The 114,774-nt window shown below is 61.3% G+C and overlaps 5 protein-coding genes and 1 long non-coding RNA gene across 11 annotated transcripts in view; 5 read left to right on the forward strand and 1 right to left on the reverse strand.

The window, feature by feature from the left end:
• The window catches only part of LOC109571322 (glutathione S-transferase theta-1), a 7,709-nt gene extending 4,212 nt beyond the window's left edge, over nt 1-3,497 (forward strand). For 2 of the 3 annotated variants that reach the window (XM_019977713.2, XM_070769930.1), the window contains one exon: nt 3,041-3,497. In XM_019977713.2, the coding sequence (XP_019833272.2) occupies nt 3,041-3,147 (107 nt within the window). In that variant the 3' untranslated portion in view covers nt 3,148-3,497. Of the gene's footprint in view, nt 1-2,680; nt 2,858-3,040 lie in introns of all 3 variants that reach the window. The other variant, XM_019977712.2, reaches the window with a different exon arrangement.
• A 2,036-nt stretch (nt 3,498-5,533) lies between these two features.
• On the forward strand, nt 5,534-11,054 carry LOC109571321 (glutathione S-transferase theta-3-like). Its single transcript, XM_019977711.2, has 5 exons — nt 5,534-5,786; nt 7,126-7,213; nt 7,691-7,841; nt 10,163-10,339; nt 10,640-11,054. Exons 1-5 carry the CDS (start codon nt 5,549-5,551, stop codon nt 10,829-10,831), a joined length of 846 nt encoding a protein of 281 aa, XP_019833270.2. The 5' UTR covers nt 5,534-5,548; the 3' UTR covers nt 10,832-11,054.
• A 923-nt stretch (nt 11,055-11,977) lies between these two features.
• LOC109571323 (D-dopachrome decarboxylase) lies at nt 11,978-14,731 on the forward strand. The gene is made up of 3 exons (XM_019977715.2): nt 11,978-12,183; nt 12,566-12,741; nt 14,506-14,731. Exons 1-3 carry the CDS (start codon nt 12,076-12,078, stop codon nt 14,576-14,578), a joined length of 357 nt encoding a protein of 118 aa, XP_019833274.2. The 5' UTR covers nt 11,978-12,075; the 3' UTR covers nt 14,579-14,731.
• A 2,510-nt stretch (nt 14,732-17,241) lies between these two features.
• Nucleotides 17,242-88,775, forward strand: CABIN1 (calcineurin binding protein 1). Of its 4 annotated transcripts, none has more exons than XM_070769926.1 (37): nt 17,242-17,461; nt 22,402-22,462; nt 22,921-23,013; nt 23,368-23,481; nt 24,052-24,186; nt 24,337-24,517; nt 26,336-26,465; nt 27,466-27,615; nt 28,686-28,972; nt 29,804-29,972; nt 31,581-31,717; nt 32,643-32,860; nt 33,512-33,590; nt 34,011-34,198; nt 34,829-34,981; nt 35,808-36,002; nt 38,192-38,428; nt 38,514-38,670; nt 41,485-41,600; nt 44,707-44,868; nt 45,634-45,840; nt 45,928-46,073; nt 47,603-47,864; nt 48,782-49,042; nt 50,005-50,156; nt 51,360-51,535; nt 57,529-57,711; nt 59,096-59,427; nt 64,760-64,873; nt 81,728-81,891; nt 82,115-82,211; nt 82,653-83,315; nt 84,467-84,541; nt 85,779-86,025; nt 87,231-87,374; nt 88,104-88,330; nt 88,421-88,775. In XM_070769926.1, the coding sequence occupies exons 1-37, from the start codon at nt 17,379-17,381 to the stop codon at nt 88,562-88,564; spliced, it is 6,639 nt and encodes a 2,212-aa protein (XP_070626027.1). In that variant the 5' UTR covers nt 17,242-17,378; the 3' UTR covers nt 88,565-88,775. The 4 variants fall into 4 exon arrangements, with proteins under 4 accessions (XP_070626027.1, XP_070626025.1, XP_070626024.1 ...); XM_070769924.1 differs by having other exon boundaries at nt 17,364-17,461; nt 51,360-51,448; XM_070769923.1 differs by having other exon boundaries at nt 17,364-17,461; nt 34,035-34,198.
• On the reverse strand, nt 59,571-75,074 carry LOC139176796 (uncharacterized). The gene is made up of 3 exons (XR_011561254.1): nt 67,163-75,074; nt 64,745-66,209; nt 59,571-62,712 (listed from the first exon to the last, which is right to left on the reverse strand). It is a non-coding gene; the product is annotated as an uncharacterized lncRNA (long non-coding RNA).
• Nucleotides 88,776-98,084: 9,309 nt separating the features above from the next.
• SUSD2 (sushi domain containing 2) lies at nt 98,085-105,560 on the forward strand. Its single transcript, XM_070769932.1, has 15 exons — nt 98,085-98,223; nt 99,919-100,126; nt 100,298-100,449; nt 100,846-101,013; nt 101,450-101,624; nt 101,752-101,953; nt 102,164-102,249; nt 102,328-102,596; nt 102,670-102,813; nt 102,911-103,069; nt 103,375-103,623; nt 103,735-104,007; nt 104,138-104,314; nt 104,733-104,835; nt 104,965-105,560. Exons 1-15 carry the CDS (start codon nt 98,148-98,150, stop codon nt 104,987-104,989), a joined length of 2,466 nt encoding a protein of 821 aa, XP_070626033.1. The 5' UTR covers nt 98,085-98,147; the 3' UTR covers nt 104,990-105,560.
• Nucleotides 105,561-114,774: the final 9,214 nt, after the last annotated feature.

Consider the following 114,774-nt stretch of genomic DNA (forward strand, 5'->3'; position numbering starts at 1 on the left):
GGGTCACGTTTTCCTCTCTTTTTTTCTTTTATATTTTGGCCACACCATGCAGCTTGTGGGATCTCAGTTCCCTGGCCAGGGATTGAACCTGGGCCACATCAGTGACGTCGAATCCTAACCGCTAGGTCACCAGGGAACACCCACATTTTCCTCTTTCTTTACATGTCTTATAATGTAAAGACATTACATTATAATTTCTCACTTTCTTCTTTCTTCTTAATCCTGATAATTTCTTACTGTGTGCTACGTATTCTATAAAGGAGAGTGGACACTGGATGCACAGTAAATCCTGACCCAGGGCTTGCTCTTTCTTCTGCCAAGCATCCTCAGTGGGAGGTTCGTCTCTTCCAGCTAGTCAGGATTGGGGCTGGAACGCGGCTTCAGTTACAGTTCCGTTCTGTTCAAGAAGTTTCAGAAACGTCTTGAGGGTGGAATCAGGTTGCTCATTTTCCTCCAGCAAGGATTTGGAATCTAAGCACCAACTGCAACCAAGAGATGGCCCTGCTTCTCAGCCCTGCTGAGAACCCCACATGGCTGCTCCATCAGAAAACTCCCAGACAGATGGCAGGCTTGCACCCTGACCTGCTTGGACCCCAGGGATGAACGTGGCTTACCTTGGGAGGGTTCATGCCCTCTGGAATTTAGCTCATTTTGTCCAGTGCTGCCCAAAAGTAAAGAGTGAGACACATATGTACTTGAAAATTTTCCAGTAGCCATAATTGAATATATTTAAAATATATTCAGTTGAATATATTTTACTAAACCCAATATACTCAGAGTATCAGTGGTATGATTTTGGCTAATAAACACATGAAAATATGTTCAGTATCACTAATCCTTAGGAAAATGCAAATTAAAACTATGATGAGGGGACCTCCCTGAGGTCCAGTGGTTAAGACTTTGCCATCCAGTGCAGGGGGTGAGTGCAGGTTCGATCTCTGGTTTGGGCACTAAGATCCCGTATGGCTTGCAGCCAAAAAACCAAAACGCAAAACAGAAGCATTATTGTAATAAATTCAATAAAGATTCTTTTTTAAATGACTATAATGAAATACCACTTCATCCTTACTGGGATGGCTGTTACAGAGAGAGAGATAGGTCAAGGATTGCTTGCTCGGTTGTGTCTGACTCTTTGTGACCCCATGGGCTGTAGCCCACCAGGCTCCTCCGTCCATGGGGTTCTCCAGGCTGGAGTGGGTTGCCATTCCCTCCTCCTTCCTGACTCAGGGTTGAACCTGTATATCTTGCATCTCTTGGATTAGCAGGTGGATTCTTTTACCACTGCATCACGTGGGAAGCCCAGATAGGTAGGTAGATAAGCAAAATAATAAGTGTTAGTGAGGATAACAAGACATCGAAACTCCCGTGTGCTGTTGATGGGAATGGTAAGGGGAATAGCTCCTGTGGACAACGCATGGTGGTTCCTCAAAAAAATTAAAAATACAATTGCCGTATGACCCAGCAAGTCCACTCCTGCGCGTATACCCCAAATAACTGAAAGCGGGATCTCAGAGGGATGCTTGTACCCACATTCACAGCAGCCTTACTCACAGTAGCCAGAATGCGGCGGCAGCAGCAGTGTGCATCCCAGGGACGCCTGAGTGCCCCTCAGGGCTTCTGCCCAAGTTTTCTGCTAGGAGTTTTACTCTTTCCGGTCTCAAGTTTAAGTCTTCAGTTCGTTTTGAGTTTATCTTTATGGTGTTAGGGAATGCTCTAATTTCATTTGTCCTCATGTAGCTGCCCAGTCCTCTCTGCACCACTGATGGAAGAGACTGTCTTTTCTCCCTTGTATATTCTTGTGTCCTTTGTCGTGGATTACTTGGCTGGAAGCGTGTGGGTTTATTTCTGGGCTCGCTGTCCTTTCCATTGGCCCGTGTCTGTTTCCTGGTGTGTATTTTACACTCACGGCATATGTCGTCTAAGACCAGTCATATTTTAAGAGCTCGGGAACCTCTCGTGGCTGGTGGTTTCCATATCAGACAGGCAGGTTTAGGCTTTTTTCTTTCCTACTTTTTGTTCTTTCTTTTACTTTTCCTTTTTCTTTTAAAGTTCTGTATTCTTTGATGACTTAAAAAAAAAAAAAAAAAACAAGGTTATTTTCTCTCTAGCGTCATCATGGCGGGTTTTTCGTGACGTTCCGTATTCTTCTCAGAGGTGCACGCCTCCTTTCTGAAATTGTATCTTTAATTTTGGGTCACCAGTTTCATTGTTGTGTCTTCTATCATTTTTGATATATATAAGAAAAGAAACATTAGGGAACAAAAATCAACAGGCCTCTTTGCTGCCCGTGTCCCTTCCTGAAGTCCACCCCCCACTTCCTGTCCCCTGAGATCTGGTTCAAGTCCTTTCAGTTCATGATCTTCTACATTATTACATTTATGTGTAGCCCCAAAACAATGCTTTGCTTTGAGCGCTTACAATTTTATATAAACGCCCGCAGATCATCACGCAATGTGCGTTTTTCCACAGCGCTGCGGGTGGATCTAATGCATTTTTTTCTAACTACTCTATAGCATTTCCAGACATGAATAAATCAGAATTACTTTCTGATGGTCTTTTATAGTTAAAGACCTTACATTTATATTTAAGGACCTTTTACATTTAAAGTCTCAGGTGCTGCCCTGGAGGTCAGGTAGGAATGCCGGCCCCTAAGGCCCCACTCTGCCTGCCCGCCCATTAGGTGATGCTCCCTGTTTTCCTGGGTGAGCCGGTCTCTCCTGAGATGCTGGCGACCACGCTGGCAGAGTTGGACATGGCCCTGCAGGTGCTTGAGGGCAAGTTCCTCCAGGACAAAGCCTTTCTCACCGGGTCCCACATCTCTCTGGCTGACCTGGTAGCCATCACGGAGCTGATGCACGTGAGTGCTGTGGGTGGTGGTGGGGGTATGAGGCAGGGGGGTCCTGGGTGGCGCTGAAGTCCTGCTCACACCATGCCCCTGGCTGTGGGACCCTGTGGAGAAACCTTCTGGAGTTCAGTGGCCTCCAAACCAGGTTGGTGTTGCGATACGTGGTCACCCATCCCGTCCCCTCTCTCCCTACAGCCCGTGGGTGCCGGCTGCCAAGTCTTCAAAGGCCGACCCAAGCTGGCCGCGTGGCGCCAGCGCGTGGAGGCGGCGGTGGGGGAGGTCCTCTTCCAAGAGGCCCATGAGGTCATCCTGAAGGCCAAGGACTCTCAGCCTGCAGACCCCACCTTAAAGCAGAAGATGCTGCCCAAAGTGCTGGCCATGATCCAGTGAGCCAGGAAGCTTCGCCTCTGCTCTGCCCTTGGCAGTTCGCAGAGCAACTTCATTTCCATTGTCCCGTGGGAGGCAGACCCGGAGAGCAGGCATGGCTTGCCTGCCTGAGTCCTCCGCTCCTGGGGCCAGGTTCCCACCCATCTGTCGCTGGGGCTGCAAAGCCACAAAGAGAATGGCACACACAGACCTTGTCTCCTTTCATCTGCGTTTTCTTTCCAGTCTGGGAAATAAACCTGGGCTCAGCCTGAGCCTTTGCTTCTAACTCTGAGGTGTGATTTATTTGACGTTCCATCTGTCCTGGCTGTTGGTTTTGGCCTCTCTTTGAAAGACAGCCAGCTTCGTAGGCCCGGTGGATTAGCTTTCCCCAGACTGGTTGTCCATGGTTAAATTAATGAACGCCCTGTCCTCCACTGGTTCTTCGACAAGGACGGTAGAGGCAGCAGGTCTCCACGTGTGTTGGCTGCAGAGCGTGGGCCGGTCATCCTTTCAGCACCAAGCACTGGGAATCACGAGTCCTGCACCCACCCTGAGGGGGCGGTGGGGAGGAGACATCAAACAGCAGCTCCCCCGGTCAGGGCTCGGTCAAGTGGGGCCTGAATTGCCACACCTCAGAGTTGCAGAACCTGAACAAGAATGGAATGCTCAGATTGCATTTTAGAATAACATTCTGACTGGTGGTGGGGGTTGGACTGGAGGGTGGCCAGGGAGGAAGCAGGGAGATTGGATATCGCGGTAGTCTGGCCAAAGGTGAGTTATGGAGGAGGGCAGTCCCCTGGAGGGGGTGGAGAACATGGCCCCATCCAACCTGGAGAAAGTTCTCTCCTGACGGGATAGGTCCTTCTTAAACTGGGAGCCAGGGGCCCAGGAAGGCTAAGCTATTCTCAAGGTTTGGTTTTGTTTTCTTTTCCCCCAGTTGGGCTTTCTCTGAATCTTGGGTTTGGGAATAGGTTTTTTTTTTTCTTTTTTTAAAAAAATTATTTAGTTATTTATTTGGCTGCCCTAGGTCTTAGTAGGTCTGCAATACAGGAGAGGTGGGCTCAGTCCCCGGGTAAGGAAGATCCACTGGAGGAGGAAATGGCAACCCACTCCAGTATTCTTGTCAGGAAAATCCCATGGACAGAGGAGCCTCTCGGGCTGCAGTCCATGGGGTCTCAAAAAGTCAGACATGAGCAGCACAGGCACTCACGAGTCTTAATTGCAGCTTGTAAGATCTTTAGTTGTGGTATGTGGGATCTAGTTCTGTGATCAGGAATCCAACCTGGGTGCCCTGCCTAGAGAGCAAAGAGTCTTAGCCACTGGACCACCAGGGAAATCCCTGGAAGTGAAGTGAAGTGAAAGTCACTCAGTCGCGTCCAACTCTTTGCAACCCCATGGACTAGCCCATGGAATTTTCCTGGCGAGAATACTGGAGTGGGTAGCCTTTGCCTTCTCCAGGGGATCTTCCCAATCCAGGGATTGAAACCAGGTCTCCTGCACTGCAGGCAGATTCTTTACCAGCTGAGCCACAAGGGAAGCCTAAGAATACTGGAGTGGGTAGCCTATCCCTTTTCCAGGGGACCTTCCCAACCCAGGACTCAACTGGGTTAGGGTTAGGGCAGACTCTTTACCAACTGAGCTGTCAGGGAAGCCTGAAGTCCCTGGGGACATGGCTTTTTTCATCTGGGAGACTTGCTTAGAGGATGAAGGCATCACAGCCAAAGACCTCAGGAGCACCAGGCTTGAAGTTGGAAGGGTTTGGCCCTACAAAGGAAGTGGGAAGATTCTGGGCCCACCCGAAAACCTCATAGATCGTTTCACGAGGCTTCTGTTTTGCAGGAGGGAGGCGAAGATTAGCCGGGAGCGTAAAGAAGCTTGGTGAGGGGCGGCTTCCTGAGGTGGTGACCTGGTCTTTGCTGGACGCAGAGGACCACACGCCCTCCCCCGCCTCCACCCTGGGCCGTGGGCCCCCGGGAGGCTGTGGCATCTTTTACTTCTCCTCTCTTTGTGTTCCTGGGGACTCTGAAGTCCCTCCTCTTTCAGCCCCCTCTCTGAGGTGGGAGGTGGCCTGGGCTAACCCTTTGACCCTAAATTCACTGAGTGTCTGCGCTGGAAGCGCCCTTGATCTCATTCCCCTAGTACCCCTCCCATCCCGTTCCATTTGACGCAGGTTAGACACTGATGTCCAGGTGAGGGGACTGACCCGGCGGAGAGACACAGAGTCCGTCTCCCTGAACCCTGCCGGGCAGGAAAGGGAGCCCAGCTCAGAACCCCGCAGAGGGAAGGCGGGAGAGCGAGGCTGCCGCTGATTGGCCCAAAGTTCAACGGCGCCGTCCAATGGGCGGGGAGGGTGTGGCCGGGCTCGGGTACCAGGAGCTGCGCACATCCCTCTGCTGGGTGACCGGTGGAACTCGCCCGCTGCCGTTCCTGTCGTGGGTCCTGCCCGCTGTTCCCGCCCCCGCCATGGGCCTGGAGCTCTACCTGGACCTGCTGTCCCAGCCCTGCCGCGCCGTCTACATCTTCGCCAAGAAGAACAGCATCCCTTTTGAGCTGCGCACCGTGGACCTGCTCAAAGGTGGGCCGGACAAGCAAGGAGGCCCGGGGTCTGGGTGTCCCTGCGGCCCCCCGAGTCGGGCGGCCGGTGCAGACAGACTCCCGTCGGAAACCGTAGCTTCGGCCATCGGTTGTGTATTGTACGTCTTACCTTTGCCTAGTGAATACCAACCGTTCTTCACACCCAGGTTAAGGGGGAACAGAGCAGGTAGACAGCAGTGCGGGGTGCGGCTGGGGTTGGGGCGGGGCGAAGAAGTGGAGGAAAGTGGAGAGACGGCTCTCCAAACCAAGGCTCAGCTCGGAGAAAACAATGACGCGGCCTCCTGGTTCCCAGCAGAGGCAGCCCCCATGTGACTGCCCAGAAGACTGTTCACCTATATCTGGCCTCCGCTTTACTCCCACCTGTGCCCGCCTAGGTCCCCTCCACTTGGGCAGAATCCCACGGAGGGGGCAGGGCTGTCACCGGGCCTTAGGAGGAGCTCTGGATTCAGAACCCCTCAGGCAGGCTGGGAGGGACACCTGTGCTTGGCTGAGTCTGCCCACCTTCTGCCTCTGGCGCCCCAGCCTGAGCCACCTACTGCTTTGGTGCCACCTTGCTCTGCCTTCTCAGTGATCCTTGGGGTGAGGGCCGGGCACAGAGGCTGTTTTTGGAGGGAGAATGGATCGTGGTGATCCTGCCCACGAAGGAGAAGGAGCAGAGAGTCCCGCAGGTGGTCCTATGACCAGGCTGGAGCCCCACTCTGCTGAAGCCTCGGGCTTCACACGCACTGCGTGGTGTCCCCTCCGCACGGGCCTGAGCTGGTGGTGGTGGTGGAAGGGCTGCAGTATGCAGAAGGGAGCCGGACAGGGGGGCCCTGGTGGGAAAGGAGTCTGGAAGGTTTGGCACAGGAAGGAAAGAGGAGCAACCTGCGGGAGGCTGAGTGGCTGAGTAGGTCAGGCGTGCTGGTGAGAGTGAGGTTTGCTGAGGCCTGGGAACAGGTGTGTGGACAGGTCACCCAGTTAGCACAGAGAGGGGAGGCTCTGCAGGGGGCAAGCCTAGAGCCCAGGGAGGGGGCTAGAGGGTCTGATGCAGGGATGGAGTTGACCGGGGCGGCGGGTTACAGCTGCAGAAACTCACCCTCCGCCCAAGCCCAAGTTGAGATGCTCTTTGGCCCATGTCCAGAGCAGGTAGACACGGGAACAGGAACCTCTGGTGGGCTCAGGGGATGTCACCCCCTGACCGGCAGAGTGGCCTCCTCTTCCCTGACGCCCCATGAGGACAGGGACCCCAGAAAGTTGGTGGCTGGCTGTTGGGGTGGGAGTGGACAGAGACCTTAGAGGCCTCGCAGTTCTCCCCACCTGCCTCACTGGTCACTCCACAGGCCAGAACCACAGCGATGACTTTGTCCAGGTGAACCCCCTGAGGAAGGTGCCAGCCCTGAAAGATGGGGACTTCACCTTGGCTGAGAGGTAATGGGTCCCTGGGCCGCACCTGTCGGCCATCTGTGTGTCCACCGTTGATGGCCTGGCTCATGGCTTGCATGTCCCAAGTCCCTGGTCTGGGTGGAGAGTGGCTTGAAGTGGGCAGAGGTGCCCAGGGCTGGAAGGGGCACCTGGTCACGTTCCTGGCACTGCGTGTGCTCCGGAGATGGCGGGGAATGGTACTGGAGTCCTCTGAAGCCCCACGACACTTCGTTTTTCCCTCGGTGCCCTTAGTTGAGATGCTAGATGGCCCAGTGTAGAGCCGTGTGGCCCTGGCTGCCACCTGACCTCTCTGGGCCTCGCGTTCCTGCTTGTGCACCAGAACCAGGCAGACGCTGAGATGCTCCACCCACAGGATCCGGGGAAAGACGTGTGCGGTCAGGGCCTGGCCTCACCCAGGACCTGGTCCCTGTGGAATGGCCGAAGAGTGACTGGGGCATGTCCCCCGCACCCCATGTCCCCCAGTGTGGCCATCCTGCTGTATCTGGCCCGCAAGTACGAGGCCCCTGACCACTGGTACCCCCAGGACCTGCAGGCCCGAGCCCGCGTGGACGAGTACCTGTCGTGGCAGCACACGGCCCTCCGGACGAGCTGCACCCGGACCATGTGGCAGAAGGTGAGCCCCGGCAGGGAGCCCCCCCGGGACGGCCAGGGGGCCAGGCTCTCTGTCGAAAGTGAGCCCTGGGGCAGGGAGCCCTCCCGGGACGGCCAAGGGGCCAGGCTCTCTGTCGAAAGTGAGCCCCGGCAGGGAGCCCCCCCGGGACGGCCAGGGGACCAGGCTCTCTGTCAAAAGTGAGCCCTGGGGCAGGGAGCCCTCCCGGGACGGCCAAGGGGCCAGGCTCTCTGTCGAAAGTGAGCCCCAGCAGGGAGCCCCCCCGGGAAGGCCAGGGGGCCAGGCTCTCTGTCAAAAGTGAGCCCTGGGGCAGGGAGCCCCCCCGGGACGGCCAGGGGGCCAGGCTCTCTGTCGAAAGTGAGCCCCGGGGCAGGGAGCCCTCCCGGGACGGCCAAGGGGCCAGGCTCTCTGTCGAAACTGAGAACACTAAATCCCAGAAGGCCAGAGGTGCTCCAGGGCAACGGACTTGTTTCCCAGAGGGGAAACTGGGCACACAGCCTGGGAACGACCCCCACAAGGTGTCTTATCAAAAACACATTTATTTGCTTAGTTGTTTTCGGCTCCGCTAGATCTTCCTTGCTGGGAGCAGACTCTGGAGCACACGGGCTCCAGGACTCGTGGCTTGTGGGCCCCGGCTTGCAGGCTGAAGGGCCCCAAGGCACATGGAGCCTTCGGGGACAGGGGATGGAAGCCGTGTCCTCCCCTGCACTGGCAGGTGGACACTAAACCACTGAGCCACCAGGAAAGCCTGCCCCCATCAGGTCTTGATTCCCGAGTTGCTGGAAACGAATCCTCTGCTTTCCTGCACAGGTCACACTGCCCAGGAATGTTGCCTCTTGTGGGGGAAAAGCATCAAGCCCTCACTTTGCCACACACATACTTTTCAGATGGAGAGATGTTAAGTGAAAAACCTCAAAGTAGGAAGAAATGAGATATTTCACTAAATGTTGATCTAATTTCTGGGTATACAAAGATTGATAAGCCTAATAACAGTGAGAGACATAAAGACAAGGTTCATCAATTTTATGTGGTGAAATCTGTAGAAGAAGGAAAAAAAAAAAGAGAATTAAAGCCAGCAAAAATACACTGGGAAAAATCTTGGCAAAGATATGTTAGAAAGAAGTAACATTCTTGATATTTAAGATGTTCTCAGAAGCCCATCAGACAAAGACACAGGAGAAAAACGGGCAAAGGAAACCAGCAGAGATGTAGCTGAAGGACAGAGAGAAAGGGTCAGTAAATGGATGAAAGCATTTAACTTCAGTAAAAACCAAGCAAATGCACATTAAAGGAGCATGCAGATACCATTTTTGCTTATCAAATGTGCAGAGGCCTTTGACATGAACCCTGAGCCGTGATCAGTGCCCAGTACCCAGCAGTCATCCTGTGTGTGTGAGGGACTGAGCACTGTGCCTGGGTCCTCAGCAGTGCACTGAGAGCATGGAGTCCTAGCACCGCACCGCCAGGGAGTTCCATCTTGGGGCCCATTCGGCCCAAAGAAAGTTTTAAAAGAAAAACTTTTAAAAGAAAAGAAAACTTTTAAAAGAAAAAGTTTTAAAAGAAAGCTTTAAAAGCCATGGGCTTCCCTGTTGGCTCAGTGGTAAAGAATCTGCCAGCCAGTGCAGGAGACTCTGGTTCAATCCCTGGGTCGGGAAGATCCCCTGGAGGAGGAAAGGGGAACCACTCTTATAATCTTGCCTGGGAAATCCCATGGACAGAGGAACCTGGCCTACAGAGGGCCTACAGCGTGTGGGGTCCTAAAAGACTTAGGGACTCAACAATGACAATAAAAGCTGTAGAGGGGGAGGGAGCCTGGTGCCGAATGGAGAGAAGCTGAGGAGAGCGAGTGTAGACCTTTGCTACTGAGTGTGGTCCATGGGCCGGGAGCAAGATGGTCATCTGGGAGTCTGGCAATGCAGAGGCTGATCCCACCCAGGTGCACTGGTTAGGACCATACACCTGAAGCACATCCTAGAGGGAGCTGCAGGCCCATTCCCACAGATTCCCATCTGAGAGGCCTGGAGGGGGTGGGGGGTGGTGGAGAGTGGGAGAGGATGGCTGCTGCTCTGCGTTGAGACCTTTGTGGGGAGGGGGCAGTAGGGAGCCATGGAAGGCTTTATGCAGGGAGAAGCTACAGGCAGACTGGGATTGCAGAGGGATCCCCTGGCTGCCTGATGTGAGGACCCAGGGAGAGGTGGAGGTTGGCCATGCGTGAGTCAGCGATGAGGCCTGGGCTGAAATGCGCAGGATGGCCGGTCGAAAGGATGAGAGCCGGAATGAGGCGGGGCCCTAGGCATATGCTGAGCCCTCTCTCTGCCTGCCAGATGATGCTCCCCATATTCCTGGGCCAACGCGTGCCCCCTGAGACACTGGCGAACACTCTGGCCGAACTGGACAGGTGCCTGCAACTGCTTGAGGACAAGTTCCTGAAGGACCAGGACTTCCTGGCCGGGCCCCACATCTCAGTGGCGGACTTGGTGGCCATCACAGAGCTGATGCATGTGAGTGCTGTGGGGCAGGGGGGCTGCTTAGCAGTGGGGTACCCCAGGAGGGAGCCCGTGCACCAGCTCACATCGCCCTTTCTGGCTGGGGGTAGAGGGGGGCCCTGGGTGGGTCACGTCCTCTCTGAGCCTCAGGAAAAACGGGCCTAAAAACCCTCAGCCTGCAGGGATATTGAGCAGTTTCACCGTGTTTCCTCTAGTGGCAGAGGAGGGAAAATCCACCCAGGGGATCCCCAGGCCAGGGGTGGTCTCCTGCTTCCCTGGGCACCTCCCCGCTCCAGTTGGCTCCCTCTCCCGCAGCCCGTCAGCGCCGGTTGTGACATCTTCAAAAGCCGGCCTAAGCTGGCCGCATGGCGCCAGCGCGTGGAAGCTGCAGTGGGGGAGGACCTCTTCCGAGAGGCCCATGCGGTCCTCATGAAGGCCAAGGACCTGCCTCCAGCAGACACTGCCATGAAGGAGAGGCTGAAGCCCTTAGCGCAGCTGTTCTTGTAGTGAGTCCCGGCCAGCCTGCCACGGCACTCTTAAGAAGTGGTGCTCCCTCCCCTCGGCTGTGGGCCAAAACACGGCTCCCCGCTCAGAGTCCGGGCCACAGTGCTCTCCACACGCCAGTCCTGCATGCCTTCCCCGTCTGCCCACTAGCTTCACCCTTACCCCTTGCACGCTGACTTCCATGTGAACTCTGGAAAGAGCTCTAGTAAACACAAAAGTGACCCTGGCCCTCTCTTGTTTGAAAATTTCCCCTGGTTTCTGCCCTGAGGCTAAAGGACAAAGGATGAGTCCTTTAATACGCCCACTTACATAAAATTTTAGATATGTAGTTGGAATCGTTCATAGGCACCCACATAATTTCAACGACCTTCGTTATTTACAATTCTAACAACTTTCCAACGCTGATGAAAGTACCACGTTTGGCCACATCAACAGACATCCACGTATTCAATAACAGCTTTTGTTTCATCTATAAGAAATACAGGGCCCCGTAAACATTGCTGGTAATTCGACCAGCTTTGGCTTTGGGGCTTTGGCTGGCTATCACCACCCCCTGGTGGGCGATCCTTCACCGTGAGGCCAGGTTGCCACAGGCACAAGAAGCCACAAGGGTGTTTTTGTCCGTGGGTACCAAGCAGGGATGCAGTGAACCTGAGGGTCTCTGCCCAGCCCCACTCAAGCCCCCAGGCGTCACCTGGTCTGATCAAAAGAAGAGCATTTTAGCACGTCGAATATGAGTTGCCCGACGCAGAGACAACTCATTCAAAAATTTTTTAATACTCAGAGACGATGTAGCATTGTTAGCGTGGAGCCTGGGGATGGCCCCTCCGGGTGTGTGTGTTTGGGCGTTTTCAGACCTCTAACTAAATATTAGCCAAGAAGCGCTGGAAAGCCACAGGGGACAGGAAACCGCGGCCAGCAGGGCTGGGGCGGGGCGCGGGCGGGGCCTGGTTTGTGGGCGGGGCCTGGCGCGCCAATACCTCGCTGGGGGCGGGGTCACACGGAGGGGGCCGGGCTACCACACTTCCGGAAATCAGCGCCAGCCCTCCCGGCGGCTCTCTGCTGAGACCCGGGGGATGTAGCCCAGGCAGCCAATCAGGGGGCGCTGCGTTTCTGTCCAGCCAATGAGGAGAGCAGGTTTCCGTGGCGCCCCGCCCCCGCTCTCCGTCGCCCGACCCTCAAGAACATAGACCCGGACCCCGCACCTCCTTTCTTCCCGGCAACCGTACGCACCCTTCCCGCTAAACATGCCGTTCGTTGAGCTGGACACGAGCTTGCCCGCCGGCCGCGTGCCCGCGGGGCTGGAGAAACGGCTCTGCGCGGCCACTGCCGCCATCCTGAGCAAGCCTGAGGACGTGAGCCTGGGCCGGGGAGCACGGGGCGGGGAGGAGGCTGGCGGACCGGGGTCGGGCTCTGTCGGCGGACCGGGGTCGGGCTCTGTCTGCGACCCCGCTTCCCTAGCGTGACCCCGACTCTTCCGCGCCCGCCCGCCCGCCGCCAAGTCGGACCTCCCGCACTCCAGGGCCCTGCGGCCCCGTCCGCAACACGTGCTCCTTGTCGGCTTGGCCAGCCGTGACCCCGAAGTGACCTCCAAGGACCCCGACCCGTGCCCCCAGCCCTGACCCCCGTGGAACCCGCGCGTCTGCACCCCCGCGCTCCCTCACCCCGCGCTGCCCAGGTCCTCAGCACGATCCCCGCCTAACGCCGGCTTCAGGCTAAACTCCCGTGTCCCCGCAGCGCGTGAACGTGACGGTGCGGTCCGGCCTGGCCATGGTGGTGAACGGCTCGGCGGAGCCCAGCGCCCAGCTGCTCGTCTCCTCCATCGGTGTGGTGGGGACGGCCGAGGAGAACCGCGGCCACAGCGCGCGCTTCTTCGAGTTCCTCACCAAGGAGCTGGACCTCGCCGAGGACCGGTGCGTAGAGGGGCAGGGAGAGGACCTTCTTGGGACTGCTGTCCACTGGGGGCCGGGATCCCACCTCAGGCCCCTCCTAAGCTTGGGGGAAAAATTAATTCCTCACCCTGGACAAGAAGGATCTGGTGCCGCTAGGCCCCTTGACCCCATGGGCCGGTGGACGGCCCACCTTGAGAGTGGTGGTGGAATTGAATGAATTCCTGGCTCTGCAGTGGTTCCTGTGACACCCGGGCAAGATATGGCCTCTTGGACCTCAGTGTTTCCATCTGTGAAATGGGAAGGCTCCCCTTTAACGACTCCTGGGGGCACTGCATGGGATGGCACTGTACTGTACCTGCCTTGGCACCTGGCAGGGCAGGATGTTGCTACCCCGACAGAACCAAAGCCACTTATCATCTGCCCTCAGGTTTCTCCATATGTTAGGGAAAGAGGAATAATCTTGTAGAACTTGTCTAAGCTGGGCAGGAGGAATTCGGGGTATGTCCTGAGGCTGTGAGCTTTGGGTCCCATGCAGCTGGGGGAGTCCATACAAACCTGGAAGTAAACCGTGTCTGGTTTGTAACCTTCGCTTCCGTGAATAGAGAGGGTGGATTAAATGGTTCCCAGGAAGCCCTCTGCGATTGTTGCTCAGTCACTCAGTTGCATCCAGCTCTTTGCGACTCCATGGACTGCAGCACACCAGGTTTCCTGGTCCTTCACCGTCTCCTGGAGCTGGCTCAAACTCATGTCCATTGAGTTGGTGATGCCATCCAGTCATCTAGTCCTCTGTCATCCCCTTCTGCCTTCAATCTTTCCCAGCATTAGGGTCTTTTCTATTGAGTCAGCTTCTAATAAGAAGGCCCCACGGCTCCCAAACCTGGGATTCTGTGGCAAGGTCATGGTTTCTTCTTGGGTGAAAAATATTCCCGAGCTGAGTCTATGCCTATGAGGAACTGACTGCATAAGAATCTTGAAAGAACCTTTCAGAATGGAGCCTTTGTTGGCCCAGAAAGAGTGGGTGAAGAATGGTCACTTCTGGGGCTGCTTAGACCTGGTCCTTAATCTGGGAAGCCATAAGAATTCTAACAATGATATGTAACCTGTGATCTACCGCATACCAGAGATGTGATAGGTAATCCACACGCAGGACCCCATTTGATCCTCAGAAGCTTTGTGCCGCTGTCTATACCTTCCCTGTGAGCATGCCATCCCATGATGGGGACATCTCGTCCCACACTGGAGATAGCTCCATTATGCCCATTTACAGACGGGACGACTGAGGTTGTCACATATACCTCCTTGGCCCTAGGCTATCCCAAGTATCCTGTTTCTGCGAAAGAAACTTCCTGTCGCTTCTGGGAGAGGAGCTCATTCACTCACTCCGCAGATATGTGGGGATGAGGGGAGGGAGGCGGTTATGCCTGGACTCCTTGAGCCAGGCTTTGCAAAAACGGGCTGGGATACTGCACATGTATGTTCCTGGGAGCCTGCAGTTTGGAAGAGAGAAGGCTCCCCTGTGAACCCACATACAGTGACCGCAGAGGCTGCCTGTCTGTCCTGGGTGGGTGATGATGGTGTACACTCACCATTCCACCCCTGACATGCCCACTGCCCTGTCCGGGCTTCGGGGAGAGTGTTCATGGGGTGAGACAGGCTTGCAAAATGCCTGGTGGGGCTAAGGCAGGCTCCTTGGAGCCCACAGTGGGTATGTCTGGCTGGGGGGGGTATTGGAATGTAAGGCGTTAGCCAAGGAGCTGATGACATCTTTTTCTCCATCTCCTGAAGGATAATGATCCGCTTTTTCCCCTTGGAGCGCTGGCAGATTGGCAAGAAGGGGACAGTCATGAACTTTTTATGACTGGCACGTAGGGCATCCAGGGCCTCTGAGCTGACAGCCCTTCCAGAGAGGCCTCCTGGCAGTGAGGGCCTGGTGGACACCAACTTCTGGCACCTCCGTGTGGTTCTCCTCCCCATCCTCACAACAAATAAATGAAGAGAGCTTTGTCTCAAACCTGACTTCTCTACTTCCCTTTACCACCACTCCCCCCACACCCCCTGGCATTCTGGGTCGCTCTGGACAGCAGGTTGGTTTATGAGGTGGCGGCCTTAAGGGAACCTGGGAGGCGGGATGTTCCTGTCCTCAGGGGCTGTGTCTCATGTCTTACATTTGGCTGCTGGAATCTGAGGGTGGAGGGCTTCTTGGAGGCGCTCCTCTTCATGCCCCTGTTCAGGTTGGTGGGGAGCAGCAGGCAACTGGTCTAGCCTGGGCCTTTCTGCAGACTCTGCTGACCCGACATTCCTGTCCTCGGCCTGGGCTTCAGGGCCCTTCCCTGGGCATTGCCAGACTCCCATCATCTCCTGTGAGTCTTGCTGAGAATTCTCTGTAGCTGTGTGCCTTGTAAGATCCACATGCCAAATGGCAAACCCAGAAATGCAGCCTCTGCTTCTGGAAACGGAATGAATAGAATCTTGTTACTGCCCCCGCCCCTGCCCCCAATCTAAAGCCTATATCATGCTTTTTTGCATTTCAGAGGATGCAGGGATGGGGCAGGGGTCGGGGGGAAGGTGTGGCATGGAAGTCTCCTTTTCAGCTTTCTTCCAGATGCAGAGTTTACATCTCTGGGCATTACCTTCCCTGCCCCGTTAAAGCTTAGATCATTCTTGTGCACCAATGAAATACCAAACTGGTTTGCAGCCTGCCTGGTTAATAAGTTTCCTAAGGAATGTGCCTGAGCCTACCGTGTTTACCTGACCACCGCTGTCATTCAGTGGCTCAGTTGTGTCCCAACTCTTTGCGACTGCAGCATGCCAGGCTTTTCTGTCCTTCACCATCTCCTGGAGCTTGCTCACACTCACGTCCACTGAGTCAGTGATGCCATCCAACCATCTGGTCCCCTGTCGTCATCTTCTCTTCCTGCCTTCAATCTTTCCCAGTATCAGGGTCTTTTCTAATGAGTCAGCTCTTCTCATCAGGTGGCCAAAGTACTGGAGCTTCAGTTTCAGCAGCAGTCCTTCCCAGTGAATATTCAGGGTTGACTTCCTTTGGGATTGACTGGTTTGATCTCCTTGTGGTCCAAGGGACTCTCAAGAGTCTTCTCCAGCCCTCAGCCTTCTTTATGGTCTAACTCTCACATCCATACATGACTACTAGAAAAACCATAGCTTTGACCACCACTGAGAACTTGTTAAAAGCTACAGCTTGGAGGTCCTACCCCTGGCTCCATGTCCCAGCTGTCTCTGCACTCATTCCTTCCGCCGGCATGGATGTCCTGCTTCCCAAAGGGGCTCAGGGAATGTTTGTGGGTTGGATGTAAATGAGTGGTTGAAGCGCTCAAGGAGGGATTCATGCCTAACCTATCCAGGACCACAAGGTAACAGCATCCAATCTGGTCTCCCCGTCATCAGTCTCATCCCCATCAGTGAGTGAGGGTATCTGTTTGCAGTGAGGACTGGCCCCTCCCCGCATGCAGGCATCATGGCCCCCATTCTGCCCCTTGATAACACCGCAGTGCATGAGACTCCTGCATGGCCTGCACTGTTTCTCAGCTCAAACCTTTGCCACACAGCTCCCTGCTGCTTGGACCACCCTCCCCATCTTTTTTCAACTTCAGAACATCTTTCGTGATAAAACTCAGGGGTGAGAGCTGCATCCAAGGTTGCAAATTACCTCTGAAACTTTGAAACCAACTGTTTATGGTCTGTTTAAACCCTCCCACCACCACCACCACCTCCCATCCGATTATACCCAAAATTAAGGTTGGTGACTCAGTTATTTTTGTACTTCCTGGCATATCAATAAAGCTTTATTGTACTTAACTGTCTACGAGTTCTTCACCATGATTTTACTAAAGTCAAAGAGAAAGCCATAACATTCGTCCTTTAAATCATTCTTGCTGGACTCAAGCCTCTATGAATGTCAACCAGTGTGAAGCCCCTTCCTAAAACACGTAGCTCCCAAGACCGTTGCCCTCTGGTCCCAGGCTGCCTGTCGGAAACCCTTCAGATCTGCTTGTATGTTGTGGAAATGGATCCTTTGTCACTTTCATTTGTTGTTATTCTCTCCCATTCTGAGGGCTGTCTTTTTACCTTGCTTATCCTTTCCTTTGCTGTGCAAAAGCGTTTAAGTTTAATCAGGTCCCACTTGTTTACTTTTTACTTCCCATGAATCTAGGAGGTGGGTCAGGGAGGATCTTGCTTTGATTTATGTCATCAAGGGTTCTGCCTGTGTTTTCCTCTAAGAGTTTTACACTTTCTGGTTTTACATTTAGGTCTGCCCTTTTTTCTTCTGCGTCAAGACTTGCTGGTATCTGTGCCTTTTAGGCTTCAAATCCTTTTCGGAACAGGTTGAGGCACGGGCAACGTCAACGAGGATGCTCTTTCCCTTGTTCCCTTTAAGTGTCCCCACGTTGCCACGGTCTCCACAGCACCTGTCCGAAGGCTGAAACAGGAGTGCGTTACTGTTACTACTGTGCAGGGCCGCGGGCCTGGCCCCTCCAACTGAGCGCCTCCTAGATAACAGGACCGGTGGGAGCTGGCGCCGAGTCCGCAGCCGCGCTCGAAGCTCTGAGCGTGGCCGCGTCCGCAAGCAGCCAGGGCCGCGCGCGCCGGATGGCGCGTGCGCGCTCTCTGATTGGCCGGCGGAGCCGGCGCCTGAGCCAATGGGAGCGCACCTTGTTGTCAGGCGCGCAGCCGGCCGGCGCAGGGGGTCCGGCCGCCCTGGCGGTTGCTGTGGAGACGCCTGGTGAGCCCGCGGGCGACGGGGTTGCGGTGATCCGAGGTTGGGGCGCGACTCTGAGGGCTGGGGTGGGGGCGGAAGCCTGAGGTGCGGCGGGCGCGGGGCCCGGCCGCGAGGAGACCGAGGCCGGGAGCCGGAGCGGCCTGGCGGGGGCCTTTAGTCAGGTCCCTGCTCAGCCCAGCGGCCTCAGAGTGGGGGGCTTCGCCTGGGGACGGCGGTCGCGGCGCAGGGCCCCGCGCTGACCCCCCGCCTCGCGTCCTTCCATTTCACCTTCGCGGCGGTGCTGCGCGGTGAGCGCCCCTTGCGGGTGGTATCCCGCGTCCCCGGCTCCCCCCGCGGCCCGGCGGCTTCAGGCTGCAAGCCGTGGCCGCCCCGCCGCCTCCGGGCCGGATCGAGTCTCCGGACCGCGGCGGGGGGCGCTGCGCAGGCGGCTCTGGGGCCTCTCACTTCTCGGGGGCCTGGGTCACTGCAGGGCATGCTGTGTATGCGGCTTCCACGCGGCTGGGCTTCCCTCCGTGTGGCCCTTTTGGTTGTTGCTCAGTCGTGTCCGACGCTTTGCGACCCCAGGACTGCAGCACGCCAGGCCTCTCTATCCATCGCCAACTCCCGGAGTTCACCCAAACCCATGTCCATTTGAATCGGTGATGGCATCCAAGCATCTCATCCTCTGTCGTCCCCTTCTCCCAACTTCAATCTTTCCCAGCATCACTGTCTTTTCCAGTGAGCAGGCTCCTCTTTGTTTTTTTATAATATTATTATGTCTTGTGACTATAATGTGTATACTTTTAGTGATATAAGTACTTGGGGGCTCTACATTGTCTTGTACTTCAGACACAGCCAAAGACAGTATGTAAGAGTGGGGCAGTGTTTTCATAACATCTTGTTTAAGGACACCGAAGTTTGAGTCTTATGTAAGTTTTATGTAATTTTCATGTGTCCCGAAGTTTTTCAGCCATTTGAAAATGTAGAAATCATTCTTTGCTCACTAGCCCACTGTTTTGCTACAGCCCAAGAGCAGAGGATGGTTTTTACATTTTTTAATAGTTGAAAAGCAAACTCAGATTAGGTCCATCGTCCCCCGCCACCCCCCATCCCCAAGATTGGGAATGCAAGGTCATGTGGTAGCTCTGTTCTTAGTGTTTTAAGGAACCTCCAGACTGTGCTCAGTAGCGGCTGCACCAGCTTACATTCCCGCCAACAGGGTGAGAGGGTTTTCTTTTCTCCATGCCCCCCAGTGCTTGTTGTTTGTAGACCTTTTAATGATGCCTGGGAAACAATGGCAACAGTGAGAGGCTTTGCCCTGGGGGGCTCCAAAATCTCTGCAGATGCTGACTGCAGCCACGAAATTAAAAGATACTTGTTCCTTGGAAGAAAAGCTATGACCAACCTAGTCAGCATATTAAAAAGCAGAGACATTACTTTGCCAACAAAGGTCCATCTAGTCAAAGCTGTGGTTTTTCCGGTGGTCATGTGTGGATGTGAGAGTTGGACTATAAAGAAAGTTGTGCGCCGAAGAATTGATGCTTTTGAACTGTGGTGTTGGAGAAGACTCTTGAGAGTCCCTTGGACTGCAGGGAGATCAAACCAGTCCATCCTGAAGGCAGTCAGTCCTGAATATTCATTGGAAGCACTGATGCTGAAGCTCTAATACTTTGGCCACCTGATGCGAAGAACTGACTCATTGGGAAAGACCCTGATGCTGGGAAGGATTGAAGACAGGAAGAGAAGGGGACGACAGAGGATGAGATGGTTGGATGGCATCACCGACTCTATGGACATGAGTTTGAGTAAGCTCCAGGAGTTGGTGATGGACAGGGAAGTCTGGTGTGCCACAGTCCATGGCGTTGCAAAGAGTCGGGCACGACTGAGCGACTGAACTGACTGAATAATTAGTGACGTTAAATGTATTTTCGTGCGTGTTTTGCATGCTTAGTCACATCCGACTCTTCGGCCCCATGGACTGCAGCACACTAGGCTCCTCTTTCCGTGGGGACTCTACAGGCAGGGATACTAGAGTGGCTCACCATGCCCTCCTCCAGGGGACCTTCCTAACCCAGGGATGTGACCCAGGTCCCCGCATTGCAGGCGGATTCTTCGCGGTCTGAGCCACCCGGGAAGCCCCGTGTGTCTTTTGCGTCTGTGTTTTTATTCTTGGTGGTGCTGGGTCCCCGTTGCTGTGTGGATTGGTCTCTAGTTGGGGTGAGCTGGGGCCGCTTTCCGTTTGCTGTGCACGGGCTTCTCACGGTGGGGGCTTCTCCTGTTTAGGAGCGCGGTCTCCAGGGTGCCTGGCCTGCAGTGCTTGCGGGTTGAGGACTCCATGGCACAGGCTCAGTAGTCCTGGCACGCGGGCTTAGTTGCCCCTTGGCATGTGGCATCTCCCCTACCGAGGACTGAACCTGTGTCCTTGTTTTGGAAGCATGGAGTCTTAACCACTGGGCTGTGTGTCCAGGAAGTCCTATATGTCTTCTTCAGAGGAGTGTCTATTTAGAACTTACGCCTATTTTTTGATTGTGTATTTTTCAATATTGAACTGTGTAAGCTGTATTTGTATATTTTGGAAATTAATTCGTTGTCAGTTGCACCATTTGCAAATATTTTCTCCATTCTGGAGGTTGTCTTTTAAACTATGCTTGGAAAAAAAAAAAAAAACTATGCTTGGATTTAGTGGAAAGTTGCAACAATGATGCAGTGAGTTTCCAAATGTTTCTCCCCCTGCTTCCCTAACTTTAACATCTTATATAATCCTAGTGCAATTGTCAGTAAAAGGAAAGTCATACTGATACAATATTATTAACTCAACTGTCATTTTTCTGCATAGTCACAACCCTAGTCCTTAAAGTTATTCAGTGTTTTATTAACTTCTTGGCCTTGCTACTTTTTGTCTAATATTGCTCAATTTAGGCTGTCTGCTGTTTTCTCATGATTAGAGAGAAATTATGCATTTTAGGCCAAAAAACACAAACATGCTCTACCTGTGGGGTAAGATTTTAGAAATGTTCGTATTCTGAATACTTTATCTTCCACTACGAACGTATTCTGTTACCTGTATACATTTTGTGGAGACGGGCATAGGCGTTCCACTGATGAAGTTTTCTCCTATTTGGCCACATGAAATGTCCGTTTCTCCTTTATGTGTGCACTGAATTGGTAGGTATGTTATATTCCCAAATAAGATGTGTATAAAGTTCCTAGAATTCGAAGAAATGTCAGTGTTCTCCCAAATACACCAGGATGCCAGGCTGTACGAGGTTAACTCGGATGATTTTCCTATTGATGCAAAAATAAATAGTTGGATTTTAAAAGATCTGTGTTCTGGACGATACATAATCCCTTTGCACGTGCTTTTCTCTTGCTCCCTACCATGCCCCTCCCGCCGCCCCCTGACTGGTGATCACAGTGTCCATCCCAGCGTAGTTGATGGTGAAGCCAGTTTCCAGAGTTAATCAGCAGCATGTTTTGCTTGTTTAAATGTAGAAGCCAGCAGATGAGATGGCTCTCGACCTAGTGGGGTTGTGTCTCCCTTGTCTGTGAAGGAGACGGTACTTCTTCCTTCCTTGTAAGAGCCCTTGCAGAACACAGAGCCCGTGTGGAGGGCGTAGCTGAGAGCTCTGTTGGCGGGAGTCGTGTCATTTTGTTTTCTACGAGTAGAGCTCGTATTCAGTGCCTGCTGGGCCCGCACGGGGCTCTGTGCTGACCCCCGGGTGCGCCGTTTCCTGGCGCCTCGCTCTGCCCTCCCTGGAGTGTTTGGTGGTGCTGCGTCTTCATCCCACCCCTCAGGCTGGAGCCCGGTGTTCCCCGGCACCCTGCTGCTCCCTGGAGGCCCCCGAGGGCTCAGTTCTGTGGGTTTCCTCCTGGGGCGTACCCTCTGCTCCCCACGCTGCAGTCAGGCTCCTGCCCTGTCTTCCTTTACCAGACCCCACAGATCCGTGAGTGTGGGCCTGTCCACACAGCTGTGTAGCCTCCACCACTGTTCCCACCCCAGAAAGGAGCCCTGTTCCCCACAGGAGTCACCCCCGTCTGTCCCTCTCCCCGGCCCCCACCTCCTTCCTGCTTCTGTGGCCTCGTGGAGTCTGGACGCTGCACATAAATGGAAGCAGCGGTCTGTGGCATTGGTGATGGCTTCTTTTAATGGCTGTGTCCTCATGGTTCATCCAGGTGGTAGCAAGTGCAGCACTGTGGTCTGTTTTGTGACCGGATAATAATCCATTGGTTGTCTGGACATCCCACATTTTCTGTGTCCATCTGTCAGCTGATGGGCATTTGAGTGGCTCCCACCTGGAGTCTGTCATGAGTAATGCTGCTGTGAACGTTTGTGGGCGAGTTTTGCTATGGCCCTGTCTCCGTTTCCCTCGGGAGTGGACTAGCGTTCTGAGCAACTGCCACTGCCAGCAGGCTTCACTGCTTCATTCCCACCTGCAGGGTGTGAGGGTCGGATTTCTGCACGTCCTCACCAGTCCTGTCGTTCTCTACAGATTTCACACTGGTCTGCCTGCCTCTAAGTTTTTCCCTTGTATTCCACGTAGTTTTTTCTTTTGCATTGCCCTCTCGCCCTCCAGGCCCCTGCACCCCTCCCACCTGCCGCCTGCACCCCAGTCTTAGCGCAGGCCTTCCTCCTTCACTTTCCCCATCCCGGCGGGCGACCTGGTCTCTACCTGCTGCCTGTGTTTCCATTTTATTCAACTTTTGAAGAAATAACTGTTTGTCGATCTACTACTTGTGCTGAGCAGTGAGCCCTGGGGGCATGTCAGACTCACTCCTCCGTGTCCCCAGTTGTCTGGCCAGGGCAGGCGCTCCGTCCCTAGGCCAGGGGCTCCCCAGGTGGCAGACCACAGGGCGGTCCCGAGGTGCGCTCGCCTGTGTGCCCGGAGCCAGAGGCCGTGGTTTTGGACCCGGTTCCTGGTGGCCTGGCTCTTCTGGACCCCCCTCAGCCTGTCCTCCCTCCCTAGGAGCCCGTGGGCCGCCCTGCCCCGCCGCCACCGCCGGGTGGCGCCAGAGGCTCTGACGATGGTATGTGCTGGTGCTTGGCCTTGCCTCCCCCCCCCCCAACCCGGGCGAGGGGCGGTGCTAGGGTGGGCCCTGAAGGCCATCCGAGTGGGGCTGTGGGCACCTTCGGGGGTGTGGGTGTCCAGCTGGCAGAGCCGCGTCTCTGTGGCAGAGAGACACAGCCCGTGTCACTGGAGTCAGTTTCCCGATGCCTGGGTCTTCTGCTGCGTCAGGCTGCTGCTGGGTGTCCTCAGCCTGTCCCTTCTGTAGTGGACGTGTTCCCTAAGCAGGTTGGCGTGGTCCTTCAGAACGTTCCAGGTCCCCTTTCCCTGGGTGGTCCACTCAGCCCCACATCTGGGGAGGCCATAGCTGTTTGAGGCGGAGTGTGTTACAGAGAGCTGTGCGCCTTGTAGGTTAGTGACGAGACGAGCCACGTTTTATCTAAAAGCAGCTCTTCTACTCCCTCACACCTCTGCCTCTAGATCCGAATCGCAGCCTTAAACGCCAGCTCCACGGTCGAAGACGATCATGAAGGAAGCTTTAAAAGTCACAAGACCCAGACAAAGGAGGCACAGGTGTGTGGTCACGGGCTCCTCCTCAGCTGGCCCTCCTGGGGTCTGCGTGGTTCTGGCTGATGTGGCCACCCTCCCAGGAGGTGTCAGCAGGGCTCCTGGAACCTTGGCCTTGCTCTGGCTGTGCCCTTGGCGCGCTGCCTGCTGCTGTTCAGGCTCAGCTGAGCCCACCTCGCTCGTGTCCACCTGGGGGGCCGCTGAGCAGTGAGCCCCTGGCAGGGTGGGGCCTCAGGGCCGTCTCCACCGCAGCAAGGCTGGCTCACACGGCCTGGAGTGCAGCCCCCGCACGCATGGTCGGTTGGCTCGAAGAGACACACCTTTGTGCTCTTGGAAAACGCCTCCCATCTTGGTTTTCAGGAAGCAGAGGCTTTTGCCTTGTACCACAAGGCCCTGGACCTGCAGAAGCACGACCGATTTGAGGAGTCCGCCAAGGCCTACCACGAGCTGCTGGAGGCGCGCCTGCTGCGGGAGGTGAGTGCCCCGGGCTTTCCCACCTGCGGAACGCCCTCCTCGCGGGGGTGCTCCGAGGTTGGGCGAGTCCGGAGAAGCACGCGGAACAGTCGCAGGCACAGAGACCCCCAAATGCCTTTCCTACTGGGGCGTCACAGTCTACCGGGTGGGGCGCTCTGTCCCCTCTCAGTGCGGAGGCGGCCGTGTGAATGGCTCGGGGCCTTATGTTTCGTGAAGTGTCAGAGCCGGGCATGGTGGGGCCACCAGGCGCCTGGGCGCCAGTGCTCTGGACGCTGCCATCCACGCTCGGGCCTCAGGCGTGACAGGCGTGCTGGACGCGTCCCTTCCCTGTCTTGCTGCCCAGATGGCCTGCAAACTGCTTCCCGGGGGTCTGGCCTTTCTCGTCTGTGTGCTTGGAGCTGGGGCGGGGGCGGAGGGGTCCTTGAAAGACCCCCGGGGCCACGCTGTTCTCCAGTGGAGGGTGGTTCCGGACTTGCCCCCAGGCCTGCACGGAGGCCAGGGGCCCTGCTGACGGCCTGCAGAGGCTTCAGGGCCTGGCTCTCACTTTGCGCCTCTCTGCCATGTTCCCAGGCGGTTCCGTCTGGTGATGAGAAGGAGGGGCTGAAGCACCCTGGGCTGATGCTGAAGTACTCCACATACAAGAACCTGGCGCAGCTGGCCGCCCAGCGGGAGGACCTGGAGACGGCCATGGAGTTCTACCTGGAGGTGCTCCCCGCAGGCCTCGGGCAGCCCCTGGGGGCCGGTGGCTCCCCTGTCGTCCCTGGGCACTCTGGGGGGCTGGGCCGGGGCTGTCCCCTCGGACGCCTGCTGGAGGGGCGGGGCTGACTGAGCACGCGTCTGTGGCGTTGCTTGCAGGCGGTCATGCTGGACTCCACGGACGTCAACCTCTGGTATAAGATTGGACACGTGGCCCTGAGGCTCATCCGGGTGCCCCTGGCTCGCCACGCATTTGAGGAAGGGCTGCGGTGCAACCCTGACCACTGGCCCTGCCTGGACAACCTCATCACTGTCCTGTACACCCTCAGCGACTACACCAGTGAGTGGGGCGCGGCTGAGTTTTGTGCGCGCTGCGTTGGCATGCAGGCGGGCGGGCAGCTTGGCTGAGCTCGGGGCCTGCGCTGATGTGCAAGGGCTGTCTGCCCAGCATTCAGGGGAAATGGAGACGCGTTTGCTTCCCCACCATGCTCTGCCGGCTCTGCTGGCTCTCTTCCTCGGTCGCGGTTTGCCGCTGGTGCTGTAGTGGGAAGACAGGCTCCCTTCAGCCTTCACCCCTACCCACCCCCGCTGCCTCCTGCCCCACGCCTGCTCCTGTGATTTGCTGATGGATGGCCTGGCGGCTGCAGCCTCACTCCCAGTGCCAGAAGCGCCCTTTCTCCTAGCGGCTTCTGCTTCCCCCTCTGTAGAGCCGCGTGGCTGCTGGAAACACCTGTGCCAGATGCAGCCCCCTCTGCCTTGTGGTGGCGTCACTCGCTGCCCTGCCTGGCCCTCTGCTCTGCAGGGGGACACATGGCCCCTTGCGGGCCATCCCGAGGTGGGCACTGACGGGGTGCTGGGCCTCCTGGGCCGGCTCCTCCCGGCAGCTATGCAGGAGCTGGACAGGGTGCAGGGGAGCTGGCCTCGGGCACAGACGTGCTCCAGCACCCAGCCTGGGTGAAGGTTTCAGCCAGGAGGCTGGCTCTGGCGGCTCTTCCTTCCCTTTCCAGGGGCGGGTGGGGCAGGACGGGGTGGCGGAGGCTGGGAGGCTGGGCCCACACCCCTCCCTGGCTCCGTGTGTTCGAGCCTGGCCAGCTGCTGGGTCCCTTCCCTGTGGTAACTGCCCGAGGCGACCCCAGCCTCTCCCCAGGTCCCCAGAGCCAGCTCAGCCGCCCCTGCCCCCTCCAGGTGGGGCGGGCACGTCTCGCCGCCTCCGCTGTGGGGCCTCTGCTGTCTGTCCTCTTCTCTGCACGTTTAACATCTCAGGCTCGCACGTGGGGTCAGCTCCGGCCGCGGGCCCTCGTGTCCCGGCGCAGATGTGCGTGTGCGTCTGTGGCCGTCCGCGTGTCACCCTGTTTCCCTGTTTTGACTCTGGTGCTTGCATCTTCCCGTCTCCCTGGGGCTCGTCCTGGAGCTCGGGCGCCCCCTGGAGGCCCGGCCTTTGGTATTCTGCCATCTCTGCACCCCGGCTCAGGCTCTGCGCTTGGTAAACCAGTCTTGAGCAAAAGATGGCCTCGGGGACTGAGTGGTGTGTGTGCCTGTGAGGGCGGAGGGCCGTCCCTGAGCCGAGGAGGCAGGCCTCCCTCTGCTGCAGGCACGGCAGCTCTGCTGCAGCCCCCGTCTTTCTCTCTGCTCCCACCCCTCCCCTGGGAGCCGTGCTCTCCTTCAGTGGGTGGCTGGCGGGGCGGCCTGGCTCCACCCTCCCTCCGGTGCTCCGTCCTGGCTTTCCTCCCCTCTCCCCACTCTGTCCTTCTCTGCTCATTCCTGATGGGAGCGCCTCGCATCCCCACTGACTGTGGAGCTGGGCCGGGCCCTGGGCCATCCCATCCAGAGCAGAGCGAGCTGGCAGTAGTGCTCCGGTTTGCAGGCAGCTGGGCCCTGTAGGGTGGGTTTGCTGGGTCAAGGGTCTGTGTGTGACACCGCCCCCCACCCCCCCCACCACCGCTGTTTCCCAGAGAGGTTGTCCAGCCTGTCCTCCCCTCCCCGGCAGCCTCGGGGTTACTATTTTCAGAAGCGGTTCCTGATTGGATGGGTCCAGGTGGTGTCGCATCCTTGTTTCCCCCGCGTCTCTTGGGCCCCAGAGCAGGGCCCCTTCCCTGGCGTCGCTGGCAAGGCCAGGGTGTCAGAGTGCAGCCCGAGGTCACGCCTTTCTCTTCTCCAGCGTGCCTGTACTTCATCTGCAAGGCCTTGGAGAAGGACTGCCGCTACAGCAAGGGGCTGGTGCTCAAGGAGAAGATCTTCCAGGAGCAGCCATGCCTCCGCCAGGACTCCCTCCGCATGTTCCTCCAGTGGTGGGTCCCTTATGGTCTGTCCTGCCCGCGCCTCTGCTTCAGGCTCTCAGGGCTGCCTCTGTCCGCCTTGCTGCCCGCCTTCCCCTCTCCGAGGCTGGGCTTTCCGCACTGCCCGGCCCGCCTCTGACCCGCCCTGCCTGCCTCCGGGATGGGGCCCTTTGCAGCCTGACCGCCCAGTCCTCCTGTCTCCCTCCCCGGGAGGAGAGTGGGCCTGGGCCCGGCAGGCGCTGGGCTGGCCCTGCTGGCCCTGCCCTGTCCGCTTCCCTGGCTCCCCAGCGCCCTCACTGGAGTCCCCACCTCTCCCTGGCCCGCTCTCCTGCCTCTTTCGTGTTCTGGCTCCCAAGTCCCCCCTTGGCAGCTTGCCAAGCTTGGGCTGCCTCCCTCGCCACTCCCCCCGTCCGTGGTGTCAGCTTGGCCCCGGGAGTTTTCCACTGGGAGTTAGTGGTCATTTGTCCCGGTGTTTATGTGTCAGGAGACCGTGTCTCTTGTTCCCACCCGTCCGACGGGACTGCCCTTCTTTGGGGAGGCGGGTGATGAGCCCACGAGTGCCGGGGAGCCCTGCAGGGAGGGGCCTCTGCTGGCAGAGGTGTGTCTGTGGGAGGCACGCCGGCCTCGAGCTCCCGCCCTTGCTGCTGACTTCCATGGGCTTTGGGGAGCTTGGCTGCTCTCAGGGCTGTTTCTGGATGGGCAGTGTGGGATAGTTGAATCCTTATAAGCTCTTCAGCAAAGGATGGGAGTAGCGTGTGGTTTTTCTGCTGTCAGTGCGGTCCTGCTGAGGTGGATGAAGGCCCGTTGCCCGGTTGTGAGCAGATTAAAGGCCGTTAGTCACGCTGTGTACATAGGTGTTAAGGACGCTAATTACTGCCCTTTCCAGCCCAAGTGGTAATTTTATTTGTGGGAAGAATTAACACAGACCACAGGGTGTTAACTGCACGCCGGCATGTAGGATCTGCACCGTGGCGCTGTGCCCCGGTCACGCCTCTGTCCCTTGCACTCTCAGTGACATGTCCATCCACGAGGTGTCGGTGAGCGCGGCCGAGGCGCAGGCCATCGTGGACGAGGCCCTGGGGCTGCGCAGGAGGCGGCAGGCGCTGACGGTGCGCGAGAAGGAGCCGGACCTGAAGCTGCTGCAGCCCATCCCCTTCCTCACGTAGGTTGTCCGGGGTGCCAGGCGGCCGCTGGGCGCTGCATGGGCGGGGACACGGGGCACACACGGGCAGGTGGCCGCAGGACATGATCTGGGCCTCCCCTGCCTGGATTCCTGGGTCCATGCCGTCTTCTACCTGCCGCTTGCCACGCTCCTGTCAGCCCCGCTCACCGCCCGCCCCAGGAGAGAGGGGGCGGCGGACGGGGGCCCTCAGGGCTCTGAGGGACTAAGGGTGGGTGGGGAGCCCACCCCAGGGCCTGGTGTCCTGCTCGAGAGTCCACGCTCACAATGGGGCCACGCTGCTGTGTGGGTTGGAGAGGGTTTAGGGCCAGAGCTGGAGTGGGCATGGGTCAGGCAGGGGGAAGCCGGTGCAAAGGCCCGGCAGCGTGTGGGCTGTGATTTTGTTTGCAGAACTGAACGAAGCTACGCAGCTGAGGGTGTGTTGGGCGGGGTGGGGCAGTGAGGTCCGGCAGGCAGCACCATGGCGACAGGTGGAGGCCTTGGTTTTTAGTCTAAGGGCCTGGGAAGCTGTTCAGGGATGGGTGGATGGGTACCTTATGCCACACTTTGTCATACCGCAACACCACATGGCATGCAACACGACACGGGATGACACGTAGAACACAGGACAGACAGCGGGCCACGTGGCCATGGCGCACCTCAGCACAACACAGCACGCGGCACGCTGGCTCACGGTGGCACACACGCTCTCGGCCTGTGCCCAGCAGGCTCCAGCCCAGGAGCTGTTGAGCCCCTTTGGAGCACATCCCTGTCAGTAGCCCTCCCCCAGGAAATCAGACGAGTGGCCGCCGCAGGGCGAGGCTACCGGGCGGTAAAGACGGGACCTTGCTTAGAAGGGCTTATCGCGTGAGCCCGCAGCTGCCCCTGCCTGGTGGGGCTGAGATGCCTTGGGGCTCCTGCGTGGAGTGCGGGGCGTGTGGGCTCCACTCCAGCCCAGCGGCTCCACCTCAGCGGTCAGTCGCCCTGGCCCCCCGCCCTCACAGGGACGGTGGCCTGGGCTCTGGGCCCCCTGTGGTGTGTGCTGAGCCTGCGTGGTGACCCTTTCCCTGCAGCTGGAAGTGCCTCGGTGAGAGCCTGCTGGCCACATACCACCACCTCACCACGTGCGAGCCCCCGCGGCCCAGCCTGGGCAAGAGGATCGACCTGTCTGACTATCAGGACCCTGGACAGCGCCCTGTGTCCCCCGAGGAGGTGGCGCCTGTCAGCGTGCTCCAGCCAAGCCCTGCCAGCGCCAGCCCTGCAGCCTCCGTGGCAGAGCCTGTGCTGACGTTCACCCCCGTGCCCACGGCCAGCTTCCCACTGCACAGCCCCAGCCTGCTGGAGACGGGCGTCCCCACCGGTGAGCGGGCCCCGGGGAAGGCTTCAGGGGACCCCATCTGCTGAGCAGCAGTGAGAGTTGGAGAGCCCTGCCCTCTCCAAAGGCCGGGTCCTGCCACCACCTGGCCCTGCAGGAGAGCTCCGGGCTGCTGGCCGGCCTCCCTCCACAGTGGGGCCCTGGGGGTGGGGTTGGCCTCGGGGACAGTTCCTCAGGCCCCTGCCTGCTGTGCTGCTGGGCACTGACACTCCCAGCTTAAGCAGCAGCCAGCAGTCACTGCCGTCTGTGGTCATGTCCATTGGAATGGCATTACTGATTTTTATCATCATTGGAGCCTTCCAAAAACACTTCGGACCAAAGCTTCTGAGCCTTTTCTTGATTTCTGTGTCACTGATAAAGCCTATGTGGCAGCTGAAGAAGGTTCTGAATGAACATGTATGTAATGGTTTCTAACTTTTTAACTTCATCACGAGTGACACCTGTCTGCTATGAATCACATGACCCTCTTGCCCGCATCCTGTCACTGGGCCTTGGGCCTGGGCAGTCAGGGTGCCTGCTGCTTGCTTAGCCCCGTCCCAGGACAGCCAGTGGGGGGGCTTTGACCCTGAGACCCTGGCATTCTGTAGCTATGGAAAGTAGTCTTGAGGCCTGGCCTGTGGGTGAGAAAGGGGTGAGGTTAAGGGATGTGAACTGGCCTTTCCTCAGGCTCTGTTTTGATAGAGGGGATGGAAATTTCCTGAACGTCCGAGGAGCCACACATTAAACGCGCAGGCAGGTTATAAAAGGACTGAGCACTTTGAGGTGCGTTTCCCTGGCCCAGCTATCCTGAGCTTCCGACTCGCTCTCTTTGTAAAGGTGATGTCTCCGGGGGAGATAAATCCAAGAAAGGGGTGAAACGGAAGAAGATTTCCGAGGAGAGCGGGGAGACGGCGAAGCGGCGGTCTGCCCGCGTCCGAAACACCAAGTGCAAGAAGGAAGAGAAGGTGGACTTCCAGGAGCTGCTGCTGAAGTTCCTGCCGTCCAGGTGCGGCCTGTCGGTCTCGGCAGAGGAAGCACACAGCCTCCCGCCTCCCTCCCACCTCTGGTTCTGGGGCCACCCTCCCCTGTGGGTGCCTCCTCCGCCCCTGGATGGGGGCCTCCGAACGTCCTGAAGGCAGGAAGCGGGACTCGCGTGTCTTCAGAGCGGGGGCTGCCTGCTCATGCCTCACGCCTGGGCCTCCCGTTGTTCAGGCACAGATGCCAGGACAGCCCGTGGGAGGGGCCCGTGCTCAGGGAGGTGCCCGCTTGGCTTCTCCAGGCTCCGCAGGGTCCCTGGAGCTTGAGAAAGTGGATGGCGGGTTTGGGAGGCGTCCCATTTCTCGGGCTCCTGAGAGAAGCCTCCCAGGAGGAGGTGGGCCCGGCTGCCCGGGGAAAGGGGTCTGCGCCCCGCGCTTGTCCCCTGGGTCTTCTCTGGCCCCGCGTCTTGCCCTGTCCCCTCCCTCAGACGCTCTGGGCCTCAGTGCCTGTGCTCTCCCGGGTACAGCACTAGACTTCCTACCCCCGCCCGAGCGCAGAGAGCAGGCGGGTTCTCTCTGCCCACCGACGTTTGAGGGGCACGTCTCGTAAGCCAGGGTGTCCTCTCCCGTGCCCTGTGTCTGTGTCTGTGAGACTCTACCCCGTTTTCTCCCTCCTGTGGTCCTGGGGTCTGGTAGGTGGCCGTGTGTCTGTGAGCATCCTTCTTGGGTCCTCAGCTGGCTCTGGCTCCTGACCGTCGGCTCCAGGGTGGTGCATTCAGGCTGACGAGGGCGGGGCCGGCCAGGAGCTTCCTGTGGCTTGTGAATCTCTCTGGCCACAGGGTTTGGTTTTCCTAGTTCTCTGCTTTTCTGTTTCTTTGGGGAGAGGGACGTGCCCGAGTGGAGCCGTTCTCAGCGGGAGCAGGACGTGGGCTCTCAGGTGGCTTCCTCCCGAGCAGAGCAGGCCTCCCGGCGGGAGCCCCGGGGTGCTTCACCCTACCCCCTCCCGCTGCCCTGCCTGGGTCCTTGTTCCCCAGCCCTGCTGGTGGGGAATAGTGTCTTCCTTCTCTTTTACCTTAGTTTCAACTGCTGGTTTCCTGTGTGGTTTTCACGTCAGCTTCCTCGAATGGCTGGCAGGGGCTCACAGTGGCTTGCTGGGTGTGGTCCCCAGAGAGGGCAGCGGTGCATTTGTGCATCCTTGGGGGGCGGCGGGGACAACTGAAAGCAGAGTCCCTGGGGGGTCTGCCGGGAGAGGTCCCCCTCCCCTGAGCCCAGAGCACTGTGAGGCATCGTGGAGGTGCTGCCTGCCCCCCCTGCTCCCCCAGCCTGCTTTGGCCTCAGCATGTGGAGGCTTGGCTGACTGCTGTCCAGGCGAAGTCCTGCGGCCGCTGTCTCCAGTTCCCTGTGGGTATGAATCCTATGTGGGTCCTTTCTGTGTTTCCCACTTGAAGGTCAGCTTCCTGTGGACAGGGGTCGCCGCAACCCCGGCTGTATTCCAACCTTGGCCTGATGCCTGATGACCACCTAATGGTTTGGGTGAAGGCAAGCATGGGCCAGACCTGGCCATGAAGGCTCGCAGAAGCGGAGCCCCCTTCCCTGGGGCCAGCCGGGCCGGTGTGAGTCTGGTGTGTTCCCTGCAGGTTGAGAAAGCTGGACCCTGAGGAGGAAGACGACCCCTTTAACAGCTATGAAGTCCCGCCAGAGGCCAAGCTGGAGAGCTTCCCCAGCACGGGGCCCCACAGGCTGTCCTCCGACTTGGCCACGTTCGTGGAGTCTGGTAGGAGGGGCCACGGGCGCTGCTGGGGGCATGTCTGGGCGGGGGCCCGGGGGTGGCCCAGGGCTGCCCGGCTCTGTCCCACCTGAGCTCTGAGCCCGGCCGGCTGAGGCGCTGGACCGCCTGGCGCGGGCCTTGCTGGTCCGATGGTGCGTCTCACTGTTGGGGGTGGCTGAGCGCTGGGCGCTGTTCTGCCGCCTGAGACCGTGCCCCCTCGGGCCTAGAGGTTCAGACAGGTGCACCCACAGCTGTGGGGGGCGTGGGCTCGCCACACTGCTGTCCTCCTCTCCCGAAGAAGGCAGGCCTGGCGTGGAGGACCCCCTCACGTCGGCCCCCCCAACTCATGTCGGGCCCCCCCCTCACGTCAGGTGCCCTCTCACGTCGGGTCCCCCCTCGTGTCGGGCCCCTCCCACGTCGGGTCCCCCCCTCCCTTCGGGGCCCCCTCACGTCGGCACCTCCCTCCTGTCAGACCCCCCCTCATGTCGGGCCCCCCATCATGAGGGCCCCCCCTCACGTTGGGTCCCCCCCCGATGTCAGGCCTCCCCCCTTCACGTCGGGTCCCTCTTGCATCTGGTCCCCCCTCCCGTCGGGCCCCCCTCACGTTGGGGCCCCCTCTCCTTTCGGGCCCCCCACCTCACGTCAGGCCTCCCCACTTCACGTCGGCCCCCCCCTCCCGTCGGCCCCCCTCACGTTGGGTACCCCTCCCTCACGTCGGGCCCCCCTTGCATCTGGTCCCCCCTCCCGTCGGACCCCACCCCTTGCAGTTGGGTCCCGTGTTGGCCCCCCTCACGTCGGGCCCCACCCGTGTGGGCCCCCGACTCCCTTCAGGCCCCACCCCTCCCATCGGGCCCCCCCTCCCGTCGGGCCCCCCCATGTCGGCCCTCCCCTCCCTTCAGGCCCCCGCCCTCACGCTGGGCCCCTCCTGCAGAGGAGCAGGACGTGCAGGCCTTCCTGCTGGGGAACCTGAGCAATGGGGGCATCCTGGAGCTGATGATGCGTTTCCTGAAGAGCATGGGCCACAGGTTCCTGCTGCGCTGGCCGCCGGGCCTGGCGGAGGTCGTGCTCAGCACCTACCACAGCTGGCGGAGGCACAGTGCCAGCCTGCCCAACCCGCTGCTCAGGGACTGCAGCAACCGGCACATCCAGGTGGGTCTGCGGGGCGCTCTGGCCCCTCTTCCTTGGAGGAGGACAGCTGCTTCTAGGGGCAATGCTGGGGCGTTCAGGGCTCCCAGAGGTGGAGGAGCCCCGGCTCACAGGTGCTCAGGGACGTGTGGGTCAGGGGCCCCTGGGCAGGCAGCCTCTCCTGGGACACTCCTGGGACTGCCTCTTGGCAGCATCTGCCCGGGTCTGCTCCCCCGGGGCAGGGTGGAGCGGTGGCGGTGCCGAGCTTTGGTCCCTGGACGGACTGCTTGGTCACTTCTTAGCTGTGCCCCCTTGGCTGGGCTGGCACCTCCTTACTGCTGAGCCTCAGCTTCCTGGTGTGCGGGGGAGCCATGCACCCACCCCGGGCGCTGTCAGGGCTGAAGGCCTGTGCTTGGCTGGTGGCAGGGCCACCTCTTGCATGGGATGGTCCCCAGGACCAGAGGCGGGTGGGTCTCACCGGTGTTCCTGAGTCCGTCCCAGGGAGGTCCGTCTGTCTGTCCTTAGATCCAGCAGCAGCCACTGGTTAGGACTCACGGAATGGATAGCCGGTAGAGAGCAGAGTGGCGTCCCCATCAGGGTCGAGTCTAGCTGAGGCTTCTTCTGTCCCCACCCTTGGCCCTGGGCCCCGTTGCTGACCCCGCGCCCGTACTGCAGGAGATGATGCTGATGTCCCTCTCCTGCATGGAGCTGCAGCTGGACCAGTGGCTGCTGACCAAGGGCCGGAGCTCTGCAGGTAGGCCCCTTCCGTGTTCCCTGGAGGTCCACTTTCTGGAGTGGGCAGGAGCCGGGGACCGAGTCACTCCTCCAGGAGCACATTTCCTAGGTCACTTCATCAGGCCAGGAAAGACCTGGGTCTCTGAGAAGTGGCTGGGCCCCACAGGAGCCACCCACCTGCTGGTGACTCGGGACGAGGGCTGTGCCATCTCCGTTTCCTCAGTTCGTCACAGGACGCCTTGCGTGTCCCCAGATACGCCAGCTCAGTCCGCTTGGTGAGGGCCACGAGCCCAGGGTTTCTGCATCCCTGTTGGGCCTGTTGGGCTCTCACGCCGGCCACTTGGGGCCATGTGGCTCCGCGGGCTCAGGGCCTCAGCGAGCAGGAGGGCATCTGGGCCCCGCTCACGAGGTTGACTCCTTCCGGCCTGACGGTTTTCAGTGTCTCCTCGGAACTGCCCCGCAGGCGTGCTGAATGGCAGGTTCGGCCCCGACTTCCCAGGGGCCCACTTCCTGGGGGACCTCCTGCAGCTGTCGTTTGCCTCGTCCCAGCGGGACCTGTTCGAGGACGGCTGGCTGGAGTTTGTGGTCCGCGTGTACTGGCTGAAGGCTCGGTTCCTGGCGCTACAGGTTGGTCCAGGGGCAGCTGCTTGGGGAGGAAGCCTGGGCACCCAGCAAGGAGGGGAGGGGCTGGCCATGTGACGCAGAATGTGTGCACACGCCCGGTGGCACCTGGGCACTGGGCTCGGCTTCAGGAAGCGGGGTGTTGGGGGGACGTCAGGCCCCTGGAGCCAGCACGCCCACCGCCCATCTAGCCACAGCAGCGGGAGGGTCTCGTGGGCCCCACAGACCTAGAGAGGTTGCCTTGCAGCCTTGGCCCTTTGCTTGTGCTTCCCGAGAGCTGTGTGGAGCACCGGGGCAGGCTAACTGGCCCCCAGCCCCCTGAACACCGTGGCACCCTTCAGTTGGTTCTGGAGTGGGGCAGGGCCAGTCGAGTCACAACTCTGCCACCTTCGCTTGAGCTCTGGACAGGTTCTGGGCCGCATGCCCCGGCCACAGGGGTCACCGTGCCCCCTGGGGCCCTGGTGTGAATCATTCGTTCATTCACCCATTCAGCAGATACGTGCTGAGCCCCACTCTGGCCAGCTGCTGTGTAGGGGGAAGGTGGGCATTGGCCAGCCCACCCCCATGGTGCCCCCCATGTGAGGGGCTTAGGAGGCAGGCCCTGGCGAGCACGGTGAGTGCGCCTCCTCTGCCCAGGGAGACATGGAGCAGGCCCTGGAGAACTACGACATCTGCACGGAGATGCTGCAGAGCTCGGCCGCTGCTCGGGCCGCAGCGGGGGCTGAGCAGAGAGACGTGGTCATCCGCCTGCCCAACCTCCACAACGACTCCGTGGTCTCCCTGGAGGAGGTGAGCAGAGCTTCCTTGACGGTGTTTTCCTGTCAAAGGCCGGACCTGTCCGTGCGGACTAGGAGACAGGGCGGGAGGGGGCCTGGGAGAGGCAGCCCTGGTGTTCAGGGTGCCGTGGACTTGAAGGCTCCACCCTGATGGAGCACCTGCTGGGGGCCGGGGGCCGGGGGCCGGAACAGGGTGGGGGGTGTCTGCTGGGGGTGGGGAGGGTTTTTGCTTGGTCCCCAGGCCTGTGTGTGGGGGCAGCTCCAGCAGGTTGAGGGGAAGCCCCCAGAAGCAGACCACCACTGCTCTGGCCCAGGGCTGGCCAGCGGCCTGTGGTTCTCCTCCTGTCCTCACTGTGCAGCCCCCGACCCCCACCCACAGCTCCGTGTCTGTGACACGTCCTTGGGCTGAGGGTGGCCATCAGGCCCTGCAGAGGGGCTTCAGGGCCAGGCCCAGTGCAGCAGCCTGCTACCCCTGTCCCGCAGGCCTCCTGGCAGAGAGGGCTCCAGGGGTCGGTGGTGGGTGCTGGCCTCTGGCGGGGGCCTGCTTGGTCTCTGAAGCCTCGTACCCCTGCCCAGGGATCTGGGTTGCTGAAGTGTGACTGGGAGGCTGGCTAACTGTTTTGGCGCTCTCTGTCTGGAGTCTGTGCTTTTGGGGTAGTTGCGTTTTTCGGTGTATTTGTTCTTTGGAGACTGGAACGCCTTGACCCTCACAGAGGTACTGTCTGTAAAGCAGCCGCTTGCTGTGAATGCCTCTTGTCTGCGTCTGATAAGGGCAGAACCCTGGCCGCCTCAGGGGGCCCGCAACGGCTTGGTCAGCCAGTGATCCGGGCCTTTTCCAGATTGACAAGAACCTGCGGTCACTGGAGCGGTGCCAGTCTCTGGAGGAGGCCCAGCGGCTGTACGAGGCCGGCGACCACCGCGCCGTCGTACGCCTGCTGCGCCCCACCTTGCGTCCCAGCGGCTGCGACCGCGCCAAGCACCTGGAGTTCATGACGTCCGTGCCCGAGAGGCCGGCCCAGCTGCTGCTGCTGCAGGTGAGTGCTCCCGCCTCGCCCGCGCCCTCTGCCGTCTCCTCTGAGGGAAGCGGAGCGAATTCCTCCCCGCAGCGGCAGTGGGCGAAGGTGGTCAGAAGGTGCGCTCAAGGGAACCCCGCCTTTGGCTCTCAGCCTCGCGTGGCTAGTCGGGCTCAGCCATCCATTCACCTGATGGTCCATCTGCCTTTTTTTGCTTTTTATTTTCTTTTTTTCTAAATGCATTTTTCTACTTTATTGCTTGGTCTTCTTTTACTGGTTTTAAAATTAACTGTTGAGTACGGATAAAACTAGATGAAACCCGTGTACATCGACAAAACAAAAGCACGGTGAGCTAACCAGCCCCGGAGGGTCGAGCCGCTGAGGGGAAGGAGTGAGCGTGGGTGAGTGGGTGAGGCCTGTGTGCGCTTTCAGCCCCTGCATGCCCCGCCCCCAGCGCCCAGGGCCTAGCCGGGCGTGGCGTCTGTGGGGCAGGGCATTCCCGAATCTCATCCCGGCCGGATGCTCGCCCTTGCCCCAGAGGCCTGCTGTGGGGCCTCACAAGCTCGGGCGTGTGGGCGTCCTGCCCGGCATGTGGGCATGGAGGAGAATGCCCGGGGCGTGCTGGGCGGTGCGGGCTGGGCTGGCAGCTCCTCCCTCAGACTCGTTACCTCCCTGGGGCCTTCCGCTTGGGTTTGGGAAGGGAGCCCTGGCTTCTCTCAGGCTTCGTGAACTGGAAAACAGATAAGAGGTGTGGCTGGGAGCAAGTGGAACCAGAAGGGGAGGCAGGGAGTGAGGAGGAGGGGAGAGGAGGTCAGGCAGCCCTGCGTGAGGACGGGGAGGAGCTGCGATGCCCTTGGTGCCCTCACTGGGGGTAGGGGGCAGCCAAGTGTGTCCAGGGAGGGGCCACCCAGGGGCTCAGGTGCTCCTGCTTTGTGGTCTGGAGCTTCTGGGTGAGAGGACAGCACCCCCCCCCCCCCCCACTGCCCACAGCCCCGGAGGGATGGGCACCTGCTGAGGAGGCACCACGCTGAGCTGGGCTGAGACGAGGCCGGCTGGCTGCCCGGGAGCTGCTGCTGCCCGCGCAGGAGTGACTTGATGTTTGCCCAGCTTCCTGTTGGCGGAATGTGCTTTCTTTTTGGTTTGGACGCTTCTGATAAATTAAAGGTCTTAATCTTTTCCCACTCAAGTGCTTTTGTCAGTTTTTTCTGATTTTAAATTGCAGCTTCTGAAAAAAAAAATAAATTGCAGCTTCTGTTTTCTTTGATGTACAGAAGTTTTGAATTTTTAGCGCATCAAATCTCTTGATGTTTTCACACGGTGGTGCATTTGTTCATTATGCTTGGAAAGCCTTTCCGAGGCTCGAGCAGCCTTCGTCCTGTGGTTGCAGACTCAGGGTGGAGCTCCTGCAGTGCGCCTGGCACGAGGCAGGTGGGGGCCCTCTGACGGAGCCTGCTCTCCACAGCGAGGCCGGCCGGCGGCGTGACAGTGCACAGGCGGGGGTCCGTGCGCTGGGCTTCTCCCAGCCACGGTAGGTATGGGGTTTGTGCTTGTAACCCGCTTCTCCGAGCGTTTGTAGGGCGGGAGCCTGACTTGGAGCCCCCTCTGGGACACGCAGGAGGCTCAGTCGCCCCGGGTAGATGAGCTGCCTGCCGCGTTCTTCAGCATAGGGTGGTTTCCTCACGGTCGTGTGGATTCCAGTCCTGATGTTTTGGGTTGCTGTTTTAGCACGATGTTACTGCAGGTCGTTATGTCTTCTGACTGTGCGTTTTCAGTTTATAGGCACCCTGGTGAGTTTTGCGTGTTAGCTTCAGACGTAGCCGCTTTACTGCATTCCCATTATCCCTGGCGGCCTGTTTTGGGGGGATGGTCTGTTGCCCCAGGCAGGGGTGACCTGTCCTCAGTCGCTAGCAGGTAGTCTTCTGCCTTCTGGCTTTTTCTGGCCTCGAGCACTGGGAGTGGTGTCACGCGAGGGTGATGCTGGGGGCCCCAGTCTTTTCCTTGACTTTGTCACAGCCTCACCTCCTGTGTGCTCTCATCGAGAGGGCTCGGCTCCAGCTGCGGCCTCCACCTCTGCCCATGGGCTCAGCACACCTCAGCGGCTCCTGCCCGATGCACCAAGAAACACAGGACGGCCCTGCCATCCCCGCCCCAGGCCCCAGGGCCCAGGGGAGCGTGGCTGCCGTGTGTCCTTACCCTCTCCTCCTGCGCAGGACTCCCTGCTCCGGCTGGAGGACCACCGGCAGTGCTTCGAGTGCTCCGACGTGGCTCTGAACGAGGCGGTCCAGCAGATGGTCAACGCCACCGAGACTGCCGCCAAGGAGCAGTGGGTGGCCACGGTGACCCAGCTGCTGCAGGGCATGGAGCAGGCTCTGTCGGCGGATGGCAGCACCCTGCGGGACTTGTCCGCTGCCGGTGGCCTCACCCGGCTCACCAACAACCTCATCCAGGTAACCTGGCCGCTTCCCTCCCCGCCTGCCCCCAGCCAGCGCCTGCAGCCTGGCGAGCTGCCCGCCGTGACACCCCGTCCTGCAGGTCATCGACTGCAGCATGGCTGTGCAGGAGGAGCCCAAGGAGCCGCACGTGACCTCCGTGCTGCCCTGGGTCATCCTGTACCGGGTCATCCGGCAGGAGGAGGACGCTTTCCGCTCCCTGTGCCACCAGCAGCAGCTCCAGAGCCCGGCGGACGAAGGTGCGGGGATGCAGGGGCCTGCCTCTTGTCTGTCTGCATCAAGCTATGAGCACGTCTGGGCTCGGGTGCCAGAACTTTCCTGGACGGAGGCAGAGGCAGCGTCTTCGCGGACCGGGTGGTGGGGCGGGGCCACGGAGCGCGCCCTGCTTCCCGTCGAGTGCAGGGGGCGAGCCCCGTGCGGAGTGGGGCCCCGGGGCCTCGAGCCACCGGCCGCTCCTGGCTGGGGGCCTGGGCGGCACAGGGCACGTGGGCACGGGCTCCACTGCGCGGCTGTGACCGCAGGCCAGTCAGGCAGCCTCGCCCGCTCTGGGGACAGTGGCACGTCTCAGAGTCGCCGGAGGGCAGCCGGAGCAGCAGAGTCGCAGCCGCAGCGTGGGCTGGGCCAGCTCCAGCGGCGGTGCTCAGGGTGGGCCTGCGGGGCGAGCAGGGCCTTCACAGGCTGGCACTGGAGCCTGGGCAGCACCTGCGGACCTGTGCTCAGAGGGCGAGGCTAGAGCAGACCAGTGGCTCAGTGGCGTTCGGCCAGGAGTGTCGATACCTCCACCAAGTGCGCTCTATCCTTCGGTTTTCTTGCGTTTTCAGTATAAACTTGATGAAGGTACACGTGACTTTTATATAGCTGTGATTACCACACACACGTGTATGTGTTTATTCACCAGCTTGAAACTGCATTTACTGGGGGTTTTCGCTAGTCCCTGGCCGGGTCAGCCAAGCGCGCGAGCAGTGCAGTCAGCCGTGTTGCGGCGCCCACAGAGCCCACGTGCTCTCCTGCTTGGAGGGCTGCACTCTGCAGCTGTCTGTCAGCGGCTCTCTGCTTGTCAGGCCTCTGTGAATGAGAACTTCTGGGCCTGACGGTTTATGGTCAGGGGGAGAAGCAGGACCACCAGCAGCACCCACAGAGCCCTGTCTGAGGCCTGGTGGATGGCCGGGCAGGGGGGACACGCAGCCGTGGGGTGGCTGGGCAGGGCCCCCGGAGAGCCGGGCGTGTGGGCAGGCTTGGGGAGGCGCAGGCAGAGGAAGGTGCCCGCCCGTCTGCAGCCGGGAGCTCCCTGCTTGGCCGGCGGCGCTGCTGTCTACTGGGCCACACTGGAGGCAGCACCTCATGCGCGCCTTTTTGCTTCTGCTAAATTGACCCTTTTGGATAAATTTTTAGAACAGATATCTTTAGAACTCTTGACAAGTAGAGCCTCTATGTTTTCAAAAAAAGTTCTAATGGTGAAAAATTAAGGTTTACACCTATAAACGTGGATTATTTTTTTATAAAAATAATACAAAAAGTTTTGTGGATTAAGAGTCTTCTGTTAATTATGTAAACACAATGTAGTATTTTTAAAAAATTGCCAATAAGCAAACAAGGAAAGGAAGACAGTCCAATGCCATAAACCTTGAACAAGTGGGTGGGGAGACAGGAATCCCAGTGGGCTGGCTGCCCGTGTAAACCAGAACAGCCAGGAGCATACGACTGGACCCGTGGGGGGCGGTGGAGAGCTCACGGTGCTGGAGAAGGTGGAAGACGTGGAGGACAGAGGTGGTCCAGTGTGGGGTGAGGGAGCCCCCGTGGCCGCAGGGAACCCTGCGTCACGTTCAAGAAGAGGTCCCTGAGTGGTAGCTTTAGCGCCGAGCCTGCAGGTCGGAAGCGTGCGGTGTGTCCCCTAAAGGCTGATACACAGCAGTCTATATCCAGGTCCATCGTGGCCAAGGGGGTCTTCTGAGGACAAAGGCATGTTAGGTTTCTAAACTGAAGAAGCAGTTAAAACGAGGCTTGTTTCAGATTTTTCCCTGGCACGGTTCAGTGCCATTGGAGTGACGTCTGTGTGTCGACGTGGTTCTCACGGCAGGCACGTGTGGGCCGAGGCACGCAGCCGGGTCGTTTGTAATCACAGTGGACTCCAGCTCCTTGAGGGCGTCTCAGGAGCATGGCTGGAGGACAGTCAGTAATCCAGCGGGAGGCAGGAAGGGAGAGCGCCGGGAGGGAACGTGCCTCGGGAGGGAGCCAGCAGCCAGGCTGAGCGCGTGCAGAGCGGGACATCCGCGTTATCCCGGGCAGCACCGGAGCAGTGTGCATGAGCCGGCAGATGGAGCCGGGACAAGCCGCCACCGACCCAGGTGGCAGAGCATCCAGAGGGCTTGAACTTCCTCGTGTTCTGACTTTTTTAAGCAGTGCTTTTCAAAGCTTTTTTGGCTGGGACTGACCAGTAATAGAAAGTCTGACACAGGTGTCGTGAAGGAGCCCTGGTTCTGCTGGGCGGGGCTCGCCCTAGTACTCTCTGTCCTGAGCCGACGGTTAAGGCTCAGAGTCTGAAGCACACCAGGAGTCCAGAGCAGCTGGCGACAGTGCCAGCGCGCACAGGCATTAGCCGGGACTTGGTCGCTCTTCCTCCTCCTGTGACAGTTAGGGAGACCTAAATGTGAGGGTTTGGAAGTTAAGCAGTGGTGTGTGCAGTGTGGGCTCTACCGTTGTGCATGACTTACCTGTGTCTTTCAAAGTGCCTCACATGTGCATGGAGAGATGCTTCCTGGGATGTTCACCAGATGTCAGCCCGGTTATGGCCGGGGCCGGCGGGCGGGGCGCCCTGCCGCCTGGGGATGGGCCCTCCCTGCTGTATACCTCCCCGCGTGAGCTGAGCTGCTTTCTGATAAGCGCCTTCTAGGGTGGTAAAGCCAGACGCGTCATCACTGATTTAAAAAGAAAAAGATGAGAAAGGAAAGTGGGGCAAGCAGGGGACCCACTGTGGGGCCCTTGGTAGATGGGGCGGGGGCCCGCTGCTCCCCGCTGCGTGCACGCTGACACCCTGTCGCCCGGTCTCTCCCCAGCGTCGGCCGAACCACCCATGCTCCCCTCGTCCCTCATGCTGCTCAACACGGCCCATGAGTACCTGGGCCGGCGGGCCTGGTGCTGTAACTCGGACGGGGCCCTGCTGCGATTCTACGTAAGTGCCGCCCCCCGCCCGCCGTCAGCCCTGATCTGGAACGTGCGTGCACGTCCTGTGTGGCTCTCTGCCCTCTCCGCCTCTCTCTCTCTAACACTTAAACTTGTTGACTCTGTTTCTTTGGTGATTATAGATTCATTCAGACTAAAGTCTGAATTCATTCATTCTAAAGTCAGTTCTGTTTTTCGGAGTAGGGTTCACGTAAGCATGAAATTGTTCAGGCGTTTGCTTCGGATTTTACAGCCTCTGCAGTGCCCCTCCCCACTCCAGTGTTCCTGTCTGGAGAATCCCAGGGACGGGGGAGCCTGGTGGGCTGCCGTCTATGGAGTCGCACAGAGTCAGACCCGACTGAGCGACTTCACTTTCACTTCTCACTCTCATGCATTGGAGAAGGAAATGGCAACCCACTCCAGTGTTCTTGCCTGGAGAATCCCAGGGACGGGGAGCCTGGTGGGCTGCCATCTATGGGGTCGCACGGAGTCGGACACGACTGAGCGACTCAGCAGCAGCAGCGGCGGCAGCGGGGCCCCTCGTCCTGCCCATGTGTCACCACCAGCGTCCCTTATCTGCGCTTCCTCGTCCTTTGTTGAGAAGTCTTGCATGCGCTTGGTTGCAATCAGTTTCTTCACCTAAACCAGCTGTTGGCTAACCAGTGTTAACCAGCTGTGAGCCTGCTTTCTCTTTGCTTTCTGGGTCGTTGAGTAGCACTCTAATATTAATTACTTTTTACTGTGTGTGGATTTGCTCTGCTTTTTCTAACTTACTGAAGTAAACGCTTATGTTGATCACTTTTTTTTTTTTTAATTTTATTTTATTTTTAAACTTTACAATATTGTATTAGTTTTGCCAAATATCGAAATGAATCCGCCACAGGTATACCCGCGTTCCCCATCCTGAACCCTCCTCCCTCCTCCCTCCCCTACCCTCCCTCTGGGTCGTCCCAGTGCACCAGCCCCAAGCATCCAGTACCGTGCATCGAACCTGGACTGGCGACTCGTTTCATACATGATATTATACATGTTTCAATGCCATTCTCCCAAATCTCCCCACCCTCTCCCTCTCCCACAGAGTCCATAAGACTGATCTATACATCGGTGTCTCTTTTTCAGTCTCATATACAGGCTTATTGTTACCATCTTTCTAAATTCCATATATATGCGTTAGTATACTGTATTGGTGTTTTTCTTTCTGGCTTACTTCACTCTGTATAATAGGTTCCAGTTTCATCCATCTCATTAGAACTGATTCAAATGTATTCTTTTTAATGGCTGAGTAATACTCCATTGTATATATGTACCACAGCTTTCTTATCCATTCATCTGCTGATGGGCATCTAGGTTGCTTCCATGTCCTGGCTATTATAAACAGTGCTGCAATGAACATTGGGGTACATGTGTCTCTTTCCCTTCTGGTTTCCTCAGTGTGTATGCCCAGCAGTGGGATTGCTGGATCATAAGGCAGTTCTATTTCCAGTTTTTTAAGGAATCTCCACACTGTTCTCCATAGTGGCTGTACTAGTTTGCATTCCCACCAACAGTGTAAGAGAGTTCCCTTTTCTTCACACCCTCTCCAGCATTTATTGCTTGTAGACTTTTGGATCGCAGCCATCCTGACTGGCGTGAAATGGTATCTCATAGTGGCTTTTATTTGCATTTCTCTGATAATGAGTGATGTTGAGCATCTTTTCATGTGTTTGTTAGCCATCTGTATGTCTTCTTTGGAGAAATGTCTATTTAGTTTTTTGGCCCACTTTTTGATTGGATCATTTATTTTTCTGGAGTTGAGCTGTAGGAGTTGCTTGTATATTTTGGAGATTAGTTGTTTGTCAGTTGCTTCATTTGCTATTATTTTCTCCCATTCTGAAGGCTGCCTTTTCACCTTGCTAATAGTTTCCTTTGTTGTGCAGAAGCTTTTAAGGTTAATTAGGTCCCATTTGTTTATTTTTGCTTTTATTTCCAATATTCTGGGAGGTGGGTCATAGAGGATCCTGCTGTGATGTATGTCAGAGAGTGTTTTGCCTATGTTCTCCTCTAGGAGTTTTATAGTTTCTGGTCTTACGTTGAGATCTTTAATCCATTTTGAGTTTATTTTTGTGTATGGTGTTAGAAAGTGTTCTAGTTTCATTCTTTTACAAGTGGTTGACCAGTTTTCCCAGCACCACTTGTTAAAGAGGTTGTCTTTAATCCATTGTATATTCTTGCCTCCTTTGTCAAAGATAAGGTGTCCATATGTGCGTGGATTTATCTCTGGGCTTTCTATTTTGTTCCATTGATCTATATTTCTGTCTTTGTGCCAGTACCATACTGTCTTGATAACTGTGGCTTTGTAATAGAGCCTGAAGTCAGGTTGATCACTTTCTAATACACCTGCAGTAAAGATTATTGGTTTTCCCCAAGTACATTTTTAGGTGCATGCCATAAGTTTTGATATTTGCTGTCTTCATGTAACCCATTTCTAACTTTACTGAGTTACGTTTAGAGGATCTGGTCTGTACTGTGCCTGCTGCTGCTGCTAAGTCGCTTCAGTCGTGTCCGAGTCCTAGCGACCCCATGGACCGCAGCCTACCAGGCTCCCCCATCCATGGGATTTGCCAGGCAAGAGTACTGGAGTGGGTTGTCTGTGGAGACTCGCTTTTTATTTCTAGTCTTGATGGAAAATGCCACTGATAGTTGAAGAGGGCTTGCGTTTGCTAACAGCAGGGCATAACGATGTGGCATAATCTGTGGCTCTGCCTCCACAGATTCACCCATTGGCTGTTGAGATCACCTTCTCTGAGGGCCTCACTGGTGTCTGCCATAGGTCCCCGTGGCCCTAACGGGACTCACCGTCTGCCGCGTGACTAACTCTAATTCACACCCCTCCGGGGCAGCCTGAGGGTCCCACGGGCAGCGACGGTGTCCACCGTCATCCTGGACGGTGCCCAGCATGAAATGGTGCTCATGTAGAGGCCCGGGGGGTAGGCAAATGGTGACTTGAATGAGTGTGGCCAGAAGCCGCCTGGGTGCTGGCAGCAGGAGGCTGGGCGGGCCCTCCTCAGGCCCCGTGGAGTGGCCCCAGGGCTGGCGGGCCTCCCCCAGGCGCCTCTTCCCACCCGCCCGCCTGCTAGGTGCGCGTCCTCCAGAAGGAGCTGGCTGCGCCCACCCCCGAGGACGCCCACCCGTACAAGGAGGAGCTGGAGACGGCCCTGGAGCAGTGCTTCTACTGCCTGTACAGCCACCCCAGCAAGAAGAGCAAGGCCCGGTACCTGGAGGAGCACTCAGCCCCGCAGGTGAGCGCTGCCACCCCGGCAAGAAGGGCAAGGCCCGGTACCTGCAGGAGCACTCGGCCCCGCAGGTGAGGGGCTGCCACCCCGGCAAGAAGGGCAAGGCCCGGTACCTGCAGGAGCACTCGGCCCCGCAGGTGAGGGGCTGCGGCGTCAGGGCAGCAGGCCCAGCAAAGGAAGGGCGTCCTTGCAGGAACGGGTGTGTGACTGTGAACTGATTATCCAGAAACGCGGCAGCGTGGCAGTTCTTCAGTAGATTTTTCCCCCTAGTTGGAGTCATACAGATAATTCCTTAGAGAGTTTCCATTCATTTGATGTTGGGTTTTCAGACTGCAAGTAGGTGTTAGCTCGTGGCCCCTGAACACAGTCAGTGAAGCTTTGATCTGAGGGAGCCCACCCCCAAAGTGCGCGCTCCTGTGGGCACAGTCCTGCTGTGACCCCTTCGCTGTGCAAACTGCCCCGGCCCAGAGCAAGCCCTTGCTCAGTATTTGGCAGCCAGGTGACTGCCCTCCAGTGCGGCCGTGTGGACTCACAGGGGGAGCCCTCAGTCCCGGCGTCTGTCTTTGTGGAGGCCGGGCTCGTGTTGGTTCACGTCCCCCGTCACGCATGTGGGTGTGGGGTCGCCGTCCGTGAGCCGTGTTTCAAGTGCACAGGTGTAGTTTCCGGCTTTCCCGTGTGTGTGACCTTGCTGCCAGGGGCCACCGAGCGTTCGCATGAGGAGCTCTCACCGTGCATGCCCCGATTGCACTCCGACCGCCTGTCTGCCTGCAGGTGGACCTGCTGTGGGAGGACGCCCTGTTCATGTTCGAGTACTTCAAGCCCAAGACCCTTCCCGAGTTTGACAGCTACAAGACCAGCACCGTGTCCGCCGACCTGGCCAACCTCCTGAGGAGGATCGCCAGCATCGTGCCCCGCACCGCGCGGCCCGCCCTGAGCCTGGACAGAGTGTCCGCCTACATCGAGGGCACCTCTGTCGAGGTCGGGGTGGCTGCCGGCCGGGGCCCGTCTCCCGCACCGCGGCGCCTGTGCGCCTCAGCCCCTCACGCTTGCCCTCTCGCCTGCCAGGTGCCCTGCCTCCCTGAAGGGGCCGACCCCTCCCCTCCAGTGGTCAACGAGCTCTACTACCTCCTGGCCGATTACCACTTCAAGAACAAGGAGCAGTCCAAGGCCGTCAAGTTCTACATGCACGACATCTGCGTCTGCCCCGACAGGTGAGCGGCTGGCTGCGGGAGGGCGGGGCTGGGCGAGGTGCCCCAGAAAGAGGAGGGCGAGGGCACGGAGCCCTCTTCCCCGGTCCCGGGCGGCCCTCTGCTCCTGGCCCGCGGTGGGGGGGCTGCCTGGCTCCAGCCTGCTTGGGCACAGCCTCTGCTCCTGGTCCCGCCCCCAGCCCTGGGGAGTCGGCTGGACACCTGCTTCCTCCAAGGCCACATCTCTCATCGTGGCTGTTTGCATCTTTGGGGCGAGGCTGCCATGGTGGTGCTGATCTGCGAACCGGTTGTACCTGAGGCCCAGGCTCTCTTCCCAGTGAGCAGGCCCTGGTGGCCTCTGCCCGAAACACAGGGCCTGGCTTGCCCCTCCCGAAGGGCCAGCTCAGTCATGAGGTCCGGCTCGCTGGACTGAGAGCCAGCAGAGAGCCAGCAGAGAGCCAGCCATGCCTCAGAGGGCCAAGGTCGAGAGAGGTCCCTCTGCGGGTGACCTGTGTCTGAAGGGTCTGAGGGGCACTCGTGGGCAGCCTTCCTGGGCGTTCTCGGGGATGGGGAGGTCTGCCTCATCAGTGAGTGGGGGGCTGGGGTGTGAGGGGAGAAGCCAGCATGTGCCTCTCACGGCTGAGGGAGAAGCCGCCTGGAGGAGCCCTTGGGGACCCTGTGACCCCGTGTCCGTACCACACACTCGTGTTGGTGACCAGGGTGGCGGAGCCTGCCCTGGCTGCAGGCAGGCCCGTGGGTGCTGCTGTGGCAGGTATGGAGGGACCTGCCCAGGCAGAAGGCCCCCAGCTATTCCCACCGTGCTCCCCCCAGCCTCCTCCCCCCGCCTGGCGAGAAAGGCTGCTCACCATCTGCTCAGGCCTCCCCTTCCCTCATCCCCAGGCCCAGGGGGCGGAAGTGCCCGGGAGAGAGCCAGGGAACTTTGTGAGCCGGCAGGCTCCCCGACATGGCATGGCCCGGGGACGCCAGGGGCCGGCTTTACGGCTCCGCTCAGATGGGTGGAGACTGAGCTACCGGAGGGCAGTGTGTCCATGTGGACGCTGCTTCTCTCTGTTGTGCGCTGAGAATGCTGGCCTCTGAGGGCCCACATGTGGCCTCGGGTCTGAGAGAGGCCCCTGCGTCCCCCCCGCAGCCTCTCTGGGGTGGTCTCAGGATGCTGGGTCTTGGGCATCCCATGGTCCCCGCGCTGTCATCTGGCTGCTGGGGCCTGCCCTGGGTCCCGGGGACAGCTGGTGGAAGCTGGGTGACGGGGGTCTCAGGGTCTGAGCTGCCCCAAGCTGAGGCTCAGGGAGGCTACGGGGCATGAGGTCCCAGCTGCAGGACAGCCCCTGTGCACCCCTCGGAGCTTCCCTGTGGGGCCACCTTCCAGGCAGGGAAGTGGAGGGCAGCAGGGTGGCAGGCCTGGCCTGTCAGGGTAGTGCCCGGGCGCTGGTGAGGGGCCTGGAGACTTGTGCCCTGCACGCTCCTCGGGTGGGTCTCTGGCTCGTGGTGCCTGTGGCAGCAGTGTGCTGAGCCGTGCTCCGCCGTGCCTGCAGGTTCGACTCCTGGGCGGGCATGGCCCTGGCCCGGGCCAGCCGCATCCAAGACAAGCTGAACTCCAACGAGCTGAAGAGCGACGGGCCCGTCTGGAAGCACGCCACGCCCGTGCTCAGCTGCTTCCGGCGGGCGCTCGAGATCGACAGCTCCAACCTGTCCCTGTGGATCGAGTTCGGCACCATGTCCTACGCCCTGCACTCCTTCGCCTCGCGCCAGCTGAAGCAGTGGAGGCCCGAGCTGCCTGCTGAGCTCGTGCAGCAGGTGAGGGCGGTGGGGAGGGGCTGAGGCCCTGCTCCCTGCACGCCCTGGCCGGGGGGTGAGCGCTGGTCAGCACAGGCTTCAGGGCCATGGCAGAGCCATTGTCTCCTCCCTCTTCCTTCCGAGGGGCTTGTTGAGTCCTTGTGAGACTGTCAGCACCGTGCTGGGGTGTAGGGTGGGTGCTGTCGGGGCTCCCGTGGCTCCTCGAGGGGACGCAGAGGAGCTCCGCGGTGCGTCCAGGCACGTGTGGCAGGACATCTTTGTCCAGGGAGGTTTCCCTGGAGAGTAGGCACGAAGGGGCCTGCATGTGGACTGTCTGTGGTCAAGGCCGCTGATGGTCGTGGGGCCGCAGGGAGGCCTGGGGACAGCAGACGCTTAGCCAGTGGGACCCTCGCCCCGGGCGAGCACCGTCAGCTTGCGCTTGAGTGAGGTCTCTGTCGCCAAGCCGAGGACCCCCCAGCACCTGCAGAGCAGCACACGGGCTTGCAGGGCCTTGGCCTCATGCCTCCCCTGACCTCTGCACAGCGCGCTGATTTGAGGCGGCCTGGGCCTGCGGAGCCGTGAGGAGCGCGCAGCGTAGGGAGCCGAACTGAGGCAGGAATGCTTGCAGGAGAGGCTAGTGTAGAGCCCTGGGGACTGCCCCAGGGACTGTAGAGGGCTGGTGGGGGTCCCAGAGTCAGATGAGGGCCCAGGGTGGTCTGGGGGCCATCTCAGGGCTGTTGGGGGTCCCAGAGTTAGATCCGGGGGCCTCCTTCAGGGCTGTTGACCCCACAGTCAGACGAGGGTCCTGGGGGGTCCGGGGGCTGCCCTCAGGGCTGTTGCGACCCCGCAGTCAGACGAGGGGCCCTGGGGGGTCCGGGGGCCGCCCTCAGGGCTGTTGCGACCCCGCAGTCAGACGAGGGCGGGCGTGTCCCCTGCAGTTGGAGGAGCGGCGGGACAGCATGCTGGAGACGGCCCGGCACTGCTTCACGTCGGCGGCGCGCTGCGAGGGTGACGGGGACGAGGAGGAGTGGCTCATCCACTACATGCTGGGCAAGGTGGCCGAGAAGCAGCAGCAGCCGCCCCCCGTGTACCTGCGGCACTACGGGCAGGCCAGCCACCTGCTGCACGAGGAGGCCGCCCGCTACCCCAAGAAGATCCACTACCACAACCCCCCCGAGCTGGCCATGGAGGCCCTGGAGGTGGGCTGTGCCGGCCCGGGCGGGCGCGCGCTCCCGTCCCAGCGGCCATCCCCTCCAGGGTGCTCACAGTCCCTTCTCGGGGGCAGCGTCAGCCCAGCACTGCAGCTCCAGGCCCTTGTACCTGCAGCCTGCTCCCTGGGTGCTCGGCGGGGCTCCCAGCTGGGGCACGGGGGAGCCGAGGAACTGCGACCCTCTGGACCCCTGGGTCACGGTCTTGCATGCTCCTCCCGAGCAGACTGTGCGCCCTGCCTGGGTGTGCGTGTGGGTTCAGGTGGCACGCTCGGGGTCCTCCCTGGCGCGCACGTAGTCCATGAGGCGGGTTCCAAGGACATGGTGCAGGCCTGAGGGCTCCTGGCTTCCTGGGCCTGGGGCTCGTCAGCGCCTTTTCAGGCTGCGTGTCCACCCCACCATTCCTCTGCCCAGAAAGCAGCTGGGAATCTGGGGCAGAGTCTGCTTGCCTACCCCTTTTTTGTATTTATGTATTTGCTTCAGTTTATTAAGTTAACAATCATTAGTGGTTAAGGAAACTAAGAATCGAATTGTTCGAAAGGATTTAAACTGAAAAGTTGAAAGTCCCCGGCAGTCCCAGTTCCCCGCTCGCGGTACTCTACGTTAACAGCTGGGTCCTGTCCTTGTCTTTCTGGACGTGTTTCCTGTTAACACGCAGACACGCAGTGACGTGCTCAGCACTTGATAACCAGTCTTTCTCCCCTGTTGAGACGTAGTGGGAGGGCCTGGCAGGCCCCCCCCGCCGCAGGCACCCAGCCCCTTCTCTGGTATGGCCTCTCGTCTCGGTGCCCGCGGTGCAGGGATGCCTGTGCAGGCGCTGTCCGCTCTCCACGGTGCCGGCCGGAGGAGGAGTGCAGGGAGGGCGGTACTGGATGAACCCTGGGGGGGTCGGGGGCGGGCAGCCCCGCTCGGCCTCTGGGGGCGCTGCTCACGCCGTGTCATCGTCGTCTCAGGTGTACTTCCGGCTCCACGCGTCCATCCTGAAGCTCCTGGGGAAGCCAGATTCTGGGGTCAGCGCGGAGGTCCTGGTGGGCTTCATGAAGGAGGCTGCAGAAGGGCCCTTTGCCAGGGGTGAGGAGAAGAACGCACCCAAAGCCTCAGAGAAGTGAGTGGGGTGCTCCTGGCGGCCGGGTAGGGTGGGGTCTGCTGCGCCGTCGAGAGCTCAGCAGTCAGGCCAGGCCCCAGGCACCCAGTGGCAGCTGGGGTCCTTCTGTTGAACCCCAGATGCAGAGGCTGCTTGAGCGCCCTGCACCTCCCCGTCACCTCCCAGCACAGTTCTGCCTGCGTGGACGCTGCTCAGTGCAGCGTCCTGCCCCAGACCCAGGCAGGGGTCCTCTCTAAGCCTCACTGAGCTCAGGGTGCTGGGGCCGTGGTGTGATTGCCTGGCGGGCCTCCCCGGGGTGTGGGTTACCTGGTGTCCATGTCCTGGAGCTCTGGCTCGGTTCGCCCCATCTCTGGGCCCACGCCCAGCCGGGCTCTGTGCTCTCAGCTTGTGGGACAGGTGGGCACACGTGTGGACGCCACCCAGGTGGGACGCAGTGTGCCCAGAGGTGATCGTCAGAAAGGGCCCTCCAGGCACAGCAGGAACAGGCTTCGTGTGATTACAAGTCTTTTTTTATTTTGACTTGAAAACTATACAAGTGATGCGCACAGACGCTAGTTGCAGCAGCTCCGGCGGGCGTGAGCGTGGACTGGCACGTGGCGACCTACCCGGCTGTCCCCAGGGCGCGCTCTGTGCGTTCGCACACGCTCCAGGGCCGCACTCAGCTCCCGGCTCCTGGACTCTGTGGAAACGCGCCCCCACAGGAGCTGGCGGGTTGGCGGCCCCGCAGTGGGTCTGGGACTGACTCTGAGACGCTACCCACCCGCGGGCACGTGCTACTCCCGAGCGGAGCCCCGGGCGCCATGCTTTCTGCGGCCTTTTCCTTGTGCACATGTGAGCATGGCCACACACTGACCAGGATGAGATCCCTCAGACCCCGGGCGTCACACGAGGTGCTGGGGGTGTGGGTTGGGTGCTTCCAGGGAGGCATCTACCTGCTGTGAGACTTGAGCTGGCAGCAGGCGCAGCCGTAAAGATTGGGCTGCGACTGGCTAGGGCTGGTGCCCGAGTGGGGCCCTTGGGGCTACCCCTCCAGCCCTGGGACGGTGTCACTCAAGGAGACGGGTGCCACCCGAGGGGACAGTTGCCACCCGGGGACAGGGGTCACCTGAGGGGCTGGTGCCACCCGAGGGGAAGGGTGCCACCAGAGGCACGGGCCCCGCTCAGGGGAGATGGGCCCTGACGCACCTGCCTTCCGGCCCGCAGGGAGAAGGCCTGCCTGGTGGACGAGGACTCCCACTCTTCAGCTGGGACACTGCCGGGCCCCGGAGCCCCCCTCCCCTCCTCTGGCCCAGGTCTGACTTCCCCACCTTACACAGCCACTCCGGTTGACCACGATTACGTCAAATGTAAAAAACCCCACCAGCAGGCCACGCCGGACGGTACAGTCCCTGTTCCCCCTCCCGCCAGCCCAGGGCGGCACGCCAGTCCCGGGGGGGCGCTTCGGGCAATGAGTCGCTTTGTTGTGTGAGGGGGTGCTGGGTGTGGGGTGACACGGGCAATGTTGCGGTCTTCATCAACCTCATGGACTCACTGTGACCCTCTGCTCCCCACATGCTCAGGGCCGCCACCTGCCCTGCCCCCAGGGGCCTCCCCGAGCTCGCCTTGCCCGCTGGGGGCGGGGGACCTGAGAGGCCTCGGGGATGAGACAAGCTGGCGGGGGATCGGCCGGCTCCCCCCGCGGGCCGGGCAGGCGGCGGCCGGTCACGCATTCTCACTGACACCGCAGGCCTGCATGCCGGCCTCGCAGTGCGGCCTCCTCGTGCTCCCCGCCTGCGCAGGGCGCACCTGCCCGCGGGCCTGGGGGCCGCCCAGAGCCCTGGTCCCGCGTCACCTGGCACAGCAGGACCCGGGCAGGGCCCCGAGGGCAGGCGCGGGAGCAGGGCCCGCAGAGCCGCAGGAGGGCCCGGGGCACGCTCGACCTCCTGGGCTGCCGTCTGTGCCCTGAGGGGAGCGCGTGCTGGCTGGGTCCCCGCCAGGGCTGTGGGTGTGCGTGTGCAGATCTGCGTGGGTGGTCTGAGTGTGTGCTGTGTGTCTCGTGCCCTCTCACCCGCCCGCCCCGAGCAGGGAGCACGGATCCGGAGCTGGCCGGCCTGTCCTCCCACTACGACCCCACAGACATGCCCCAAGCAGGGCCTTCCCCACCCCGCACCTCAGGGTGAGCCCTCTTGGGACCTTTCATCTCGAGGACACTGAGAAAACACTGGAAACGGGTCCCTGCTCGGGAAGTCCTTTCTGCCAGGTGCTCTCTGGAGGACTCGGGGCCAGGCCAGCCTCAGGGTTGGCAGCACCGCTCGGGTGCCCCGCCCTGGCACACGCCTGTGCATGGCACTGGGGAGCAGAGCACTGCAGACAGGTGCTGGTGTCACGTGTGCTGGGCACCTGGCTTTGGAAGCATGTGCAGGGAGCCGTGCACACAGCCCAGGCGCCACCTCAGCCCTCAGGCTACCCTGCTGCCCGCTGGACAGGGCGCTGAGCGCCGGGCCCACCTCAGGCCGCACTGCTCCTGAGGACAGCTCTGCCTCAGCCCCAGAGGGCGGATGGGTCAGCTCTTACCTGGAGAGACTGGGAGAGGTTCCGGAAGGTGGCCCTGGTCTGTGTAGGGAGTTTGACGACTGCTCACCATCTTCATGATCGCTTAGCATAGCGTCAAAGGCCCGGGTGCTCTCTGAACTGCCCACACCAGGGTGGGGAGCTTTCTGCTGCCCGCCCACAGCCCTGGGGAGAATGCCTGGAACCAAGCAGTTCCCAGGCAGCGGGAGGTGCGCATGGCTGACCGAGGGCCCCGGCTGGGCCAAGAGGGGCAGGCAGACAGCGCAGGGCCTCTGCTCCGCAGCCCTGCAGCCTCGCCTCTGCCCGCCTCGGGAGATGCTGTGGAGGATCTCAGCACCAGAGTGCGCTGGCGCCTTCGGGGTGCTTCCAGAGATGGCTGTTGACACGGGCTTGACCCAGCAGGATGAGAGCCCTGAGCAGGTCCTGTGCTCCCCAGCGCTGCGGTGGGGTGCCAGGTCCGGGTCCCTGCGGGAAGCTCTGTGCGGTGGCTCCGGGCCGGGTCCCAGGTGTGGCACCGGGCACCCGTGCTCGCGGTCACCTGGCAGGCTTGGCCGTGGGTCCTGTCCCCTCTGAGGGAGCGGGCTGAGGGCAGGAAGCTGCAGGGCTAGTTGGGGCAGGGCCAAGGGCGGCTGGGGTCTCAGGTGGGCAGTGGGGAGTCCCCACTGGGAGGCCCCTGCAGGCCGAGGGTGCTGGGTGTGTGTGTCTCCCTGGTGGGGGGTCGCTGCCAGCAGGGTCCAGGGAGTAGGCCTGACAGAGTGGCCCGGCCCTGGCATGGACTGGCCAGGGCCCTTGCTGTCTCCTTACTTCCTCCACGTCACCTTGGAGTCCCGGAGCGGGCGGGGGCCTCAGGTGGGCCCTCCAGGCAGCCTGTGGCCCTGCCCTTGGGGAGTCCTGCTCCCTGAGCCAGGTGTGGGCACCGCCCTGGCCCACTTGGATAGGAGCAGGTGTGAGTCTGTGAGCTGTGGACAGAGGGCCTCCCAGGGTGGGAGGCCTTGCCAAGGGCGAAGCTCAGCCAGGACGGGGGTGTGCGGGTCAGGAGGGCAGGAGCCGCCGGGCTGGGGGCTGTGGGGTGCCCGTGGGCCCGTGTGCAGCAGAAGCCCCGGGGTGGGTGGGCCGTGCGGGCCCTTGGGCAGCCCCCGCAGCACGCATCGTCACTGCCACGCCACCATTCCCCCACCTGTGTTGTGTCCACCTGTGCCCGTCCCTGTGGTCGCCCGCACTGCCTCCGCCAGCATTGCCCGTGCCACCCCTAACCCTGAGCGCGCTGCCCCGGCCGTCCCGCTTGCGCTGCCCAAGCTCGCTTCAGGGACCGAGCTGACGCATGCTGGCCCTCGGTGCGGCTCCCTGCTGCCCGCGGCCAGGGCGCCTCCGCGTCGCTGTGCTGTGTTTGGAGAATATGTGTCTGATGCGCTTGGCTTCCGTCCCGGCTCCAGCCGGACGCACCGCAGCCCCGGCCCCCTGCACCGCCCACCTGCCCGGCAGGCCCCTCTGTCCCAGCTCCAGCTGGACGCACCGCAGCCCCGGCCCCCTGCACCGCCCGCCTGCCCGGCAGGCCCCTCTGTCCCAGCTCCAGCTGGACGCACCGCAGCCCCGGCCCCCTGCACCGCCTGCCTGCCCGGCAGGCCCCACCATCTGCACTCCTGTCGCTTTGCTGCTTTTCACTTAGAAAGGCTGCGAAGGCAGCAGACTCTTGCGTGGTCTCCCAAGGACAGGGCCTGGGCGTGTGTCTGGGTGGGGCGGGGCAGCGTCCTTGAGGACAGGTGGACGCAGGGCAGGCTGTGTTCTGGGCACAGACCAGCCCACGGCTCCTGGGCGCTCCTGCATCCCATAGGGCGGGCCCAGCGTCGGGCCAGGGCAGGGGCTGGGAGAGGGCTGGCCCCTGCGCCTCCTCTTCCCCCCTCCCCTGCGCCTCCTCTCCCCCACTCCCCTGCGCCTCCTCCCCCCTCCTCCCCTGCACCTCCTCTACCCCGCTCCCCTGCACCTCCTCCCCCCTCCTCCCCTGTACCTCCTCTTCCCCCCTCCCTGGTCCTCAGGCCGCAGCTCTTCCTGGTGTCTGGGGAGTGCCTGCTGGTGCTCAGCCTGGGAGAGGGCGCTGTTGGGGGAGTCTAGATGAGGCCTCGGTTGGGTCTGCGTGTCCCTGGGGCAGTGCTCAGTGCCCCGAGGGAGCGTCGTGAGCTGCCTCTGGGGTTTAGTGGGTCAGGAGAACTTCGTGGAGGAGGGCCATTTCAGGCGAGGGACCGTGGGAGCAAAGACATGGAGCTTGGAGTTTGTCATGGTGTTCGGATGCTGAGTGACCAGGTCGGAGAAGAGAGACCCTGAGGGGAAGCTGCTGCTGCCTTTCTTGGGAGTGTGGAGTGGGGTCCCGGTGTTTCTTCTCCAGGGCATCTGTCCAGTCTCCTAGGCCTGTATGGGGGGGCCCCGTTCCATGGCCAGCCCTGCTCCCGGTGGACGAGTCCTTTCCTGGTGGTCATCAGGGCCTGACGGGGCAGACCTCGCCAGTTTAAAGAGTTCTGAAAATACTGACTGCGCTCAGGTTAACTTTTCTTAGAAGCCTGTTGTTTTCTGGCCAGCGGAACAGGGTCATCCTGTTGGGGTTCAGCAGCCAGAGTGGCCACAGTTCTGACCACACCGGCATACGGTTCTTTCCTTGAGCCTTCATGTAGCCCAGCTAAGGGACTGGATGGCTGTGGGCCATTTCCAGTCATCCTGCCAGAGCGAACGGAGAGAACACAGCAGGAAGCACGTGTCTTGTCAGCAGAGCTCTTTGGGGCTGGCCTGGGAGTCCTCAGAGTCTAGGGGGTGTGGGCTGAGTCAGACCTGCCTGAAGAGAGCCCCAGGGGACGGGCCCCCCCTTAGTCAGCGGGCCGGGCCCTACTCCCTGCACCCCCAGCTCTGTCCCCTTGCCCTGGGCCCTGGGCTCCCCCTGAAGGTTGGGGAGGGGTGCCTGGGTGGTGGGTGGTCCCCAGGGTCCACCGTGTGCCTCTCCCTGGAAGGCCCTCCCATCCAGCCCTGTGGGTCTCCCGGCTCTCCACTGGGTCTGGCCCTGCCTTAGGACTGGGGCCTGGAAGCCCCCAGCATAACCCCTGCAAAGGCCTCATGGGGGCTTGACTGGCTTCTTGGTGTGAAACCTTGCTTGCTTCGTAGTACTGGAAATCAGGATCGTTTTCAGCAGCCTCACGCTGACCCTCTTAGACACACAGAAGATAGGAAAGACCTGTCCCAGGGCCTGTAGTCCCCAGTGGTGGCCGTCTTTGCAGCGACACACGTGTCCCCTGGTTCGCAGGCATGAGCACCCACATGCTCTTGCCCCCCAGGCCCGTCTTCCCTAGAGCTGCAGGGCGCTGTCCGACGGTGGCCCTGCAGGCTTCAGGCCCTTTCCCTGTCCCTGCTGAGCTGCAGCCTCTTGTGACGGTCGTATTTTACTTCTCTGATTGGTTTATTCACAAGTCTTTTTACGGAGTAACGTAGCATCTGCACTGGGGTTGAGACGTCTTCAGGGACTGAAGTCTGTCCTCGGGTGACGTGGTCCCGCGTCATGGGCGGCGAGCCCCTCCCCTCCGTCAGGCTCCTGCCTCGAGCTCGGTCAGCTCACGCTGCGTGGCTGCGGTTCTTCTGCGGACAGCGATAGTTTAGATAAAGTAAACGTGGAGAGGAGGGGCGGGGCATCTGTGACGCGGTTGTGTCGATTCCTTGTGTCTCGACAGTGCTCTTTCTACTTGTGTGTGTGTGTCTTAGATTTCTCGGGGACTTGGGATAGCACGTGTAGGACAGAAGACACTGAAGGCAGTGAGGTTCGTGCCCAGAACGGGCTTCGGTCTGTGCTCCCAGGCGTGAGGTGGAGGCTGGGCGGGGCTGGGCCTGCCGTCACTGGGCCTCCTCAGGGGCCCCCCGCCCCGGAGTCCAGTTCCCCCGACGCTGCCTTCTGCTCAGGGCCGGCTGGTCAGCCGGAAGGCTTCTCAGGGTCCATCTCTGCCTGCCACTCACTTCGGCCTCTGTGTGCCCCTCAGGGGGGTTCCTCCGTGTCCTCACCCCTCTCCCTGCAGCAGAGTTCTTGTCCTGGAGTCGGCACCTGCTGGCCTGGGCTGGGCCTGGCCGGTCCTCTGCGGTCTGGGTGCCGCCGCGTAGCCGGGGGGCCGGGTCCCTGCGTCTTGCGGTGGGAGCGCTGGGGCCCGGGGCCTCGTGCAGGGCAGGTGTTTCCCGCGGGGCTTCACCTGCCCTGTGCGGCCCGGTGCCTTTGGCTTTGCTCCCTCGAGGAGAAGGTCCAGCCAGGGCTTCACGCCCTTCCCCCAGCCGTGGCCCGCACCCCGGGCGGGGCCCCTCGTCTCCCCTCCCCTCTCTTCCTCAAGCAGCTGAGAGGTGGTGGAGAGGCACCCGTGGGCGAGCCCAGGCCTCTGTACTGTCACTGCAGACCCACCACACGTTGGCTAACGGTGTGGGCTGAGCCCTGAGCTTCTCAGTCACGTGTGCCTGTTATGGCAGGAACGCCCTGCGGTGGCGTACGGCCACTACCGCGCGTCTCCTCCCAGCCCCACGTTCCGCCGGATTGTACTGGCAATGCGTGGTCAGCCTCGGCTGGAGCACTCATGGTGCAGGAGCCAAGGATGTTACAAGCACAAGCTTGTCCCTCAGAGCCAGCTGTCAGACATGCACCGGAGCACCGCTCCCCAGGGAAGGAAGCCCTGGGAGACTGGTGCCTCTGGGAGGGGCTCGATGCCTCCAGGGCGGCAGGCCGGGCAGTGAGCAGTGGCTGCGGGGGGCTCCCGGGGAGGCCCCTCTGGGCCCCGCTGCGCAGCTCACCCACCGCTGCTCTCCTTCTCCCCAGAGCGCAGCCAGGACAGCACAGCCGTGGCACTCTCGGACTCCAGCTCCACCCAGGACTTCTTCAGTGAGCCCGCCAGCTCCCAGGAGGGCTCCCGGAGGCCCTGCGCAGAGAAGAGGCCGCCCGCTCCTATCTCCCAAGCAGGACTGCCTGGTAAAGACCTTCCGGCGAGCACAGAGGAGAAAGGTACGGAGCCCTGACTCGGCACGGCTGGTCGGCCGGGTGTCCTGCGAGTGGCCTGGCCTCTGCCCTGGCGCCTCCGCCAGTGCCCGGGACCACAGTCAGCCAAGTCACTCACAGGCCGGGCCTTGGTGCTTCTCCCGAAGGGTGGGAATGACCCCCAGGCCTGCTTGTGGGTCGTGGAGTTCAATGCAGCATCTCAGAAAGGTGTGTGACGCTCAGTGAGCACTGGTGACCCTGTCCTTGTCAGACCCCCGGTGTCCCGTCTCACACGTGCTCCTTGTCAGACCCCCACACGGTGTCCCGTCTCACACGTGCTCCTTGTCAGACCCCCGGGCCCGTGCAGGCCCCACGGTGTCCCGTGCATCACTTGCTTTTTGGTCTGAACCCCCCCGCCTTTCTTGGCAGGGCCCTGATCTGGCCCTGGGGTCTGCCCAGCTCCCCACTCCTGTGATCCCCAGGCCCCACTGTGGAAGCCAGTGGTCAGCCCCACTTCTGGCCTTGCTGGGAGGCTGCAGGCAGGCGGGCAGTCCTGGCCATGCTCTGAGGCCAAGGCTGGTTGGCCAGCCATGGATTTTGAAAGCGTTTCCACGTTGGCCCAGCTGGGGCTCACAGCTGCTTGGCAGATAGCAGCAGCAACAGCCAAGCCTCCTAGCATCCCTGGGAAAAGCACTGGCTGTTCCCATTTACTGGACAAGTACCTGAGGTCCAAAGGGCTGAGTCTGCACCCTTATCTGCCCCCCATGCTGCCTGTCTGGTGGGAGGGTGGTAACCTGTCCTTGGGGTCCAGGCCTGGCTCCAGAGTCACCACACAGGCCCTGGATGGGACAGCCTGGGCTCAGGGGCTCATGTGTGGGTGTGGCCATGTGGCCAGAGCCGTGCATGCTAGGGAGGCCCCCAGCTGTGTGCTCCCTGCCACCCGTCCCTGCTGCCTCACCACATCCCCGAAGGGTCAGGGACGGGGCATTGATCGCGGGTGGTGGGTGTACTGGGTTGGTGCAGAGTGCCTCTGGTCTTTCCCTAAGATGGAGAGGGAGACTGGGGTTGGGGCGCTGAGCCTGGAGCCGCTGCCCTGGGTGGGGGCACCTCGCCTGCCCCTGCGGACCGTGTCCTCGCGCCCCTGCGCCGCCTGGAGGCAGACAGCCTGTGCCCCATCTGCGGGGCGCCCTGCGCACAGCCCCAGCTCTGCTGCACACCGCCTGGGATGCCCTGTGTTGTCAGGGAGGAGGCGGAGGCCACAGGGGCCTCAGTGGGCCTGGGGGCAGAGCCCCTGCTGCAGGGTCTCCCTGTCCCGCTGTGCGGCTGTCAGAGGCGTTGCTGTCGCTGGTGCTGCCGGCCACGAGGAGGGCTCTGGAGCCGAGGTGACGCTCTCTCCTTGTTCTCAACGCAGGGAAAGCCGAGGAGTCCTCAGAGAGCAACGAAGGCTCCCGGGCCACCGAGCAGGGCAGTCAGAAGCCTGCCGCCGACGCCCCGGGCCCCGCTGGCGGCCCTGCCAAGCCCCAGATGCCTGGGCCAGCCCCGGGGGACGGGAGGAAGCGGGCGGACACGCCCGGGGAGCCGCTGGCATTCCCACAGGGGCTGCCCACCGGGGCAGAGGAGCAGCGGCAGTTCCTCACTGAGCAGTGCGTGGCCTCGCTGCACCTCTGCCTCGGCCGCTTCCCACAGCACTACAAGAGCCTCTACAGGCTGGCCTTTCTGTACACGCACAGCAGGACCCACAGGGTGAGCCCCCGCAGCAGCCCTGGGCTCGCGTGGGCGGGGCGGCTGGGAGGGGGCGTGGCTCGCGTGGGCGGGGCGGCTGGAGGGGGTGTGGCTCGCGTGGGCGGGGCGGCTGGGAGGGGCGTGGCTCGCGTGGGCGGGGCGGCTGGGGGGGGCGCGGCTCGCGTGGGCCTCCTGGCCCTCTGCAGCCCTGGCGGCCTCCTCCAGCTCCGGAGGCAGACAGTGTAGACTCAGCAGCAGGGCCCCAGACGTAAGGGCTCCCGTGCTTCCCTCCAGGCCTCTCGTGCAGGCGCTTAGCGTTGGTGGGGGAGTGGGGTCTGTCTGCGTCCTTTTCTGGGCTCCCCACTCACCCGGAGGAGCTGGGGAGACAGCCCCCCAGAGCTGCATTCACACGGGGCAGATCTGCAATACACCAGTGAGCCAATGAGGCGAGTCCCATCGTGACGGGTCCCACAGGGAAAGTAGTGGGGCCCAGGCAGGCTGCGGTGCTGCTGTGTCTGGAGGAAGGCACCGCTCTTGGAGCCCGAGGGTGGAGGAGCCCTGGTGGCTGCAGGGAGGGGAAGGCGTTGCCCAGGCAGGCGAGGGGCTGGCAGGGTGGCCCCCGGGTCCGGCTGTGGCCTCCACTCTTGTCTGGCTCCCCCGCTCAGTAAGGCCCGGGCTCAGGAGCCGCTCCCCCCAGAGGCCCGTGCTGGGGGCCTGAAGAGGCAGGGAGGGCAAACAGCCTGAACAGAGCTGACTGTGGCGGGAAGCCCCCTGACAGCTGCTGTGGGGCGTGGCGCGGTGTGGAGTGGCTGTGCGTGCGGCAGGCCGGCTCCCCAGGGCAGGGCACACGGGCACTGCAGCCTGGCGGGGGCTGCGGGCTCTCCAGCTTTCCCGGCCCCTGCTGCACGTCCCTGCCAGCCCGGCCGTGCCCGGGCCTTCTGCACCTGGCAGACCTGGGTTTGAATGAAGCTCCTCAGGAGCAGTCTGTGGGGCCTGCGAGCGCTCTTGCCTCCTCTAGAAGCAGGGCTGAGAAGGGATCTGGGGGGTGAGATGCCCTGAGAACGGAGGGGCAGTCACCGGCTGCTGGAGGGAGAGCGGGGCTGCCGCGCAGGCCCCGTGGGGCCCCGGGCGCCTCCGCACTCCCACAGATGGCTCTAATCTGGGCCTGGGGTTGGGCCGTGCGGGCTCCTCAGTCTGTGTCCTTGCTGGGCGGGTTTTCAAAAAGCAGGAAACCACACTTATGTCAGCTGTAGAACTCGGGGGCGCCGTCCACAGTCCTGCTGGTGTGAGACAAAGGCCGCCCTGTGTGTGTATTTGCACACACGACAGTGACCGTCAGTGGTCACGTCCTCTGCTCGACGTCAGGCAGCCCAGCTCCCGGGGCCCAGCCGTCTCCACCGCGCCTCCCCCGACACTCACCGTGGGCCTGTCCCTGCTCACTGTTGGCCCTGTGCTCTTCTGCAAATTAGCCCAGGTCGTTTGGGTCCCCTGTGCTGGGCTGATGGGCTGTGGGGCCTGTGGGGTGGGTGTGGGCCCAGTGGCAGGGACAAGGCTGCCCAGCTGTCTGTTCTGTGGGGCCATACCGCACGTCTGCAGCTCCTCAGTCCCCGCATGTCCCGCCTGGTGGCCTGCTTCCCCAAGATGGACTTCCCTTTCTGCAGCAGCCGGGGGCCCCGCAGGCTGCTGTTTGCTCTGCACAGAGGCCTTGCTGGGTGGCTTTCAAACACCTCGCTGCCTCACAGGCTGAGCGCCGGGCCCGGTGGGGCAGCCTGCCGTCCTGGGGCCTGGCCAGAGCTCTTGGTGGCCTGTCTCTGACCAGCGGTGACCACCTCCCACACAGCTGTTGGGTAACAGACGCTTCCTGCTGTGCGGGCTCAGCAGCAGTCCGTTTCCTTGTCGAGCCCGCCTGGGCGTGGTGGTGGCATCTCCATGCTCCCCACTTATGGCTCTGTGGCTGCCCCCGGCAGAGCGGCCCCAGTGGAGCCAGCCTCAGAGCCCTCGGGTCCTGCCCAAGGGCCCCACCCGAGGACCACAGCCCGTCTCCTCCGTGTTGGCACCACCCAGGCTTGCGGCCCCCCCAGCCCTTCTGTAGTCGTCCGTCCCTGGGGACCCTTGACATCCCCCAAGGCTGCTCTCCAGCCCAGGGTCAGCTTTGCTATACACCAGACTCCCGCCTTGGGGCCCCCCAAGGTGTGGCTTCTGCTGGCCCACAGTGGGGGGCACGCCTGAGGACACAGGCTCCTAGGTGCTCCCACGCCTCGGGGAAGGCCACCGCCCCCGAGCCCGGTGCCTGCTGCTCGTGGTTCTCCAAGGGCTTGGTCTTGGCAGGAGTTGGAGTCCTAGGCCGTGGCATTGCTCATAAAATTGTGGTTCCCACCATCCACATGGGCCACGCAGAGACCTTGCAGCACAGGGGTCCTGGAGCTCGCTGAAGAATGACTCTGTGTGCTCCACCAGCCTGCTGCCTCTGGCTCGCCTGGAGAACCGGGGACCCCACCTGCTGCGAGGGATCAGGACTGAGTGGGTTACAACGTGCTCCTGGAGCCAGACAGTCTTGGAAAAGGACGGACCTGGAAAACTCACACGTCCCAATGTCAGAGCTCACTGCAAATCTCCAGTAATCAAAGCAGGGTGGAATATTATTCAGCCTTAAAAAGAAAGGACACTCTGATGCCTGCTCCAACACGCATGTCCTCAGTGAAATTAGTCAGACACAAAAAAAGAACAAATCCGGTGGAACTCCACACACGTGTGGTCCCAGGACCTGCTGTTGAATGGGGACGGGGCTCAGATTGGCAAGGCGAAGAGTCCCAGGGGGGCTCGAGACACGCTTGCACAGCGGTGTGGATGCACGATGTCGTGAGCTGCTCACTTGAAAGTGGTTCCTCTGGTGGAGTTTGCATTACGTGTTGCGTCACAGCTAAAAGGAGAACCAGTGTGGCGCTGCTCTCGGGGGCGATCACACATCAGCGCAGGCGAGTCAGGAGTCCAGCAGTGAACGGGTGCGTCTGTGGTCACTAGATGTTCAACGAGGCTGCCACAGTCCTTTCGTGGCAGAAAAGGACAACAAACGGCGCTGGATAACTGGACAGCCAGAGTGAAGTCGGAGGCCTGCCTGTGCGCTCAGTCGTGTCTGACTCTTTGCGACCCCATGGACGGCAGCACGCCAGGCCTCCCTGTCCATCACCAACTCCAGAGCTTGCTCAAACTCATTTCCATGGAGTAGGGGATGCCATCACAGTGTGTACAGAAGTTAACTTGAAATGGATTGAAGACCTCAATTTCAGAGCTGAAACTACAAGACTCCTAGAAGAAAACATACACGTAAATCTTAGTGATCTCGGGTTAGGCGATGATTCCATAGATACAACGCTAAAAACACAGGTGACCGGAAACAGATGAGTAAACCAGACACCATCAAAATGGGAAACTTCTGTGCTTCAAAGGACACTGCCAAAGCGGGAAGAGGATCGGCAGGGTGGGAGAGAGATGTGCAGATCACGCATCTGACAAGAGACTAGTATCCAGGAGCCACGAAGAGCTCTGACAACTCGTTAATTAAAAGCCAGCCCAACTTAAAAATGGGCAAAGGCCCTGAATAGACATCTCTCCAAGAAGACACACGCAGGGCCAGGCAGCAGCAGAAGAGACGCCCCACGCGATGACCCATGAGGGAGATGCAGCCCAAGCCACACCGGGACGCTGGCGCCCCCATGCATGGCGCCTGGGTGTTGCCTGCCTGGAGGTGCCCGCCGACCCCAAGCAGCGTGCTTCCCCGTGCGGGCTTCCTGCTTCTCCCCCAGTGGTGCGGGGTTCCCGTGCCAGGCTGCTCTTGCCATCCTCTGCCCACTCTGGCCCTCCTGGGTCACGGATGTCCCAAGAGAAGCCGAGCCTGGGCCGGGCATGGTGATGGCCCGGCCCCTCCGTGCCGCTCCCTGCACCCCACCCAGAAGCAGGGGCTTGTCTGGGCCTCCTAGTGAGGACAGACAGAGGAGGGCCTGCCTGGCCCGGCCCCGCCCGTACTCCACCGCGGGGCCTTCCCCGTGCCCCCCAGCCCCGTGCCCCCCAGCCTTCCTGAGCCTTGCCTGCTTCTGGGGTCCTCCCCTCTGGGCCGTGGCAGTACCCTAACAACAGCTCCCACCGGCGTGTCACTAAGAGGCTATGCCCAGTGACAGAGAGTGAGGCTGGCAGAGGGGCCTGAGCCACGTGAGGTGAGGGAGGGGCCTCAGACCCCTGAGCATGGGCCAGCCCTCCCCCTCAGGCTCAGCTGGTGCAGCCCGCCCGGGTCTTGGGAGAGGGGTGGCCCACAGCCTCTCTGCTCAAGCTGTGTGAGGACAGGCAAGTTCATGCTGCCCGCCAGGTAGGGACGTGCGACCGGCCTTGTGAGACCTGAGGCATCCCCACACAGAGGGAACTCAAGGGAGATACTGGCCTCACGCCCGCCCCAGCCTCCTGCCTCCCAGGGATACCTCCCTGAGAGCTTGGCAGGGGGGAAGGCAGGGCAGGCCAGAGGCTCATGTCACCAAGGTCAGGGCAGGCCAGCTCCTAGGAGGAGGAGTGGGTGTGCAGACAGAGGCTTTCCTGCTGGCATCCTGGCCCTAGGAGTGGCCCAGTGGCCGCCGGCATCCTCCACGTGGGCAGCGGAGGCCCGGAGAGGGTGGTCTACTCCCCAGGGCTGCGGGGCACCCCCACACGGGCCAGCACGTGCGTGTAGCTCTGCCAGCAGATCCGGGCACCCGCGAGCCTGTTTGGGGGGCAGCGGGAGTGTTTCTAACAGCACGGCCTCATGCGCCAGCCTCCTGGCTCCCAGGAGCTGTCTGTGGGAGGCTGACGGATCAGCCCAGTCTGCGCTCCCCTCAAGGGCCTGGTGTTCAGGCCTCGCCCTCCCTGCTTCCACCGAGAGAACCGCGGCCTGAGCCGTGGACGGAGCCCCTCCCACAAACTCGCTTCCCCTGGCGGCTTGTAGCCCCGGCTCCCCCGGGCCTAGGGCTGTCATCCGCGGACTGACAGGTCAGCCTGGACCCTTTAGGCTGCTGGGGGACCCCGGCCGACAGTGGGGTGCTGGGTCCATGCAGCATCTTGCGCAGCTGGGCAGGGCCAGGCATGCCTGTCTGTGCCCTCCCTAGGCAGTCCGCGGCCGTGCTCTCCTAGGTCAGCTGTGCGGGGCGTGAGACCAGCTCGGAAATGTACCCGTGGCCGGGTGATCAAGCCAGGGCCGTGGGCGCCACAGGACGGCTGTCTGTGGGCGCTGCCGCTTGGCTGGCGCAGCCTGGAAGGAGGGGACTGCCCCCCTCCCCGTGGGTGCCCGGAGCTGCCCACACACTCACTCCCAACCTACTTCTTGCTTCCCCAGAACCTCCAGTGGGCCCGCGACGTGTTGCTAGGCAGTGGTATCCCGTGGCAACAGCTGCAGCACATGCCGGCACAGGGGCTCTTCTGCGAGAGGAACAAGACCAATTTCTTCAACGTGAGTACTTTGCCTTGTTGATTTCCGCGGCTGTGGGCTGCTGGCGCCTGTCATGGGCGGCGGGCGCGGGAAATGACCCCGGGGTAGGCGGGAGGGCGGCATCCTCAGAGGCCTTGCGGGGTGGCGCAGGCGAGAGCGCGCCAGGCTGGGGAGCGCGCCCTGCTTGTCGAGAGGCTCCTGGCAGGTGGCTGCCCCTCCCGGCACCTGTGGGAGAGGCCTGGGGAGCTTGGCGGGGCTCTGGGGCCGCACAGGGGGCTCCGTGCGAGGGTTCCCAGGCCTGTGCCCTGCTCCCCCCGTGGGGACCTGGGCACCGGGGTTGGCTGGGGCCGCGCTGCTGCAGAGAAAGCGAGTGTGGCCAGTGCTGGGCTCTGAGTGCCCTCTGGTGCTTCACACAGGGTGGGGTCCCGCCCCTGGGGCCCCGGGAGCTCGCGGCTGCCCCCCGGCCGGGCCTCGCTCCCTCGCTCTGCTGGCACAGAGACCGCTGGTCTGCACTCTCGCGATCTCACCTCTGGATCCCCGGCCTGCCCACCCTGTCCTCAGGGGGGTGCTTTGGCATGTCACACAGATCCTCTGAGCTTTGCTTTCTCCTGTGTTTTCCTGGGTTCCTTGTCACGTCTTGGGAAAGCGATCGGCGGGACTGGCCTGGGCCAGAGCTTGTGGGGGGCAGGACTTAGGTCTGGAAGGGTGCGGCAGACGCCGGCTCTCGAGCTGAGAGGTGACCAGGTGGGGGTTGTCTGGGTCCACAACACTTCCCCTCCTACTCAGGCGTGACCTGGGGTCGAGCGGGGCTCTCGAGCTGGGAGCCTGTCCCTGCCAGCCTCTCCGTGAGAGTGTTTTATAGGCAGGTGGTGGACAGAACCCACAGTCAGTCTGTGTGGTACTGGGGGTTTGCAATGCGTGAGGGCCTCCCTCCCACCCAGATGCCCAGGCTGCAGCCACCGGCCCTCGTCACGTGGGTGTCCTTCCATGGCCTGCCCACTGTGGAGCCCACTGACGGGGCTGGGGGGTCAGGATGACCCCTTTTCTCCCTCCCAATGAGCTGAGGTTGCCGCCTTGGCCAGGGGTGGGGCGGAGGCCTGGGGGCTGGCCCTGAGGAGGTACCGGCAGGGCCATTGTGGCCCCCTCGTCCTCGGGGCTGGGGCCGGGAGACCCATCTCCCGCTTGTCATGGGCAGCGTCTGACAGCCGTGGAGCCACGTCGGGCACGCTGTAGCTGCCAACAGCTGAGTCGCACAGCTGAGCCCAGCCCTGGGCGCCCTGCCCTCCGTAGCAGCATCGTGGGGGGCAGCTGCCGCTCCTTCCAAGTGTTCGTGCGCAGAATCAGGCGTGCCATTCACCTGAGAAGACATGCCTGTGTGTCTGTGTGGGGGTGTTTTCTGGTGGTGGTATCTTGACCCTGAGTCTTGGGGATGTTCCCCGAGGGCTGCAGGCCACCCGCGGCCGTGTGTGCGTGCTGGCTGCGGGGCTGGGGGCCCGATACTACGCGCCCCTGATGCGGCCCCGCCCAGACGCGGGTGGGAGGGCGGCCAGGGCAGAGGCAGCACCGGGCCCTCCTCGGGGCGTGAGGGGGCTGGGGGCCCACAGCAGAGGCCACATGCAGCGTCTGAGGGAGGGGCATGGACTTGGCACGTATCCAGCCCCCCTACCCCCGCCCCCAGCCTGACTGGGGCCCCGGCTCCCACCCACCCCTTCACTGCCCTGGAAAGTCCCACCTGTGGACTGAGCCGGGGCGGGCTGGGTCCCGGCCCAGGCTTGTCTCTGGGGCGGCCATGGCCCCAGCACCCCCACCCCCGACAGGCAGGCCGGCCGGGCCTTCACCAGAGCAGACCCAGGGCTGCTGCGCGGTGCTGGCTGAGGCTGCAGCCCTGTCCGCCTGGCACGGTCTGGCCTGGGCCCCAGGGAGGGACGGGCAGACGGCATGTGGCCGCGTGACTCAGTGGTGGCTCCTCAGGACAACCGTGCAGGGAGCGGGGAGCCCAGCGTGGGCACACAGGCTGGCGGGAGGCAGCGAGGCAGGGCTGGGCCTGCGGGCGGTGCCCTCCTGACCCAGTGCCAGCTTTGAGGGTCTGCAGAGCAGACCAGGGATGCAGAGGCCGGGGGCACGTTTCTGAGGCCCAGAAGCTTCCAGGGCTTCTCGGGCAGGCGTTTGCACGTCTGGTGGCAGGCCTGTGATGGCTGGAGCTGGGCTGCTCTGTCCAGGGCGCACCTCTTTCCCCTGGTAGTCGATCCAGAAACATTCCCATGGTAACGAAACCAGAGACGGCGCTCCTTTCTTCCCCAGAATGCTCACCGATTTTAGCAAGCAGGTTCTTTTCCTGTTTCAACCCAGTTTCCAGGCTGAGTGAAAGAAGGGACGGGAGCGCCCCAGCGGGCACTCTTCCCGCATCCTGGGCTGTGCCGGCAGCGAGGCAGGGACCTGAGCGGGAGGGAGCAGAGTGGAGGCGCGGGCCACCCCTCCCCTCAGGCCCGCCCCCAGCTCAGGCTGCAGGGACCCACGGCACCCGGGCCGGTCTCTTGGCCTGGCCGGCTGGGCTCCCGCCCTGCCCTCCTCACAAGGCCCAGACCCGGCACAGGACTGCCCCCGGCAGGTGATCATGACAGGTGGGTGGGAGCCCTCGGCACGCTCTGGGCCCTGAGGACCGGAAGGCGGCCTGCTTGGGGCTTGAAGGTGGGTGCAGCGGGGGGCCTGGTACCAGACGGGCCCAGCTAGAGGGTGGGGGCTTGCCCGGCTCAGGTGGGGCAGCCTGAGATGCGAACGTCGCTGTCCACACGCACCCCTGGGCCCGCCTGTGCGGCCTGGCGCCCACGCCTGCCCTCCCGCCACGGTCGGAGGCTGTGGCTCTGCTGGTACGGCAGCGCCCCGACCCATCTGCCCCGCTGCCTGGGCTCTCAGAACCAAAGCAGCTTGCATCTTGGTCTGCCCGTGGGGTGCCCAGGGCGACAGGGGCCCCTTCCCACACCCAGGCCTGTCCCTTTGCCCCGGGGGCTCTGGCACACTCGGCAGGCACCACACCCGGTGGTCCTGTCCCAACTCCACGCTGCTCAAACCGACAGGAAGCACGGTCGTCAGGAGTCGTCTCTGTGTCGCGACGTGCCTGTGCCTTGGAGCTGAGTGCTCCCCAAGGGCCCTGGTGGGAGGAAGGCCCCTGCTTGGGAGCCCGCGGGGAACACCTGCCGGATGGGCAGAGCAGGAAGAGGAGTCCCTCCATCCCTGGCGCCCTTGCTTCTCGGCAGGTGTCTGTCCCACCCTGACTGCCTCCAGTGGTGGGTGACTGGGGGTCCGCCAGCCCCACCCAGCTGCAGAGGCCGGTGCTAGGGAGGGCCAGGCCCAGGTCCTGGCCAGGAGCCCCTGAGTTCAGAGACGGTGCCCAGCGTGCAGGTCAGGCCTCGGCTGGCACCCACGCCCCCGGGGAGAGCACTGCTGTGCCGGCTGGACGCGGCCTCCAGGGCCCAGAGCTCCCCAGCAGTACCTGGCGGGCAAACATGACCCCCTCCTGCCCTCGAAAGCCCCGGGGGTCTCTGCCGGAGCCAGCCGCAACAGCAGGCTTGGCTGTCCTCCCCCCGCCCTCCCTGCTCCACGCCTGGGGGCCGGTGGGCAGTCCTGCCTCAGGGGCTTGATCCGCCCCTGCCACTGAGTCACCGCACCGCCCCCATCAGCGGCCCCAAGTGCTGGCCCTTCGCAGGCTCAGCCCAGGGAAGAGGTGCTGCTCTGCACATACCGCATGTTTCTGCCCCCCGGCGCCCGCTGGGGCCAGGGCCAGGCCAGTCCAGAGAGCACGCCGCCACTGGCAGCAGCCCCCGGCTTGTCCGAGGCTGGGCCCGCCACGTCCGCATCCCTCGGCTCAGCTGGCTGTGACCAGTCCCTCTGCCCACACCTCGAGGCGCGTGTCGCCGGGTGTGGAGCCGACTCGTGCTGGGCCGGGGGCAGCTGGGCTGAGAGAGGTCCCGGGGCCCCAGGCCCAGGCGTAGTGGAACAGGCAGTCCTGTCTCACGGAGGCGCCAGCAGGGGAGGCGCCTGGCCGGGGCCGCACTCCCAGTCTGGGCTGGAGGAGGGACGAGGGCTTCGCCCTGTCTCGTGCCGAAGCGTGGCTGGCGGGAGGGTGAGATTGGCACTGGCCCCACGCTGGGGTCAGCCTGCCGGCGATGAGGGGTGCATGTGGCCTGGGCAGGAGACCACAGCTTCCCTGGGCACGGCCCGAGGGCACACGGCCACAAGGGGCAGGCGTGTCCCTCCCCACGGCCTGCACCGCTCCGAGCCGCCGGAAGGGAGGCGGGGGCCGCGAGCGCAGCAGCACCGTCCTGACGTCGGGGTGAAGGGGGGACCAGGGGACACAAGAGAAGTGGGCGTTCAACCCGAGGACACCCCAGCCCGGGCTGTAGTGCCGGTCCACCCGCCGCAGCGGTATTTTTAGCATTGTTGAAATGATCGATGGGCTGGTTGCAGAAGCAGAGTAAACAGAAGAGTCACTTCAAGTTCTCCAGGGAAAAAAGGCCCAGTTTTTAAGAGCCTTTAGAAGGTTAGCACACTTGTGATTTCTTAGCTGCGCCGAGGTCTCCTTCCTTCTCGGCCCCCGGCTCTGCAAGCTTGGTGGACTTTGTGGCCTTCTCGCGCTGGGCCCGGTTCGGTCTGGAGCAGGTACCTAAGGCCTTTGGGTGCACAGGATGCCCAGGCCCCGCCCAGACAGGAGCACGGCGGTCATAGATCTCTGCACTCCAGGTGGGCTGGCCCCGCCGGCATGCTCGCCTGGCCCCTGGAGGCCAGTGTGGGCTCACCGTGCTGCCCCCTGCCAGGATGCTTGGGCAGAAACAGGCAGTGGGGGTCTTTAGCCCCTGGCATCCTTGAGCCTACTGTGACAGCCCCCCCCAGGGGGTGCAGAACTCAGCTCGGGGCCCACGTCCTGCAGGCAGCCTCCGCACCAGTTTCTGACCAGCCCAGGCCAGCAGCTGGGAGCTTGCCATGTCATGTTCCTGAGAGCAGTCTCCAGCGGGGACACCTTTCCCACTGCAAGTCCTTTCTCAGAAGCCGGCTCCCGGGACTGGTGGCCCTGCTGAGGCTTTCTGAGGCAGGCACGTAGCAGGCTCAGCTTCGTCCCCTGGGATGCCGCCCCGGGCCAGGCGCCGTCTGGAGGACTGCAGGGGGGCAGCTTCCGGAGGAGGCCCAAGGTTTGGAGCTGCTCAGACCAATGATGGAGAGGGCCGGGGCGGGGTGTGTCTCCTGGGGCCACAGGAGCAGGACCCGGTGGGACTCCCTGAGGCCCTGGCTGGGGTGGTCGTGCCGCAGGGACCTGTGCTGGGGGAGGGAGGCAGGGCTGCGCCAGTCCGCTCGGTCCTCTGGCCCCATGGGGCACCCGGCTCACTCCAGGTCCAGGCCCTCCCCATGGCGCCCAGCCTGTGGCCGGGTGGTGGCCTGCAAGCCCGGGCACAGGGTGGGCGGATCCCCCAGGGCGTGGAGCCGACCCGCCATCGTTCCCTGAGCTCAGGAGTGTCCCGCGTGGTGGCCACCAGGGCTGGGCTTGCGGGCCGCCTCCCTTGCTGTGCTGGTCAGCCTGTGGGGGCCTCCATCCACGTGCTGCGCCTTGTGGACACCCCGTCCACGCCAGGCCTGACCGTGGGCCTCCTGTACGCCCACGGGGGGCCTGGCATGCCGCCCTGCCCGTGGGTTCACCCTGCTGTTGACTTCCTGGTCCAAGCCGTCTGAGCTCAGTTTCCCCATGTCCAAAGGCCAGCCAGCTGGATGAGGTCAGTGGTTTTCCAGCCCTTTTTCCAAAAGCGCCTTCTCACACACCCCGTTGGCACACACGAAAGGGCAGCAGCTCCCAAAGTCAGGAAGGGTTGGGCCCACCTGCTCTGGCCGCGTGCTCCCTGTTGGAGGGGGCCTGAGCCCGGGGGAGATCCAGGGTCCCTGCCCTGCCACCCCTCTGCTTGCCAGCCAGGGCTTCCCTGCTCAGATGCCATGCTACCTTTCTTTCTACTTTTCCTACCTGGAAAGTTTGACCGAGTGGCTTCTGAGAGAGTGGCATGGAGTTTGAAATCCGAACCAGAGTGGCAGGCTCTAGGAGCCCCCCGCCTGGTTTCCACGGTGACAGGCTACGGCTCCCAAATGCCCCTGAGGGTGGAGCACGGGCTCCCTCACAGGCCTGGCCGGGGACACACACACACGGCCAGCCCCGGGCCTGCCCCACACCTGGCCCCACCTGTAGCTGGTGGCTTTGGACAAGATGGTCAGCACTGGTTAGACTGTTTCTTGTCTGCCGAGTGGGCCTTACCAGACTCACCTCGGGGTTATTGAGGACCGCATGTGTCTTGGGGCCACCGCATCTAGGAGCGGGTGCAGGAAGGCCCCACGGGCGGGCACAGCCACAGCTGGGACAGGGACCTCGTGGAGCAGAGCTCACCGGCCCACTGGGAGGGGGTGCAGGGGCTCAGGGCCAGGTGGGAAGGATGTTGCAGGAATGTGGTTGATTAAAAACAAATTCTGAAATGTTGACCCCTGATCACGTGTAGGAAGCTGGAAACTAGGGTGTGCCAGGGTAGGTGGAGCTTCCCCAGCAGGCCCAGCCCAGCACCAGGCTGGCACAGGCTCAGGCTCCGGCCCAGCCCGGGCCCCGGCAGCGCTGGCCTGGGCTTCATTTCCAGCAAGAGGCCCAGCTGGCCCTCCTCAGGTGGGCTGGGGCGCCCTGGGCTCCAGGAGCCCCGTGGGTGGGGATGACGCCGCACACCTGTGATGGGGGCCGGGCTCTGCGGGCCGAGCCTGTTCCCCTGCGGCCGTTCCGCTGGAGCTGCTGGCTGTGTCTGTGGTCCGTGCTCGATCCCTGCCCGCCTCAGCTCGCCCCTCCCCGCGGAGGACCCCAGGTCAGTTGTCCAGGAGAGACACCGGGCACAGGCTGAGGCGCAGATGCCCCCAAGCCCATGCAGGCCCGCGTGGAACTGGGGTTGGGGTGGGAGGAGTCGGCCTGGTTTCCTCTGTGTGCATGTCAGACCCGGCTTTTCTAGGATGTGGCCCCTCCTGAGGTGAAATGGGGTGGCTCAGCAGTCCCGCCGAGACGGCCGCTCTCGTTCCCAGGCCCCTGATGTGGGGCGGGCGTAGAGGAGCCGAGCCCTAGCACCCTCTTGTTCCACGGAGATGCTGGTGAGCCCCGGCCAGGTCACCAAGACCTCTGAGCCTGCCAGCCCCTTGCTCCATGCTGCCCACCCCTCCAGACCCCTGGCATTCCGCCCACATGGGCCCCCTGACCGTCCCCCCTCCATTTGGGGGGTCCTCGGCCATCAGCACCCAGCCCGGACGCCTGCCCCTTCTTCCCGAAGCCACTCTGGCCCCCACCCTGTCCTAGACCTACCAGGTCAGCCAAGCTGGCCGTGGCCATGGCCGAGCCTCCCCACGGCAGTCTTGGCATCCACGGTTGGGCCTGTGGGTCAGGCCCTGGTAGGCGTGCTCAACGCGGAGCTGAGTGTGGCTGCAGGCACAGCCGTCTGCTGAGGTGGATGCCGCCCCAGGCCACGGGGACAGGGTCGTCCTTGCACACGGCCCTCCATTTCCCCGGGTAGGCCCCCGTTCAAGCCCGTGTCCTCACTCACAGGTCAGATAGGCAAAGTAGCTGGACTCGGTGCTGCCCGCGACCCTCTGCAGAGCACAGTCTGAGCTGCTCCTGAGCACCAGAGGCTCTAGTGGGAACATGGCAGGGTGGCAGCTGGGGTCTGTGCGCCCAGGGGGGAAGGCAAGTGCCTTTCCAGGCCACTGGGGGAAGGAGAGGGGGCTGGCGCGCTTCCAGCAGAGAGGCTGCCCCGGCGCACGACAGACGGAGCCGGCACCCCACAGTGGGGAGGCCCACGCCTGCACGCCAGCTGGCAGCATGAAGGCCCGGCGCCGAGAGCGTGGGCTGGGAGCTCCGAGACGCGTTCCTGCCACTTGGGCAGAGCTGGACTCAGCCCTGGGAAGAAGGGGGTTAGGTCGGGGGAGGGCTGGGTTAACAGCCCGCAGGCAGGAACCGGAGCAGTCTGCAGGCCTGTGTTGGCTCAGGTCTTACAGGGTGGCTGTGCGGGGCCCCTGGGCCACGTGGTCCCCGTGGACAGCACAGCCGGGGGTGCCTGGGCAGCAGCCAGCCCTGAGTCTGGGGGTGCGGGCCTCAGGTGTGTGTGGCGAAGCACAGGTGCGTGTTTCCAGGAGGGGGTGGCCACTGGAGAGGCCTGCGCTGCCCAGCGAGCACGAGGGGTCCAGAGAGGTGCTAGCAGGCCTGCCGTGTGCCCCGCCGGCCGCAGGCCTGGGGCCTTGCCCGTGTTTGTCTGGGTTCCACACCCCGGGCCACCACACGCCTCTTGGCCTTGGAGTCTTCCTTTCCATTCGCACACAGATGACAGTCTCCGCCCGAAGGCCTCTATTCGTTCTCTGCTGCTCATTTGACAGGGACACCTGGAGACTCCTGGGCTTTACCTCTGGTCTTCTTGCTTTTGTCTGCCCTGCCAGGGGTTACTCGCGCAGACAAGTCGAGTCGAGCAGTCCCACCTCCTGTGGCTCCCTCTGGCTTTGGTGGCCACCTCTGGGCTCTCAGGCCCCACAGGGGTGCAGGTGTTTACCCGAGAGGTGGTGGGGAGCAGAGAGCAAGCAGGGATGGCCAGGTGGGGCCGCGCGAGGACAGCCGGTGGCCCGAGCTCCCAGCAGGTGACGATACGAGTGTGGACAGGGCGTGGCTGCTGCGACCTGACACGCGGCCCAGGCTCTCCTGGCCTGAGACCCAGCGCTGTGGGCACAGCCTCGAGGTGGCCCATCTCCCTGTGGCTCTGTGCTCTCTGGGAGCCCAGCCCAGGTCCTTCCAGTGCCAGGCGGAGTTATGATCCTCCAGGGGGGTGCCAGACTGCTGCTGTGGCCCTGGACACAGGGTGGCCCGGGAGTGCAAAAGCTGCCGGCTGAAGGCTGGCCTTGGGCCTGTTTGGATCAGGGGCACGTGGCAAGCCCGGGAAAGCTGGTGGGCAGGAGCCAGCCTGGGCAGGACAAGTGGAAGCTACTTGGCTTGGGGGGGCTGTCACCAGGATGGGCCAGGCGGCCCTGAGGCCTCTGGGTGTCGGTTAGAGGAGAACGGATCAGTCCTGGTACTGCTGGGCTGGGGAAGCAATGGTGTGGGGGCTGGTGCCCGGCCTGGGCTGGAGGCAGCGTCTCCCATCAGCTCTGCCCCTGCTGTGCCTCTCAGCCGGGGAGGGGGAGAAGCAACCAGGGGCTGGGGGGGTGACTCCACGGGGCCGCCCCACGGAAAACGCTGGGGAAGGCGCTGTGTGCTCCCGGCGGCTTTGGCTGCCCTTCCAGGAGGGACACCCACTCTTCATCCCTGAGCACTGCGGAGCTCTGCAGAGGGGTCCTGAGCCTGCCGGGCCTCTTGCCCAGCCCCGCTGCTCCCCCCAGTCTCATCTGCTCCTGGAACTCACAGCCCAGCTGGCGAAGCCGCCCCTCCCAGCTGGAAAGCCCCCTGCAGGGCGCAGTGGCTTCTAGCCTGCCCTCCCTGCTGGAGGATGGTCCTGGGAGAGTCGGCAGTCCAGCTCCCAGCGCCGCACTGGGTCAGCAAGGACAGCCCCCCACTCACCCAGGCCTCTGCCCCGCACAGGGCACAAGTCCAGGAGCCCCGGGCTCAGAGCTGCGCGGTGCAGGGTGTGGACAGCCCGGCCCGGCGCACGCTGGCTCCTGTCGCCCTGCCGTCCACCCTCCTGGACGTCCCTGCCCCACTGGGCCTGGGACGCCCGGTCCCACAGCTTCCCGTGGCAAGGGCTATGCTCCCCGGTACCGCCGGGGGCCCGGCCCGGAATCTGCTCCGATTGGCCGGCCAACTCAGTCGTGCCGCTGGGCCTGCTTCCAGGCCGAGCAGCGAGCGCCCGCGCCCCGTCCGGCCCCGCCGCCCCGCCCCGGCCCGCCGAGCGAGCCTCCGCGCCATGGCCCGGCGCCCGCCCTAGCTCCCTGCACAGATGCCACGGCGGAGCCGGCGGGTAGGAACTTGCCTGGGGCGGGCCGCGGCCGCCTTGCCCCTCTGCCCGCGGGCTCCCCACACTCCGGAGCTTCGGCTCAGTCCCCGGGGCCGGCTCGCGCGCCCGACCCCCCGCCCGCCCACCCGCCCGGCGCGGCAGGAAGCCCGCGGGCCGCGGTTTCCCGGGCGCCGCGGCGGAGGAAGTCGGCAGGCAGCGGGGCCGCGGCGCCCCCTGCCCCCGGCCGGGGCCCGCACAGCGCCAGGTGGGCGGCGGATGGGCGGGCGCGCGCGCGGGGGCGGCGGGGGCCGGGAGAGAAGCCCGCCCGCGAACCCCAGGCGAGCCCAGCCGGCCCGCGGATGCCGCGAGTGGGCGCGGGGGTGTGCGCTGCGCCAGCCGCCCGAAAGCGAAAGCCGCCCGCCCGCCGCCGACCCGGCAACTTCGCGGCGGGCGGCGCGGGCCCGGAGCTGCGCGGGCCGCTCCCGGGGCTGGTGAGCCGGCCGGCGGGTGGGCAGCGGCGCCCGGCGCGGTGCTTCCCCGGCTATAAATAGCTGCCGTGCGGGGGCGGGAAGCTGGTGCCGGGTCCGGCGAGCGCAGGGCCTACTCCCCGCGCGGGCCGGGCCGCTGCCCCGCCGCGAGTGGGCGGGAGGGCGCGGGCGGGGCCCCGGCGCAGTTGCCAGGTGGGCTGCCTCCGCGCACTTCGTTGTTTGTCATTTCTGTTTCTCCCCGGAGGGGGAGGGGACGAACAGTCTGGCAGTTCTGGGGACCCCGTGTTGTGCGACGTCTCATCTGGCAGAAGAGCCTGGAAACGGGCGGGCGCCGGCTGCAGGCAAATGGCAGGCTTCCCCAGCCCCTGCCTGCGCGGGGGACTCTTCCCGGTGGACGGCGCGGGGACTCCCTTGCCCTTCTCGGCCCAGCCTGGAGAGCTCCCGGGGCCAGGGCAAGGGCGCCCCTGGCGGCTTCTGTGCGACCCTACGGCCAGAGGCGGCCCTCAGGGCTTTGCAGAGGAGGCCTCAGGACTTCCTGCCCCCAGGGGGTGCTCAACTTAGCCCGGCCCTGGCAGGCCCTTAACCCAGGGCCTGGAGCCAGCTGGTGGCCCTGACTGCTGTGGGAGGCGCCCGGCCCGTGGCTCAGCAGGGCTTCAGGGAGATGGGGAGCAGACAAGCTGGACACTGCGTCCTACTCCACCGGGGCAGTTCCTAGAGGAGATGGAGCCGTCTGGGCCTGAGAGGGGAGAGGTGGTGCCCGGCTGGCCAGCCCCGGCTGTGCCGCCGCCCCCCGTTGGGGACAGGCCAGGTGGATGCCGGGGGCGGGGCGGGAAGTAGGCTGAGATCTGCTGCCGCCGGTCCTGGAACTGGTCTCTCCCGGGGAGGTGTGAGTGGGGCAGAAATGGTGGGGCTTGCCCCGTGAGTACTGTCGGCCTGTGGGCAGCGGGTGCGGCCTCGCACAGCCCTCCCTGTTGCTCTCCAGGTGCTCGTGCTCTTGGGGAGGTTTGCATGGGGTACAGGTAACAGGTGTCTCCCCAGGACAGTGGAGGACGCTGGTATCCTCCCCAACAAGGCCGTTCTTGACCTCAGAGCCTCACTGTCCAGAGACCGACCCCTTCCTGGCTCCGCCCGGGGTCAGCCTGCAGCACCGAGGCTGTCCTGGAAGCAAAGTCTTCGTGTTTCTCTGGGGGAAGGGCCCCTGCCCTCCCACCCTGGCACCCACCCCCGCCCCCGGCGCCGCTGAGGGCTCCCCCTAGGCCCCTGCTGCGTGGAGTGGGCCGGCAGCAGGCTGTCCTGGCCTCGCCTGCTGGGAGCGCTGAGTCACCGCTGCGCCCTTGCCAAGGAGGGGCAGGAATCCCTCTGTTGGGGAAGCGGGTTCTCCCTCGGGCGCTCTGTGAACTGAGCAGCTCTGGGAAGGGGGCCGGCTCGGGGCTGAGGGCTGGGCTGGCCGGGACAGACGGAGTCCTCCCCGCATCTCTGGGCAGGCAGCCTCAGCCTCTGTGGGAGGGGTCCAGCCCCAGGGGGGGGAGGAGAGCCCTTACCTGGCCTCCTTCCTGCTGACGGTGAAGATGCCTCCCTGGAGGCCCCCCTAGAGGGCACTTGGGGAAGTCGGGGCTCCCCCGCGGGGTGATGTGCTAGGGTCACTTGAAGTGATGGGTAGTTTGTGATGACGAAGGAGAGTCTCACGTGTGCTCCATTACCGAGTTAAATACTAGAACGAGAACTTCGTGTTCTCCATGCCATCTGCGCAGGACACCTGGGGCATGAGGCCAGCCCTAGGGGGCTGTCCCTCCCCCGCCTCCCCACTGGGCTGAGGCTCCTGATGCAGGCTTCCTCCCTGGCTTTTCCTGAACCACCCCCTCCCCAGAGTCCTGGCTCTCTCCCCGCTTCCTCCTCAGCCCAGCCTCTCTCCTGTCCCCTCGCCCTGGGGCACAGACCACACCTCCAGGATGATTGCCCAGGTCCTGGGATGCACTTGGCTTTCTGTGCAGTTGCCCGGCCAAGCTGCCCTGGGGGACCCAGGGGCCCCCCTCACACCAGCAGGGCTCCATCCGGGGCGCAGACCGCCCAGGCCTGCCACCCATGAGCTGCCCCAAGGTGGAGGGCACTCGGAGCAGGGTTTGCGGCCTTGACCTGGAACGTTCCTTTTCTGGAGAGTCTTGTAGGTCGGCCAGGTACCCCCCCAGAAGGTCACCTCTATGCAGGCAATAGCAGGCCTACTGACCGAGAGGCACACAGAGGAGTTCAGGGTCCAGGGGGCCGAGGGGCAGGAGGCAGGTCGGCCCCTGACACCGCCCTGGAGCCCCTGCTCAGGCGGGCTGGGCTTGGGAGAGCCCCAGGTGGACGCGGGCCCTTGGGAGCCGCCTGCCTCTTTCCACCCGAGACCTCTGGGCCCGCGGGCCCGCCCTCCTCGCTCCCTCCCCCGGGCCCCAGGCACAGCTCTTCTCGGCCTTCTTGGGTGCTGCCAGTGGGGCTTCTCTCCCCTCTGCCCACCTGTTAGAGCCGCGCGGGTGCTGGGGCACAGGCGCGTCCCGTGCATGTGGCAGTGGGGGTCAGTGGGGGTAGCCGGCAGCCGGAGCTGGAGGACAGGCCCGCACCGGGGCCCTGGGGCTTGGTCAGGAAGCCTCTGAGGCCCTTGGGGTGCTAGGGAGGCCCCTGGCTTCCCCGCACGCTGTCCCCCTGGTGGGAGACTGAAGTGACTTGGTGTCGCTTCCTGGTTCCCCGCAGCCCCAATTCTCTGTAAGTCACAAGCCGCGTTGCTGACTTCTCAGTCCTTTGTGAGCGTCCAGGGAGGGTGCGCAGAGCCCAGGCCAGCAATCTGGCCCCGGCACCCCGGTCCCGGTCCCACCCCAAGCTCCCTGGGCCACCCTGCACACGGTTAGTTACATACTCCGACTGTCCCTGCTGGTGTGGACACGAGATGAGTCCGGGTCTCCACTCAGCCCCCACGGCCTGAGCCTCGCTGTCCCCCCTCCCAGAGGAGCCTGGCCCCCGGGGCTGAGCAGGGCTCGGGCTGTGTGTCTCGCGGCCTTCTCTCCTGGCGTTTCCCGGCCACATGCTTTCCCGGGGGAGGCTCTGTCTCCACCCTTGGTGTGAAGGGGCCTTGACTGAAGGGCAGGGTCCGTGAAGGCAACAGGTGGGCCTGGGGCCCTGGAACGACCCCGAGGTCTGGGATCCCGAGCGGTGGCCCAGCTGGTGGGTCTGCTGTGAGGGCCGGGACCAGTCTGGGTTGCTGCCCTCTGTCTGCCTGGCTCAGAGCTGGCCCTGGGCCCCATGGAGAGGCTGTTCCGGCCACCCTCCTCTGCCCAGGGAGTTGCGCTCCTCAGTGGCCCACGCTGAGGCGTCTAGGGAGGTGTGGACCGGCCGGCCAGCCAGGAACTCCAGGGCAGCAGGGAGAGGAGCCCTGGCCCATCCAGTAAGAGGCTCTCCTCAGACCCCGGTGTGCTTGGCTCAGGCTGAGCTGTGGGCCTTAGCAGTGCCCCGTGCCCAGGGGGGCCTCTCCCGTCCGTCCCCTCCCCAGGACCCCCCTCCAGGCCCCGCTTCCCAGCAGCCCTTGAGAGCGGACTGCCTGTCCGTGGATCAGCTGCTTCGGCCCGCTTTCCTCAAGAGCAGCAGAACGTGCCCAGCTCTGGGCTGCAGGGAGGGTTCAGGAGCTGGTGTTAAGCGCTTGGGGCTTTCCTGGTAGCTCAGCTGGTAAAGAATCCGCCTGCAATGCAGAAGAATCTCAGTTTCTCATTCCTAGGTGGGCAAGATTCCTTGGAAAGGAGATAGATTACCCACGACAGTATTCTTGGGTTTCCGGTGGCTGAGACAGGAAAGAACCCGCCCGCGATGCGGGAGACCTGGGTTCGGTCCCTGGGTCCGGAAGATCCCCTGGAGGAGGGCATGGCAACCCACTCCAGTATTCCTGCCTGGAGAATCCCCACGGACAGAGGAGCCTGGCGGGCTGCAGCCCATGGGGTCGCAAAGAGTCAGACACGACTGAGTGACTAAGCACACGCATTACGCTAGGCCTAGAGTCTGGGGCTCCATGAATTATCCAGTAGGCGGTTGCGGTTGGTCTCAGTGACCTCATCCACCCGCTGGCAGCCTGGAGCCTGAACAGCGGGCAGCAGGGTCAGCTGAGATCCTGCAGAGGAGCCGCCAGGCAGGCGGGTGAGCTCTGAGCACGCTGAGGCCACCACTGAACCCCACTGCCCCCCAGTGCCCACGCGGGCGTCTTCCTGGCCAGGAAGGAGCCCCCGCCTGCCGCCCGGTGGCGGGCGCCTTGAGGAGCAGGCGAGCCGTGGCCCCCAGCCCCACCAGTACCACCGCCTTTGGTGGGGGTCCAGCTCCCCACCGTCCTGATCCAGCCTGTCCCTCGGGCCCCCAAGCGCATCTGGGTCTTCCTGTCGGGCCCTGCTGCCCACGCCCTTTCCTTGGTCCCAGTGTGACCCCTGCCTCCCCGGGGCCTGCACACAGCCCTCTCTGGGTGGTGCAGGGGCCTCTGCTGCGGGAGGGGTGGGACGTGGCCGCTTCCCTTCCCTTCCACACATGGCGTCCTCACCCGGTGCCTGGTCACTCAGGGGGCTCCCCGTCTCTGCAGGGGCTTCCGTGGGAGGCGCTCCCGCCCCACCCTGGGAACGGGACGAGGCTCACCTTTCCCAGATGCCGGGCTCAGCACAGCCCACAGAGGCGGGGGCGGGCCTGTGGGCTTGCTCACCACCTGCCCACCTGTGGCCCCGCAATCTGCCCAGGGCTCGTGGTAACCGCTTTCCTCCTGACCTTCTGTGCACTCTGCCTGATTTCTTTTTACCTCCTGATTTTCTGAAGTTGCTGGTCTTAATGTTCTGCCCGCATGTCTTTACCCGGCCTGGGGTCAGTAGGAAAGAGCCTTGTGTGAGGGGGTGGGAATCAGGCCCGCCCCAGGAGTGCTGCCCCCGCCCCAGGAGGCTGGGTGAGGGCTGTGGCCTCCAGGCTGCCTGCCCCTTGCTGACCTGGGCTCCCCCCGCCACCAAGAGCAGGTCCAGCCAAGCCGTGCACCCGGAGTCGTGATGGTGACACCCCAGACTGGGCGGGCCCCACTGGGAGGAGCAGCGTGTGGGAAGCGGGCACGGGGAGGGCAGCCTTGGAGGGCGAGATGGGCAGTCGCCGCCTCCACGTGACCAGTGGGCGGCAGGCGACTCCTTGGTGCCATCCGGCAAGTGTCCTCATCGAGGCCCTCGCTGCCTGCAATGACCCCATGGGCTGGCAGCGGCGGGAGGCCCAACCCCACCCCCCACCCCGCCGTGACTCTGTGCCCTCCGCGGAACATCTGTGTGCACCCTGGCTCACCTCGCACACCCCTCTCCCCACCCCAAGTGTGTCTCCATCACTGGCCCTGTGCAGACTGTGGCAGGGACCACGGGGATGCCTACAGGGGCACGGGGGAGCATGGGTCCCTCCTGGGTCTCACTCGGCTGCCCACGATGCCCTTCTAGCCCCTGCTGTTGCACCTCAGGTGGGCTGCACCCCCGAGCTGCTGCAGAAGCCGCGCCCGCCGGTAGGAGATGCAGCATTGGGACCCCGGCCCCATGTTGGCCGGATGGTGCTTGTCGGGCAGCGCAGGGCTGGCTGCTCGGCCTTCTCCAGAAGGGCCCCCGTGTCCACTGCAAACCGGTGGCCAGGCTGCAGGACCTGGCCCCGAGGGTGTGGAGCTCCTCGCTTGCCTGAAAGGCTTAGGGTCGGGGGTGGCCTCGCTTCCCCCCAACCCTACCCCGGGACTGCTGGAGCAGGAGGAGGGGCCACGGGCGGTCGTCTGGCTCCCCAGGACACGGCACCGTGGGCCCCACAAACAGGAGGCAGCGCTGGGGCTCATGGTGCCATCCTTCCTGGGCAGGAGTTTCTCCAGGGTGCTGGCCACGGGGCCCGCCTGGGAGCCTGCCCCGGAGACACAGTTCCTAAGGTCCAGCACCCAGCCTGGGGCAGCTCAGAGGCGTGAGCTTCTTCTGTTCACTGGCCCCCCTCAGCCGTGCTGGCCGTCATCCCCCTTTGACTGGTCCTGTGCAGGTGGGGAGGTGCCATGGGAGCCATACTGGGGGTGCTAGCTCTGATCCAGGTGTCTCCTGGGGCTAAGCACGGCACAGGGTCAATGGGGGGGCTCCCACCATCTGGCAGACAGTGGGGTCAGCCAGGAGGGCAGTGGAAGGGGTCCCGGCCGCACCAGAATGCTGGGCAGACAAGAATTGAGGGAAGGCGGCATCCAGTGTCCCCGGGAGCGGCCGCTCACTTTTGGAGGCCCTCAAGAGTCTCCAGCACTGCTGGATGGAGCGCTGGGGACGGCCAGGCCTGCGGCTCGCCTGGCCTGCCCAGCTGCTGCGGTTCACTTGTGATCTCCCACTAGGAGCAGGTGCCCCCGCACCGTCAGCCCGTGTGGTCCTCTCACGCCCGGCTTATCCGTTCCTCAGGGCATCTGGCGGATCCCCGTGGACGAGATCGACCGGCCGGGCAGCTTTGCCTGGCACATGAACCGCTCCGTCGTGCTGCTGCTCAAGGTCCTGGCCCAGCTGCGGGACCACGGCACCCTGCTCAAGGTCTCCTCCATGCTGCAGCGCACCCCGGACCAGGGCAAGTGAGTGCAGCCCGCCAGGGTCGGCCACAGTCCTGTGTGACGGCCAAGAGTAGTGGGCCGAGCCCACTCCCCAGCCCTGGGGCTCAGAGCCTCACCCCGGGGACCGGGGACACACGCAGTGCCGGTGTGCGGAAGGAGGCCCCGGGAACACTTCCGGGAGCAGAGGGGCACGGACCGCCGTTGCTGCGCGACTCTGACCCGTGGCCTCCCCTGCACGCTGCAGGAAGTATCTGCGAGATGCTGACCGCCAGGTCCTGGCACAGCGGGCCTTCATCCTCACTGTGAAGGTGCTGGAGGACACGCTGAGCGAGCTCACGGAGGTGCGCACCCCACCCACCAGCGCCATCCAAGGGGCCCTCAGCCCACGCCCTCACCCAGCCAGCCCCCCTCCAGGAGCTGCGCTCACCGTCTCCTCATGGCTGGGCACTCTGAGGCCAGTCACCACCCTAGCGGGGGGGTGACCGTGAGCCAGGGCTGTCGGCCGCCGTGCCCCCTGCCCAGGGAGCCTGGCTGGGCCTGGTGGGGGGCCTGGGTGGGCTCATCCCTGCAGCCAGCGCACTTGCCGGCAGGGCAGGGCGGCTGCTCCTCAGAGGCAGAGCCATGGCCAGGGCCCTGCAGGCAGTGCTGTGGCCCCAGCCCTGACCAGCGGGCAGACGGGCAGGCCCAGAGTGGCCTCAGTGGGAGAGGCCGGGGTGGGCACTGCCGGTGCCTGGGGCAGGAAACACCAGAGACCACTCGTCTAATTCTCGCTTTCCTCGTAGGGGTCGGAACGCCTCGGGCCCAAGGCCTGCGGCTTCCCTGGAGCCAGGATGACCACAGACGTCTCCCACAGGGCCAGTCCCGAGGACGACAAGGAGGGTCTACCGCACCCCAAGAAGCCCCCTCTGGGCGACGGCTCAGGGCCAGGCGCCGAGCCAGGGGGCAAAGCGGGTCCCCTCAACCACCGGCCCATGGCCATGGATGCAGGGGAGGGCGCAGACCAGGCCGGGGAGCGCAAGGACAAGGAGAGCCCCCGGGCCGGCCCCGCTGAGCCCATGGACACGTGTGACGCCACCGCCCGAGGCGCGGACCCTGAGCGGGGGCCACCGCCCCTGCAGCCAGGCTGCCCCCCCAGGGACCGGGGCCCCGAGAGCCGGCCCACCGAGCTGTCCCTGGAGGAGCTCAGCATCAGTGCCCGGCCGCCCGGCCCACCTGCTCTGGCCCCGCCCACCGCCACCCCCACCCCCGGGCCCAGGCCAGGCACCCACCCCGAGGAAGCACCCCTGCGGCCCAGCCGCAAGAGGAAGCTCCTGGAGGACACGGAGTCCGGCAAGACGCTCCTGCTGGACGCCTACCGCGTGTGGCAGCAGGGCCAGAAGGGCGTGGCCTGCGACCTGGGCCGCATCGAGAGGATCATGTCGGAGACCTACATGCTCATCAAGCAGGTGGGTGGCCTCAGGCGGGCCCCCGGAGGCCTCGGAGTACACGTCAGGTGGCGCCCCGCAGTCCCTGATGGTGCCATCCTCGGTGCTCCGCAGGTGGGCGTCTGGTCATCCCTGGAGACCCCGTGGGTGGGCGTCATCATTCCCCACCAGGCCCCGCCGGTGGGTGTCCAGTCATTCCAGGAGGCCCCACAGGTGGGCGTCCAGTCGTCCCCAGCCACTCCGAGGTGTCCTACTCTGAACCCCAGAGAGGTTCAAATATGTTACTGCTGCTGTTGCTAAGTCGCTTCAGTCGTGTCTGACTCTGTGCGACCACATAGATGGCAGCCCACCAGGCTCCTCCATCCATGGGGTTTTCCAGGCAAGAGTACTGGATTGGGGTACCATTGCTTTCTCCACGAATATGTTACAGTTTTACTTAACTATATCTCGGGAAAGCTGGGGAGGTATGTGCTGAAAGAGACAACTCTCTTCTAAACGTCTGTAACTAGGCTCAAAGGAAAGGAGGCCGCCTTGCAGAAGCCTGGTCAGGCCGGGCGGGGAGGCCCTGCCACCTCTCTCCTCTGCTGCCTTTTGTGTTTTTCAGTCCCTCAGGCATAGGTTTTTATTTTCCCTCTAATTAGAGAAAAATAGGTTCTTTCTACAGGAAGAGCCCCGGGCAGTGTCAGGCGGGCACAGGGTGAGCCCCTGACATCTCCCTCCAGTGTCCCTGTACTGCTGTCTCTCTCAAGCATCAGCAGTGACTTTGTTGTTGTTGCTGATAAACTAGGAAACATAAGCCCTGGATTTCCTGCAGGCGAGGGCAAGCCCTTTCCCCACCCCAGGCCGGCGTCTCCCCCCACCCAGGGCCACCACCAGGCCCCCTCTCCCCGCCTCACGCCCACCTCTGTCCCCTGGGCTCCCTCAGCCCAGCCCACCACCCAGATTCCAGGGGGTCAAGGGGGCAGCTTGTCACCCAGGCCCCCCCAGCCTCCGCCCCAAAGGGTGACGTCCCGCGGCCACAGATGTGAACACAGCATGGCCAGCTGGTCCCTGAGCAGCAGCCCTGGGGGCTGGGGCTCGGGGCAGGGCTGGGACCCCCCAGGAGCAGCATGTGGGGCTTGTCTTGAGAGCCGTCATTGAGGCCCACTGACCGCAGGCATGTCCTTGCTCAGGTGGACGAGGAGGCTGCCCTGGAGCAGGCCGTGAAGTTCTGTCAGGCCCACCTCGGGGCTGCCGCCCAGAGGCAGGTAAGCGTGGCCCCACCCGTGCCAGCCGCCTGGTGTGTGGCACGCAGCCCCAGGCTGCAGGCTGGGACTGTCCCTGTGGTCGGGGGGCCCAGGGCAGGTGGGCGGCAGGCAGCTGAGCCTCAGGTCCTGAGGGAGGGACACAGGGTGGGGCCCAGACCCCGGCGCTGAGTGCGGGCCGCGTGAGGGTCCCGTCACCCCTGCAGCCCCCCAAGCCCGGGCACGGTCCCCGCCCCGTGGACCTCACCTGCGGAGGCGGCTCCTCGGCATGGAGGTGGCACTGGGGTGGGCCAACGGGAGCCCACAGGCAGGGCCCAGCCTCTGTCCAGCCTCCTTTGTCTGGGAAAAGCTGGCTGTGGGGCCGGGCTGGGGCAGGGCCGGCTCAGGTGACCCCGGAAGGTGGAGCTGGCCGCAGGCTGGTCTTGGTGTGGCCTCTCGGTCTCCAGGGCTAGCCTGGCCACCCCACCCCACCCCAGCAGCAGGAGGGCAGGGACCCCACTCTCACTTCCTGCCCCTGGGGGACAGGTCTTGTCTCGCCCGCCCTCCTGCTGGAGGTCCACTGGAGTGGCAGGGGCGTCCACACCAGTAGATCCAGGGACGGGGCACCTCCCGGAAAGCAGATGTCAGGAGAGACGGGGTCAGGGTGGGGCGCCAGGTGCCCCCAGGACGCTTGAAGCTCCTGCAGCCTCGGGCCAGGGTCCCCCTGGTGATTCAGAGGGGACAGTGGGCCCAGGGCCGGGGCTCTGCCGCTGGGCACCGTGCGGGGCCCCTGCCCCACCTCACAGCTGCCTGCGCAGAGCCGTGGCCGTCACCCCCCGAAGTGGGGGGCTTCAGACGAGCAGGGAGCTGTGTGCCTGCGGGCGGGAGGCCCCGGAGGGCCCGGCTCCCTGAGGGCCGAAGGGCTGTGTGGGGGGCTTTGGGGCTGCAGCCTTGAGCCTGGGAACCGCCTCCGGCAGACCCCGCGTCACTCCCACTCTGAGGCCCTTCCCACCATGGCCTTGGGAGGTCACTCTCCAGGACTGACCTGTGCTGCAGCCGCCGCCTTGGGTGCCCCCGTCCTGTGCCCCAGCTCCCAGCTGCACCATCCTCCCAGCTGGCACCCAGCAATGGGAGGGTGCAGGTCCCGGCCAGCCTGAGGCCCCTCTGCCTTGCCCTGGACGTCCTCAGGCGGGGCCCCCGGCCCCCCCGGCCCCCGACGTTGGCAGGGTGTGCCCCCCTCACCCCCACTCTGCCCCCCCAGGCAGCAGGGGACATGCCCACCACCCCGAAGCACCCCAAGGACGCCCGAGAGAATGTTTTCCCCGCGGCCACAGCCCCCGTAGCCCCTGAACCCACGCCGGCAGACGCCCCGCCGCGGCCCAGCGACGGCCACGCCAAGCCTCGCCTCGTGTCAGCCACTGCCTCCACCCCAGACCCGGCCAAAGACCCCGGGCCCCCGCGGCTGCAGAGGCCTGAGGCCGCCCCCAGCACGTCCTCCCTGCGCCCAGGTGAGTCTGTGCCCTCCACCCAGCGGGCAGGCCCAGCAGAGCCGCGGCGGGCCCAGTCCCCCAGCAGGCCTGTTGCTGCAGAGATGTGGGCGCCTCCCGTCCGGTGACCCCCGAGTGCCATCTCCACCCTCTGCCCGCGTGTTCCTACTCCCATGGAGGCTCAGCAGAGTGCAGGGTCCGGACCCCAGGTTCACGCGCCCTCTCAGCAGTCTGCGCCCCCGGAGACGGGCCACAGGCCAGCGGACGCGGGGCTGGGGCTCCATGGGCAGGAGGAAGCCCCGATTCCTACCACACTCAGGTGCCCCTGGGAAGCGCAGCCCGTGGCGGGCAGGGGAGCCCGGCCGACCAGGGAGGGCGCACACGCACGCACGCACACTTGTGCCTCTCCCTGCCGGCTCCGCACGCCCGGGCCGGCGCCTGGAGGCGGCGGTCAGCTAGGAAGCCCCCGCCCCTGATTGAGCAGCTCCGTGGGTCACTCAGCCAGGCCCCCCGGGACAGCTGTGTGAGGACGGGTGTGCCCAGCCTGGCGGGGACAGCTCAGCACAGCCCCTGGGGCCACTGCGGAAGGGCCTGGAGCAGACGCCCCCGGGCCCGCGTCACGGCTGTGCCACCCGCTCCTGCTCCTGGCCGCAGGGTGCCCGCCACTCCGCCTGCTCTGTGAGGCCCAGCGGGGCAGCTCCGGGCCCCCCAGGGGTCGTGTCAGCCTCTGCCGCACGTGGACTGGGCCCTGGGAACCCAGAAACAGCTGGGCAATCAGAGCGAGAGGGCAGGGCCAGCCCATCGTCCAGGGGCTGGAGCTGACAGCCGGGTGAGGAGCAGCTGGCCAACCCCACTCCTGGGGATGTGGCGGGCGTGGCAGGAGCGGCCGGAGGAGGAGGAGGACAGGAGGCCCCGGCCGGGGGCCTGGGGGCGCACTCCCAGCCCCCTCCTCGTCCGAAAGGTGTAGCCTGGCAGGAGGGACCATTTAGCCCGCTCCGTCCTCAGCTGGGTCGTTCGGGTCCAGCGGCCACTCCTGGGCGCTGGGGTGGGGCCCTGTGGTGTCGGGCTCACTGGGTGTTCATGTCCAGGCGAGTGATTAGCAGCCTGGCACCACCCGGGCCATTGTGTCGGAAGAGGCCTGCACGGCCACGGGCATGGTCGGGGTGGAAGGCCCTGTCCCGGGGGGTGGGGCGCACGTCCCCCACGGCCGCTCTGTGTCCCCCCAGGGGCAGAAGAGCCGGCGGGAGGCGCAGAGGGCCCGGGCTTCCCGCCCCAGGAGCCGCAGGACAGCGAGCATGTGAAGACGGCCCCCGAGGGCCCCGCGGCAGAGGCCGCCCCCCGGACTGGCGCCCAGCCCGCCTGCAGCCAGGGTAAGGCCCAGCATGACCCCGGGGCCAGCAGGCGGCGGGGGTGTCCCAGCAGAGGGACCTGGAGACGGCGGGGGCGGGGGCAGATGAGAAAGGCAGGGGCACCCGAGTCCCCTGCTCCACACTGCCGCGCAGATGGGAGTGGTTCGGGTGGTGCGAGGCCCAAGCCGAGGCCACTTGGCCCAGATGGAGCTGAGGGGAGGCCGGGGCGGCCGGGAGGCCGGGCTGGGCAGGGGACATGGCGTGGCGTCCACGGCCCTGCCTGAGTCAGAGCCAGTTCCCAGCAGCCAGGCCCCCGGGGACTCTGTGGGGCGGGGCCTCTCTCAGACCCCTCTTGGGACAGCAGGGCCGCTCCCGCTCCTTTTAAAGCCACAGGGCGGTGGACGGGCGTGGACATCAGCCAGCCTGCGGCTCCTGGGCGCACAGGGGTGTGGACGTGGGCCAGGGCGGGCTCTGGGACGTGAGAGCTGACGAGGTCTGGGAGGCTCGGGGCTCCCCGGCGCCCCCAGCGGACACACTGCTCCTGAGCCCCCCCACCCCCACCCCCACCCCGTCTCCGCTTCCGCCAGCCAGAGCCAGGCCCTCAGGGAGGCAGGGAGACAGGAAGCGGCCTGGGAGCCAGCACCCTGCGGTCTAACACGGCCAGAGGGGAGCAGGGTGACGAGGCTTGCAAAGGACAGGCTGGCCTGGGAGGCTGCGGACCCTGCTCAGCCTTCTGGGTCCGTCCCGCAGTGGCCAGCTCCAAGGCGCCCGGCGGCGGGAGTGCCCCACCCCCCGAGGGCCCCCTGAGCAAGGCTGAGCCTGGCCGGGCCAAGTCACGCCTGCTGCCCAACATGCCGAAGTTGGTCATCCCCTCGTCCACCACCAAGTTCCCCCCCGAGATCACCGTCACGCCGCCCACCCCGACCCTGCTGTCACCCAAAGGCAGCATCTCGGAGGAGACCAAGCAGAAGCTGAAGGTGACAGCAGGTCCTGGGGGGCCCCGGGTCGGGGGCGCGGGTGGGCTGAGGCTGGGCTGCCACTGACCCCTGCCCGCCCGCCCGGCGCAGTCGGCCATCCTGTCTGCACAGTCGGCCGCCACGGTGCGGAAGGAGAGCCTGTGCCAGCCGGCGCTGGAGGTGCTGGAGACGTCGAGCCAGGAGTCCTCGCTGGAGAGCGAGACGGACGAGGACGAGGACTACATGGACATCTGAGGCCCGGCCCGGCCCTGCTGAGGACGAGGACCACATGGACGTCTGAGGCCCGCGCCAGAGCTCCGCAGGGCCTTTTTTATGACCTGTCGACTTTGTAAACGCGCCCCCTCCCCGCCCAGGCAGCGCGTCCACGCTCCGCGGGCTCTGCCTGGGTCAGCGGTGGAGGATCCGTTTTTTTTTGGTTGCTTTTCTAATAAAGATGAAACAGTCACCTCGGTGTCTTTGTCCCTCAGGGCAGGGTCCCCATCCAGGGCTTCTGGGCCCCCTCCCCCGGGGACCGTCAAGGCAAGGCAGCCCCCACCCCTGGACGGGGCACAAGGCTGAGGGTGCAGGAGGGTCCGGCTGGGCGCAGGGGCTGGCCTGCACCCCTGGGTGGCGGGAACCCAGAGCGTGGGTCTGCACTGACCACTTGCACACCGCACTCCCCCTCCTACGGGACCGGCCCTGTGCCTGTGGGCTGAGTGTGAGACAGCAGTGTGGGCCCCCATCACAGAGGGAAGCGTCTGTAACGCAGCGGCAGGGCGGCGCTGGCCGTGTCCTGCCACCCTGAGCCTGTCCGTTCTGGGCACGCATGTGCTGGAGGGGCCCGGCCTGCCCCGGGGCCTTGTCTGGACGGCCAGGGTGGCACAGAGACCCTCCCTGCTGCCCGCTGCCCCTCTCCCTCCCAGGGGCCACTCTGTGCCCCTTCCCCATCCTGAGAAGACAGACACCCAAGAGGCTGGGCACTGCCAGGGTCCCCAGCCCAGCACGGGCGGAACCACGCGGGGACCCGGGGTGCTGGGCTGGCCCTAACTTGGGCCCCTTCCCGGCCGCAGGGCTCCGCCGCTTCCCCACCCGGCCACCCCCACCGTGCAGTCCTGGCCTCCCCCGGCCCTCCCGTCCAGCTCTCCTCTCTGTGCAGCCAGAGCGCCCCCTCCCCCTCGTCCACAGACCCCCGGCCTGGAGTCAGCTACACCACGCTGGCATGCTGCAGCGGGGAGTCTGGCTAAAAGACACCAGGGATACCCCCCCAGTAGAAAGGTGCTCGGTGGGGCTTGGCCGAGAATACACCCCCCGCCCCGCGCAGCTGCGTGAAAAGGACTGGTGAGGGCTGGTTAACAGGTACCGGGCGGCTCTGCTGGAGGAATCTTGAGTGGTCAGCTAAGAGGCCAACCCGGTGCTTCTGTCAACACAAGGGGCACACCTTGGCCAGGGTCATGTCCGTACAAAACTTCCACTTGCAAAGTACCTGCTTAACTGGGGAAGTTATGCTAAAAGGAGATTCCCAACCTAAAACGAGCAGGTTGGGCTTCCTTTAATATTCCAAAGTTTATATTCTTGCAGTTAGAAAAAGCTGGCCATAAGATCAAACAGACTGAATGGATGACTGATATCTGGAAACTTCTCTTAAAACTCTATCAGAACCAAAAAAAGGCTGCTAACGGCCTGTCACTGACTCACTCTCTCCCTCTACCTGTATCTTCTTCTATCTGAATTACTTGGTCAGATGCTATCTCATTTTTTTCCTTTCTCTTCCAACTCTTCCACCTCCTGCTGTCTGCCTTTACGCAGCAAAGGAGAAGTAAAGAGAGAGGGAACAAAACCACCTTTTAAGGAATACTCTGGCTTGATACCCAATCATCATTCTCTAATCAGCACGATCATCCTTTGCTTAACTCCACCTTTTAGAAGGTTTAGACGAGGATGTAGCTGCTCTGGTCAGAAAGACGGTCTAGGTTGGTCGGAGTTACACAATTAACGCTTGTTAGACTAACTTTTCAGAACCACCAAAAGAAAGAAAAGGCGGTAGCTACGAAAATTTATGAACGCTTAGTTGTGCCAGCTGAGTACACAATGCCAGCTGAACGTGAACCAAGTCCCAACCAGCTTAATTCCAACCAGTAGAGAAACTTAGCTTGTAAAACAAAAGGAAGTCCCGAGGAAATAAGTCCTAATGAGGAGAACCTGATTTTCTATCCCTGTTGCCTTGAGATCAGAGCTCCCAGGATCACTTACCTTATCATGAAAATGAAGAAAGAGAAACAGGGAATGAAGCCTTTAAAAATATTTCTTACATACTGGTGAGTTTCATACTGAGATATCTGATTCACGACTAAGTTGAGAAAGTGAGGCTAGGTCTCTTGTGTTTGAATGTATGGCTCTGTATGTGTCTGTCTGTCTTTGTAATTCTAATGAAGTTTAATTTGTAAGTGAGCTCTGATTTAATAGGCCTAAAGAAAAGTAATTGCCTACAAATCAGAAAAGGCTAAGTTCAAGAGGAATTAAGCTAAGTGAATTTCAGGTTCACATGAACTGGGAAATATTCAATATTAAATTATACCTAGTATTTAATGTTTAAGTTTGTTGGCCTAATTAATATAGAAATGTATGCATTTATCAACATCAAATATAAGACTAAGTATACTCCTATCATTCGGCCTAAAATAACATTATATCTGTTACAACTTTGTCAGCAAGGAAATTAACTTAATATGAAGAAACTTTTTAGGAAAGAAAATGTAAATGGGTTAAAGCTTTTCAATAAACTCTACTAAGAGTAATTATGTTTTAGTCTGTCCAGATTTTAGTAAATTGAATTTCTAGGGTTCTGCTAAATTAAGTGATGGAAGTTTACTTAAATGGGTAGGGTACTCCCAAATAAAATGATACATTAATCACTGATAACTGGCTTCCTCTTACAGAGAAACTCACGGCGTTTTGGACTATTAATGAATGTTTGATGCCTTCTTGAGATGTTCTCTATGAGAAAGCAAATGTTTTTTAGAAATTGTCATTGGTGTTTACGCTCACCAGTCTACAGAATGCTAATATAAAGGTCAGCCCATGGTTGCTTACAGAAAGTAGGATGTGTGTTCTCAGTACAGAAGGCGTGAGGAGTGGAATCACATTTTATTAAGGGAAAAGGAAGGATGTCTGACCTAAGAGGTGATTGTTTTTGAATGGGCAAATTAAGTGATGTCTGCAGAAAAGTTTTGGAAAGTGGACTCCAAGAGAAGAATTTTGTGCATGGTACAAGTTTTCTTAACATGTTGAACTGCCTTTGATAACAGACTGTAATTTCTTTACTTTTAGGTAATCTGCTCCGTATTTACCTTTGAAATCTTTTATTGTTACTTTGGTTAAGTGAATAACTTGTTTCACAATGACCTGTGATTATCTCTGAGTGTTTTAAACCCTTTTGATATTCTTTGCAAAGTTTCCTAAGTCTTTTTGACCTCTCGCTAACTTTGAGTGCTTCAAAGAGCCTTCCTGAAACATCCCAAAAGTGAAAGTGAAACATCCCAAAGAGAGACACAGACTGGCTTCATCTGATGCGATGCATTGCATGGGAAGCATTGTCAAATCCTAAAATCTGATACGTTGCATTGCATGGGAAGCATTGTCAAATCCTAAAATCTCATACGTGGCATTGCATGGGAAGTATTGTCAAATCCTAAAATCTCATACGTGGCATTGCATGGGAAGTATTGTCAAATCCTAAAATCTCATACGTGGCATTGCATGGGAAGTATTGTCAAATCCTAAAATCTCATACGTTGCATTACATGGGAAGCATTGTCAAATGAGCAATAGTCTTCTCGGGCTATAGTGTATGGCAAATGTTACTAATATACATATTTTAAAATGTATATGGAGTTCCTAAAATTCTGACAGGTGCTGGTCAAATGTCAGTCATAATTCTAGTTATTACCTGCAAGTGAGGTATGTCACAGCAGTAACCCCGTTACTTTATCAACTGTAATCAGAACTTACTGGGTTGAATCTGTTTTACAGGAGTAAGGAAAACATTCCTTTCAAACTAATTATGACTTATAGTAATTTGGTAAATTATACTTTTGCAAGCAGAATTGAAATATTTAGCTTTTTTTTCTCTATTGGCTCCCTCCAGAGTTTGTAAACTCTCAGGTTTCCAGCAGCTTTAACAGACAAATTAGGTAAGCTACTTCACCATCAGGTATAAAAATCTCAAGGTATTTTGGCAACCTTGTAAAGGGAGGAATTCACCTCGATATGTAGGTGAGACATGTGATAAGCTCTTGGCCTGACCTTCCTGGCCCTGAGAGGTCTTTGTTTTTTTAAGAAGTTCAGTCTGACACTCCTTATAAAAAATTTCGGTAAAGCAAAACCCTATGACCAATTATAGTTGTATAAATTTTCAGGCCAAGGTTTTTTTTTTTTAGATCAGACTTATTTTTGCAAACAAATTAGTTTTAATTTGAATATATTTGGTAGAAATTAGAATAATTTTAGAGAGAAACAGATTACGTTTCAATGAATGTTAAATCCCAGTTTTGTTAACAGAGGTCTGTATTTACTGACTCACTTCCCAGATAAGTTCCTTGCTGTTATGCTATGTTAATGGAAAGTTAATTGAATGATTAAAAGGACATTCTAAATTTTATTTCTGAAGCTTATCTCAGTAATCTCAATTTCCACAACCTCCAAACAGGGGATTGTGTATACCAGAAAGGACTGTCTCCAGCCTGGGTGGAAGGGCTTTCTATCAGTGACTCTTAACTAGCTCATGTGCAGTGAAAGTGAAGGGAAATTGACCCTTGCAGTAATTCCCTCTTCTATAGGCGCCTGCGCCAGCCTGGTCTACAGACAGCACTGCCGATGTCAGACTCACCTTAAAAGGATGCTCAGAGGCAATTACACTTAGACCAGGACGAGAGGAAGATGACCTCAGAAGCAGCTCACCCAGGACGCTGCACCTGACGTGTATGATCGTTTATGATGTTGTCTTGACTTCACAGACCTTTGCGTATAAATCAAATGTTTTTCTGTCTTGAACATGATCCTATGCTAGTTTTAAAAAACCGATCCAAGTCCTGGGTTGTGGCCAGTCACCTGTGTCTAGAACGTCTAGGTTCCCTGGTGGGTTTCTCCACCCCAAGGCTCTAACGGGATGACCCTTAGAAATGTTTTCTAGAAGAAAGTCCAGTCCCCTGTGGGCTACTCTTGATATCACTAGGTGGGACCCTCTCAGCTGGCCAATTAAGAATGCCTGCTCTGACCCCAGCCGTAATATGGATCTCCCTCCAAGTCACTCAAGCTCAGTCAGAGTAACAAGCAAATTCAGTCAAGGAATAAAACAACCAGGCTGTGGTCATTTAAGATTTAAGGCCTCCTTTATCTTGGAGGCAGTTAAGTTATACTAAGGATAGCCAGCCTAGTAACACTAGGAAACACTAGGCTGGGAGCCTGATGCTAATATCCCTGAAAGATAGAGCTGTACTATGTCAGACGGCCTGAGGATATACTGGGCTACACCTAATGGAAATTCCTGGCTTAATTCTTACTTGTGACTTTAAAATACTGCTAGCTGTGTTAGATGTACTTTGAATGTTTTATGAGATTATTGTCTCTTGTGTTAGTATTACCAAATGCGCGACTGAACCTCCGACAAAAATGATGACTAGGGGACGTGAAGCAGTTGATCCGCATGCGATCAACGATTGTGATAGTGCAACTCTAGATATGGCAAGACAGAACAGGCGGGGGTTTTCCTGGACCTTCCCACACGGGGTAAGACAGCTGGTCCAGAGTCCTCGGTTACTGTTGACAGACTTAGTCCAGTAACAGCCCATCGAGTGGCCTGTCTGCAAAATCTTTGCAGACCCAGGAATGAGCCCTTCTAGCAAAGTGGCACAAAATGGTCGCAAACGGCCTGCGAAATGCCTCCCAAAGTACGGTCAAGTTTATCACCGTGAGGGAGTGGCCCCCACCAAGGGTGCTCGCATCTGCCTCCACAAGGATTAAGTCATGTGCCCCTGCAGCAGTGACCTCCAACCCCCGCTGAAGGAGTTCAGGGTGGAGAGCAGGAACCGGGCCCTCTGTGCTCCAGGAAACTGGCAGGACAGGTCTTCTCAGGAGCTGACTTGATAAGCCCAGTTCTTATACCTCCTCATATCTAGAAAAGCTCTAAAATCCTTCATGGTGACAACTCTTCTTGTGACCAGCGAAGGCTTCACGAGACTCTGTAAAAATACGTCCTTGATTGCACGCGCCTCCCCTGCAGCAAAGTCACACGTACAGCGGGCTCCCCGCTGCTGCTTTGGGGCGGTCTCTCGCAGCCGTGTGAGGAGCTGTCTCCTGGCTGCAGACCTCGGTTGTCGTTCGGTGGCTCCGTCATGTCCGAGTCTTTGCGACCCCGTGGACTGCAGCCCGCCAGGCCTCCCTGCCCCTCAGCATCTCCCAGTGTTGTGCCACGCGTTCTGGGAAACAAGCTCACTCAGGACAACGCAGATAGCGGACTGCAGTTTACCGCACCGGCGGGCCCGAGGCAGTCTCCTCTTGGCCGAGGACCCGACCAGCATTTGTGAAATCTTTTACGCCCGTGTGTACGTGTCTGAACCCACCACCCCAAAGTCTCCTTGAGACTCACATAAACCAAGGAAAATGCAACCCCAGTCACCCTCAGAGCAGTCACGGGCTCTGAGCTCATGTGTCAGTCAAACAGTTAGCCGATAATCAATAAGCCCGAGGCTACACTCCGGTAGATACAGAAAAATTTATGGCCTGTCTGGAGGAAAGGGTGATCAGTGTATGTTTTCTCTTGGGCTATGAGTAACCTAGAAACGATCTTCAAGGTTCCCCTGTCTGGAGGCGGTCTTATCCTTCTATTGTTGTTTTCATAGGCACTAAACACAGAGGAATATCCTGAAAGAGATGGGAATACCAGACCACCTGATCTGCCTCTTGAGAAATCTGTATGCAGGTCAGGAAGCAACAGTTAGAACTGGACATGGAACAACAGACTGGTTCCAAATAGGAAAAGGAGTACGTCAAGGCTGTATACTGTCACCCTGCTTATTTAACTTATATGCAGAGTACATCATGAGAAACGCTGGGCTGGAAGAAGCATAAACTGGAATTAAGATTGCCAGGAGAAATATCAATAACCTCAGATATGCAGATGACACCACCCTTATGGCAGAAAGTGAAGAGGAACTCAAAAGCCTCTTGATGAAAGTGAAAGTGGAGAGTGAAAAAGTTGGCTTAAAGTTCAACATTCAGAAAACGAAGATCATGGCATCTGGTCCCATCACTTCATGGCAAATAGATGGGGAAACAGTGGAAACAGTGTCAGACTTTATTTTTCTGGGCTCCAAAATCACTGCAGATGGTGAGTGCAGCCATGAAATTAAAAGACGCTTACTCCTTGGAAGGAAAGTTATGACCAACCTAGATAGCATATTCAAAAGCAGAGACATTACTTTGCCAACAAAGGTTCGTCTAGTCGAGGCTATGGTTTTTCCTGTGGTCATGTATGGATGTGAGAGTTGGACTCTGAAGAAGGCTGAGCGCCAAAGAATTGAGGCTTTTGAACTGTGGTGTTGGAGAAGACTCTTGAGAGTCCCTTGGACTGCAAGGAGATCCAACCAGTCCATTCTGAAGGAGATCAGCCCTGGAATTCCTTTGGAAGGACTGATGCTGAAGCTGAAACTCCAGTACTTTGGCCACCTCATGCGAAGAGCTGACTCATTGGAAAAGACTCTGATGCTGGGAGGGATTGGGGGCAGGAGGAGAAGGGGACGACAGAGGATGAGATGGCTGGATGGCATCACTGACTCGATGGATGTGAGTCTGAGTGAACTCCGGGAGTTGGTGATGGACAGGGAGGCCTGGCATGCTGTGATTCATAGGGTCGCAAAGAGTCGGACACGACTGAGCGACTCATCTGATCTGATCTGATCTGAAACACAGAGTTCAGAGTCCATTGGAAAGGTGGCCCAGCATGATCAGCATGAACAGGCCTAAGATGGAGTCCAGGCCCTATGAATTCCTTCTTCACCAGAGCTTGCTCTAACTCACGTCTATCGAGTCGGTGATGCCATCCATCCATCTCACCCTCTGCTGTCCCCTTCTCCTCCAGCCTTCAGTCTTTCCCAGCATCAGAGTCTTTTCTAATGGCTCTTCCCATCAGGTGGCCAAAGTATTGGAGCTTTAGCTTCAGCATGAGTCCTTCCAATGAATATTGAGGACTGATCTCCTTTAGGATGGACTGGTTGGATCTCCTTGCAGTCCAAGGGACTCTCAAGAGTCTTCTCCAGCACCACAGTTCAAAAGCATCAATCCTTCGGCGCTCAGCCTTCTTTATGGTCTAACTCTCACATCCATACGTGACAATTGGAAAAAGTCCTTATTTTGCCCCAAATAAAACTTAACTCTCACGCTGTGCATTTTTTCAAGTCCGTGTTCCCCAAGCCATGGTCAGGGCCCTGGAGCAAGTCCCAGTACCAGCCCCCCCAGGCTGGCTTGGGGACCTGAGGACCACCGGGGCAGCTGGCCCCAGCAGTGCTGTGGGTGCCCAGCATCTGCTTAGCAGTTGTGGCTACACCCCCCTCCCCCACCCCTGCTGGCTCTCTGGATCGCTGCGGGGGGCGGGGGGCAGCAGGTCGGGCCACGACAGGGAACCAGGCTGGCTGACCCCCCAGGGCCCCGAGGCCTCCCACAGCCCAGGGCCCCCCCCAAGCCCCCAACCGCTAGCGTCAATTCCCTAAGGGGTCCAGGGCCCTGTCCCCTTCGGTTGCCTTGAGAAGCCACCACTGTCCAGACCCGGCCCAGGTGGCAGGGCCCGAGTGAGTCTCCGACCTGGTTCCTCCCCGCCTACCCTGGCCTTGGAGGCTCCCGGAAACCACCTCTCCCAGGGACCTCGCCGCCTCTCCCCGTCTGGGCCTCAGTTTCCACACCTGCATAAACAGAACAGAGGTGTGGAACAAGGGAGAGATTATGCAAACGCAGAGTGACAGGGCAGAGGCGGCTCCTGTTTGGCTCCCAGCTCCGGGCAGAGGCCCGCAGGAGAGCACAGATGACCTCGTTTCTTCCCAGAACCCCGCCAGCAGCCCAGAGAGCCCTGCGGAGAGGAGACCAGGGTCCCGGCCTCAGCCCCCCACCCTGCCCCCAGGGTTCACCTGCAAGGGGCTCCCGGCCCCGCCCCCTCCCCCCTTCTTTCCCCTCCACCCACCGGGGGCATCTCCGCCTTCGCCCAGCCGGGCCCTCCCCTAGCGCCTACACAGTAGGCTGCAGGCAGGCACCAGCAGGAAGGTGCCAGCTCCCACACCCCACCCCGGCTGTGGGGAGGACCTGGGAAGCCCAGCTCCCTGTGGGGCAGCTGAGGTGCGAGGCCTGTGGCCCAGGACCCCCGGGGGCTGGAATCCCGGGATGGCAGGGACCACCGCGCCTTCTCCCCACCGCAGCATCATCCCTTCCCCGCGAGAGTGTGGCCCGGCTGAGCAGGCCTAGGGGGTGGGGGGTGGGGACTGGGATCCAGGGTCTGTAGGGGGTGGGGGGTGGGGACTGGGATCCAGGGTCTGAGCGGCTGCCCCCGGACGTCCGGCTTCAGGATGCCGGTCCCCTCCCCTGGGTCCGGGGCCGGAGGGCCAGGAATGTGCTAACGGGGCAGCTTGAGCCCTGCTGGCGCTTCGGGCACCTGTGGACTTTGAGAGGGGACCGGGGGGGGGGGGGGGGGGGGGGCGGGGCGGGGCGGGGCGGCAGCGCGGGGCGGGGCGGGCTTGGGGAATATTTGACCCGCCACCTCCCGGCCCCTGCTGCGCCGTCTGCAGACGCGGGCCACACCATGAAGCCGACCCTGCTGCCCTGGGCCCTGCTGCTGCTGGCGACTGTCCCCGGCCCGGGCCTCCGTCCTGCTGCAGGTATGCCGCTGCCCTGCCCTTCCGTCCCCCTGTCTGCCTGCTGCAGTCAGACCCAGCGCAGAACCTCCCCGGGCTCAGACTCTTGTCCATCCGTCTGGCTGTGACCACACTGGGGTTGATGCCGTTCAGTCGCTCAGTCGTGTCTGACTCTTTGCAACCCCATGCGCGGCAGCGTGCCAGGCTTCCCCGTCCTTCAGCATCTCCTGGAGTTTGCTCAGATTCATGTCCATCCTGGGGCGTGCTAAGAAGAAGAAGAAATTCTGGGGAGCCCAGAGCCAAGGAGCTGCTGGTCGGGATTGGGGTGGGGGTGTTCTGGGCTATGCCTACTCTAAGCTAGCTGGGAGCCAGAAGGCGGGTGGCAGGCCGGGAGGGAGGTCGCCAGGGAGGGTGAGCACAGCCAAGCCCTTGGACTGAGTGAGACCCGAGCCCTGAGGGAGGAGCCCTCAGCCCCACTGGGCCCCCTGGCCAGCTGGAGGCAGGACAGTGGGTCCCTCTCAGGGTGGGCTGAGCCCGAGGAAGTCCTGGGAAAGGCCCTGGACTCCGGAGCCAGGCCCCTGACCCCCGCCGGGCCGGGCCAGGCTGGTTTTCACCCGTTCCCCAACCCCCTCCCGGCCAGCTTCCCATCCTAGGAAGCAGCGACATCCCCCTGCCGCTTATCTTACTTGGGGCTTCACTCAGCCTCCTGCCCCACCCTCAGGCCATCACAGCCTCGGTCAATAAATATTTATTGACGCTCCTGAGTGCCAGGCCCTGCACTGCGCGAGGCACGACCGCAGTGGTGGCTCAGGCCCAGGCTTGGCCCTTGACCAGCCCCGGGGTGGGGGTGGGGGGAGGCTGGGACGGGCCAGAGGGGACAGGGGCCTGCACCATCCCCCGGGCTCCACCCTCCAAGCCGCGTGGCCAGGCCAGCCCCAGTGGGTCGGCTCCCCACAGCGCCCCCCCACCAAACTGCCCTCTCTCCTCTCCTGGCCTGGCCGAGTCCTCTGCCGGAAGTGTCCCCTAAAAGGAGGGGAGTACCCCTTGCCTTCTCCCCCGAGGGTGGGGCAGGCTCCTTCAGGACCTTAACCCGTGGTGGGCAAGCCTGCAATGCCCAGCAGAGAGAGGGACAAGTTCAGCCCGGCACCGGCCCCTAGTGGGCCTCCAAGGGGACTCTTCGCAGCCACATTCCCAGACCCCAGGCCGGCGAGCGGGGGGGGTCCTTCTCCAGGCTGCCGGTCCACTGATGTTTTAGGGAGTGGACGCAGCTCCCGGCCCATGTGGGGGGTGGTCAGGCACTTGTGGCCATCGAACACACCGACTTGGATGCTGAGAGCCAGTCTGCCCGGGGAGGGAGGCGGAGAAGGAAATGGCAACCCACTCCAGTACTCTCACCTGGAAAATCCCATGGACGGAGGAGCCTGGTGGGCTATACAGTCCACGCGGTTGCAAAGAGTTGGACACGACTGAGTGATTTCACATGTCCTCAGATCTCCGCCGATTCCAGCCAGTCATTCAGGCCCTCGAACTAAGAATTAACCGCCAGCACCTCCCCCACCCCGCCGCCCCCGACTCTGAGCCCTGCGGGTTTCCGCTGTGTCCCTGTGGTGGTCAGCGCCGTTCCCGGCCAGCTTTCTCCTGGGGCTACTTGTAAGGGGCTCCCGGGGAGAGCGAGGCGGGCACCCTGTGCCACATGGCCCTCCACGCCCTCCACTCCAGGTGCCCAGCTGAGCTGCTCCCAGCGCTGCGGAGACCAGAGCGGGCCATGTTCCTGCCACCCGACCTGCTTTGGCCTGGCCAGCTGCTGCGTGGACATCCGGGATTTCTGCCTGGAGATCTCGCCCTACTCTGGCTCCATGATGGGGGGCAAGGACTTTGTGGTCCGGCATCTCAACTGGCCCAACCCCGCTGACAGCGTGATCTGCAGGTGGGAGGCGCCCGAGGGGCACTCTGGGGCCCACCCCCTGGTGGGCTGGGTGGGGCCCCAGGACCCAGGGCTGGGGCTGCTGGCCTGATGCGTTCCCTGGGAGGAGGCTGGGAGCCTTGGAGAGGCTCGGCCCCCGCAGGCCCAGCCTGTCCACCCCCTCCGCCCCTCCAGCTTCAAGGAAAGCATCCAGACCCACGGCTACGTGGACGCCTCTGGCCGAGTGCACTGCGTGTCGCCCCTGCTCTACGAGTCCGGCCGCATCCCGTTCACGCTCTCCATGAACAACGGCCGCTCCTTCCCGCGCTCGGGCACCTGGCTCTCTGGTGAGCCCTGATGGTGACGCACCCTCCCGGGCCCGGTGCCCTCACAGGGACTCTCCTGGGTGATAATCTGGTCGAACCGGTCACTCTGGAGGTCTGCCCCGGGTGTGGGCTCCCCAGACTCCTTTCTCCACCCACTGGCATCCACACAGGGGTTCCAGCCCAGAGGGAGGAGGACTGTGGGGGGGTCTGCTCTGGCCAGGGGAGGGGAGGAGCCAGCCCGGGGGCAAAGATCAGGGCCCCTCCTCTCCCAGCCCCTGACCTTTCCTACTACAAGGGCACCATGTCTCCCGAGGGACTGCCTTGGGACGTCCCCACAGCTCAGAGAGCCCCGGACCTCCTCCCCTGGACGCCCTGGGCCCCAGGCCTTCCCTCAGCTCACCTCCCGCCCCCCGCCAGTGCACCCAAGTAAAGTGTCGGACTCCGAGAAGAGCCAGCTGGTGAACGAGACCCGCTGGCAGTACTACGGCACTCCTGGCACGCAGGGCAACCTCACCCTGACCTGGAACACCTCGGCCCTGCCCTCGGACACCGTCACCATCGAGCTGTGGGGCTACGAGGAGACGGGTGAGGCCGGCAGGGGTCATGCCCCGACCCCCACCGGGAGCCTGGAGCTCACGGACATGGGAGAAAGGAGATTCCAGGTGGGGGGAATCCAGCCAGGGATTTCGAGCCGGAAGGTGTTGGCAGGAGAGGGCAGCTGGCTCGAGCGGCACAGGGAGGAGTGGCCGCCTGGGTACCAAGGCTGGAGGGGGGCTGGAGGAGGTGCAGACGTTTGCAGCTCCTGGATACACAGCTTGTCCTGGAAATAGGAAAGACGTGCCCCGCCCCATCCTCAGAGCCCCTGGAGGACTAGCAGGCCTTGGCCTGGCTCCCTCCCCCAGCAGGGCAGGCCCTCGTGTGGGGGCCATCTGTCTGTGGCACCCACCTCCACCTGTGCCCCCGGGGTTCCTGGGTCAGGCCCCGGGGCTGATGAGGCCTTCTCCCCCTGCCAACCCCTCAGGGAAGCCGTATTCCCAGCAGTGGGCAGCAGCGTGGTCATACCTATATTCCTTGGCTACCAACATCCACAACTCCGGTTCCTTCACCTTCACGCCGAAACCTGCCCCGCAGAACTTCCAGAGATGGGAAGTGGGTTCCCTCCGCATCGTGGACAGCAGACACAGCGCAGGGAAGCCGTAAGGACCGCCCAGGAGGACGAGCCCAGGGCCTGTCTGCTGCCCTACGGGAGAGGGGGTGCGGGGCGGGGCGGGGCCAGGGCTGGGGCAGGGAGGGCAGCCCCCAGCATGCGTGCGTCCCCCACAGGGATGTGCAAGCGATCTGGAGCAACGAGCACGCACTGGCCTGGCACCTGGGTGAAGACTTCCGGATGGACCCTGTGGCCTGGGCCCGAAACCAGTGCCTGGCCTGGGAGGAGCTGGAGGACCAGCTGCCCACATTCCTGGAGGAGCTGCCCGACTGCCCCTGCACCCTGGCCCAGGCCCGGGCTGACTCCGGCCGCTTCCACGTGAGCCCCCCAGCCCAGACAGGGACGGGGAGTGGGTGAGGGGCAGGCTAGGGCCGGCTGCCCCCACCAGCAAGGGCCACGCTACTGGAGGCATCACAGGGAGGGGAGAGGGAGGCCTGGGAGGTGAGGCTGGGGGTCCGAGGCCCCGGAGGGGTAGGGGATGGCGGAGCCCCGAGCCCGTGCAGGTGACAGCCGCCAGCCCCTCTGCAGACAGACTACGGCTGTGACCTGGAGCAGGGCAGCGTGTGCACCTACCACCCGGGCGCTGTGCACTGCGTGCGCTCGGTGCAAGCCAGGTGAGCCTGAGATGGAGGGTGGGGCGCGGGAGGGGCGGGGCCAGACCCAGGGCCGTCCTGACCCGTCTGTGCCCGCAGCCCCCGGTACTACTCGGGCCAGCAGTGCTGCTACACTGCGGATGGCACGCAGCTCCTGACTGCTGACTCCACCGGGGGCAGCACCCCGGACCGCGGCCACGACTGGGGCTCACCCCCCTACCGCGTGCCACCCCGCGTGCCGGGCCTCTCCCACTGGATCTACGACGTCATCAGCTTCTACCACTGCTGCCTCTGGGCACCTGAGTGCTTCCGCTACATGAACAGACGGCCCTCCAGCGACTGCCGCAGCTACCGGCCCCCGCGCCTGGGTGGGTGCTGGGCTGGGCGGGCGCTGGCCAGGGCAGAGGCAGGACAACCCGCCTCACCTTCCGATCCCCCCAGCCTCCGCTTTCGGGGACCCACACTTCGTCACTTTCGACGGCACCAACTTCACATTCAACGGACGTGGCGAGTACGTGCTGCTGGAGGCAGCGCTGACCGACCTGCGGGTGCAGGCGCGGACCCAGACCAGGGTGACGCCAGAGGGTGAGGCCGGGCCCCGGGGGCTCTGGGGGGCACAGGGTCATTCCTGGGGAGGGGGAGTCTGAGCCCGGTGGACCCCATTTTGCACCCATCATCCCAGGCTCTCAGGACCGAGGCACGGGGCTGACTGCGGTGGCCGTCCAGGAGGCCAACTCAGACGTGGTAGAGGTCCGGCTGGGGGACGGGGCGGGGGTCCTGCAGGTGCTGCTGAACCAGGAGGTGCTCAGCTTTGCGGAGCAGCGTTGGATGGACCTGAAGGGTAAGTGGGACGTTGGGGGCCCCATCTGGGGGTCCTGGCAGGAAGGGAAGGGGGCGCAGGGTGGAGTCAGGGTGTGAGGGCCAACAGCCAGTCCCCCCCTCACAGGACCCTGGTGTGGGAGCTCCCTTCAGGGCCTGGGCACTCAGACCCGCCACCCGGGGTGGGGGAGTGTCAAGGTAGGCTGGGCCCTGGGGACTCCCTCCTGGCCCTGAAGCCCACGGTGCTAGCCCACGCATCCCAAGGCTGTGGGGTCAGAGCCCAGCGCCCACAGGGGCGACCCTGACCCCACCTCCACGTGTGCCCAGGTATGTTCCTGTCGGTAGCCGCTGGGAACAGAGTATCAGTCATGCTGACGTCAGAGGCCGGCCTGGAGATCAGCCTCCAAGGGCCATTCCTGAGTGTGGCGGTCCTGCTGCCTGAAAAGTTCCTGACCCACACGCAGGGCCTCCTCGGGACATTCAACAACGACCCAACCGATGACTTCACCCTGCGCAGTGGGGAGGTCCTGCCACCCAGCACCAGTTCTCGAGAACTGTTCCGGTTCGGGGCTGACTGTAAGAGGCCACAGGCAGGAGCACAGAGGGCACGGCCCTGGGAAGGGCTTGGTGGAGGTGCGGGGAGCCCCCAGACCCTCCCACCCGCCAGCCCTGATGCTGTCTTCCCAGGGGCCGTGCAGAATGCCTCCTCCCTGCTCACCTACGACTCCAAGTTCCTGGTGGAAAACTTCAAGGAACGGCCTAAGCATGACCCCACTTTCCTGCCCCTCTTCCCCGAGGAAAGCTCCGCGAGCCCCAGCCAGGCGAGTGCGGCAGCTGACCTGTGTGGGGACGACAGTTTCTGCAAATTCGACGTGGCGGCTACCGGGAGCCTGAGCGTGGGCAACGCCTCGCGAGTGGCCCACATGCAGCACCGGCTTCGCGTGCAGAGCCTGCAGCCCGGTGAGCGGGGCGGGGCTGGGGGGAAGGCGCGGGCGAGGGGGAGGGCGCCTGGCGCTGGGACACGGCCCCCCAGGCTGGTGGCAGCAGGCGCGAGCTCAGGTCCGATGTCTGCGCCCCGCCCCTACACTAGTGGTGTCCTGCGGCTGGCTGGCCCCGCCTGCCAACGGACTCAAGCAGGGCGAGAGGTACCTGGTGGGCTCCACCGTCCGCTTCCGCTGCAACAACGGCTACAGCCTGGCTGGGGCAGACGCCAGCACCTGCCAGGCTGACGGCACCTGGTCCTGGCCCACCCCCACGTGCCAGCCAGGTGAGAACACCCCGCCCACCAGAAGCCCCGCCCACAAGTCCTTGCCCTACCCACACTGCCTCGCCCCGCCCATCAGCCGGCCTAGCCCCGCCCACCGGCCCCTGGCCTGCCCATGCACACTGCCTCGCCCCGCCCATCAGCCGGCCTAGCCCCGCCCACCGGCCCCTGGCCTGCCCACGCACACTGCCTAGCCCCGCCCATCAGTCGGCCTAGCCCCGCCCACCGGCCCCTGGCCTGCCCACGCACACTGCCTAGCCCCGCCCATCAGTCGGCCTAGCCCCGCCCACCGGCCCCTGGCCTGCCCACGCACACTGCCTCGCCCCGCCCACGCGCCCACGCCCCAAGCCCGCCCCACGCGCACGTGTGCGCACGCCTGCGCCTGGTTGCTAGGCGCACTCACAGCCCACCACCTCTCCAGGACGGAGCTACGCGGTGCTGCTGGGCATCATCTTTGGAGGCCTGGGGCTGGTGGCCCTGGTTGGGCTTGGCTACTGGCTCCTACGCCGCAGGAAGAGCAACACGTGAGACCCCTCTCTCCCAGGCCCGGTCCACTCCTCCTCGGTTCTCATGGGCCCGCCCCCGCACCCCCACCCCCACCCCGGGCGCGCGTGGGACCACCGTGCCCGCGCTAGACCGCAACTCTGTTGCAGGGCCGTCTGGGGTTCGCAGCCCTGAGCGAAGCACACTTGGCCAGTGGCGCGAGATGCACGGGGCCTCCCCGAGGCCAAAGCCGAGCCTCCAAACTTCCAGGAGCCTGCACCCCAGTACTTGAATCCTCGGGTTCCTAGCGCCAGACACGTGGAACCCGTACACCCGGTACCTGAGCTTTTCAAGCCGAGTGCCCTGCTCTGTCACCGAAGGCCCGAACCCCGAACTGTAACCGGGGAGCTCCCGTGGCTCTGTTCCCTGCATACCCCAAACCCTAGTTCTCCAGGCCCTGGGCTCTGTACCCTCGAATCCTGAGGCCTGTCTCCCGAACCCTGACATGCCAGCACCTGATGTGCAAAGGCCAGTACCTCAGATCCCGTTCCCCTGACCCCCAGTGTGAGCCTGCTGACCCAGCAGTGAGCCCCAGGGCCGAGCTGCCTTGATTCCCAGGCCCTGAGCCTGGCTGCCCGGGACTGTGGCTGGGTCCAGCCTTGGGCATGGACCTTCTAAGCTCCAGTCTTGTAACTCCAAGTCTTACGGAACGTCTCCTGACAGACTCCTTGCCTGTGGAGGCAGAAAACAAGCTTTGGTGCCCCTCTGTGGTGTCTGTGCTCGTGGCGTGCCTTATCCCCGGGAGTCCAGTGGTCGCCCTGGGCGGTGCACGGCACCGAGAGTGACCGGCCTGTCCCCAGGCTCCGACTGTCCGTTTGTAAAGTGGGATCTAGAACAGTGACTGTGTCATGGGAGCGGAAGCGTGCATGGGGCACTACGCTGGGCACCCAGCTCTAGCCCAGCCCCAGAGGCAGTGTGGGAGCGCCATGCCCAGCTGGTCCAGGCCCCTGGACCCTTTGCCCAGGACTGTCCGGAGGCAAGTGTACAGGACCCAGGCCTCTCGTGAGGGTACTGAACGGGTGCTCTGGGGGGCCTGGGTAGGATGGTGCCGGGTTTCCATCAGAGGTCTCAGACGGGGAAGTGCCGGGGCTTGTGGGTTGGAGGTGGGTGCTTGCTGCCTGCTGCCCAGGGCTGGTGGCTCTGCCTGAGAGGAGCGAGGGTCAGGGAGCAGCCTGGAGACACCTGGCGCCCTGGGTAGGGGGCCCTGAGCAGAGCCTTCTCGCAGCCGTGCTGAGTGGCCACGTGGGGGCAGCAGAGGCTAAGAATTGCGGAGGTGGACGCTACCGGGGACCCAGGCCACCAGGGAGGGCCGGGCAAGTGCCCCAGCAGGCTTGTAGTCACCGCCTCGGCCAAGGTTCATGCAGGCCCACCTGGGTGGGGGACGCCTCGAATCCCCAGTCTTGGAAGTTGTACAGGTTACCCAAGGTCCAGCAGGCTCTGACCTCCCTACCTCCTCAGCCCTGCCTTTGGCAGAGGGTCCTGGGCAGAGAGGCCCAGGCTGGGAGGGGGGCGGGCAGCAGGTCCCCCTGCCGGAATCCGAGGGTGCTGCGTGTGGCGGGGCGTGTTTCAGGGAACAGGGCAAAGGTGGGAGGGTCCCGGGGGTGGTGCCCAGTCAGTGCGTGTCCTTCCAGACCCCACCTGGCACCTCCCCACCCCTGGCTTCCAGCTCAGGACAGGGGGGCTGAGTGCCCACTCCTTGGCCCCTGGGAAGGTACTTTCCTCCCTGGGGATGAGGTCAGGCTGGGCTGGCCCCCATCAGCCGAGCCCCGCACCTCCCTGGCAGGGCCAGGCTGGGCACTTGTGGGTGAGCAACATGAGGGCGGCAGCTGAGGCCTGAGAGGGAAGCCTGGCCTCCTCCTGGCTCTCCACCCACCCCGTCCCTCTGGGCCCTGGAGCCGCCCCCCACCCCCACCCTGGGCAGGAGAAGGGATCCATTGTGGCCCTGGCCCCAGACGTCAGGCTTTCCCAGTGCCAGGGGCCAACCAGCCTGGGAAGCCCCAACACCTGGCAGAGGTTTTCCCAGGGCCCTGAGAGAGTCGGGGTGCGGCCAGGCCTGTGTGAGGCTGCAGGGTCCCAGGGCTGGGCACAGGGCTCCTGGAAACATCAGCGGTGGGGACCCTGGCCTCAGAGAGGTGTCCTCCCCAAACCGTAGCCCCAGGGCATGACAGCCCCAGAGCCCATTGCAGGGGGAGGGGAGGAGGCCACGGAGCCACATGGGGGCCTGGGCCTCAGCAGCAAAGGCCCCTGACACCCCCAGCCTCCCGAGGAAGGAGCATTCACATCCCCTCCAGCTTCCCCCTCGGGTCTCCTGTTGGCTGAAGTCCGGGCAAGGACCCCTCAGGCAGGCTGCTTCCTCCCACAGAGCCCCAGGTGACCCAGTGCCCGCCCCAGGCCAGGCCCTTGCTGGGAGACCCCCGTCCCCGTGGTGTGTCCTGCTCGGGAGGAAGGGGTGACCAGGCCCTGCACTGTGGGGGTGGGCGGCGCTTCCTGGGGGAGTCCGCCTCCGGGCAGAGGACGGAAGCCATTTATCTGAGTAGGGGCTCAGCAACCTCCAGCGGCCCGTGCCCCTGGAGCAGTCCCGTTGCTGCCTGCCCGCAGAAGCAGGTGGGGAACTTTCCAGGCTGGCCCTTAACGCCTCCCCAGGCAAACCCCTCCACCCGCCCTTTCCCCTGCTCCCACGGACTAGAAGCCGTGCCAACCTGTGAAGGGGCCCTCACCCCAGCCTCTTCAACGCATCCAGTCCTGCTTTGGGAACAAAAAATAAACTTGTCTGTGAGTAAGCCGTGGCACGTTCTGGGTCTGTGTGCTGCAGCACTTGGTCCTGTACACCAGGCCCAGAGGCGAAAAGACCTTACATCTGTCACCAGCGCTGAAGACAGACTGTGCGCAAGGCTTTAAATCGTTCAGACGGACCCTCCAGTGTTCACAGCAGCAGAGTTAGTCACGACAGCCAGAAGGCGGAGGCAGCTTAAGGGTCCATCAGCAGACAGATGGGTGAACAGGTGCGGCGTGTCTGTGTACAACGGGATACCGCTGGGTCATACACGTGCTTCAGCGTGGATGAACCTTGAGGCTGTTGTGCTGAGTGCAATAGCCAGACACAGGACAACCACTGTCTGAGCGGGACCCTGAGAAGTGGTCAAGACGGTCCGCTTTCTGTCGTGTGTATTTCGCTGCTGCTCTTTAGTTGCTAAGTCACGTCCGACTCTTGGTGACCCCCATGGACTGCAGCCCACCAGGCTCCGCTGTCCATGGGGTTCTCCAGGCAAGAGTACTGAGGTGGGTTGCCATTTCCTCCTCCAGGGGGTCTTCCCCGACCCAGGGATGGAAACCCGTATCTCCTGCATTGGCGGGCAGATTCTTTACCACTGAGCCACCAGGGAAGCCCACTTGTATTTTACTACAATTAAAAATCTTAAAACCCGAACGGAAGGATTTCCTTACCACTCCGTCCCCAGGCGGTGGACCTTGAGCCACGCTCAGGATCTTGTTTCTTCAGGACACTGCTGTTCTTTGTAAGTTCACTGCTGTTTTTTCTGTTACGCTTGGGGCCTTCTGCGTCCTCTTTGCCCCTCCCAGTCGCCGAGCTGCTCTGTGGGCTCCTATAAAGAAAGGCGTTGTGGCGTCCGATTTTATGATGAGACGTCTGTGCCGTGTGTGAGGCAGGTCAGGACACACCTGTCTCACGTGGATATCTGATGGACTTGGCGTTGTCTTTTGAAACACAGTCCCTTCCGCACTGCACCGCTCTGTCTCCTCTGTCAGAGGTCAGGTTTATTACTGTACTGGAGCCTGATCGCCTTAGTCACCGTAGCTGGCTCCCGACCTCTGGTGATGTGCGTCCTCTGTGATGCTCTTCCTTAAGACCGACTGCAGTGTGGGAGACTTGGGTTTGACCCCTGGGTTGGGAAGATCCCCTGGAGAAGGGAAAGGCACCCACTCCAGTATTCTGGCCTGGAGAGCTCGATGGACTGAATAGTGCAGGGGGTCACAAAGAGTCGGACACGACTGAGCGACTTTCACTTTCACTGAGGACTGCCTGGGCTAGTCCTAGCTCTTGGTGTTTCCACATGAATTTCAACATCAGCTTACAATTTACACACACACACAAAACCCACAAACAGAGCCCCCCGGAAAAAGTGAGGACTTTTGTTAGAATTGCATCGGATTTACGGGTGGACATGGGGAGAGTTGGTCTCTTTGCCGTCCTGACTCTCTTAGTCCGTGAACATAGTACAAGCTTCCGTTTATTCAAGTCTTCTTCACATCCTGCAGTTATAGTTCGCAGCCTTGGTCAACGTAGGGGTCTCGAATACCTGTTTCTTTTACTTTTAGGCTTGGATTTTTCAAAATGCTATCATAAGTGATTTCAGTCCAAAAAGAAATGTTTCCGTCTGGGAGGGATCCGTAGAGAGAGCGGTGATCTTTGCGTGTTTCCCTGGCCCCAGCGGCCTTGCACGAGTCACTGGGGTTTCTCTCGCTTCCCTGTTAAGCGCCTGCACACACGGACGGCTTCTGTCCTCCTTGCCAGCTCTTTCTCCTTGTGTTTGTCTTTCCCACCTGACTGCCTGGGCAAGGACTTCTCTTTCCGTGTGGAAAGAAAACAGTGAAAGCCAGCAAACGCCGTGTGTCCTTCTCAAGAGAAGCTGGCCTCGGTCTCAAAAGGAAGGCGGTCAGGTTTCGCCGTGACGTATGGAGTCCAGTAGGGCTTCGTAGCCGCCATTTACCAGATTGAGGAAGTTTCCTTCCATTCCTAGTTCCTGCAAGCTTTAGTGCTCAGTGGAGTTGGCAAGTGTTGCCAGACGCTTTTCTGCGTTTGTTGAGAGGGTGGATGTTTTTTCCTCCTGTTCTGTTCGTGCGTTAACACAGGGAATTGCATCGCTTGAATGTTTGCTTTTGTTTGTTTGGCCACGTTGCCGGGTTTGTGGGATCTTAGTTCCCAGGCCAGGGATTGAACTCAGGCCCTTGGCGGTCCTAACCACTAGACTGCCAGGGAGTTCCCAGAATTGCTTGATTTTGTAATGTTCAACCAATCACATATTCCCAGAATAAACCCAAATCGATAGTGGTGAATTCATGTATCATTTAGGAATGTTTCGTCTCTGTGAGCGAATGAAATCACCCTGTACTTTTCCTTCATGAAACGTTCTCGTCAAGTTTTGTTCTCAGGATTCTGCTGGCCTCATTAAAAGTTGGGCAACATTTTCTCTGTTCTGGGGAAGTTTGTGTAAGACTGTATTTTTTCCTGGTATCAGTGTTTGGAAGCATTCAGAGACGAATCCTTTGGGCTGCAGCTGTTTTTTCTTTGTGGGATCTCGTTGTTGTTTGAATTGGCACGTTTACCAGGGAGGTTGAACAACTGTGTGCGCTGAGATCACCATTTGTAGTTCTCTTCCCAGGGCCTCACGGGTCACATCCTTGTGCCTCTTTCTAATGGATTCTTGGTCTTTGCTATTAAATATTTAAGTATTTAAATATTAAAGAAACCAGGCTCAGGCCATGTTATGTATTGAAACTGTCTTTCCCCAAGTTTGTCGTTGATCTTTTAAAATATTTTCCACATCAACATTTTAAATTTCCATGTGTTCAGATCTATTCTCTTTTGAAAACAGTCTTGGCCATGCTGCTCGTCGGGTGGGATCTTAGTTTCCTGACCAGGGATTGGACCCCATCCCCCGCATTAGAAGCGCAGAGTCCTAACCGCTGGACCGACAGCGAAGTCCTAGTTAACCCTTTCTTTCTTTTTTTTTTAAAAACCTTTTTATTTGTGAGTTCCAGGTGACCAGTGCAGGGACTCAGCCACACACACACACACACACACACACACACACACACACCCCATCCAGGCGGCCACGTGGCACTGGGCAGGGTTCTGTGTGCTGTGCAGCAGGTGCTTTCCGGTCATCCATTTCAAATATAACAGTGTGTACACGCCCATCTCAATCTCCCCAGCATCCTTTTAAAAAAAAAAACAACATGGCTTCTTGATTTTATGTCATGCCCAGTAAAGGACTTCCCTACTCAAAGATCATAAATAGAACATTCTCTCATTTTCTTACAATATCTGTATGGTGTTTTCGGGGGGTAGTTTCATTTCTAATGAAAAATTTTAATTTTGGTTTTTCTTTTCAGTTTCATTTTTAAATGGGTTTATTCTTAAATCTTGGTCCGACTGGAGTTTAATTTGGTATAAATAAAAAGAGCAGGGGTCCCGCTTACTGCTTCCCCAGATGGCGGCTACCTGCGTGCTCTCGTGCTGATTGTTAACCATTCCTCTTCTCCCCACTGCTTGACGTGCTCCTCGAGCAGAGGCACAGAGTCCCGTACGTATTTGCGTGTCTCTGTGGACTTCGTGGTTGACGGTTTCTGAGGTTTACTTGAGTTTTTGTTTGTTTGCTTCACAAAAGCACTGATGCAATTTAGTGAGCAGGTGAAGGTCTTTATAATCAGTGACGCTGGACCAGCTGCCGAGGCAGTTATTTTATAACTTTTTCTTTCTCACTGGAGGGTAATTGCCTTCCGACTTTGTGTCGGCTTCTGTTACACACAGCACTGAATCAGCCATGAGACGGTTCTACATGTATCCCCTTCCTCTTGAGGTCCCTCATCCCCACCCCCGCAATTATTTTAGATTTCCCATTTAGGCCTAGGGTTCATCCCAAATTAATTTCTGTATGTGGTAGGAGGGAGGGAGTCAAGACTCCTTTACTGCACCCGCCTCCCAATTCCACCACTTGGGAACTTACACTTACACTTACACTTACACTCCAGGACCCTAGGAGCTTTGGGACGTCAGTATTCTCAACATGGGCTTCCCCTGTGGCTCGGGTAGAGAATCCGCCTGCCAGTTCCAGGAGATGCAGGAGACCTGGGCTCCATCCCTGTGTCGGGAAGATCTCCCGGAGAAGGTGACGGCAACCCACTCCAGTGTTCTTGCCTGGAGAGCCCCACGGACAGAGGAGCCTGGCGGGCTACAGACCACGGGGTCACAGTCGACGCGACTGAGCGCGCACTTTCTCATTGCGAGACGGGGGTCATCGTGGCTCCCTTCCATTCGGGAGAATTACGTGGATTCGTACGTGGAAAGCAATAGAGCGGCTCCTAACCGCGGCCAGTGCCCAGCAGACGTTGGTGTTGTTTTGAGATATTTATTCACGTGAAGGGAGTACCCGTGGGTCTCTTTCAGCGTTTGAGTGTTAGGTCCATGGGCTGTTTTTTTCTTAATCCAGAATGAGTGTTGGCTTCCGTCAGACGCCTCTCCGTGGAGATGACCCTGGGTTTTCTCTGCTGAGAGGGGAGTCCAGGCCCTCACAGACATTCCCAGCCGTCCTGCTGTAGGGCCCGCCGGGGACATGCTGTCCTTTTGAATGTGTTGCTTGGAGTCTCCTTTCGAGTATTGTTTTTTTTGAGGACTTTGTGTTGAGTTTCCCAAACACAATTGGCAGGAGAAGCCTATGGTCCTAATGGCAGGACACTGGGGAACTTTCCAGAAGGGTGTTTGAGGTAGGCCACTGTTCCTGCAATGTTCTCAGCTTTTCTGTGTGATCGCTGACCCACCTAGATCTTTCCTCCTCCTGGGACCTGTAAGCCTGCCCAATTAAATCTGAATTTCTGATAAACAGAGATGTTTTTACTAAGTGTTAAGTACCGTAATCCTATTTATCCTAGAAAGGTTATTTTGTCAAGTTTCCAAATTTATTTTTATTGAAATGAGGCATCTTTTCTAGTACTTTTAACTTCCTCTATAGCTTACGTTATTTCCCCATTCTCATTTCATTCTTTGCGTATTTACACTTCCTTAATTTTTACTGATTGGCTAGCTAACAGCTGTATATTTTTTCCAAGATCTGTTCTGACTTCAAATTCTCAATTTCTGCTTCAGTTGTTCCTAAATTCTTCCTCTTGCTTTCCCTACTATTCTGATTGTTCTTTTACTAACATCTTACACGAGATGCTGTTTTGATTATTTTAATGTAACTAACTAGGACAATGGATTTTCCTCTGAGCCCTGCGTGCATGCGTGCTCAGTCATGTCCGACTCTTGGTGACCCCATGGACCGTGGCCCGCCAGGGTCCTCTGTCCATGGAATTTCCCAGGCAAGAATAATACTTGAGTGGGTTGCCGTTTCCTACTCCAGGGGATCTTCCTAATCAAACCCACTTCTCTTGCACTGGCAGGCAAATTCTTTTCCCTCTCACTATGTTCTGTGGGGACTGATCTGTATACATGTGAATGTTATTTTGAAGATACTGCAGTCTTGGCTTTGATTGCCTCTGTTTAACGAGATGTTTACAGAAGCTGTAAGAGTCACTAACTGGGCTGGGAACGTGCCTCGGTTGGCGTGGCTTGTGGCCCACGAGAGACGTGGGCAGGACCAAGCAAGTCTTGCAGGGTGGGATGAGCAGGGCGTGGGGACTGGGTTTCCTCCAGGGGCCCTGGAGGCCAAGGAGGGCCACGTGTGGCCTCCTCGCAGGATGAGGTATGCATTTGGAGGGTCACGGTTGTCTTGAGTGGGGAGTGGACTGAGGTGGTGGCAGCGGCCAGGAGGCAGAGAGAGGGATAAAGATGGAACCAAGGCCAGGCCACGCAGATGGAGGGGGAGGCCTGGGTGACCGTCTCGGAGCGGGGAAGGGAGACCACTGGAGAGTGTTTGGCTGCCTTAGAGCTGGCTTCTGGTTTGGCGTGTTGAGTCCGAGGTAGGTGCCTGAGGGTCCAGGTGCTCAGGAGGTGGGAGGCAGGTGGGTGGGTGGGTATGTGAGTCTGATGTTCCAGAAAGCTGGGTGAGAGCCTGGGCGGGGAGGGAATGCCGGGAGCCGGCATACTGCATATTGAGTGCATATTGCATATTGAGTGCATATTGCATATTGAGTGCAGCACTTGCCACAGCATCATCTTTCAGGATCTGGAATAGCTCAACTGGAATTCTATCACTGCCGGGAGCCAGCGTGAGGAGCTCCGCCCATGACAAAGGTCATGAGGAAGGAGGCTCGGCAGACGCAAAGGCGGGATCGAGCCTCAGGAGTCCCCCTGGAAATTCTCGAGCATCTACCCCCAAAACCAGAGTCTGCCTACTTTCCGCTTTGTGCTTTCACCTACACCTCTGACTTTACGGGGGGCTGTCCCCCACTACCTCTCTGAAAAAAGAGTTAACTTACAGCTCCAGTTAATAATTCCTGGGTGTGACAGTGTTTAACCTACAAACTCCTTTGGAAATCCTCTAGCCTGCCTGAATAGGTTTTTCCGGCCACATGTGATTGCTCAGAGCCTCCCAACTGTGAGAGGCATGAGATGTTCTAAACTGTCTAAATACAGATTCCTTTGAGCAGTTAAAAGATTGATTAGAAATTGTATTGGTGAAGGGATTTTCACTTGTTGGGCCAATGTTGCTGCTAAGTCTCCATATCCCTTACCTGCTGTGTCCCTGGCAGTGTATTGATTAATATAATTGGTGTAAGTAGTAGCTTTAATGTTTGTAACCTGGGACCCTTGAGTTAATTCTTTTTCTTGTTATAGCCCACCTCACCTTTGCTCTGTAGGAATGCAACTTTATCTAATGCTTTTGGAGGGTGGCTCCTGACCAATCACCTTTAGAGAAAAATAAGTTTTCTGAAGAAAGGGTCTTAAAATGTTAACAGGCCTCCGGGCCAGAAGATGATGCAAATCACCTAAGCTTTTGCATATGATAAGTTTGCAGGAAGAAAGCCTGGCTTGCTGCATGACTCTACCCCTTCCCCCATTATCCTCTATGCACAACTTAAGGTATAAAAACTACTTTGGAAAATAAAGTGCGGGCCTTGTTCACCGAAACTTGGTCTTACCACGTCGTTCTTTCTCTTACCTTCTGGCTGAATTATTCAGCCTCTTTTCTCCACTGAGTTTCCTCACTGAGCTATCCTTATTCCATTACTCTTTATATCCT

Source organism: Bos indicus, chromosome 17 (assembly GCF_029378745.1).
Source record: "Bos indicus isolate NIAB-ARS_2022 breed Sahiwal x Tharparkar chromosome 17, NIAB-ARS_B.indTharparkar_mat_pri_1.0, whole genome shotgun sequence".
Taxonomy (NCBI): domain Eukaryota; kingdom Metazoa; phylum Chordata; class Mammalia; order Artiodactyla; family Bovidae; genus Bos; species Bos indicus.

Bases quoted from the DNA above. Each gene is read 5' to 3' on its own strand.
- LOC109571321 (XM_019977711.2), top strand. From the start codon at position 5,549: ATGGGCGGGGAGGGTGTGGCCGGGCTCGGGTACCAGGAGCTGCGCACA. The intron at 5,787-7,125 runs GTGGGCCGGACA...GTCACTCCACAG, and splicing joins CACCGTGGACCTGCTCAAAG to GCCAGAACCACAGCGATGAC. The intron at 10,340-10,639 runs GTGAGTGCTGTG...CCTCTCCCGCAG, and splicing joins CCATCACAGAGCTGATGCAT to CCCGTCAGCGCCGGTTGTGA.
- LOC109571323 (XM_019977715.2), top strand. From the start codon at position 12,076: ATGCCGTTCGTTGAGCTGGACACGAGCTTGCCCGCCGGCCGCGTGCCC. The intron at 12,184-12,565 runs GTGAGCCTGGGC...GTGTCCCCGCAG, and splicing joins TCCTGAGCAAGCCTGAGGAC to CGCGTGAACGTGACGGTGCG. The intron at 12,742-14,505 runs GTGCGTAGAGGG...CATCTCCTGAAG, and splicing joins CTGGACCTCGCCGAGGACCG to GATAATGATCCGCTTTTTCC.
- CABIN1 (XM_070769926.1), top strand. From the start codon at position 17,379: ATGGGAGCGCACCTTGTTGTCAGGCGCGCAGCCGGCCGGCGCAGGGGG. The intron at 23,482-24,051 runs GTGAGTGCCCCG...CCATGTTCCCAG, and splicing joins AGGCGCGCCTGCTGCGGGAG to GCGGTTCCGTCTGGTGATGA. The intron at 83,316-84,466 runs GTGGGTGGCCTC...GTCCTTGCTCAG, and splicing joins CCTACATGCTCATCAAGCAG to GTGGACGAGGAGGCTGCCCT.
- SUSD2 (XM_070769932.1), top strand. From the start codon at position 98,148: ATGAAGCCGACCCTGCTGCCCTGGGCCCTGCTGCTGCTGGCGACTGTC. The intron at 101,625-101,751 runs GTAAGGACCGCC...CGTCCCCCACAG, and splicing joins AGACACAGCGCAGGGAAGCC to GGATGTGCAAGCGATCTGGA. The intron at 103,624-103,734 runs GTAAGAGGCCAC...CTGTCTTCCCAG, and splicing joins GTTCCGGTTCGGGGCTGACT to GGGCCGTGCAGAATGCCTCC.